Raw genomic sequence first — 122,300 nt, forward strand, 5'->3', positions numbered from 1 at the left:
TCTCTGTGAAGAGTGGTGAACACAACTGTACATACATAAAAGACTTGGGGTTATTGGGTTATAACCATGAACTTATTCTTTTGAATTCTTTTTATTTTGTTTTTAAATAACCAGATTTGGTACCCTGTATCTAAGAACGTTTTATATCTTGGTCTTAAAAGGCTTAGAGAGCTTCATCACATGAACCTGTCAGTAAGTTCTATAGCCATATATCAACGCTAACTGGTCCATACTTTCAGAAGACAACTGCACTATATATGGGGATCTGACAAAATTAACATTTAGCTATCTGAAATCAAAGGCACCAGACCACAGGTATCTTTCTAGTCCTCCACCATGCTGAACAATCCATCCTCTAATGGGGCACTACATGAGGAAAAATACAACTGAAAAACTAGCATGATATAAAGCTAAAAACCATAAAAACCTCAACCAACCAACCAAACCCCCCACTTCTATCATGGACAACACTAATCTGCATTTTCAAGCTTTGCTATGAACCTTTGTTTTGGGTTGTCTTGGTGTTGTTTTTTTGCCTGAAGAATCTGCAGAGAATACAGCTATCCTACTTTAATAAGCCTCCACCAAGCAGACACAATTTTGTGTTTGTTTCTCCCTTCCCTCCTGTAGGCTTTGCTTTTGCTAAAAGTTTCACAACATCAGAAATTTAACACCCAGATGATGTATCTTCCAATCTTTCCAATTTTGCTCCAAAAAGACGACAATAAACACACCTAATTTCCTCCTAAATTCATTCTGAAAACTGACAAAGTGAAACTGATTAAAATATTTATTAAAAACCCCAAATTCTTTAAAAAAAAAAAAAACAAGCAAAACTAAAACAACTTCCCAACAAATCAAAAACAGATACCTAATACAGAAAACTTCTAAAAGCATCAAATAAAATAATTACAGAAGGCATATGCAATTTTGACTAAATACTGATATTTGTATTCAAGCTTAATTATCCTTGTAACTGATTTTTTCATTTTAATAACACATTCTGCAGGTTATACCTTCCTTACCCTGCCCTACATGCAAACTTTATCTTCCTCCTTGTCACCCTTCATATGTAAACAGTATTATATGTTCACAGCTCCCATTTCACCGAGGCATCAGAAATACTTCCATTCTAGAAATACTCCATGCAAATGGAGCTAACCCCAGCCATAAGAGTTTATAGAAACCTAAGGATCTTTGTTCCATTATTAAGCCTGCCAGAAAAACATACTCAGCAAGTTAACACAAACCATTTCATGCTCAAGTTCTATTTATAAAGCAATTCTTCCACCCTAGATACCCAGCGTAATATATATTTTGTCATCATAGATACAAGTACTGCTTTCTCTCAAACAATGAAATAAAAACAAGAGATGGCATCTTTCTCTACCACATAATACAGATGACGGAGTTTTATAACTCGAAAATTGCCAAGTTAGGAAGAGAACTTAACGTACATTCGATGCAACTATGTACAACTAAAAAAAAAAAAAATCAACCACAGAACACACCTCTGAAGTTTACCAAGGTTGTTCTTTCAGAAAAAATAGAAAATGAGGTATTTTAAAGCTGTAATTCAAACGATCATTGAGGTTAAAAAAAAAAAGGAAAAATAAAAAAAACAAGACAACTCTTGGATCACGTTCCCTACTCAATATAATATTTATCTTTTCTTGTTTGACAAAAGACAAAAAAATAATCTTTTCTTCTCCTACAAATTCTAATAAAATGGGAACTGTTTCATCGTGCTTTGAAGAAGGCCTCTTATTAAATGTAGTGTTCATAATCTTCAGCCATCTGAAAAAAAATATTCATCCCAATTCTCTATGCAGCAACATTTATCATTTGGCGGGAAAAAAAAAAAGCACTTTTAGTTCAAATGTCATCACACTATCTGACTGAGTTAGTTTCAGATTGCTGAACTTTCTGAAACATTACTTTATGGACAGAGCAATAGCTCAAAATAAAAACAGTTTTTGAATTGTAAATCCTTTTGCCTACCTCTCTCTTTCTACAGTCAAAACCAGAGAAAAACATTGTAGTTTTAAATTGAAACCAGTAAAAACAATGTTGGCTAATTGAACAAGGTGCCAAGCTGAGATAAATTGACATTTGCAATACAGATTAAATGAAACAAACCCATTTTAACTGCTATGTTACCACACATATATTAGATGAATCAGAAGACTACAGTCTTAATAATCTGCATAAGAACCAATGATTTTATCAAAAGTGCTTCTGAGATGCAATAAAGATGACATTTGTTATTTTTGGTTGAGTATTTAAAATTGGAATTATTTTAAAATAAATCAAACATAGGCATTATAAAACAGTTTTAAAAAAGTGGCGTATTATTCAGCTGGCTATGTTTTTTTAGCTTTGCAAAATACACTGTTAAAGTGTCACAAAAAATTATATACATCTAATACGCTTCCATGTTTAAGTGTTTCACAAGATTGGATGAGAAGCTACTGACTTGTCGTGGTTTATCGGATTATCTCAGAAAACTAAAATTAACTTCCTGTACAATCTTTTAAAAGAATAGCACAGAAAGAGACATAAGTACAGTATCTATTTTATATATTAGTCAGTATTCACAGTAATAACAAAATTCTTAATTTTCACCTATTAAATTCAGCAATGAATTTGAACAGTCAAACACAGTAAGTTAAACAGGTGATGGTTAGCTATAAATGTCAGATGTTCTCACTCTTCAAAAGCACTCCTCTGAGTGGAGGAACCAGAAAAATAGGGTCAACTAATGGAGAAACCATAGTTTCCGAGTACATACTGCATAATAAAAGCAGTAAATAGTAACTAAAAATCACAATTTCCACATTAATAAGAAGTTCAGTTACCTTTACCATACCTTTATCTGCTGTCTTCTAAGCATCGCAAGTTCCCTCATATCTCTGAATGGCTGTAGTAAGTACTGGTAGAGCTCTGTGGTAGCTTCTGCAAGACTACTGTAAGCTTCATCTTCCATTTGATACAGTTCAAGCAGCTCTACCATGCTTTCCGTGTTCTTATGTTTTTCCAGAAGCTGTAGAAAAAGCGCCAATTTTAGTTCAAACACTCCTGCTAAAAGTGACAGTCATTTAGAAAACATTTTTTAACCCATCCTTTGTATTATCTTCCCTCTCCCACAAAATCATCACTCAGAGAAATGTACAAATAAACAAACAAACAAAAAATCTTAATCCCCATCCACATCTTAATTTTAGCCAGCCAAGTAGGACCACGTTCTCCAATAACCTTAAATCAAAATGTGCAACGATCCTGTTGATTTTTTCTTTCAAAAATCGCTAGAAGGTAATGAATATGAGCATAAACACAGCACAAAAAGCAACTTAATGCAAGACTCTATAACGTAGCAATCAGCTATGCTACTTCACACATTTCCCAAAAGAAGACAAGGCACATTTTGATCTCTCTCGGTTTTTTGGTGTTCGGGGTTTTTTTTTTGGCGCTCTCTACTCTGGACCCACACAGTGCCATTATATCAGCTCCAGACACAGACAAGAATCTATATGAAAGAAAACAGTGATTTGCCTTTCTGGTAATTTTGCCTTCAGGTTTATGATTTTAGCCTAGAGACCGTGTAGGCATGAAATTTCAAATTTCAAATTTTCAAATGCATGACATTTCAACACAAAGTTTCCATTAGATTTTTCTATTTAAAAAAATACTTAAAATGTAATACTTTATGTTTTAATTCATATAAGAAAACATAATATCAAAGTCTGTGCATTCCTTCCTTTGTTTTTTAAGATGATGAAAATTCATCTGTTTGTACAAATTTGCTACAATGTACGTTTTTAATTTATATGCCTGTTTTGCATCTATTTGGGGCATTTGCCCAGGCACAACTCACATAGTGCTGGAAATCTTTCACCATTTCTAAAAAAAATATTCAACTATTTAACAAAAACTAATCTCATACAGACGTGTGGGGTACTTAATGTATTTACAAAGACAAGATTATGTAAAATTAATCGCCCGTTATGTAATTTTCAGTGTCAAAGTCTCTTGTCCTATATATTATCATCTCAAAAGCATATATTCATAGTCCAAGTTTATTTAAACTTAACATAGATTAGAAGAACTATGAAAAAAGCACGTTGTATCTTCTATCTGTTCATTCAAGTCAGATGCCAAGTGTACATGAAACATTCTCACTACACTCAAGTGCATCAAGGATTAAAACTAGAAGATAAAAGAGAGGGAACTGCAAATTAGAAATTGGAGCTTTGGTCAACAGCATAGTTCATTTATATGCCAGGACACTCAAAAGTGTCTTGATTACCATACTGTCTACCCAGTTTACTCCATTACATTTATATTACTATGCTGTGTTTCAGTTACCTGACCAGACAAGAGAAATTTTCTCTTTCTTCATAATGCATAGTTTGCTTCTGAACGTGCCCCTAACCCCACCTGGGCTTTCTCTGAAGCACTAAAGATCAGCGAGGATCAGAGAGGGGACACAGAGCAGAATGCAGAGAGGCTCACAGCAGCTTTATTTAAGTGTTCAGCATCAAAACAATGGTCAGATGAAAAGCCAGGAAGAGCTTTCCCTCAGTAAGGCTTAGCAGGCATGAAAGGTCTAGGCAAGATGGTGTAGAACAGATGTGACACTGCTCAGCAGCATGAGGCAATTTGTTGTATTACCTAAACAACTTCACCTAGGAAGTTGTTCCTATTGTAAGATTATTTGCTACACCCTTCTGCTCCCTTCCAGCAGCACGTAATATTTTGTGGCATTTGAGCTCTCACTGAAGAGTGCTGGGTAGTGGTTTGTGGATTGCAGTCTGTACCACTGACATTTCATGAACTTTCAGGGTTAAACACACATAATCTAACCTGCAGTTACAGGGACAGAAGTCACCCCAAGATGCTCTTAGGTTTGAGTCCTAAGTCCCTCTGGATTTCATGCAGTATTCCAGCCCACTAGTTGTTTTAAACATCTAGTCTTATAGCCACCTTCCACCTCAGCTCCTCTTGCTTGTTGCTAGTGCCTAAAAACAGAGTTCCGATACTCAAACCTCCTTGTACTTCCCCCTGGCACTACCAGAAAACCCCCTTGCAATCCCAAAGCTGCAATTATCCTTCTGTCAAGGTACTGAAAAAACAAACCTTTCTTCTCGAGCCACACACTGCAAAAAGGGTCTCTCTTATTAGCAGCAGATCTACAGCACACTGTAATGTTAGTTTCCTTTTAGTTGCTTAAGCTATTAGTATCTTCTTATTAAATACATTCACACATTTCATTCTGAAACCCTACTATTCTACTAGGATACAAATACTAGAGAACAACAAAAAAATGACAAAAATTAGAGAAAACTTATCACGATTTAAAGTAGAATCTTAAGCAACCTCATTCCAGGAGCAGAACAATGCAATGCAGGCCCTTTTTTTTTTTTTCTTTTTTTTTTTTTAAGGGGGGGTGGGGGAGGGGGGTGGTGGTGGTGAAGGGGGGGATGTTCCCCTTTACAGACCACTTTTAAGGCTTATTCAATAGTTATATAGTTATGATATCCTGGAAGCCAGTCACAAATTTGCAGAAGTTGGAGTGAAAGCACCAGGAAATGAAGGACCATTTTATGTCCATCAGTATAGCACAAAGACATCTTAAGGACACTGAAAGTATTACTACTTCTAATTAGCTGGTTGTTCAGTGAAAATCATGCCCATCGCTGGAAACAGTATGGATAAAGTAATCAATTATCACTACATTCCTGCACGTAAATGGGCACAGTTTCAAGGTCTTGTCCGTGTCCAGTTCTATTTGGTCTGCTGCTGGGGTTACCCCAAACCTAAACCTAATCTTCAACTCCTTCAGAAATACCAAACCCCCAATAAAAAAAATAAAACAAACAAGTGAAGGCACGTTATTCATACAGAATATACGTATTCTTCGACTATTAACACCAGGTAAGCAACTATTCTTCCTTCCTAAGGCAACGATGCACACAGAATCCATTTCCTGTGCCTAATGAAGACCTTCCTGAATGCAAATGGTGATGAAATTTCATTTAAACCACCGTTGCCAGAAAAGACGTAACAAAACATGAAAACTGATTTGTAAATCAAGGAGTATCACCTTATTTGGTTTGGAGCAAAGACCAAAGAGCTACTGAATAAGCGCATTCCTCAAAACGGGTAGGAAGGTTATCACCTGCAAGCACTGGCTACACACAGACTCATTACACTGATCAGCCTATTAACGTGTTCTCCTACAGGATCATTCAGACAGCCTTTTGGGGAAAGAGATCCAAACATTAACCTTTTCTACAAAGACTGCAAACAGCTCAAAAGCACATTGAAATTATTTTTTTCCTGTCAGATCACCACCATAAATTGCTGCCTCAAATTTCACTTGGGTTAAAAGTTACATGAGAGAAAGAAGAAACCAAAGAAGTGTGGAAAAATCCAGTTTTGAAAAACAACACAGACAAATTATGACATGTATTTGAAATTATAGTTATGATACGTGGCCAGGAAGGCCAACAGCATCCTGGCTTGTATCAGAAACAGTGTGTCCGGCAGGACTAGGGGAGTGATCACTGGTGAGGCCACACCTTGAATACTGTGTTCAGTTTCAGGCTCCGCACTATAAGACAGACATTGAGGTGCTGGAGCATGTTCAGAGAAGGGCAATGAAGCTGGTGAAGGGTCTAGAGCACAACTCTTATGAGGAGCAGCTGAGGGAGCTGCGGTTGTTTAGCCTGGAGAAAAGGAGGCTGAGGGGAGACCTTCTCACTCTCTACAACTACCTGAAAGCAGGTTGTAGCGAGATGGGGATCGGTCTCTTCCCCCACGTAAAAAGTGATAAGACAAGAGGAAATGGCCAGGGGAGGTTTATATTGGTTATTAGGAAAAATTTCTTCTCTGAAAAGAGTTTTCAAGCATTGGAACAGGCTGCCAGGGAAGTGCTGGAGTCACCATCCCTGGAGGCATTTAAAAGCCATGTAGATGTGGTACTTAGGGACATGGTTGAGTGGTGGACTTGGCAGTACTAGGTTAACAGTTGGACTTGATCTTAAAGGTCCTTTCCAATCTAAACAATTCTATGATTCTATAAACACGGTTTAGAGAAATATAAAAGGGTCAGACTATTCCCTCACTTTTTGGAACTGATGTGATTACCAATCACCAAGTCTTCACCAATAGAGAGTGGTATGAACAGAAGATTGGTGCCTGTCCTAAAGGCACTGACATAGGAGATTGATGGTGCTAAGCTGTCTGCGTAGAGGACCTCTCCCACTTTGCTCAATAAAGCAGTCTGATGGAAGCTTTCCTGTTCTGGACCAAAGTCAGCTGAAGCATTTTTTTAGCTGGCTGCCATCCAGACAGTATTCAGACTATCAGATAACAATAACGTCAGGTCTAGCACAGAATCCACTGAATTAATAATGTCATAAGGCAAAGCAGGCCTGCCATAGACTCACAGGTAGTTTAACTGTATATGTTCCAATTTTCACACAGGCAACACCTAGACGATACACTATATTAGAAACGTGAAAACTCAGCTAAAACCTTTTAGTGAGATGGTGACATTGGTTAAGCTGGCCAAATGCATCAGCCAACCTGGTACCTTAATACCATGCAATTTTCAAGCTGTTAGCATAAAAAACACGAACAATTTTTGTGGCTTGTTTTATGCCTCACTCATTAGTAATTTTCAGCACAGACATTCACTGTTACTGTTCATTTACTTCAACAGTCTCAGTATGAATTTTTCACTTTCACAGTTTTTTAATTATATTATTTCAAGAAGTGGGTGGAGGAGGGTAGAGCAATATCCTGTACAGGCCTGACTAGCGCTACATCCATTGAATACTGCATTTATTTTAAGAATCATGTTTCACAGACGTTACATTGTTCACATCTAAATGAAATATATTTTAGGCAACTACTATGCAGATAGACTCTAACCAGCAGGAAACACTTTTTTTTTTTATTTAACAGCACATAAATTTGAACTACATAGCAAAGATTATTTCCGTCTTTGTTATTTTTTAAAAATATATTTTGTCCATAAAGATTTAAAAGCATTACAGCAGACAGTGCAATTATGTTGACCTCAGTTGGGAACATAATCCAAAGCTTGATTTAATCAGTGAAGAGTCAAGCCTTACATTTCCTTTCTATTATTCCCACAGCCTTCCCTGTTACCCCTATTTTATTTTGTGTCTTTTATAAAAAGACTGCAATATGACACATACCCATTTTCAGCTAAAACAGACCATAAAGATATTTTTCAGTCTCTTCCTAAGCTTCTTCCTATTTTTGGAATTACAGAATGCCCTATTTTCCTATGAATTTATGTTCTCAGAAGCCTTGTAGTATTACTTGCCATTTCCAGGACAAATTCTAAAGATTTTTAATTGAAGCAGCATATTTAAGATTACAGATAAAACTAAGGATAGTTGTTTTCAGAGAGTACAGTTCTGCAGATAGAGTAGTTTTTAGATATTCCATTCTTTCTACTAAACAGGAATCCTGAGAGTAAAATACCAAATCCTCCTGCTGATACACTTGCAATAGTCTCCCATTAGCTCTAGACAAAGAATTTTGTCTAGAGCTCTAGACAAAAAAGTTCAGGAGAAATAACGCCCCAGAGAACATAAAATTTGGACGCAAAGTTTTAGGAACTGAACTTACTGCAGTTTCTTATATCAGAACATGCTTAAAATTGTTTCTATTCTCTCCCTTTTTGAGCTATCTTTAAACAAACAACCAAAAAATTCTGTTCAAAGCAAACACACTCCCACATGGCCTGGTAATGAGCAGGAGTCTCAAGTAAACTGTACTACAGGAAAACTGCTTTTCTCTCTTACACACATGGTCCTGAATTAAAATGTCACCTGTTGTGGTTTAAAAAAAAAAATAATCAAGCCTTGACAGGAAATTTAGCTTTCTGTTTGCATGATTGCATTGCTATCAACAATCCGTATCTTTGTAGTATAAAAAGACCATTTGCATATTGAGCAGGTGAAGGCCCCAGTAACAGACCCAAAGCCTGACTCTCCATTATAGATCTAAAATATATTTTACTGTTGGGGCAGAAATCATCTAAGAGAATACAGAAGATGGATACAGAGCTGGGATAGCATAAACAAATAAGGTAGTACTGCCCAGCATGAGAAGTGCTGGAACCAGCACTGCATCTGTCTAACTTCTTAAGATTGAAAAAAGATACAAACAAGCGACTTACATATTAAACTCATTTGGAAACAACACAGTTTATAATTAGTATATAAAGCAATCATACACCTACTGAGTGGACAAAAAAACCCTAATTTTTACAGCCAGGCTTCTGAAGATGGGGAATGCCGACACATTGCAAAGGTTATTGTCTGGATTTTCGGGGCACTTTCTGAAGGGCTGTTTACAGAAGGACTGAGCTAATTAAAATAATCAAACCAAAGACATACATAAAGCACACATAACAAAGTAATTCAAAGTTTGCAGTTTTTCTAAGAAACAAACAGCAAACCTGCATGCACACAAAATAAAACCCAAAAAAAGATGCTAAGAAGTAAAACACAAGAAAGAAAAAACGAACACTTCTGTAAGATGTGTCTTCTAGCCTCTGAAAAGCTGCTCCTACCAAGCAAGCCACATTATTCCTCTTTAAACCCTGTTTAAAACAGTCCTTTACCATGCAGAGAGCATGTGTACCTCAGGACATGTGTGCAGAAATGTACTGGGTGTAGGTGGCAAGGTTTTTGAAGCAGGTGTCTACAGGGCTGGCTTCTATGAGAAGATGCCAGAAGCTTCCACCATGTCCAACAGAGCCAGTTCCAGCCAGCTCCAAGAAGGACACACCAATGGTCAAGGCTGAAACCAGCAGCAACAGTCGCAGCACCTCTTTCATAACATATTTAAGAAGGGGAAAAAACTGCCGCACAACAGCAGCCAGGAGAGAGGGATAAGAATACATGGGAGAAACAACCCTGCAGACACCAAGGTCTGAAGAAGGGAGGAGGTGTTCCAGGTGCCAGAGCAGAGATTGCCCTGCAGCCTGTGTCGAAGACCGTGGTGAAGCATGTTGTCCTTCTGCAGCCCATGGAGGTCCACGGTGAAGCAGATATCTAACTGGCAGCCCATGGAAGAACCCACGCCAGAGCAGGTGGATGTGCCCTGAAAGAAGCTGTGACGCCATGGAAAGCGTGTGCTGGAACAGGCTCCTGGCAGGACCTCCAGCCCCATAGAGAGAAGAGCCTACGCTGGAGCAGGTTTGCTGGCACAACCTGAGACCCATGGGGGACCCACGCTCATGCGGTCTTTTCCTGAAGGACAAGACTGTGTGGAAAGGACTCATGCTGGAGCAGTCCGTTCCTGAAGGACTGCACGTGGTGGAAAGGATCTACATTGGATAAGTTCGTGGAGATCTGTCTCCTGTGGGAGGGACAGACCACACGCTGGAGCCGGGAAGAGCGTGAGGAGGAAGAAGTGGCAGAGAATATGTTACAGACTGACACAACCCAATTCACTGTCCCACTGTGCCACTGGGGGTGAGGTGGTAGAGAAACTGGAAATGAAGTTGAGCCTAGGAAGAAGGGAGGGGTGGGGGGAAGGTGTTTAAAGGTTTGGTTTTATTTCTTATTATCCTGCTCTGACTTGAATGGCAATAAATTAACTTAATTTCCCAAGTCGAGTCTGTTTTGCCTGTGACAGTAATTTCTAAGTGATCTCCCTGTCCTTATCCCAACCCACAATCCTTTTGTCATATTTTCTCACCTGTCTCCAGCTGAAACAGTGGAGTGAGAGCAGCTTGATGGGCACCTGGTGGCCAAGGTCACCTCACTACATGAGAGCACACCAGAAGCTAAGACCAGCATATTGCAGATTGCTTGGCATCTTTTCGCTCTTATTAGTTATCATCGTTTACACTTAGGTTGCCCCTAGGACAAAGTACCAATTACTTTTGCCAAGTTCATTTACACAGCCTACTAAAATACACCTCATTTCGATACACTGCCTGTAATACAAGTCCATAGAAAAGAACTGAACTGTGTAAGAAAAATTGATGTAGTATTTTAATGTAGCCAAGTGAGCCAAACCATAATTTCCATGTATGCATCATTACTAAATAATGCAACTTCTCTCCTCCCACCCGAAATTCTAAACAGAAGTCTCAGCAGAACTGTATGTATATATATAACTTGTTGGAACATCACGAGGCTCAGGCTTTAAGCTGCCAACTCTGACAACAATGTACGGCACACCAGATCTCTTCTGAAAGCTCAAGAGGGAGATGTCAACAATTAAAAATTATGCATCTCCTTTACTGTAAACAAGACAAAGGTGTAACACCGTGGTAATGCTGCTTTTATTTTAAGATAGCACTCATCTCATCACCTTACCTGACTGTGCTACTCCTGAATTACTCTCTCATGCTAAATGAAGGCATATAAAAAACAAGTATTTGTTTGAGTTTAGTGTATTACTTAGAAGGGCACAGCCACAAATAAGCTACAGAAATTATAGCAAACAAGGGCTAATTGCACAGGAGTGCTCACTGTACAGGAGTGCTAGGCTTTTTTTCTGCTGTTAGTAACCCAGAAAAAAGTATTTAGATTGTAATGTAATTTGATGAATAAAATAGATCCGTTTACTGTGTTTCAAAGTTCTTATGGCACTCTGGGACTCCTTCCCTTTGGAAAGCAGCAAAATAACTAAAAGGTAAAGTCACTAATGAATCACTGATCAGTTGGAACATGGTAACTCTGAACAAAAAGACTTCTAGGCAACACCTCACCCTGAAGGCTTGGCAAAGAGTTTATTTTACACATGTCCTAATGAGTTCTAAGTATTTTTTTTCCTGCAGGAGTCCAATCAAAAATAAAACCTAAAGCCAGAAGACTGAAAACATATGTTATATAAGTGTTCATGCTGTGCCATGAAATACATAAACTTTTGGTCCACGGACCCTCTTATTCTGTGCTTCTGAACTATGCTATCAGTCAGGAAAACATATTTAAGAGCCTCAAAACTGACAACTGTTGAAACAAACTAATATTTGCACATAATGAACACATTTAGTTAGCAGTTATTACAATGCTACTCTTAAAACCCTTCTTTGTATGTTTGCAATGCCAGGACACAGGCCCAGCCTAATACCCACTCTGCTAAAGAGCAAATGTTCTTTTATGAAAACAAAGGTGAAAACTTGGTGGGAAGACAAAAAATATACTTAAGAGGTATAATCAAATTCACTCCGAATTCAGCAGATGGAAATTATATCAGACACACTGAATTAGTACTCTTACCAATTTTACAATGCATTTGGCATGGTAGAAGATATTCTCAAATGTCTGATAAAGCTAATGTTAGACTTTAAAAAAATCTAATTCAAAGTAGTTAAAGCATTGTGACAATACCAGATTCAAAGCACTGGTACGCATGAATTCACTTTTTAAAGCTGAACTAAGCTAATGGCTTGCTCCTATCAAAAGGAGATCACACTTCCCATCCCCTCTTCCCTCTCTCCTTCCTGTTTCACACCACTTCCCTGTTCCTTCTGCTCTCAGGTGCCCTCTTCCTCCACTGCGATTGGCTTTGGTATTTCTCAGACCATTCAAAAATATAACTGAGCATCTGGCAGAAAGCTATTTCTGTAGTTTCTCTTGGATTAATTTACTGAAGTTTACTGAGCTGAATCAGCAAACTGCAAGGGCAGAGAAGCACAACAGGAAGGAACACAAAGCTGAAGCAGGGAGGACAGAAAGCAATAGGATCCCTGCCTTTCAGCACCAGCAAGCTGACGATCCAGTTCTTCAGCTCCCTTCAACAACACAGCTGATGAACAGCCTTTAAACCCTGGATGACAGCTGACAGTTAACTCAAATGGCCCTCTGTGTGATTTCTCAAGGCTGGTATAGTTCAGCACTGTTTCAACCTCTACAGCACCTCAGACAATGATGAAATCATTGAATGGTAGATCTAAGAAGGAAACAGCATTACACCTGACGAAATGCAATTTTTAAACTTTCTAAGCTAACGTAATGGGGGTTTTTATTTTAAAGTTCAATACAACATCCAAAAAAGCCCAATAGAAAGAACACATTTACAGCCCACTATTACTTACAAAAGGCTAAATAAGATATCAAGAAACTCCTGAAATCCCGTATCATGCACACTATTTTTCCACTTACTCTAACAAGAAGCATCACGTAAATAACAAGCTATTAAATCACTTTCATAACAGTACAACTTTTCAGACAAAAGCAATTTATATTCGTATCAGGTGAACACAGACTTCTGTTCTGTAATGTTACCTGTTTGGGTTGGTTTTGTTCCTGTTTTCATGATAACCGTTTTAAATGTCACAGCGAAATACACACACACGTGTGATAAAGGACCATGATAAAACACAGCTGAAATAATACATTTACCTATTCATTCAATTATTCCACAGATACAATTTGCAAGTAGTTTAGGATTTTTTTAAACTCCCCCCCACATACGGATTTTGCTGAATTATACTACTCTCAAGTGACAAAATAGCACAATTTAAAACCCTGACATCTGATGGTTATAAACAAGTATCGCATTACCAAAGACTGAAGAATTTGAGCTCTGAAGCCACAGCACTATTTGTGGAAAAATGATAAGCTTTCACAAACTTCTAAAATCGATCTACAGATTTTCTCCCTCAAACATTGATTTCTTTTTAAAATTTCCCTAAAACAGATACAGAGCACACAGTGCTATTTAAAGTTTGGGGTTAAAAAAAAAAAAGCCCTAATCAAAATTAGTTCTATTTTAAGCATGGGGTTCAACTAGAAAACCCAGAGAGGTTCCTTCTAACATGATAATCTCTGATTCTAAGTTATTCAAAAACCTTTTACGATACCCTCTCCCTAAAGTAGCTCGAAACAAATCATGATGCAATGCTGCTATGTGAAAAGTTGTGCTACTACTAATTTTAGATGACCCACATAAATTGTCTGCAAGTCATCACAAACAAATGCTAATTGATTATTTAAACAACATTTTTCAAAGGAAAAAAAAATCATCCAGTTCCTTCACACCAACATCACGGCATTTTTTCCAGAAGAAGGTCATATAAACATTTGTCTACAAATACATTTTGGAAACTATCACAACAGTAGCATAAAACAAACAAAAATTTCCATTATCATTTAAGAAAGCAGAGGTACTCAATTTACTTTCAGAAAAGATAAAAATGGTTGCTGAATGACTGGAAGTGTTTTATAACACCTTTCCAGGAGCAATTCGCTGACAAAAAAAGTCTAGTAAGCATTCAAATTTTTCTGAATGGATAATGTTTGTCTGCCCCATACATAACACAAAAACCTCACACAGATCTGGTAACTTTTACTATATAAATACCACAAACAGAAAAGAATAGATAGAAAGGAAACACAGAGATAGGGTCTTACCAGTAAAAGGTGTTTTTTTAACTGAAAAGAACCTCTGACAAAATGTTTGCACCTGGTGAACAAGTTCATAGGCAGACACACCACCAGCATTCCATTTACACCTACTCTGAATGGCTCCAGATGAAGATTTTCAAAGACTAGCTTGCCAGGGAAGCTCTGTGCACATCAAAACACTTTTCTGCCTATGACCAGAAGAGTTAATCCAAAAGTAAAATCCAAACTGCACAAATTCTATGAAATGAGCCTCTAAAAAGGCTATTATTAATAATGGACACAGTCAACAAGCAAAAGCTAGTAAACAAGGAGACATCTGTGGAGACTTTTCAAGTTAACGTCTACCACTGTGTGTTAAAATTCTTCATGAAGTTTTCAGACAAACTAATCGTGGTTTGGTTTATATTTCAGGCCAAAATTCCTCAGAAAATGGAAACTGGGCAAGCTGCAACAACAAACTAATTAAAACAAAAACACATTTCCCTTATTAATTTATACAGCTTATGACTGGAAGATACTATGAGATCATCCAATCTCCTGCGCAACAAATTTGGACTATTTGCCTTTTTTTTTTTTAATAATCCTGTTTCAGGTTATACAAGGGCTTCAACAATTAAAGGCTAACCTGTATTGTAGCAAACAGCACCACCAGATTTCCAATGAGATCATACTATTACTTTCTGTAAGGGCACAATAATCCTTTTTTCAACATTCTTAAAATATTCTTGCATATTTACTACTAAACAACACTGCACTTGAAGCAGGGATTTTCAGTGAACTATCCAAGATCGTTGTCCTGAATGGTTACAGTGATGTTAGTACTATGCAAGATATATGAGAAATTCAAATAAATTGTTCCACTGGGTAATAACTTTGGCTCCCTTCCTCAAAAGCTCTCAATCTTCTAATCTAGATCAGCATACACTACACAGTTAAACCTACAGTTGCTGTTAGCCTCATACGCCCCTTCCCTAGAGCACTATCATGCTGAATACCAACAACAGGACAAAACTTCTGGACACTCAATTTTTAACACAAGAAAATGTTTACAACAGCATATTGTCTTATTTACAAGCTTTTACTACATTGTAAATTAGCAATAACTTGTGGCATATTTTAAAAATAAAGCTAATTTATTTTAACTAGGGGGTTTTATGTTTGTTTTCTGCGACAGAGAGAAGAAACAATGTTAACTGTTATATTAACTGGCAACTCCTGAGTACTCCAGTTGCCCAAAATCGCAAAACATGTTTTAGATGCAGGTTCCTCTACAGAGTTCAATTCATGCTCATTTGCTTCTCTTGTTTTTGTATGGTACAAAAAAATGCATTATGGCATTATAGATTCAGTAGATTTATAGTATCACCAAACTTTAATACTTGATTCTTCTGTGGAGAAATAAAGGAGGAAAACGATTGATCCTATTTAGAAGATACTCTCTACTGCTAAAGCAACAGGCTCGACATCCCAAAATCCCACCTTATTCCACTGCCAACACCTATTTAGCAGATAGTAACAGCTATAGTAACTTAGCTGTAAGTAACAGCTCAGATATATATATATGTAACATCACTTAGTCAATATTTATCTTAAGAGCATCATCACTCTCCTTCCCTCTCCTAACTGTCCAGTCTTCCTTCTTTCCCTACCATATACCTTATGGTTAAGTTTTCATCTCTTGAGAAGGTAAAAAAGTTTTGCAGATATATCTTTAGTTGGACTGAGTCCCCACTTTGACTGAAGCTCCTGCCAGTAACAGCAATTTCCTGGTGGACTGCAATGGTGTGTTTCTACTAACATTAAAAAGGAATCCTTAAAAGCACCTCCCCAAAGAGGAAAAATGGTAGGTGCAGCCATTTCTGAAGAACTCTGCTTTAGAGTCACTTCTTCACCTCTGTGGTAGGAATAGTTACATATGTAAAGAACAACGCAAACCTCACTGATCATCTGTAAGCACTGTCTTGTCATATTACAGCAAGAAACATAAAAGATGAAATGATTAGAAAGAATCTGCTTTCAAATTCTAAACTTGCCTGTGTAATAACATCTCAGCCAGAAACAAAGGGGGAATAAAAATTTACTAGATTAAAAAAAGCAGTTTTAAAAGGCATCGACTTGAAGGCAGGACATTCAATTCAAGAGAAAGAAAATGCTGGAAAAATTGAGAAAAAACTTGCAAGAAGACAAAGGCAAACACAAAGAAGATGACTAGCCAACCCCACCTCTAAAAGCTAAAATATAAAGTGAATCCTGAGAAGCATAACAGACTACAAAGTGTTTATTATATAGGTGGTACATACTTCAAAATATTCTGGCATATGAAAATCCTGCAACTACATATCAACTAGAACAACTTTAAACAAAAAGATAGAGGAAGGTCTACCTCTACATCTAGGGAAACAAAACAATCAACATTTCGAAGGGGAATATCAAATAAAATAATCTCATCAACAGAATACTCTCCCAACTACAAGACAAAAATGGTTCCCCATTCCCAGTTCAGACAGTTACACAGGGGATATGCTACATTTCCTTTTTTTCTCCCAGGTACTTGGAAAAGGAAATGAACTACCAAGACTGGCAAGCTGCTGTCTTCAGTTTCTAAAAGTTAAATCTAAACTTGCTGACTAAGGGCCATACTGAACAGCATTGCTATATTCTATAGAGTGTACTCTTTATTTTTCATGTAAGACAAGTTTCATCAAGGAAGATCTAATTTTTTTCCCTGCTTACTGCAGGGGGGTTGGACTAGATGACCTTTAAAGGTCCCTTCCAACCCAACACATCCTTTGATGACTCTATAATGACTTTTCAAGCAGATGTCCTTTTCTTTGTGTACATGTAATTTGTACATGTTTTGAAGAAAGGTACATTATTTTAAGCGTTCTGCTATTTTCAGATACAGCAGTAGTATTTCGTCATCTTCATCTAGCTCTTGTCAAACTTAACAAGGCATTAATAAAACAATGCATGAAGTCTATCAACATATACATATATGCCATAAATGCACTGTAGAAAGGGGGGGAAGAAAAAACCACCAAACTTCAAACCCAAAACTGCTATTCTATTGGGACTGGAAAAGAGACAAGAGAAAAAGATTGCAAAAAACCAAACAAAAGATCTAATCACCCTATGATCACAAGTCTATAAATCTCTGAAACAATTTGCTGCTACCTATAAAACAGAAGTAAAAGGGAAGGGCAGTAGAAAAAAAATAAGCATTTACTCAAGAAGATACCAAATGGACAAAGGATAAAAGGTAAGATTTTTCAATTAAGAAGTAAATTGTCATTTTGCTTTGAACTTAGACACAGACTAAAGAGACAAGCAAATACTATGGTAATGTGGTATAATGTCCTCTAAATACGGAATTCCTAGAAGCCGTTCTAAAGTATGTATTTTAAAATGGTATGTAATCCTATCTTAGGCTTTTAGAAACTCTGAGTCCACTGCACGATTAAACTATTGCAAATTTAATTATCCTTGCTACTGTAAGGGTCCAAGAATCCCAAGTGACAGAGCCCTCTCTCCCTCACTTCCGCATCTTCCAGCAGTATCAGATGCCATTATCAAGTGTTAAACTTGTAACATGGATTTACACATACAGAACACATTTCAGAAACTCACTGAAAACAAAATATCCATGTGACTTAGATTTTCATTATTTGCAGAAAAGGGGAAAGGGGGAACCATTCCACATTTAATTCTGCTTATCTGAAAATGTATTGCGGTGTCCTTGCTATTGGGTTTGATCTGTGCAGAATGAGGCAGGTGTGAACTTCCAATGCCTAAAATGCCAAGCCTTCAAATTATTTAACAACTTAAGACTTGTTTGTAACAACCAGAAATAATTGCTAAAGACTTCTGCTGCAAATTAGATTAATAAAAAGATGATGGCTGACAAGGAAGAAAACATCTTTGGTTGGACACTAAAAGAAGCACAAGCCAGAGTACTATTACCATATGTCTCCTAAGAACCTGGAGGCTACTCCCCTGTTCTACGCAGAATGCACTACAGCTGCTGACATACTGTATTTTGGTTAGTACTAACTTATAGTACTGGTACAGTACTTGAATAGCCTATTTAAAAAGCATTTACAAGTTAATCAAAACTGTTTTACTGGAAAGAAGTGTTAACGCTACAAATAACAAGTATGTAAAACAAGTCTTTCAAACCAAAATTTCATTGGTTGGGTTGGACTTCCAGAATGCTCAGCATTAGTCTTAATTCTGCTCCATTCATATCAATAAGAAAAAAAATCCACAGTATCTTATTTTAATCCTCTCTGCTCCGAAGTTAAATCTGAGACAGTGTTCTTCTCTTCTCTGCTGAGACACCTCATAAATCTTAGTGACTGCAAGTAACATACAGGATCCAGTTTTCTTTGCTTCTTGCATACAAAGATATTACACTGGTTTTGATGGAAACATGACCACTAGCTTTTTTTTTTTGTATTACTGAAATACTGAATACTTCTTTGTAGTGTTTAGTATTATTTACTTTTGCATTATTTACAAGTTTGACATTGAAATCTCTCTTTAAATCACACTGTGCCTAGCTGTAGAGCACTGAATAGAAACAGGTCATCTTACCTCTGAAAAACTTGCATTTTTGGTACAGCACCCCACTACCTACCATATACACATTTACTTTAGAACTGAATGCACATAGTCAAAAGCAAGGAAACAAAATTCTCCTAGTTACGGAGATGATCTTGAATATTCATTTTCTCTAAAATATTAGAACAGGTTCAACAAAACAAAAGAATAACCTATGGATATTACTTACCTCTTTTGATGTAAGCATAAGTATGTGCCAGCACCTTTGGAAAGCAACAAATGTGAAATTCTATGATCTATAACCAAATCAATTACTTACCAATTTGTGTGATTTAACAATCATATTTCATTCACTGAAAACGAAAGATACTTCCATACTAAAACTGTGCAAGTCATTTAAAAAAAACTGTATACACACTGATTTAAGAAAAAAGAAAGTGACTACGGATTTCTATCAAAAAACCCTACATTTTCTTCTCATACAACTTGTTACTATAACAAAACAGATAAAAGATTTCTTCATAACCTTTCTAGCTCTTTGAAACAAAAGAAAATTAAGCCAACCAACATAAGATAAAGTTCCCAGGGCTATTCTGGTGCTTAGTAAAATATTCCACTACACGGGGGAAGGAAATTAAAAATATCAGTAGGTCCCCACTCTCAAGGCAGTCTTAAGTTAGCCACAGAAAATAAAATGCCCTCAGAAATTCTTCAGAATTTAGTCATCATTAAAAAGTGTTTCTGAACTTTTCTATTAAAGCAATTCAAAAGAACACACGCAGAACAGAGACACAAAATCGTCTTTAACAGTCTGCCTGCAGACTGTTCATAGATTTTACAGGGCAACAACAAAACAAAAGACTCTGACTACTTTTGTAACTGTCATTCAAGATTCTGTTGGCTATCATCGGCCGAATTTCAGACTGCCGTGGCAATTAAGAGATATAAGAAACAGAGAGATTCACAAGTACCATAAATTCAAAGATGCTGAAATAGGCATGTAAAGATAGGTTTCCCAAACTCACAACTCGCCATGCAACAGCAAGTAAAAGGATAAGCATACAGTGGAATATGTTTGTTGGTGTGACTAAGCCACCAAGCCCTTTTAATCATAGTTTATACTAACACCGCTTTTTATTCAGTAAAACTGTGACTATGTTCAACCTTTTGCCAACACAGCATTGACAAAGAGGTAATGACACGACCATTCATATTACTTTATTCACAAAAATTTACACTCAGCCTAGAAAAACTCCTCCTATGTTATATGGGGAGGAACACAGACAGGAAACTGGCAGGAACAAGAGTACAGCAGAATACTTTTTCTGCCTTCTAGGTGCAAAGTTTAAGATTTTGGAAATACTGGCCAAGAAGCTGGAATCCTAAATAAGGATTCAGTGCCATCCTCTCTGTTGAAACATCATCTTTTATCTGGTCAGTAACTGATTCTGTATCTTGTCTCTATTTGGGAGCTCAGACCCGTAGCTGAGCATCCAAGGAATTTTTTAAACAGGCATAAACTTAATGAAGAACGGCTCTAAACAAGTGTTTATTCTTTTTCAAAAATGAGGTAGAACAATATTTACTCCTTGAGATACAGTTTTTCACTTTAGCACAAATTAAGATAAGTTAAATTCCTAAGCTATTCCAGAATTAATAGTTTTATCTGACAAAATAAAAGATGTGCTATTTCAAAACTGCAAATTATGTAGAAGAAATTAATTCCAGGTCATACAGTTCCTCTACAACTATTTTTCTTCCTCTTCTTGGATCTGTTTCTACTTGCAACATTCTTCTGGCTTATTAAAGGCTTATAATTGAGACAGAGATAAAAATGCCTATTACAAAGAGCAACAATTATTAACTGCTGCAAAAATAAACTGGCTTGTGTGTAACTTATGGAAAGCAACAGATGGCCAAGTAGGGGATGCCGAAAAAAAGAACATGAGAGGTTTTGCTGCTCACTTTGCTTCTCCACTCCGAAGAATGTAATCAACAGAAACTGCAAGCATTTTTCAAGTAATATCTAACTAACTGCACAGAGGAATTTTTCCTGGAAAAGAGAGATCTACGAAATAATTGTAAACTGCAGAGGCACATTCTAAAACGTTAAGCGAAAGTCTTGGGAGTTCCAAACTTGTTTTTTGCACAATTTTACATTAATGAAGACCCTTCACATTCATTACGCTCATTGATGATATTTCAGTTGCTGATGCTGCTCAATCGCTTTCCCTTTTCCCAAAAAGATCTTGTAAGAAGTAAAGTAATTTAAAATTGCAGGAATCGAACACTCCTGCAATCAGCTAACAGACTGGCTTCAAGCACCGGTGGAGAAATAAATTGAAGTGAGAGATGAAACATTGATTCAGTAGGTTCTCTCGAAAGTATGAAAAACCTTTACTTCAAAAATACCGAACAGTACCCATCATCCATTGCTTCATTTGCCTAGAATTGCAGTGACAAACAATACCAGTATTTGCCTAAAAGAAAGACATTTCCTGTGGACCAAGTAAACCACTAACAGGTAAGGAAAAGAGAAACCTGAGAGCCAGAAGGGAAAGAGCAGGTCATTCTATTGGTTTCTTTTCTTAAACATGAACTACCTTTAATTAAGGAAGGATCAATTTACACAACTGACAGTGACAGAAATACAGCTTTACTGACTTTAGATACACTACTGGATTGGTTACTATGGGAAAGGAAGATTGTCAAATACACAAATAAGCTTTACCATTTTGTCGGCAATAAATTCTGAACATTAGCAGAGAATAAGATGTTTTAGTTTAGAGATCTTGATAGATAAAGCTTGCATTGCCTATTGATAACCAATTTATTTTTTGCCAACACTACCGGTGCTAACAAAATAGAAGTTGAGATCCTCCAAGAAACAAGCAGTTATCGTACAGTAATTCCAAATTCGTGTTTCCTCAAAAACACCATGTGCTTTGAGTTAGGTACCCAGTTCCCAAACTCCACATGTTTAACGGGAACTTCTCTTGTCCTGTTCAGCTCCTAATAAAAACTGCTGAGCTGAAGGATAAGTGAATGTAAGTACAAAGTCCCAAGCATTCATGCAGCCTAAGAGAGAACAGGGGAAGACAATATGCTTTCATATTCTCTGGACTGAAAATTACTGCCGAAGACTATTAGACTAATCAGCAGTTGCACACCAAAACTAGCGAGGATTAATTCAGCCCTTTAAATAGCCATGAAAAAAAAAAAAAGAAAGATCATAGTATATTCTAACACAACAGTTTGGAAATAAAATTGTGTCCGACAACGCTACACTTGGATGCCCTTATCATGATTTCATCATTGATGAAACAATCTTCTCACACTCTATAGCTCCAGTCGCTAAAGAAAAGCTCAGTGCAAATCCTACAAAGATGCAAAACTGCCATCAAAACAGACAGCAAGCAGATATGCTCATACTCCATCAAGGAAAAAGCATTCACCACCCCACATTTTTAAACACAAAACATCAGTAGGATATATGCAGCAGCGGAAGCAGCCAAACTTGACCTACCTGCACATAACGGAATTTAGATGGTGTTTGCAAAAATACAGAATTCCATACCCTGATTCTTACACATAGTTGCACCTAGATAGATCCTGGTACATTCTGGATAAAGGCCACTGAAAACAAAAACAAGTGTAATATTCTCCTTTTTTGCTGGAAAAGTGTGGATCCTCATACACCTCAGTCCACAAAGACATGAAAAAAAATTCTCACACACTGATGCAAGAAGTTAGTAGAACCTCTTCAACTACTTTCCTCTAAATAGTATGGTATGAGAAAGAGATGGAGTGTCCTGAAACACCCAACTCTTGTCAGACGCTAGCAATGGCAACACAGTAAATGCTCACTAGGACCAGACAGCCTGCTTTTTAAAATCCCAACTTGCCAGCTGAACAGAGGTTGTAGGTCCTACAATTTCACTGGAAAACATCATCCCACTTGAAATACCAGATTTAGCACCCAGAGCCTGTAGAAACCTAAAATTTTTTGGCCTCAAGCGCCAAAACTGTACTGTCAAAATAAACACCGTATGTTGCTGCTCCCATTACACAGAAAAACTCAACCTCCAACACATCCTGGTGCAAAGCCACACAAGAACAAAACTCTGGGAGCAAGACCTTGCCAAATCCATCAGATCCTTGTTCACAAACATTTATGTTTGATTGAAAAAAGTACTGAGCCACGCTTAGATGGCTAGAGAATTCTGGACCTTCTTAAATCCTGGCCCTAGAGACCTTGGAAATGTTAAGCCTCATTTTCTTACTTTGATTTTCAAAGCCTTTTTCTTTTAAAACTACTTTTCCCATTTTTTTTGTCCCATGGTTTCATCAACTCTGCAAAGGCAGAGAGGAGCAGCTGGAGCGAACAGCTAAAGAAAAAGTCACAGAGTAAGGGACAAGGTAACAGTAAGGTGGAGATATCTGGACCATGCAGTATCCTCACCTCCTGGATTCGCCTGCGGGCCCGCTGCAGCACCTCCTCGTACCCCTTCTGTCGCAGCTCACTCAGGCTCTCGTAATACTCCTCGGGGTCGTCAGTCTCAGTGAAGAGCACCTGCGAAAGGATCTTCCAGCCGCAGGTATCCAAGCTGTGGACCAAGTAAACTTGCAGTTTGTAGCAGAGGGCATCCATCTCCTGCTCGGACAGCTCCGGGGCTCCGAACAGCACCGTCCACATGCCCGAGGGCTCCTCGGGGAAGGCAGGCAGGTAGGGCTCCAGCTCCGAGTTCACCGAGCACAGCTGCTGGTGCACAGCTCGCAAGTCCTGGAAGGAGAAGAGGCCGGCCCAGCTGCACTCCTCCCCCGCGGGCTCCGCGTCGGGAGCGGCCGGCTCGGCTGCCTGCAGCGGCGAGGCCTCCTCCTTCCCCAGCTCCAGCACTTCTATCTCTTCGGCGGCACCTGCCGCCTCCGGGCCCCGCTGCGGCCTCCGAGCCGGGCTACCCTTGGCGCAGAGCGGGCTCTTGGGCAGCGCTTCGGCGCGGGGATGCGGGGAGCCCCGCGGCAGGCCGGACTCGGTGCCCCAGGCCGGGCCCCTGCGCGCCGTGGGGCTGCCGGCCTTAGGGGCGGTTCTGGCCTCGGGGGCGGTGGTGCCGCCGCGGCGCAGCTCCCGGGAGCCGCTGCGCTGGCGCTGGGCCGTGCGGTTGTGGCAGGTGATGGCGAACTTGCCCTCGATCTCGTTCCAGGCCACGATGAAGACAAACTTGTGCTTCTCCCGCTCCTGGAAGGCGTGAGGCCTGACGGCCACCCAGTCGGCCTCCAGCGTCTCCTCCAGGGCGAAGGCGGACATGGCGCTGTGCGGCCTCCCCCCCCCTACTCACACGCACACCCCCCCCGCTCCCGTCCCGTCAGCCGCCCCCCGCCCGCCCCGCCGGCCGGCAACGGCTTCCCGTCAGCCCCGCCTCACCGCCCACCACCGGCCATCTTCGCGGCGGAGGGACGGGGAAGGCGCCGAGGCCGGGGGATGCGCTGAGTGCCCAGTGGAGCGGCCAGGGAGGTAGCGGGGGATGGGGAGGGAGGACGGAGCGATATCACCTCCTGCCCGCTCGGAGCCCGCCGCCGAGGAATCGCCCTGCCGCCGCTTCTGCTCACGGACCCGCCGCCGCGGCGGTCGGTGCCCGGTGCCCCCGCACAGGTACTCCGCGCGCCGCGTCACGTGGGGCGGGATCTGTTTACAAGCGGCGGCGGCGGCGGCGGCGCTGCGGCAACTCAGCCCCGCCCCTTGACCGCCTCCACAGGCCCCGCCCCCGCCCCGCCGGCCGCCTTCCCCATTGGCTGTCGCCCCGGCGTCTCCGACGGAGGGAGGTGCGCGGGGCGAGGAGGCCCCGCCCCTTCCCCGCCGGCCACGCTCGCGGTCTCCCGGTGGTGGGCGGGGGGAGGGCGGTGCCCCGCCCCTTTCCCGCGGCATGCTGGGAAGGGCACGTGCCGGGCGGCGGCCGTGAGGGGGTGGGGCCGAGCCGGGCCGTTGGGCGGGAGGTGGGGACGGGGAGACGCGGGCCCGGGCTGGGGCAGCGGCAGCGGGCGGCTTGGGGCGGCGTGTGCCGCCTCCCGGGGACGGGCTGGGGAGCAACGGCCTCTGCTGCGGGTAGCCCCCGAGGCAGCGCGGGGCGGTGCCCTGCCGCGGCTCCGGCCTGGCGGTTAACTCCCTGGCAGCGCGGTGGGGCACACGGGCCTTAGTGGACTGGCGCTGGCGCTCCCCCAGCCGGTCTCCACTGTCCTGCCCCACCCCAGGACTGTTTTCCAGGGCCTCTGCCCCCGAGCTGGCAGGAGACATTTAAGAATGGATGACCGTCCAGGTGACAGAGCCCCCACAGGGAAATGATAACTGCAGAGGATTTGTTTCTGCTCTTCCCGTAAAGTCGTTTTCTGCATGGAAAGGATGTGGTGCTGCAGCAGCTTGTTGTAGTTGTATGGCTTAATTCTTCCCAGAGGTTGAACAAAAATACTTCAAAGATCTGTTATCAAGAGCGCCTAACAGCACGCCATGCAGCAGAAGTTTGGCCTTGTGGTTAGGCTGCAAAAGAGAGCATGCAGCATCTGTGACGAGACCTGGAGGCAAAGGGCATGCTCTGAAATAGCTGTCTTGGACAACTGTATACTTCTATAACTGAAGCTAGCTGCACGAAGACACCATGTTTTGTGTTCATGTTGGCCAGTACTACTTAAAAATTGGCAGCGCCTGCAGTACTCTCCAAGTTCTCCAAGTGTATTGCAGAGCACGTAGGTTACAGTAAGCCAGCACAGACAACTCTCATAAGCATGTCTGAAAGGAATGATTAATCACCTGCAATACCAAGGCCAAGTGCTGGTTTCCTGGTGCCCTTTGGGATATTCCATTTTTCCCCTTTATAAATGAAGAAAAAAATATTTCTTACTGTAACAATTCCAAAATACTTGGATCAAAAATAGGATCAGTAGACAATATGCGTTGGCCCATCTGTGATATTGTTGTCCTGCTCCAAATTACAGGAAGCACTGGGGAAATAAAACATTCTCAATTGAGTTTGCCAGGGCAGCCAGAGTGAGTCACAGCTTCTTTCTAAAGTTACTGTATTGACGAGCATCCTGTCCTAAAGTATTTGAGGAGGGCCTCTGGCAAGCCAAACATTCTCTGATCATTGACAAAGGCACCTTGTGCATGCAGGAAAATCAAGGTTATGTCTCGAATACCCGAAGTGGCAGCTGTTAGGAAAAAGGAGGAAGTCATGGCTCAGCAGGCAGAGGAAGAACCATATCTGCATTCTAAAGCTAAGGGTGATGTGTGCTGCTCATCTTAGCAGCATTCTTTTCTGTTACCGTGAATTTAGGCACCAGATCAAAGCACCTGTGAAATGATCTGGAAGATGTGGTTATACCCCACGTGAAGTGGCCAAGCAAGCAAGAAATGAGTACATTGGTGGAGGAAATACAGTCTCTTTCTGTTAAGTATTTAGAAACGAATTTTCCATAGATGAATGTAAGCAGCAGTCCAATTTTGCCTTTAGTAATGCATGAAAAAAAAATTAAAACAATGAAGATGCAACAGTATATCTGTATCTCCAGGCTTAAGAAACTTAAACGTGGATTCAAAATTTCTCATCAGCCAAAGGATCAGAGCGTATTTCAGGTACGTTACTGTAGAGGCCAAGGTCTTTGGAGCAGTATTGGCCTGGCTGTTGTGAAGTAGCATAGGGGCAAGTCAGTATGATTTAAAGCAGCAACTGGGTAAATGGGACCTGGCTGAGAACTAGTCTGAAAATCACTTCGCTACAATCAAGTTTTCTGATAGGCCTCTTTTCATGTAGCAGAAAAGCTGTGCCATCAGCTCTCAAGAGCTATTATATTTTGCCAAAATTGTGCCATTACAGAAAAAGCTGGAAGGAAACAGCAATTTTTCAAAATCACATTATCAAGAAGCACTGAGTATCCTTCATAGGAACTTCTGTATTGGGGGACATGCGTAACTTGTCAGTATAAAAGGCAGGCTTTTCAGATGTTGGTGAATTGTTCTTAAGGGTGCTTAAATGAAATACATCACTGATTTCTACCCAAGAAACAAGCAAAAACTTAAAATTACATTCTTAAATGCCTGAATTGCCCTCTGAGCAGGGCTTGTGGTGGGGTGTACTCTTCATCACTAATCAGAAGTGGGTTAGGTAGTGCCCAATCAGCCTGACCTGGGATTGATTACCACACTTTAAAATGGTGCCAAGTTTGTGGCAACTGAAAGAACTACTGGGGAGTGTCTTGGAAAAAGAAAACGAGCTGTCTGGAGAGAAGGGAACTGGTGCCAAGGACATGGCCCTTCAGCACGTGAGGATCCCATGGCTATCATGGAAACTGCACACGTGAGAGGCCTAGTTAACCTAACCAACAGGGCTGTTTGAAGTAGCAGTTACTCAGCTGACAAGCTGGATTATTACATTTTATAGAGAGGAAGCTTTTTGAGAGCCACAAGCGTCGTGCCACTAGTGAGCTGAAATATAAGGTTAGGAATTAAATTGATGTCCTATATTTTTTTTGTAAGAACTGGGTCAAGCGTTAGAACTTTTAAAGCAGGGAGTACTTTGAGTCATTGCTATCCCTGGGCATTCTCCAAGCAGTGATATTTAATAAGATCTTGAATTAATAAGCCAGCAAAGACTAGGTTTGCAAACTTCCAGGAGTTACTCTGTGCTTTGTCTGATTTGCAGTATCATTTCCCTGAGCCTGTATCTGCTGGTTCTCAGACATGATCTTGGTTCAGGTCAGTGTTGGGAGAACAAGGAAACGACAGAATCCAAATACAGCACAAAAGGTAGCCTGCCTAGGCAGATGTGTACATAATAAATGCAGAATCGGGCTGCTGATGGGATGAAACCCTATGGAACTGCACGTATGTCCTTGCTTGTACATGTGTGGGGTGGATTAGCAATTGCCGAGTGTAAAAGGTTGGGTCCTCTGTGGATTGAATAACCTGAACTACTGCGAAGTGCTGCCTAAATTTTCTTTTGCATGCTGATGTTGTGAACAAGAAGAGAAATACTCCTCTAAGTGTTTGAACAAACATTCCAGCATCTAGTGTGTGACTCCTACAATGTGCTGCAGGCTGAACTGTAATTATACCCTTCTGGATCCGAATCTTTGAATGCCTTGGATAAACTAGCTTTAGTACAAAGCATTTTTGAGAAAACCAGGTCTCATCTGGAAAGCCTGATTTAAAGTTTGGCCAATTCCCAACAAATGCTGTTGCAAGATTATATCTGTCCAAAGGCTATTGTATTCTCAGTTAACCTACTCCTTACAGTAGTCGAGATGAAGGGGGGAGGATATTAAGTAGCATACCTCAAAGTATGTAGCATTGTGAGTATTTTTAGGTGTCCTGAAATTGCTATTAAGTATTGTGCTTAACACTGCTATGCTGGACAAGCATTTTTAATAGGTTTCTGTTGATAGCATTATTCAAATTTTAATGTGGGCAAGCCAAACAGCGTCTGTTTGTTGTTAGTGGGAGTCTTCTTTCTGGCACAAGTTTTAAGAGTGTTTCTGAGAGTATGTCTGCGTGAAGTGAGACAAGAAGCTGGCTGCACGAAAGCACTGTTGACTCTGTGATGGCTTAGTAGCAATGAAATATCCACCCAAAAGCATACTTTCTAGTAATAGTTGTATCTGCACTTGAAATTCTGGAAATGCCTACCCATAACAGTTTTGATGTAAGAGATTTAGGGTAGTTTCCAAGGACAAGGAATTGCATTGTGCAGCAGAACAAGTATAGCTGCAGTGCATGTGATAGCCCATCTATTTTACGGAGGAAAACTGTATACTTTGGATATTTATGCTGGCTCTAAACTGAAGAATTTTCTGCAACTAAGTATTATTGCAGTTGTAGAACATGTGGAGTATTACTGTGTGGTAAGCTTTATGAATGTGTGATAAACTGAACATGTAATGTAACCTCTTGCTTACTGCTGGGAGGACCCAGTAGTTTAAGTATAAATCAATCTTTCCTTGAAAGGAATCATTCATAAAAGATATTCTTCTCCCTTTTAGCCAAACAAGTACACTAGCGAAGTTATTTTGTCTGTTTAAGTGAAAGGCACAATGAACTTAATGGAGTAAAAAGTATGTTGGTAATACTCAAGAATCCCTTTTGAAAGCTCAGATGATACAAACCCCTAAGTTTCCAATTTAAACTTGCCACTGTAGTGGGAAAATTCTAAGTTTAACTAATAAGAATTTTACTAAATTGCATGAAAGTCATCAGTAGTCTCTCTGGCAGATAAAAAACAGTTTGCAAAAAGAGAGAGAATTGGTGCAGTCCTGTCTTGCAGGCTGGATGAGTTGGGAGTGATGGTGCTTGCAGCTTTCTTTAGTGGTTGACAAAGCAATTCGTCAACTTGTTTGTTTACAGAAACCATATTCTTACGTGCTCCACCCAAGTGCATGGGAGTAGAGAAAATGATCCTGATGACAGAAAGAACAATTTGTAGCTTTGAGAAATATAAGGCTTTTTAAAACTACTTGATTTTTGTCTTAAGTGCAAAAATGCAAGAAATATTTCTAACATTAAAAAAAAACCCTCTTTGTCAGGCTTAATATCTCATAATTAAACAAAGATAATTTTATAAAACAGTTCCCCAAAACTCACGTTTTCTTTGAGGAGAAGAGTGAAAAACTCCAGTCTTTATATTTTGAGATTTCTCAAAATATTGATCTATAAAGAAAATGCCTACTTGGCACTGAATCCAGTGTACTGAGCTGTGCAGCAATATCAAGACTGTAATGGAACATTGGAAGCTATTATTCAAGGAAAGAGGAAGCAATAGGTTTAGCCACATCCACAATTCAACTCAAATCAAGAACATTTGTAACTAGGCAGGGAAGCCACAAACCACAGAACAAGCATCGAGTTATAACAGATGAAATACCTACATGAATCTAAAAAAAGGAAATTATGGTTCCTGTGTTAGTGAGTACAGACTGCCTTCTGTTTAGTCACTGGAACGAGAAAACAGTTTAGATGTTTTTCAGTAGTCTCAGAGGTTCTATCCTCTCTGTCCCTGATGTAGTGATGGAGAGATCGATAGCCTGACAGTCCTGATCTGTCTGCAAGATGACAGCAGGCCTATATGAAAATAATTTGAATGCATGGCAGAAGATTTATCTGAAGAAATCTGGATTGCCTGGTGAAAAGAGTGGGTTGAAGACCACTTTGCTTTTGATCACTGTATTGGGTTTATGTGGGTTTTGATAGCAGGGCGGCTGCAGGGGTGGCGTGTGTGAGAAGATGCCAGAAGTTTCCCCCATGTCTGATAGAGCCAGTTACAGTCAGCTCCAAGAAGGACCCACCAGTTGTCAAAGTTGAGCCCATCAGCAACAGTGGTAGCACCTCTGTGACAATGTATTTAAGCAGGGGAAAAAAAACTGCTGCACAACAGCAACTGCAGTGAGAGAGAGGAGTGAGAGTTAAGTGGGAGAAACAACCCTGCAAACACCAAAGTCAGTGAAGAAGGAAGGGGAGGAGGTGCTCCAGGTGCCAGAGCAGAGATTGCCCTGCAGCCTGTGGCGAAGACCATGGTGAAGCAGGTTGTCGCCCTGCAGGGGAAGAGTGTGAGAGGAAGGAGGGGCAGAGACAATGAGTGACGAACTGACCTCAACCCCCATTCCCCATCCCCCTGTTCCACTGAGGGGAAAAGAGGTAGAGAAAATTGCGATTGAAGTTGAGCCCGGGAAGAAGGGAGGGATTGGTGGAAGGTGCCTTTAGACTGGTTCTTATTTCTCACTATCCTACTCTGATTCGATTAGCAATAAATTCATTTAATTTCCCCAAGTTAAATGTTTGCATGTAATGGTAATTGGTTGTCCTTATCTCAACCCATGAGCCTTTTGTCATATTTTCCTCTTGTCCAGCTGAGGAGGGGAAGGGATAGAGTGGCTCGGTGAGCAACCGGCAGCCAAGATCATCCCACAGCAACCACTCATCTTTTTAGTGTGTGATCCTGGCATCTCCCATAAATATATAAAGCTGTTGTTCCTTTGGTCTGAGGGAGGAAAACTTTGAACGCTGGATGAGTCATTCATATTTCCAGTACATTTCCAGGCCATCTGACCCCTGCAAGATTCTGCAGGGCTTATGTCACTGCATTATATGCTGGCTGAGATAAGCATAACAGACTACTGTAAGCCCGGCCAATGCTGTCCTTGGGTCACAATTTGGATGGTAAAATTTCTAAATACATTTTCTAAAAGGCTAAGAATAGATTGAGTAATGGACCTAAATTACTCAATTATGTGATTAAAGGGGAAGTGTGCCATATCTAGCCAATACTCAAGAGGTCTTAGCTTGAATCTGATAAATTTAATCTATTAAGGTGACAAAAATCTGCACTCAGCCAAGAAAGCATCAGGATTTCTTTGCATTGTTCGTGACTTTCAAAGCTGTCCTACCAGACACGGAACGTGCTCTCCAATGAAGGCAACACCTTCAGGGAGTGACAGGAAATTTGTCTTTTGCTGTCCAATTAATCCTCATTGCTTTCTCTGTATTGCTTAAGATACTAAGCATGATCAATTATCAAATTAAGCATCTGTGATTTATAAAATCACAAGAACACTGGCATGATTTTTTTTTTCACCAAAATATTTCGGTGTTTATCATTCATACAGGTCAGGGAAACCCACATATACTTACTATTTTCTTTATTATTCACCCCCTGTCTTAAGGATGCCCAGTGTGTTTTGAGTCACTTCCTAGCCTCACCACAAAAACTAGTGTATCTCCAGCCTGTATGTAATCTCCCTGCTATTTCAGCTATATTCTTCTAAATACCCAACCTGCTTACATTAAAGCTGCCTTGAATACATTTCTGCAGGATTCAGTCACAGCTGCTGCAGTGTAGACATACCTAAAGCCTTTGAAGAGCAACACCTTAGAAAATTCATTTTTGGTTGGCACAACAGCAGCAAAGTACGCTAAGACAGAGGCAGAGTTGGGGCAGAAGCTAAAACACAAGGCAGACTAATACCAGTATTAACAGACTTTGGAACATAAAAAATATTACACTTGTATGATGTTTACTAAGCATGGAGTATTTTCCTAGGCATTTTGAAATTCTGGCTCCTAGTAAAGCACAAGTCAGCAGGCTAGAGCAAAATTTAAGTCTTACCAGCTTTTGAGCAGAAATAACTACTGACAGCAGCAATAGTTTGGCAGGTACGTGTTCCAGCATTTTGGGATCCAATGAGGTTGGAGACAGTTCAAGATGGAGGACAGCCTGCTGGGCAAAGAAATGCACACTAGTGAGAAAGTCTTGCAACAAAATTCTCCAGAGCACTATGGGAACAATGGCACAAAATCAGCTTATGGAATGAAAGGTCACCATAATGCTACTGATGGCACAGGCAAGCCTTCAACCTGAGTGTTCATATCAAAGCATGTCAAGAGACCCCTGCCTCCAGGAGATCTGAGGTATTCTCCTCTACACATCAGTAGAAGACTTGACATTTAGCTTCACTTACGAAAGACATTTTCGTCCTGATTGAAGTGTTCTGGAGAAATACCGGATAGCATCAGCTGCTGTCTGTAGACATAGCTACACCCGACGCTGCTACATACTTGAGTCTGATCCAGTTACTCAGTACAGGAGAAACAGATGGTATCTTCATCTGGTTACATCTTCAGCTGAATCGCCATGTGATCCCACTGCCAGCACCAAGGAAGGGAAACAGTCCTGGTAAAAAGAAGTCCAGATCTTCTGTTGAGGAGCCTCCATTCTTCCCAGTGGACAGATAAAATCCCTCCTTAAGGCCAGATGGTCAGATTTTGAAGAGTGGCAAAGTCCAAGAGACATCACACAGAGCTTTAATTTGTAGTTTAAATGAAAGCAATGAAGGGCAGATGAGTTTTGTTTCTTTTTGTAACGTCACTGGGTATTATTGTTTGGCAAGCCTCTAAGTAAGCATTCTGCAGTGAAGCAGTGAAGTTCAAGGATGTGGCAGGCGAGAGGGCATAGTGTTAGAAATAATGCACGTTTCTGTATCCAAATGATGTTCAGCATTTGTAAAAAGTGGTTGTTTGTCTGATTCTTTATTACTATTATGTGGTTGCTGATGAATAGCTGGGCTGAAAGAAAATAAAGCTTGTAAAAAAGAACAGCAGCTTTTATTTTAGATACTTTTCCTCTCCGGCAATGTCTCAAACCCTTTGCACAAAAATTCACCTTCTGATTGTGGGCCCTTCAGAATAGAAAAAAACGTCCGCATCATTACTTTATAAAGTTGTTTGTCGGTAGAAATGAAATATGGCCTTTTAAACTGAAATTAGAAGGTTATTTGTGTCAGATTTTGTGCTATGATTTCCTAGCCCACTTAATGAGTCTTACTGTTTTCAGTTCTTACATTTATGCCCTAGGCAAAAAATTTATTCTATGAGCAATAGAATATTCAAAACTATTTTCTTACAATTTATGTTCTGTATCCTCAATTCAATGTCCTAACTCACCCTGCCCCTCCCCAAGTGCCACCCCATCTGTGTAAGCGTTAGTATGTGCTATGACTCATCTAAAGCTATGTTAATACAGGTATGTGTGTCTTAGTTGGTCAGTCAGATGATACAAAGCATAAGCGGTGTGTATATGCATATGTTAATGGCAGATTTTTTTGAAACTTGTAAAAAACGCATTTAGCAATTGACACTTCACCAGATGACCTCTTGAGGTCTCATCCAATCTGAATCATTTTGTGATTCAACATTGTTAAATTAATTTGGCTTTGGATACTTCAGGAGTTGGACTCATCCAACCTGAATTATTTTGCAATTCAGTGCTAAAATTGGCCAGCACATTCAAGTATTATTAGGTGTGGAGTGGCAGGGACATGGACTGATGGGTGGTGATTGAGTAAGCCTTGTTTTCTCAGAAGATCAGGCTAGCATAGCATACCCATCAGCAGTCTCTGAGGCTGCCACTTCAGTGTTGCTAGCTCAGGCTCTGCGTCTCATATTACCAAGGTTACTTTCGGTATCTGTTCAATACATTTGCTCCATACCTGACATTACTGAAATGAAACCTAATGACACTATAAGCTATTATCATATGTTTTAACAATCAACTATTTGGTTTGAGCACAATATAGCATACATAAAACAAACCAATTTTTATTATGGTATTGTATTTGCTTTAAGGCTCTAGTCTTGTTTTCTTTTGCAGAGAAGCTAGTCATCCATAGGAATAGTTTTTATTAATGATTTCTCATGTGCTTGTCATTAATTGCCAGCTGACACCTTTTCCAGACAGTCTTTGTTCCTAGAATTGCACCATATGACAAACACATCTTAACATCCTTTGCTGTTGATGCAAGATCTAAAGAATTCTTAGTTATTATTCAAGTTCCTGTTGGTAATTTCTTGTCATCATACTGTGGCAAATCCTTTCTGTTTAATTGTATCAAAGCTATATTCTGTATGTTTACTCCTTTTGGAGATATTCAGGCTGTCATAATCATAGCTATAAAAAAGGTAAGACTAACTGTTTAAAATAAGGGGGAGATGTCTTTTATTATACAAACACAGTTGGGGAAAATGTGCTCTTCTTTAAATATTGTTAATTGAGACTATCAGTAGCTGTTAAATTTTATTCTTTTTCCTTTACACTGTTTACAGATTCCTTTTTGGTAGTATAAGGTTTGTTTTCTTAATGGTTAAGTAATTTTCTATTTGTTGAATGCTGAAAGATAGCCCTGATTCTTTTGCTTGGTAATTCCTTGTTTGTTTATCAACACAGAAGACTAATTTATGCATTAATCACTCTGCTTCTGCTTATTTAAAATATCACTAGTTCTTCTCTAATTGACAACTGCATTCTTTTTAGCATCTTCCTGCTTTCTGCAAGGCTTGACGGCCCTTATCTATTCTGTCTTTTGATCATTTTTAGCCAAAGTTTTTAATATGTTTGCTGACAGAAACAGATCTACTGAAGACCTTCACCTGTTGCGACTAATTCAAGTCAGCTTCAATGCCTTCTGATTTTATTGGATATGCCAGGAGTTCAGTGTCTTGAATCAAAAATTTCTATCGCCTCATCTCTTGTTTACCTTTGCTCCAGTGAGATACTGATCATTCCCTTCTGGGAATGGGGATTTCACTGGTGACCTCATTAACAACAACACTCCCCATCTGGTGCCTTTGTTTAGCACCCTTTCATTTTAATTTCACAAATTGCATTTGAAATTTTCCTGAGGATTCTGAGTGTTACCAAATGTGTTTTATATGACAATAAAAAATATTTTTTACTGTGGGACCCTATTTTTAATTTGTAGAACTGCAAAAGCTTCAATTTCAGTCAACAAAAGTATAACTTCAGTGTAGTTGACTTGTAATTCCTTATTACAGCTCTCTGAATGTGAGTGTCCACAGCCCCTCTAATCTGCATTGTTATTACACTAATATTTTACAGACGAGTATGTGCTTAATTTTACTACCCTGAGTTGTCTCACTGACTTGAAAGAAACATCTTCCATTCCAAGTAGTACGGCAAATATTTCACATAAGCTATTTCTCTTGACATGTTTACAGTCAGAGGAGGCACTAAGAAGCAGAAGGGATCTGGGAAAAAGCTGGTATAAAAAGGGCAACCTGCAATGGGGCCATAAGTGGTGGCAACAGACTTCTTTTGTTAAACAATTACCAAGAGCCTGGCTTCAGTGTAATTTGACCGCAGCTTTTAAGTGGCTGCTTGAAAGAGAATTCAGGGTAGGCTTATCTGGTTTAGGTGCAGTCCGATATTGCTACTTTCATTACAGAATCAGGAACTATGTCTGGGAAGGACCTCAACAGATCAGGCAGAACATACATTCTACCAGAACATAATCCATTGCAGGTAACCCATTCCTGCCAGATGTCCATACCATCTCTTTTCTGATGTGTCCAACAACAGAGATTCCTCAGTTTTGTTATACAAACTATTAGACTGCCAAGTTTTCTTTGTGATGGGAAGATGTTTCCTTGTTTCTAACTTATTTGCCTTCTGCAGTTTCAATATTGGTGAAGCCCTTTGGCTCTGTATTGGCTAGAATCTGTGATATTAGCAAGGCATAATAGATTGGGAGAGGATGGATGCCTAGGAGCCGGGCATGCATATAGAGTCTTTCCAAGGAAAGTGGCTACACAGAAAACAGTGCAGAATGATGCTGTGGGAAGTAATGGAGATGCTTCAGTGGCTGCAGAGGCCAGAAGAGAGGGGTAAGCTGCAATGGGTTAACAGACTATACCATTGTTGTAGGCCAGAATCTTGAAGGCAAGGATGTGAATGATCTGAATTATAAAAAGGCACTTATCTTCCATCATCATTGGAAGAACTGCATTTTCTCAGTAAAGTAAAGACTCTGAGATTTAGCATAAAGGACTGCCTTTCATTTCAGTAAAGGATATCAGGGTAAGAACAGCTCTTTACTGAGGAGAGTGGAGATGGTTGGGGCTCCTAAGTCAGTAAGGAATGGCAGCTAAGCAGTGAGAGGAAGAGCACTGGGAAGAAGAACATAATGAAGAAACAATGGCACAGTGTTTATAGAGTAATCTGTGGGGGATGGAGAGACAATAGTGGCATCCTGTATTAATTAGAAGCTTTAAGCCTGTTTTACTGGAACAAATGAGTCAGGAGGGTCAAAGGTATTTATTTATATGACCCACTGTACAATACTGAATAGTTAAAGTCTGGCCATTCAGAGACACACAAATGTCCTTCGACAAACACCCACGTCTTAAAAAGAACCCCACCACCAGAAGTTTAAAACTTTACTAGCCACAAAGAAAAGAAAAATTTAGGGAAAGTGGTCAAGAGAGATTTTAACCACATCACTTACTTCCTTTCTTCATAGCTGCAGGAGTGGTTGTTGGTTTTATTTTGTATCTTATAATAAGGGAAACTGTTGTATTTGGCAGCCTTTTAGGTGGTATTAAAGATGGTAATAACTGTTCTTTTTGGATGAAGAAGTAGTTAATATGATGAGCCAGAGCTGCTGTTATTACTGTTGTGGTAAAAGCCTGAATCTGCCTCCTGAAGGATAAATTAAGACAAGTACACACAAAAGGGGAAAGGAAAAAAAGCCAAGATAGAAAATGCACCTTCTGTTTCTGCTCCTGACTTTAATTTACAGCATTGTTGCTAGAGGAGACTCAGCATAGCACATGGTGACTCCAAGATTTGGCCTTTATGAGCATTGAGCTGTTTAAAGGCATTGCTTTACTCTGCCTCCCTGTTTTAGGCTTGGCATCGGTGCTGCCAAAAAGAGTGATCTAGCCAGCTAGACATAAAACAAAGGCATAGGAAGAGGAGCAGAAAGAAGAAGATGTTAGGGAAGAAAAGGGGCACAAGTGAAAAGATGTGACGGCAGGAATGCAAGTTGTCTTCCAGCAGCCGCATTTGCTTAATCTGGAGGAAGAGGCGGCGTCATGCACACAGCCCTCTGGCACTGCTCCAGCCAGGGTGTTTCCTTGGACTGAGGAGGAGACCCAGAGAGGTCACAGTGGATCTACTTGTTTACCACAAAATCTTTTCATGGTTCTTGGGTGGTTTCTTTTCTAGCTTTAATGTTTTCAGCCTTTTATAGGTAATATTGTTTTACAGACTGCTACCTCTGCTCAACACTGATGTTTCCTGGGTGTCTTTTCCCTGTCTGAGCTTCTCTCAGGGCACGTGCCTTTGAATATCAGAAAATCAGATAATCTGAGCCACTATTACAGTTTGAGTGCCATACATAACTCTTCAAATACCATGATTTACCATATTACCGCCTGTGTTTTCTTTAAAGAACCATTACACTTTTATTTGATCTGTAATGGATACAGGGTAAACATTGACTAGCCCCCATTAACCATTTTCTTCCTTACCTTGGGAGGAAAACCTAATTTTATAAGATAATCATAGAGTGGTTTGCGTTGGAGGTGACCTCTAAAGATCATGTAGTCCAACCCCTCCCCCTCCCCACCATGCCTTTCAGTAGGTCAGGTTGCTCAAAGCCCCATCCAACCTGACTTTGAACACTTCCAAAGATGGGGCATCCACAACTTCTTTGGGCAACCTGTTCTACTGTCACCACCCTCATCATAAAATTTCATGAAAGTTTATATCATGTTTATTTTGCTATGTCTCTTTTAGGACTGAACGACCTCTCTGCCTTTCTTTGTTCCCTGGTGTTTAAAACAGTTGGTCTGTCTGGGTTTCCACACAGGAGCCCAAGACCTGTGTTTCTCTTCAGCCAGCAGCAAATGTTCTCTTAGGCTACATTTAATGATATTTCCCATCCTACAGTCTACTTAGTAGTTCCCATCTTTACCTCACAATTTCATATTAACTATCTATCTTCTTCATACCAACTGAGCTGGACTTTTGTACTTTGGACAACTTGGGATATGCGTTTCTGCCCCTCAGGCCAGGGCCTTGGTGGGAGCCCAAGCCCCTTCACTCTTTTGGGCTTGTAGGTAAAACCAGCTGATTTTGTATGAAAATATTTGAAGAAAGCCAAAGACTTTTTTCAATTTTGTTCAAATTTCTTCTTCACTTTGACTGGAAATAAATAGTGTTTCAGTGACATTAGAGAGAAATACAAAGAAATTTTTTTTGTTGTTTTTTTTTGTTCTTCTTCTCAAAGGTCAGAGGGAAACATTTTTATTTCATTATGAAAATGAAATTTTGGGGACCTTTTAAATAATATGAGCATTTATTTTCCTTGTGAAATACTGAGCAGTTTCAAATTTATTTTGCTGGAATACTGTGACTTGTAAAGGGCAAAGAAGAACGGGAGTTATTGTGCCATCAATCTACAAGACAAAAGGGTTTTGGGGCCCAGGAGGAATTAATTGGTGCCGGAATAAGGGCTAAGGACTGTTTTGTAATTGGATCTTCCACTGCCCTGAAAGAAGCCGTTTCTCCAATTTAGCTACACGAATACATTTTACCATCTATGAACTCTGTCTGCGAGAGGAGCTGCAGCCTGGAGGGAAGTGAAAGGTGCGTCTGTAGAGGGGCAGGAAACTGCTGGGTGGGAATCTGCAGTGATGAGTTTGTTGGAGATAGGCTGATGGCTCAGAAATGTACTCCTAAGTAATTTTAATGGACTGTAGTCAGTGATGGAGGTGCGAAACAAGTCAAGAAAAAGGAAGGTTGAAGAGATGCAGGATATGCTGTGATGCAAATGCATTTTTGTGATGATGGATCTCTACAGTTGTGAAACACTGAGATCCTTGGGGAAGACATGGTGAGTGTGAAAGAGACGTGAAACAGAAAAGCTTTCAGAGCACTGCAGCAAGATGTAAGCAGTATGTTTCACTCTTTCCTCCTGTTCTACTTTCCCTGCTTTTGTTTTCTTCCTAATTTGGCTGTTGCTCGTCTCTTTCCTCTCTAATTCCATCACTTGTATTCTTGTTGCTTGGCCTTCTTTGGGTGCCCCAATTAAAATCTAACTACACTTTTGGATTAAAAAAGGTTTTTTCTCTCGTACATTTTTCTTTGAAAACATAACTTAAATTTTTTTTGGTGTATGACAAAACTGAATTGAAATTTTGACCCTATAATATTTTTAAAAGTTCCAGGTTGTTTTCTCCCTTGCTCATGAGTATATACATTACTTGGGTAAAGTTATTTCATTTTCTTATATTCTTCCTTTAAAAATCACTAAAATTAAATCAATAGTCTTTGTGCCCTCATCTTTAAAAGCTCTTCTCTACACACTTTTTACTTCATTTTCCTTCATTTTGTAATTGGCACTACCAATTGCAGAGGTTATTTCTGATTTCTAGCTATGACTCCTAGTTCCTGTGAGGCACTTTGTGGCCTTTTAATTCCAGTGCATAGTCATCTTTATAAACAGGACATCATTTACAACCTCTTGTAATCTCTTGCAGTAACAACAAGGAGGAAAATAATATTCTGAGTATATTCCAGCGTTCAGCAAGTACATAGGTTTGTACCTCAACCAAAGCAGTGTCTGGAGCAGCACAGGTACCCTGAAATACAATGTAATATATGGGTCTGCTTAGATCACTGCATTGTTTATTCTTTTTAACTTTTGGGGGAGCGTTAAAGGAAATCAAGCAAATTATGTAATTGTAGTATATGTGTGGTGTACTTTCTTTTCCAATATAGTGATTTGGGTCATAACAACTTCTGTTCTCACTGACGCTGTTGGTATGTGCATTCAGTTTGCTTCCTGCTAGACAGGCAAGACAAGGAAGGAGCAGGAGCAGGCGAGATTAAGACAGACAGCAACCTGCAGTCTGGAGGTAGCAGTTTGGCCGCCAGAGAAGGCACTAAGGAGCTCAGTTTGCATCAAAATTGAATTCCAACCTAGCTTTTTTTTTTTTTTTTTTTGGTCAACAGTTTTATATAGCTATAAAGTACAGACATAGCTTTGTGCAACTTTCATAAATCAAATAGTGGAAGACATTGCTTATTTCAATTTCAAAAGCATACACCCAAACCCCAGAAATTAAACTAGTTGCAGATACATTCCAGATAATCTTCTGGTTTTAGATTTTAGTTCCAGTTCCTGTACAGCTTCCCAAATTTTCTACCTTAATATTGTTTCTCAATTTTGGCATGAATAATTCATCAGTTTGGAAGGAATTGCAGGGTATTTCCAGTAAAAGAAGAAAATGAAGATGCAGCTAGGTATTTTATAATGCAGTCCAGGGCTTTTAGAGAGGCTAACCACATTTCTTTGAGTATTTTTGAACTCAAGTAACAGGAACAAGTTTCCCTGTACTCAGTTCTAAGCCTTTTTCAGCACAGAGAGCCCAAAAGCTGCTTTAGTTTTGTTGACAGTCGTGTTCTTGCTGCTGTTTCACTGGTTGTCTCTTGCCTTTTTTGCCGACTTGTTTGTCTGCAGCTGGGGAGCTTCACTGCTCTGTTTGTTAAAAACATGCATACATAGAAATGTCCACCCCCAGCGGCCCCCCCCGCCCTCCACTGTTCTGCATTCAAATCAATCCCAGCCGCCTGTGCCGTTTCCCACACTCCAGGCGAAGCCATGGGACCCCACAGCCCGGCTATTGCCCCCCCTCTCAGTGTGCCTTAGCCCTTGTGTGACTGATGTGCCGCGGTTTTAGCCATCGCTGAGCAAAGGGCTCCCTTGAAATTGTTTCCTGAAATAGGCTGAGTGGAAGATCGTTATCAGGCCAGCGACTTCAGCGAAGTGCTGCCATTGCCCACGGATCAAAGACTCATTCACTGGGAATTTAGCTGGTAGAGGACTACAGAATATTCTTGATGTCTCTATAGTAGGAAACTGAGTAAAAGACAGGGGTGTAGTTTTCCTGGCATTGCTCTTCAGTGAGCAACTGAGTTGTTTAAATGCCACATATTATAATGACAATTTTTAGTAAAAATTTCAGGTCAACTTTTCTAGTTTTTCTTTTCCCATTGAGTGTCTAATGAATTCGATCATTACTTTCATTATTTAAGTCTGAAGTTTTTATTGAAGTGTAGGCAGATAGTGCCTAAAGATAGAATGTAGGGCCCAGACTGCCAGTGTGTTACTAGTTTCCAGAGATACACAGATGCTTATGGTGTGTTGAAACTGAAGTGCAGCCTTACCTTGAAGTTTGCTACTGGTAGTCCGGGCTCTTCCCATTGTTTAAAGTTTCTAGAGTCCAAAATGCCTATGTTAATTTTTTAATTTTGTTTTCTACTGCAATTTTAAATTTAAAAGAAGGGATGTCTTTTTAGGTTCTTCTCTGCTCAATCCCATATCTGCCATCCTTTGTTTGTGACACTTCTGAATTGTATATAGAGTTTTCCTTCCCTAGCACAGACTACTGCTCATGGCTGAGTTTACCTTTTCCTCTGGCTCTCGGATGAAGCTTGCTTGAAACTGCTGAGACAAGCAGTCATTGAAATGATTCTATTTTCAGAGGTTTATCAATAAATATAAAATGCATATTGATCCTTGGAGCAAGTCTTGCTTCTTTTTGATGAAAAGCTCTATTTAATTTATACCAGTAAAATCATCTGTTCCCTTGTGATGTTCGTTACCATGAAACAGGCAAAGTTATACTTTCCATGCAATGATATTATCTATCATGGTTAGGGACCTTGTATGTTATGTACTTATTCACTTATTTTTATAGAATTCACATTTTAGCTTTCTGCAAAGTAACAAACAGGCAATTTTTAGATTTTAGATTGGATGTGCCTTTGTAATATATGGTCTTTTACCTTATTTCTTTACAGGTTCTGTCTTTGAATGCCACTGAAAAAGGTATTCCAGAGTTTTGCTTATTCCTATCAAAGACAGCAACCTCTGAGCCAGTGAGGGATTTGCTTCATGCCCTGTGTCACAATTTTATGTTGTCATTGTTAATATGACAACATGACAATATGAGGGTTTTATTGGATATTAGTAAAAATGTCTTCACTGAAGGGGTTGTGAAGCATTGGAACAGGCTGCCCAGGGAAGTGGTTGAGTCACTGTCCCTGGAGGTATTTAAAAGACACGTAGACGTGGCGCTTAGGGACATGGTTTAGTGGTGGACTTGGCAGCGCTAGGTTTACGGTTGAACTCAATCATCTTAAAGGTCTTTTCCAACCTAAATGATTCTATGATTCCCAGGCTGAGTTTATATAGTTTGTGATTTGAGACAGGACTGGTCTGGCCTACTTGTGTGTGTGGAAAATGAGAAAGGGTTTTTGATGCATTCCTTGTTCCCAGTCGTTGCTACCAGTAGAGTAAGTAGAGCATGGAGCATAAGCAGATGCAGATGGTAGTAGTGGAGGGGACAAAACTACTACTATAACCTACTGCAGAGCTCTTGGATAGTCACTGCTTTCTAGTACAAGCTGCTTTTCTCCTGACAGAGGCGGGCCAGGTGGTGTTAGGTGGGCCAGGTAGGTGTTAGCTCTACCCTGGTTAGGTGCCAGACTATGTAGTAGTAAAGTGGCATACTTGCAAGAATACTTTTTCTTTCTAAGAGTAGTGCAAGGAAGTGAAAAAAGGAATCAGAGGGCTATGGATATCTGATGATATGGTTCCCAGCCTGTTGTTGGGAATAATAGCTACATACTGCTCCAGTTGCATAGGTTGTGTCAGGGTCAGAACTGTCTTTTGCTTCTTGGAAAAAAAATAACCAGAAACTGAGATGAAAAGGGACTTTTCTCAACAGTAAGAGAAAATTTCCAATCTAATTCATGCTTTGTTAGCAAAGTAGACTGTGGTCTGCACAAATCTTGGCTATTTTGATCTGAGACCTCCAGGGATTTGACCTGTCCCCAGCAGAGAGGGGCAGCATTTATATATTTCTGAAGTATTACAGCTACCAGCTGTCCTTAGGTCTGTTCCACCTCTCACTGTGGCATAGCCGTCGCATCCATCCTATCTTTTCACTAGGAGTAAGGATGAGGATGAGAAGGATCACTTTACAGACTATAGATTTCTAGACAGGGAAAATTATTACTGTAAAAGGTGATTCTTCCTGGAACCGTGCAAACCTAAATGTTGTAGTGGCAGAGAAACATACACTACTGAGGAATGAGATGGCACTGTAGATTATCAACATTTGCTTTCCCACTAGTGCTCTCAAAAAGAAAGTTATTAAATGCTGAAATAAAAGAGAACACATAGAGGATTGGGGTATTATCAGTATCTGTCTCTATAGTCACTATACTGTGGAATAGAAGGATACAGGGATCTGAAGACAAATGACTATGGAACAAAATTTCCTAGCTGAATTATGGTACTTTCTTGTAGGGAGTATTATTTCGTTCTCCCACCAACATTGGGGGATCCAAAATTGTTTCCGTCATTTCAAGTGCAGAATGATTATTTAATTGTTGAGAAGTCTCCAAACAGATCATCCTGACAGGATGCTTCAGCTGATAGAGATGGCTGAGGATATATTCAGTTTCCTAAAATAAAATCTTAGGCATCTAAGCTTTCACTGGAAAGTTTGAATACATCCTCCTGTTCTTGGCACACCCAATATAAAAAAATAAAATAAAATAATCTAAGTCTTTATTTCCAGTCTTTTCTGCAGTATTTGAAAATATATTTGCTACATTTTCTGCAGATTTTTAATCCTCCAGTCAGGGTCAGTAACAGGCACTATCCCAAAAGATATCGAAACAGTCCTGAACTCACTGACTGAACTCCCGATGCTGCAAGACCATTTGTACAGGCAGGCATTTGTGCCAGCAGTAAGATTCTTGCAGGACTGTGTCCTTAGACAAGAAGTAATGTATCAAATGGAATGAAAGAAAGGAACCAGTGAAATATAAATGGTCTTACCATACATTTGTTTCTGTTGTTAATATACATAGATGAAGATGTTCATGGAATCTAAAGGACTACATTTTTGGCTACAGCACAACAAGCTGGTTTATGTATGAGCTGTATGTAATTATATTGAAAACAAACTTTGCTTAGAGAACATTTTTGGCTCCACTGTGCAATAACACAAAGGGCCTTTGTTATGGTCTCAGCAGAGTTATTTATGGCTTGCAAAGGACTTACTAAAGGACAGTTTCATCTGATGGTATTCATCCACTAACTCAAATTTAAATGTAGTGACTTCTGTTCATACAAATCATAATTGCTAAACTGATCAACCAGACAAAGATTTCTGAAACTAGAAATGGGATTGCTCTACAGATTCAGACCTGGAACAGCAGTAAAGAGTGGGGTTTCAGATCCGGGGTTTCAGATCCAGGGCTTTGAACGAGCCAGAATGGAAAATGCGGCAAAAGGCTTTGCATAATTCACATCAATTATAATCATCTTCAGTTGAATTGGAAATGAGGCTCTTGGTCTCTTAAATGGAAAAAAAAAGTCACAGAGAGCAGAGGGAGCTAGCTGTCTGTTGGGAAGAAAGGAATCCCAGGGGAAAGTGGGTTTGTGAACATCTGCCAGAAGCTCTTACAGGACCCTATGAAGATAGGTGAGGGGCCTGTGATTTCCTCTGGCTCACCTAAAACTGCCATTACATTAAAGGATTACTTTCAGAAATCCTGCCTTCCCCAGATTTTTTATGCCTGAGCTGTGGGACTTGGGAAGCATCCAACATCAACTTTCTGTTCTACTTCAAACTCAGCATGACCGTGGACAAACTCTCTAGGGCCATATTCAGACCACTTGCTATCAGTACAAACTTTTGTCTTCACAATGAAAAGTGTGGCATTTAAGTTTAAAAGCGTGCCACTGAGCAATTCAGAGCACTCTATACAAGACTGGAAGACCCAGCTTCCCTGGGGCACCAGTGGAGGAGGTATTCATGATAGTGAAGTCAACTTGAACTGGTCTGAATGTAGTCCCTGTTCATTCTTTTGCTTTGGCTTCCCAGCTGTAAAATAGATGGTCAGTAGGTATTTACCTCACTGGGTTCCTGTAAAATTAAACACTTTAAAAGACTATGAAGCTCTGAGATACTGCAAGAAGGGTGGTTATATAAATGTAATCCAATTATATAAGCTTCTTCAGATGAATTGCACTTTCATTACCATAACCTTCTGCTACGTCCTTGTTTATTCATGCTATTAGTGGTTGCAGAGACTAGATGTTATTTCAGATGAGGAATCCCAGTCTTATTTTCTTTACTCAGTGAAGAATTTTGTTTTGGTCATGCAAACTGCTTGCAGGTCACATTGGCTGCATCCGTAGTTGCAAACACTGAATGCTTCTAACAATCAGGGCCAGTTTTCTGAAGAATTTCAGAATTTCTTTTCTATAGCATCTCCCTCCTTGCCATTTCCAGGATCCACTATGACCTATAGCTACCATCTAACTCGAAGTTTGTGACCCTACACTGTTTGGACAGAAGGAGGTACATGTAGTAGGCTCAGGAAGTAAGTAGATCAACTTGGTATCATCGTCAGTTCACTGTTTGCAAACTATTAACCAAATATTATTAACCCAATTATTAACCAAATAAGTAACTGTAATAATTAACAATTTCGTCATTAACCAAACGCCAAACCAGATTCTAAGCAGGTCCTTGTTGTTCTGAGTGATTGATGGCACTATTCTTTCGTTTCCTTTAGAAACCACTGAGGGGCAGCAGGTTTTCACATGGAAAATATTACTGTCTTTTGTGTATAAGGAGATCTTGAGCTGTCAGTATCACACATTTTATTATTTCAATGAATTCCATGTGTCATGTCACTGAAAATTATAACAAAAATGTCAGTGTGTGCTCCTGTAAATGAATGCGACTTTTGCTGGTTTATGGCAGCTTGATGTACATGTTCTTTATGAGCAGAAAAAAACTGAAGAATGTCCTACCAGATGTGTCTGCAAAGCACCTTTTACAGCTGTAGGGTGCCCATATGATTGGATTCATAAGTAAGTCTATCACATGCACAGCACACATTTAGGCACTACCTTTAGAAATGAGGCCAGGATATTAGGACAAAAGAATGAGAAGAGCTTTGATTTACTAGCAACAACTAGCTGGCCTCAGGAAAAAAAAGGAAAGTTTATGATCTTTGGAAAAGGGGGTTGGCTACTTAGGAAAAATACCAAGATGTAGTGAAGCTATGCAGGGCGAAAATTAGAAGGGCCAAAGCTCAAGCAGAACTCATCTTGGCCACCACAGTTAAAGATAATAAGAGGTTATTTCAGTATATCAACAGAAAAAGGAAGACTAGGGAAAAGTAGGCCCACTAATGAATGAGATGATGGGCGCCCTAGTGGTGGAAGACACAGAGAAGGCAGAGCTACTGAATGCCTTCTTTGCTTCAGTCTTCACTGCTAAAGGAGTCCCTGATGAATACCAGGCCCTGGAGGCAAGGGGGAAGGTCTGGAGAGAGGAAGAGTTTCCCCCAGTAAGGAAGATCAGGTTAGAGACCACTTGACCGAACTGGACATCCAGAAGTCCGTGGGCCCTGACGAGATGCACCTGTGAGTGCTGAGAGAGCTGGCAGATCTTATTGCTTGGCCACTCTCCATCGCCTTTGAAAGGTCATGGAGAAGAGGAGAGGTGCCTGAGGACTGGAGGAATGCCAATATCATTCCAGTCTTCAAAAAGGGCAAGAAGGAGGAGGACCCAGGGAACTACAGACCGGTTAGTCTCATGTCCGTCCCTGGGAAGGTAATGGAGCAATTCGTTCTGGATGTCATATCCAAGCATGTTCAAGAACAGGAAGTTATTGGAAGTGGTCAGCATGGATTTACCAAGGGTAAATTATGCTTGACCAATCTCATAGCCTTCTATGATGTTATAACTGGTTGGCTGGATGAGGGCAGAGCAGCAGATGTCACGTACCTTGACTTCAGCAAGGCTTTTGACACTGTCTCTCACAACATTCTCCTTAGGAAACTGAGGAAATGTGGACTAGACGAGGGGACAGTGAGGTGGATTGAGAGCTGGCTGTGTGACAGGACTCAGAGGGTTGTGATTAATGGAGCAGGGTCGAGTTGGAGGCCTGTAACCAGTGGTGTCCCCCAGGGGTCAATACTTGGACCAGTATCGTTTAACATATTCATCAACGACCTGGACAAGGGGACAGAGTGTATCCTCAGCAAGTTCGCTGATGATACCAAACTGGGTGAGGTGGCTGACACCCCAGAGGGCCGTGCTGCCATCCAGCGTGACCTAGACAGGCTGGAGAGCGGAGCAGAGAAGAACCTAATGAGGTTCAACAAGAACAAGTGTAGGGTCCTGCACCTGGGGAGGAAGAATGTCAGGCACCAGTATAGGTTAGGGGTGGACCTGCTGGAAAGCAGCTCTGAAGAAAAGGATCTGGGGGTCTTGGTAGACAGCAAATTATCCATGAGCAAGCAATGTGCCCTTGTTGCCAAGAGGGCCAACAGAATTCTGGACTGCATAGGGAAGAGTGTGTCCATCAGGTCAAGGGAGGTCATTCTCCCCCTCTACTCTGCACTGGTGAGGCCACAACTGGAATACTGTGTCCAGTTCTGGGCTCCCCAGTTCAAGAGAGACAGGGAACTACTAGAGAGAGTCCAGCGTAGGGCAACAAAGATGATTGAGGGATTGGAGCATCTTCCATAATTGTGAGGAAAGGCTGAGAGAGCTGGGACTCTTCAGCCTGGAGAAGGGAAGGCTGAGGGGAGACCTTATTAACGTTTACAAGTATCTAAAGGGTGGGTTTAAGGAGGATGGAGCCAGACTCTTTTCAGTGGTTCCCAGTAACAGGACGAGGGTTAACGGGCACAAGCTGGAACACAGGAAGTTCCGATCAAATATGAGAAAAAACTTCTTTACGGTGAGGGTGACAGAGCACTGGAACAGGCTGCCCAGGGAGGTTGTGGAGTCCCCTTCTCTGGAGACTTTCAAGACGTGCCTGGATGCAGTCCTGAGTAATGTGCTCTAGGCAGTCCTGCTTCAGCAGGGGAGTTGGACTAGATGATGGCTAGAGGTCCCTTCCAACTCTGAAAAAAAATTCTGTAAATTCCGTAATTCCGTAATGGAATAGGCTGTGTTACTCAGAAATCTCTTTATGCTTCAGATAAATAACTGTTTGTTAACCAGACACCCTATTAAAACAGATCCTGTTCCAGCCAGACTATTAAACTGAGCCATGAACAGTAAAGACATACCTAATAGTGAATGCGGTTTATCCTTACTTTTAGTGCCTCTGCTGTAGTTAGCTACACTGTGTGAGCATCTGTTGGCCTTGATCCTGGCTACTCGGGTACACCACAGGGAAGCATACTGGCCCAGGGATCTGGAGTGAAGCGCTTTGGTTTGTCAATGTTGAATGCTTACCTGTGTGATATTCCTGACTATTAATAACCCAAGGGAATACTGATTTAGATCCATGATTTTCTGCATATATTAGTGAGAAGTGAATAACTAATCAGGTTTGCAGAGGATTTTGGCATGGTTTATGCATGAAGCTTTGAACCAAGGACCAAATCCTTGTTTGGACAGACAATTTTCTGTATACAATTTGAAAAGTGCTGGCAGTTACAATTTGGATATACTCCTATCTCCTTTCTGTCTTCAGCTGAGGACAACTTCCTGACACAGCTTTTCAGTAACATCTCACCATAGTTTAAGCTAAATATTCTGGTAAAAATCACAAGTAAAATCAAAGGTCTAGGTTGCTATATTGTTACACCTTGGGTAGTTCATAACAATTCTGTCTAGCATAAATGTGAAGCATGAACAGATCATAATTCTTTACTGTCATACTCCTATGCAGCCTTCCTTCCACAGGCTTACACGACAAAACTGATGAACTATTTTAATTTTCTAGCCAAAGGCAACCAGAGTGTGAGCTGCCCTGGCCACGCTACTACACCTTTGCAATGTTCCACATTGTCACATGTGGGAAGAAGCTAGTGGGTAAGAGTCAGGTGTATCAACTTTATGCCACCCAAGGATTGCTTCATTTCCAGGCAAACACAACTAACCCAGTGTCTGTCCCTTTGTGCTGCTGTATCAGTGTGAATAGAATGGAGCACATACGACTTCGGGTCCAAAAAAACAAAAGCAAATCGTCTTTCAGGTCAATGGTGCAAATACTAATTATCTTTAAGAGTCCTGTCTGCCTAGCAGAACCAGCAGAACCAGTCACATTAGACAGGTGTAGCAGTATGAAAGTAGAGTGGAATAACAATGATTTGTCTGAGACAAGAATATGAATAAATATGAATAAAGCATCAGGAAAGGCAGTAGAAGGTTTAAAGAATATAGCCTTAATTTGCTGTTTAGTTATGGGGCAGTCCTGCCAAGGATGTCAGACAGAAACCTGGCAAGGTCCAGCCCTGCAGAAAGCAGTGGCTACCGTGGATGCAACACTGCATGCCTGTCAGATCAGCTAAATTCTGCCCTATTGTGTGATAGAAGCAGCATTGTATGACATTTAATATTACGCACAGTGTCTCTTTGCCTCTGTATTATTCACTGTGTAGGACAAACACGCAAATAGGCAGATTCAAGGACATCTGCTTGAATTTCTTAACTACTAAAAATAAACTTTGGAAGTTTGCATTCTAGTAAGGTCAGGACTTTGGAGTAGTGTTAGAGGGGAGGCAAGGAGAAGGTTGTGTTTAGATACAAGTTTTACATTGGTTAGCTACCTTCCAACTTTTTCTCCACTGTCCTGTGCCTTGTAATTTAAAATTTGTTTGTCTACATTGTATGCCATATGATTTTTTTAAAATAAGAGCTGACCTGGCCATATTAAATGAAAACTTCAGTCCAACCCTTTTATTCTGGCAGTAAAATAAGACTGAAACATTGCATAATTGAAGACTTAATTAACTTTGAAAATTCTTATAAAGAAAACACTTCCATGTTAAGTAACAAATACAGGTATAACTAAGTCTGTTCTGAAATTAAATAGAAATTAATTGCTCTTCTGATTTCTGTCTGTGTATACAAAGCTGAGAAGCCATTTCGGGTTCCCCCTTCCCCCGTCCCATAGCCATACAGAGTCGCCAGGAGGCAGTATTTGCACAGGTTGCTAACAGCCTATGTATTTGAAGTACAATTTGATGAGATTTCATCATACAGAAGTCTGAGCAGAAGCTCAGACATGAAAAATCCATGAAAAAGTCTGAGCTTTTGCTTTAATAGGACACATCTTTGATTTTCCCTGAAACTGTAGTACTGTGATACTACTGAGAAACGCAAACTTTCCTGCATACGAGCCTTTCCTTTTGCAGCAAAAGACTTCCCTTTCAAATGTGGCAGAAGAACAATGCTGTTTTACCCAAAGAGTAGTACAGTCTTTTTGTTCTTGTTTGTTTTCTTGGGTGTAATTGTCCTAATTTTTTTTTGTTTGATTAGAAATAAAAATTGATCAAGAGATTTTGCGTAACACCTACTGTAAAGCTTGCTACCCTGTCTGCCAAAAGGCAAAGACTAGACTATTGGGCTGAACAAGTTTGGTCTCTTTCTAGCACTCTTTTGATTGGCAAACAAGTAAATTACAAAGCAGGGCTTAGTTGCTTTTGACCATTTCCCTCCCATGTTTCAGTTGTCACTTGATCTCTTTCTTCAATTGCCCTGAAACGATGACATGCAAATGTTTGCAAATGAATGTTACAAAACACCCTTGAACCACCTGTTGATAACTGGTAATGCTTCTAAAGCATTTTTGATCGATGCATATTTGCTGTTGCTTTGTTAGTCATGATACAGAATCATGCTTCTTCTCCCTATTCCAGACATACGTTTCTTCAATCTGCTTTGAAATTCATTTGTTAGCAACTACTCTCCACTCTGAATACATCAAGACCTGTTATTCAAATTTGCTTTTGTTTTCAGATTTACAACTTTTCTGGACACAGAAACTCCAAGGTGAAGTTGACCAAAATATATGGAAAGTCCGTCTACAGATTCCTAAAGATGGGATGTAATTGATTGCTGTGTATTTCAGGAGTTGTGTCTATACAGAGGTATACATAGTTGACCAAATTTAGTATCATAACTCCATGAAATTCTATGTTGTGGAGGTTGATATCTCATATAAAACTTACACCAGATAACTAAGTGAAGAATGAGAGTTCCACTCTCAATGAAGTGGAACATAAAGAAAAGGTTACGAAGAATTTTTGTAATAAAGCAAGATGCTGAAATAATAGATTTTATGATAATATTCTGCCCATCCTATTTCAATGGCATCTATACTTAAAATAATTTAACGCATTGCAGGATGAAATGAGGTTAGTCTATGTTCAATATTTATCAAGTCAATGGAGTAGAACTAGACAGACATATGAATCCACTTCTTTTAATGCTTAGGTTAAAAAATGTCACTGAACCTGCCACTGCATTTGTGTATAGAGTTGAAAAAGAAGGCATAAGTTACAAACTGCTTTAGGAAGAAATTAGTGGTACATGGAGATTTCAGATTTGATAGGATTCCCAGAAAACTCTCTTTTCAAAAGAGCAGGGGGGAAAATGGCTTTTCTGTGATTTTGTACCTTACTCCAAAATTTCCTTCTTTACAAAACAATCCTCCTTGCTTTCCTGCAGTTTACAGATAAACCAGGACAACACCTGATCATTAAACAGCATGTTTTTAGGCCTTTTTTTGCATGGGGTTCTGGAAATCTTCAGAGCTGACTAAAACTGTAGCCATCTTCTCATGTGCAGCACAGAGAGTTGTCGTTTCTGAAGTTTATTGTTTGTTCAGATCCCTCCTGTACTGACATTCAGCCTCGTAAGTAAAGGCTTATTTTTTATATAGCAAAGACTTTGGATTTTCTCTTCTGGATCTGAACTTCCAGGGTTGAGGTCACTTCTTTTCTGCTTCCAGGTAAAAAAACCAAAACAACATAGAGCAGAAAACTCTAGGAAAAGATATGATGGGGTGATCTCTGGGTTTATGATGAATCACAGACTCAGAGACCACAGGGAAAGAAAGAATGAACAAGGTATATTCAATTGACAGAGAAACATGGAATGTAAGTAAATCTTCAAATGTATAAAGGACTTCAGCAAAGACAAAGGGAATACATTCTTCAAGTCTGTAATGAGCTGGAAAGAAAGAATTTATTTAAATTCCATCAAGGAATATTCAAATTAGGAGATTGTTAAGAAGAGTGAAGTAACCAGACAGACTGGGTCTGGCACGGAATCTCCATCATTAGATGTGTTTTCAAACAGGTTAAAAAAATGTCTTCCCCTGTGAATAGTCAATCCTGACTTAGGGTACTAAATATAAGAGTTGACTTTCTAAAGCCCCTTTTACTTCCTATCTAAATTTTTAGGCAGGCTTTCTAAGGAAACAAATTTCCTAGGATCGTGCTTTCAGCCTGTCTTATTTCCTTAACAAGTAATGTAATAAACCATTAGAAAGCTTTAACAAATCCAACAGTTCCCTTACCCCTGACTAAGATGTTACACAGAAGGAAATGGGAAATAAAGATTTGTTGGCTTTGCTGCTTGGGGTGGGGAGGTGTGTGGGGGTTTTTTGATAGTTTGGGTTTCTGTAGTGATCAGTAAAGCACCCTGTCAACTTGTTTTCATCCCACTGTCAATTCCTTTCTAAGCCCAGCCTGTTATATGAATCAAACAAGGATTGTATAGCTTCCCCCTTGGGTCAGCTCTCATTTTGAATGGCTTCAAAGAGTCTTTCAAATATTTCTTGTCATTGTTAGTGTCCGTTAAAATTCATTCTTTTTAAACTGAGTATCTAAAAATAAATGCTTAAATCATATATGAGCATCTTCTTAAATACCATGGTTCTTCAATATTCTGTGTTGTGAACCCATTCACTTCAATACAAATGTTGGTATGTTTGGATTCAAAAAAATCAGTCCAGATGCTTATACAGAGTATGATGGTCAAGCTGCATCCTTTGCCACAGGAAGTCCCTAAACTGGTAATCTTTGTTCAAAACACTTGTTTATCAATTGTAGCTTGTATTTTAAGCCATTTTATCATGCGTATGTCTTTAATGCTTCGTACATTTTGGTGGTGATCAAAGATCTGGCCTTTATGATTTACAGATTTTGCATTATTCCACTTTCTGCAGGGGCAAGGTCCAGAAGGGTTTAGGAAGGCAAGCCGTTTAATGTAGCGTGTATACACTTACATGGATGCTTTCCAAATAATCTACATTTTAAAATCTCTACTTTCTTGATTTGTCTACTTTTGGCTTTCAGGCAAAATTTCTAGCTAGTAACTATTTCAATCTGTTATAAGCTTGGTGAAGGCAGATGGCTTTTTCTAAACTTTCTGCCAATAACAGTCTGAAAAGGATACTTGAAGTTTCCCATTAAAGTGTTGCATATTTAAATGTTTGCTGAACTGCAGAATATCAGTTGGATAGAAATAATGAAATAAGCTTACACATAAAAAGTAGTCCAACAAAAGCTTTCGAAACTAACTTTGAGAATGATATCTTCATAAAGGTAGTGGCTTTAATGCAGAATGGGTGGGAATGACATTCCAGAGAGAAATCTAAGTTGTGTGGTATTTCACAAAAATAAACTATGGAAACGTGTCCTTTATGGGTTCCAAGTGTAGTGATATGCTTCCTAAGAAAAGTCTTCTCAACAAATTCAGTGTGCAAATGTCCATGGGTTTTCTTAACTTCATAGAATACCAGAATGGAAGGGACCTCAAAGATCATCTGGTCCAACCTTTCTTGGCAAAAGCACAGTTTAGACAAGATGTCCCAGCACCCTGTCCAGCTGAACCTTAACAGTGTCCAATGTTGGGGAATCCACCACTTCCCTGGGGAGATTATTCCAATGGCTGATTGTTCTCATTTGGAAAATTTTTCTCTCATGTCCAATCAGAATCTCCCCAGGATTAACTCATACCCATTACCCCTCATCTTTTCCATGTGACTCCTTGTAAAAAGGGAGTCTCCATTGTCTATGTAGCCACCCTTTAAAGACTGGGACATGGTGATAAGGCCTCCTCTAAGCCTTCTTTTCTCAAGGCTGAACAAAGCCAGTTCTCTCAGCCTTTCCTCATACGGCAGCCTACCAGTCCTTTGAGCATCTTTGTGGCCCTTCTCTGGGCCCTCTCCAGCCTGTCTGCGTCTTTTTTGCATAACGAAGACCAAAACTGAACACAGTATTCCAGGTGTGGCCTGACAAGTGCTGAGTAGGGTGGGATAATGACATCTTTATCTCTGCTGGTGATGCCCCTGTGGATGCAACCCAGCATCCTGTTGGCTTTCTTTGCTGCAGTAGCACACTGCCCACTCCTAGTGAGTTTGTGGAGATGAATCCAGCTTAGGTGGATTGATCTATTTCCTAACAGGGTTTTTCATGTCTTCTTATAGCTAAGATTCTAGAATGAATCAGTCACCTTAAAAAAAAAAAATCATGGAATGTTCTACTACCCTTATAAACAGGAGTTATATTTTAGGAAGCTTCAGTTTTTAAGTGATATTTTGAGATAACCAAGTGTTTCCAATGAGATATCAAGAAATCAGGTGGATCACTTGAAAATTAATTGTTTACTGGAGGTACATTATTCTGTTTAAGCTCTTATGATTTAAAGTGTGAAGATAATCCAATACTATTCCATCATATTACTTTTGATTGATTTTTTTTCAAATTTCAGAATAATCTTTCAAGCCTTTTAGTCTCCAGAGAAGTAAATCTTGTGTACGTGGTACCTTGAGACAAAAACAGTGAATTATTTACCTGTCATTTTTCTTCCCTAAAAGTTCTCTGAACCTTTTTCCTCCATGTAAGAAATTTCTGCAAGATCTCATTCTCCTTATCTTTTGATTCCAATTAGAAGATGTATTTCCCAGTTTACTTTTTTCTCTTGAAGTCAAGGAAGTGACTATAAGTAGCTCTGTCTGAAGCATTGGCAGCTTGTGTGTCCCTGAACAAGTCCTCAAAAACTCTTGAGATCTGAGGAAGCTCCTACATAATCCCAAACTGAAAACAGACTCAGGAGTGGAAGTCAATTGATACTGTATTTATAGATGTCTTTTTTTCTTTTCACAGGTAATTTGAGCCAATTATTACTTTTCCATGTATTTCTGTGTCCACCCAATTAATGGCACCTAGCTGACAGAAGCTCAGTTATTATGAGAATCCAAACCCGATTCTGACTATGTATTGCCTAAACTATTTGTCCAGAGAAAAATTTCAGTATCAGTTTGACATATTTAATCTGTAATCACATTTGCTCTGCATTTTGCCTCTTTCATTTTCTGTTAACTGATAAATCAAGAGGGTACTCATCTTCATAGATTTGCTCGTGAAGCACGAGATGGCCTATAGATAAATCATTCTAACATTTACACAACTGCAGTGAATTAGAACTTCTGTTTCTGGAAGAGTTCCTTCAGTTGTTGTTTGGTTGTTGCTTCTTTCTGTTGCATCAGCTCCCTGGCTCCTTTGGTCACTCCCCAGCCATCTGGCTTTGACATTGAAGGACAATATGGCCTGCCTGAAGCAGGCTTCAGATTCTCCCAGTATTCTTTTCTTGCCCTAAAGAAAGAAAAGGAAATTCAGAGGTTTTTTTCAAGCACCTCACAATACTAAAGGAAGCGTGGCTTAAATGACAATTGCAAAGGGTCATCTAACTTCCACAGACAGACTTTATATTTAGATACATAAGTATGAACGAAAGCATGCAATGAAATGCTACATGTTTAAAAAGTATTTTTTCATCCTTGAAAGGGACACCATTAGGAGCTGTTTTATAACAGTTTGTCAGGTTTTGATCTTAACTTTCATTAATTACTTTCACATTAATTCAGACCAAATCTTTATTTTAAAGAGGGATGAGAATTTCTGGAGCTCTCCTACTGCCCCTTCACCTCTTTTTCTGCTCCCAGATCAGATTTAATTCTTCAAAATTATTAACACATAGAATGTTTACAGTGACATTTAGACCTCCGTATCATTTAAGCCAGTCTGCTGCATGGACCAATATAAGCCTTTGCAATGAGTGTGCTGGTGTGCTTTTCAGGTCAGATATACATACCTTGCTCTGACCCAGGGTTTGGTATGCATGCTTAGGTTATCACCCCAGCTACCATGTTTATCAGAAGCTTCTGGCAAAAATCCTCTTTCAGGAGCCAGCTCCTCAGCTATTGCTCGGATGTGATATGGCTCAAATCCACAGCAACCTCCAATGAAACGAATTCCTAAGTCATAGGCCTTTCTTGCATATTTTTGAATATCCCATCTGGTTACAATTCTTGGTTCCAGACCTGCAAAGACATTAATATATTAAGCTTCCACCATGCTCCATTTCAGCACAATTTTTGGTAAGAAATCACATTGCTGAAACACTTGCACACTGTTTGCAAAACTGGTTGTAGATGTAGATGTTTGAACTGTCTGAGCTAGAATTAATGATGCAAACTTTCAGAAGGCTATCTTTCAGATTCTGCTGTGCTCTGCCAAGCTATGCTTGGTTTAAGGTTTTTTTGGCCTTGCAAAACAGCACCTAACATCTTCTGAGACTGATCAAGCCCTAAGTCACATGCTTGCCATTCTGCCAGAGTTCTTAGCTAGAGTGTTGGCGTACTTTCAATGTTACGTCCACATTTCCACAGAGATCCTAATAAACAGTATCTGGAAAATCTGATTGCAGTCCTCTAATCCGTGAAAGGAGAAGACATCGGTCTACCTGCAGTAGGAATAAGCCTGATCATTATTCCTTGGGAATGCTTACTACACTTTTTTCCATGATCAGCTAGTGGCAGCCAGTTGTTTCACTGACAGCTGGGATCTGTAGCTATTTCTTAGCCCATCCCTTATTTAGTTATAATCCCAGCCATAACCAGCTTGCTGCCTCCAACTAATTCATTCCTTGTGGAAAGTTCTGTGTGTAGGTAAGTTAGGATGCAATCTTTATTTTGAACTCTACTCCCTGTTGCATGTTGTGGTGAGCAGAGTGAAGGGATAAAAGAGCCGAGAGGAAGGACTTGTGGAAGTAAAGGAACAGAAAGTGAAATGAACAAGGAATAGAACACCTCAAAGAGAAGGAGGCACAAGAGTGGCTGAACTGAAAGAAAAGACCAGGGACTGAAGAAGAAACTTTAAGGAATAAAAATACAGGAATAAAGGAATAAAATGTCTCCCATTTCGTTATGCACATATGCAGATGAACCAGCATGGTTATCAGGCAAATTCGGCATGATGTCTGTGCACTGAACACTCTGCTGGGCAAAGAAGCTGTGATGAGGTAGTAAGGCTCCAGTAACACAGCAGAAAGGTAGGATTCTTTTCCCTACACCCTTTCCCAAAAACGCCTAACATGAAAGAAGGTATACAAAGCAGATCTACTCTAAGTACAATGGGTAGTTGAGACAGGTTCAGAAAATAAAAGCAGAAGGAAAAAACTGAAATGTTCTTAAACAGAAAGTTATTGGTCTCAGAGGGAAAGACTGGACAAAGGAAAAGTAAATGGTCTAATACCAGAAGGAAAACCATATAAAGCTATCTTAGAAAGCTGTTTAAATAAAAGTAAGCTTGTGAACACTGCTGCAGATGTGAGAGAAAGCATCAGAAGCACAAATTCATTATTTCCTTGTCTCTACTATATCATTAAAAAGCTAATACAAAATTGATACAAAATGATCAACAGTAAGAATGCAGCATCTTGCACTCAATTTATACCTGTATAAGCAACTAAACTCCAGGGGAACAGTATAGAGTGTTTCCCTGTCTCCTCCATCACCCACCCTGTCACAATATATGGGACCTGATGAGATGCATCCAAGAGTCCTGAGGGAACTGGCAGATGAAGTTGCTAAGCCACTGTCCATCGTATTTGAAAAGTTGTGGCAGACTGGTGAAGTTCCCAATGACTGGAAAAGGGAAACTATCACCCCCATTTTTAAAAAAGGGAAAAAAGGAAGACCCAGAGAACTATAGGCCAGTCAGTCTCACCCGTGTGTCTGGCAAGATCATGGAGCATTTCCTCTGGAAACTATGCTAAGGCACATGGAAAAGAAACGTGATTGGTGACAGCCATCATGGCTTCACTTCATGGCATGCAAATCATGCCTGACAAATTTGGTGGCCTTCTACAGTGGGGTTCCAGCATTGGTGGATAACGAAAGAGCAACAGATGTCATCTACCTGGACTAGAGCAAGGCATTTGATACAGTCCCACACAACATCCTTGGACATAAAATGGAGACCTGTATTTGACAGGAAGAGCACTCAGTGGATAAGGAATTGGCTGGATGGTCGCACTCAAAGAGTTGCAGTCAATGGCTCGATATTTGGGTGGAGACCAGTGATGAGTGGTGTCCCTCAGGGGTCTATATTGGGACCAGTCAGTATTATTTAACATCTTTGTTGGGGACATGGACAGTGGGACTGAGCGCACCCTCAGCAAGTTTGTGGATGAACCAAGCTGAGTGGCCTGGTTGATACTCCAGAGGGACAGGATGCCATCCAGAGGACCTTGACAGACTAGAGAGGTTTGAACTTCACGTGCAAACCTCATGAAGTTCAACAAGGCCAAGTGCAAAGGTCAGGGCAATTCCAAATACGGATGCAGGCTGGGGGATGAGTGGATTGAGAGCAGCCCTGCGGACAAGGATGGGGCAGTACTGGTGGATGAAAAACTGAATGTTTACCAGAAATGTGCACTCGCAGCCCAGAAAGCTAATTCCATCCTGTGCTGCATCAAAAGAACTATGTCCAGCAGGTTGAGGGAGGTGATTCTGCCCCTCTACTCTGCTCTGGTGAGACCCCATCTGGAGTATGGCAGTTCTGGGGAGACCTTATAGCAGCCTTACAGTACTTGAAAGGGGCCTACAGGAAAGATGGGAAAGGAGTCTATCAGTAAGTGTAGTGATAGGAGAAGGGGTAACAGTTTTAAACTGAAAGAGGGTAGGTTTAGATTAGATATTAGGAAGAAATTTTTTATGATGAGGGTGGTGAGACATGGGAACAGGTTGCTCAGAGAAGTTGTGGATGCCTCATCCCTGGCAGTGTTCAAGGCCAGGTTGGATGAGACTTTGAGCAACCTGATCTAGTGGAAGGTATCCCTGCGTGACTCATGAAATTTCTGAAAGCTGACATCTCATATAGATTGCTTATAACATACAAGCCAAGAACCATAACAAACCAAAGAGTCAATCCCTCAATTCACTTGATTACTTACTGCATCTGTTCTGTCTTTTTTTGCTTGCAATCAGAGGAGTTATATGAAGGAATGAATAGGATAAATGAGTTCCTAACACTTTTAAACATCCAAGAATATTTTCAGAACTCAGACATGTTATTATCATTTAATGAATGCCTCAGGCTCATGCTTTATTCACTTCCCTTCGTTTATGTAAAGAACGTAAAGAGAGGAATTTAAAAAAAAAAATCTTTCTGAAAGTTACATCAGTCTCAATTTTTTCTTGCTATAAATTCAAGTTTCAAATGTTTTAATACCTTATTTTATAGTCTGATCTGAAAGAGTGTATGATACTTGAAAATGAACGCATTTTTCTAATAATTTTTAAAATTATTAGGCTGATTTTGTCCTCTTATCTTAAAGGGATGTGATCTTCCACATCCCAGGTGGAAATAAGCCCTAAATACACAAGCCTTACATTACACATAAAGTGGCTGAATCTTTCGGTCTTTGTAGAATTTCTTCTGAGCACACATGTGATGAATACATCTCCAAGCTGCTAGTCCATTTGTTAGCAACATCAAAGAACTTATTCCCTCTTCTGGTTTCTCTCTAATCTCACTTGTATTAGACAGTTACACTTGCAAGACTGAACCATTATGAGTGCAATAATCATGCACCTATATCCAGTTCTGCATACGCATTGTACATTAAATCCCTACACAGGTAAACATTATAGGGACTGTTGGATCAATGCCTTAGCCCTGGGGAGCTCCAATGCAAAAGCATTTAAGTCTGGGATTTTTTTAGTGTATTTGCTCTTCTTAATTTCTTTGAACTGTTTTTAGTTGTCCTGAACAAGATTCTACAGCATGAGGAAGTGCTACATTTTTTAACTGAGTTTAGGTTGTGGCACTTTAACTGTTTTCATCATAATTTCACTTTCAGTTACATGCTGTTATACTACTGAAGTACTCTCACTATGTGGATGATCTTCGATCCAATATTACACTGCAATCCCTCTGAGGAAAATGCCAGTCAGGATAATTTGGACTCATCGTTCTATATAGAAGGACACCTTGCAGCTTCAGCTTTACTAAAAGCTAGGGAAAAAAATAAAAGGAACAGGCAATAAAAATAATAAGAAAAAAAAGATTTAAAAAAAAGATAACCTTATCTTACCAAATGGAAATTCTGGAAGGTCAATAAAACCCTGCTTTCCACAATCAGGTGTATGGAAAGCAAGTGGTTGGGACATCAGGTGGGCTTTCAGTTTGGCAGCCTGCAAGCCCTCTTTCATCAGTTTCACAGTTTCCAGGGAAGTATCTGGATCAAAATGGCAGTTGACTCCAACAATAGAAGCACCTAGGAGGAAGAGAATAACTTCAAGTCACATCTCTCTAGGAAGTGGGAGGTGAAAGTTCTTAGCCACAGCACTCCAAAAGCAGAGCAGTCCATCTTTACACCAGCATTATGAAAATAAGGCAGTTGGGTTAGAGCCAGCCTCAACTGTCCTGAGGCTGATCATTCCATTTACATCTCAGTTGCACTCCTCTTTACCTTCCCGATGAAGAATCACATCTCCCACCCTCATACAGTTGCTTTTCTTACCACTGCTTAATCAGTGGAGACTGACTATGTACAGCCACGTATGCAAATAGCTAGCAGATTCCTAACACAGGTTCTTTCTTAGGATTTCAACTCTAACTCCAAAGGAAAAAAGTAGTTCAGAATGGATATAATAAACCCCTGTACCGTCATTCATTATGCCCCTGATTAATTTCTTCTGCCCTTCCCCTTGTCCTGCAGGAAACACAGCCTTTGATAGGCAAAAAGATGAATTTTTTCATCCTCTATCTCATCCTGGGTTTGAACTGTGCCACATACATGTCTAAAAACTTAAGCAGAGAATCAAATGTGGCTTTGGATTCTGCTTATGTTTCCAGAATTTGAGGTTGTCTCTGTAACCAGATTTGAGTAGGTTTAGGATTTTGCGCCATTCAGTATCAGCTGCCTGTGGGTACTCCTCCCAATACCATCCTGGTTAACAAGGATTTAATAGCTGCATTTTTGTATGTTTTTTACAAGACTGCTCTAGTAAAGTACACATAAAAACCTTTCTATAGGGTCAAAACTTTTATCAGATACAATTGGAAAGCTATCTACTTGATATACACATCCATATATACGTAAGGACTTTACTGTGTTCCATACTTTTAAAGGGCATATTAAAATAGATTCTTACCAGCCTTTACCAGTTGGACAGCACATTGTCCAGGGGGTACACCATGCATGTCTCCTTCTGGACCAATGCACATTGTAGCTGCAACTGGCTTTCCAGATTCTTTTAGAACTTCAACTGCCCAAACAGCCTCTTCAACATGTTCAAAATACTGAAAGAAATTTAAACTGGACTACTTCTGTTTCTTGGAGATGAAGCATAAACACATTAATCTAGACCTCAAATTCACCATCAGTGCAGTGACTTGATTCATTTCTGATTTACACTAACAGAATTCAATTAAGTTCACTGACCACACAGTTAGAAAAGGATTATAAAAAGCCAGTAAGTAAAACTAGATAAAAAATTAATGGTTTCAGAATAAGAATGCCCATACAGGAGGTTAATCAGAGATTTATCCCCAAAGGACTGTTTTCACCTAGAAAAGTCACCTTAGGTTGATTGCTTACAGTGTATGAGAAGAAATAAAAACTTGTCAAGAGCACAATAATCCATCCTCTTTGTACTAGTACAGAATTTGACTTGACTGAGGTAGAAATTTAGGTTTCAAGGTCCTATTCTAGGATGCTTGCAGATGCTGCTGTGCCTTTAGAAAAATACCTAATACTACTGGAATAAAAGCATAATGGAAATTTTTAATGGAGGACGCAATATATACTTGTACTCCCTAAAGTAGGCCAGACATCATAAAGTTAGCACTGTGGCAGCTGAAGACATAGGCTTTTTTTACAGATTTACCTCTGCAATTAGGAAGTCCACATTCTTCTTCATAAAGACTTCTAGTTGCTTTCGAAAGGCTGCTTTAACCTCTGCTTCATCCTTGCAGCTTAAGTATGATGGTGTTTGACTGACTCCTCCAGCTACTAAAGCATCGCCTTCATTAGCCACTTCTCTTGCAATGTCACAAGCAGCTTCATTCACTTTCTGGCACTGTATGGATATAGATTATGTCAGTTTTACCTGGTCAGAGATAAGCATGTAACTTCAGAGTACAAAAAGGACAAAAAAAATTAAAAGCCATAATGGCTTATTCATATTCTTTTATAACTTAAATGTATTTTTAAATAATATTGATTAGAAAGACCAGTGTCTTTCAAAAAAATAGTAAAATTAGGAAACACATTTCTTGACACCTCTAAGTTATCGTATTATCAAATACTACAAAACACATTACCTTTAATACATCTTACACAGATAGTCTAGAAAAAGGAAATGTTTGGTGTGAAATGGAATTTTCTTTGCCCCTTAGAAAACGAGTTAGTTACACTTAAGTGTATGCTTTTATTCTGACATACAAAACATGTAGTAATTTCAATTGATTTTTTTACAATTTGTTTTAGTATTTTGATAATTTTCAAAATTTCAGATATAACATTCACATAGAGTTATTTGAGGCATTTTAAAATATATATCATTAATTATCTGATGTAAAAGTTACCAATTGAAGAATAGTAGTCAAGGGAAAGTTATCACTATATATGATTAATTAATTACCCAGAGTGAAAGACACATTCCCTCCATACCTAAATCAGAATGACTAGAAAAAAGAGGTTAAGCTGAGAAAAAAAACTTTGGAAAAAGAATCATTATTTGGGGTAGATAACAGGTACAGATTAGAGCATGTTTCTCTGCAGCTCACGGACTACTTAGAATCTACATAGGTTTTTCTCAGCTGAAGTTTTCCATGGCTGCCTCAGAAGACCCAGCTGATTTTTAATTGCTGACAGACTGTCTTACATTTGCATTTACATTGTGCTCAGGTACGTGTCTCTGGGAGCTCCAGGAGGTGGAGACATAAACCAGTTAAAGCCTGGAGGAACCTGCTTCTAGAACTGGCAGCAAATCAATCTTCAAAGCTTTGCTGCAATGAATTCCAAATACCAACTTCTCTTCCAGCCCTTATAATTTTGCATGGCGACAAGCATTGCAGCATGGCTTGCTGCAGAGGCCCTGTGATTCTGGGACTACCAATTCAGACATTTCAATGTTGCATCTATTGAATATAAAGGTACAGCATTTCAGATAAATTTTGTCATATGACATTTTGGTATGACCTCTTAATTAAGCCTCAAGTGTTTCCCTAGTGTCCAGATTGTTCTAATTTCTGACTTGGAATATCTTCACAGATACAAAGATATTCCTTCCTCCCTGTCCCCTAGAGAATCTTCTCTACTTCGCAGAGGTTGAAATAGACAATAGGACCAAAGGGGAAGGGATCAGAGAAAACACTCAATGGCAAACCTTCTACTCTCAAAGGAACTATCTAGAAATGTTTATGCCAGAAGTTAGTTGTTACTTTATTGAAGACATGGTTCTAAGAAACATTCCATTCTCATTAGCCAGTCATTATTCTCTATGATTCTTCATCATTTTTGCCATTGATTTGTTTCTCTGAATGTTAAAGCATTTCTTTTTTTCACTGATTCTGCTCTCTGTGCCTTTATTCCTCCCTATACTCTTTGTATCAAAATTCCAGTAAACTGATCGCCTCAGATGGAAAAAATACGATGTGGGCATCCTCTTTCTTCGCTTCATCCTTGCCCCATTTTGTTATTTTTATTATTTTTTTTGTCCTTTAACCTTGTCTTTCTTGCTATTCCAAACTCTGTAAATGGATCATCTCATTCTTTGGTCCTCGAATATAGCCAAAATCTGTTATGACAAAGTGGGAAAGTACTTGATAATTTCTCTATTAAAGCTTTTGAAATCACTCCTTTTATTTCTTATCTCCATATTGAAACAGCTCTTCATATTGAAACAGAGCTTTACTCACGCTTATTTTCTCAGCTACATAATTGCCTCTGTTCTCTAGTTTGTCCTCACTGGCATAAAACGTGAATGTCTGCAGAACATTGGATCCAGCTCTGATGAACTCTCGGTGAAGCTGACGAACTGCAAAGAATTAAAAGAGACAAATAATAGATTTTTGGCACGGTTATTACTGTTGTTATCTCAAAATTAAATGTTTATTGAAGTAATGTTAGTGTAAAATAAGTGATACTGTATTTATTAGAAGAGCCACTATGAGAGAGTAGAAGCAGTACCCCAATCTGTGTAGAATTTCTTTCTTCGCACTCTGAGAACATTAGATAGAAAACTTCCTCTTTTGTTATTCTCTGCTGAGAATGACTGAAGATTTCTATTTAGTTTATCAGTAGATTCAGTTTTGCGTGCACCTTGCCTATCTTCTACGCTCTGCAGTCCTTCAGACCTCCCAATTTTATTTTATAGAACCATATAGTGGTTTAGGAAGGGAAAGCCGACATCTGATGTAAGAACATGAAAGCATAACAAGGAATACCAGACAAAAAGCTTATCAAATGAAAAAGCCGTATTTGCTTAGCTTTTAGACTATGAAGAAGGAAATAGAAGAAATTATCATGGCAACAAATTAAGAGACAAGATGATACTTACATGGAAGAATACAGTGTTCCATTACCGCCTCTATTTTGTATTTTCTGTTCTGCCCCACCCCCAACAAAACTCTAGCTGACTGTAGTCAGCTAAATCCAATGCTCTGTTTTGCTAAATACATCCTTAATTTAAAGATGATGCTCCATAAAAGTGACTTGCAACACAGACTTAATTCTTCCCATAAGTCAACACATGATGATTTCACTACAGAGCCAACACTTCTTATGAACGAAGGGTTGGTATTACTTTTAATGGACAAATTGCCTAGATTAAGACTTCGGGAGCAAGCTCTGTAATGCTAGTTCTGCCTTCATCACTGTAAGCAGTATACTGCAATCACCACAGCAGGAACAGAACAGGAGCTGTTAATTGATTTTATATGTATACCCACAGAACCATAATTATAATAATTTCTAGAACACTACTGATTATGTAAAACAGAGTCAAAATGCTCAACAGCTTATAGCAAATACAGGAATAATTTATTCCCTAGATATTATTCCCTAGACACACACACACAAACGCTACAGTTTCTGTGGCAGATGTCTGTAAAAGTTTTTGTGAAGTCCTGGTTTATCACACCTCATTGTCTACAGACAATCTGTGTCATTATGGAAATGTGTTAATGTGTCATGAGAATAAAATTATTCCCTTCAGATGCAACAACACAGCCTTTTATGCCAGCAAAGCAAAAACAGCAGTTTGAGTTGCTAGAGTCAATCTGCATACATGCAGGCACGTCTCCTTTCATTGAAGGAACAGTGTAGTGTCCCTTGCTTTTCTCTGGTAGTACAGTATTTAATTTCTAATTACAGCCTTGGGTAACCACACTGTGACTTAACACAATGCTTCTTTTCCCAGCAGTTACAATGACCTAGCCAGGAACATAGATTATAGCAGAGGTACGGTTCAAAGAGTCCCTGGAATGTCCCTGACCTACCAGGATCAATTTTCAGTCTTACAAACTTTACACAGGGTCAAAACATTCCTAGTGCAGGGAGTATTCTTTTTCCTACAGCATTAAAATAGGCTAATGACCCCAACTAAAAGGGCTGTCTTGTATGCTTCCAGTGTTCTGTACTTTTGTTTTTTTCTAGTGTCTCCCATGAAAAATCTTTGATGAAAACTAGACAGGAAATAGGAAAAGGTGAAAAAACTGTAGACTCTTTTTTCATATGCTCTATGACATTTCTGTAATAAACCAGATTTGTTTACCCCCATGGTTAGTGCTCTTTAGATAAGCTTCTTGCATTCCTAGAACAATGTCTAGAATTGTTGTGAATAAGGATGATGCCATAGGTAGGCAAATGAAACATAACCTAACACATATCATTGAGGAACATCATATCCCAAACTATCAGGTATGTGAACAGGAGACTCTTGAATGGGTCTACATTTTGAGGGAAAGAATAGTGTTGTTAAGTATCAGCCTGAATCTCATTCAACCCTAGGCAAATTGTTTTTACCAGTAGAACACACTATTACAATTATCAAGCCCACAGCAGCCTGCACTATCAAAAACCAGAACCACTGTGCAATTTACTTCTTGTGTGACTTCCAGCATGTTACTGAAGCTTTGTTTTCCTCCAGCATTTGAGAAATGGGGATGACAGCCACATATGAGGCTAAACAGTTATTAACAATTTGATGCATTTTAGGAGTCAGATGTGTAACACTGAGTTTTCATTTCAATCTGCCATGAGTTGGACATTTCACAAAAGACACAGACTTAAGCTAACAGGAGATGGGGGCAATAAGTGATTATGCATATTGCTCACTACAGGGCAATACCTGACGTGGCTCAGAAAAAAAATATTTATATCCCATTTCTAAACTTGTCAGTCTGGCAAAACTTCTCTCTTGTAATGGAGATAATGGCCTTGAACTCACTCTTCCCATCCCTCCCTTTCCTTGGTACATTCTTAGAAACTCCCTCCTTTTCCCTCCTTCCTTACAAAGGCAAGAAGATCTGGTGGTCATATGGTTTTTATACCAGCAGCTGGCTCAGCCAGTTGCTCCTTCTGTTCTTTACACCTGCTTTCAAAGTAACATGACCCTTGAGCACGCAGGAGCAAAAAGCAGTAATGGAGGGAGGCAGCACACTGCACAAAAAGAAATTAATACATACCTAGTGAAGGGTGTATTTGTGCATTTATAAATAGCCTATAACGGGCTTACAAAAATGTTATAACTACGTTACAGATGAGCAATATGTTCTAGCAAATCAGGAGCAATTCTTTGAAGAATGGTTTCTAACCTATGACTACTGATCACTTATTTAAAGCAAATTTATGTGCCAATTTAGCCAGTTTAAGCCATCTGCCTCTATGTAAGTCAGTGTCTTACATTTCCCATGGACTGAGACCTGCACTACCTGAAAGGACATATGGAGAGGGTCAAGGGCTTCTGAGATGCAAAATAAATAAGCAAAGGAGAAATAAAGAGCATGGAATAAGTGCTATGGATAAGATGGAATGTGTAGGGACAGACCCTACCAGAGTCCTTCCCCTCCTCTCCCTTCTAAATAGAGGACAAAAGACTAATTTTTTGTCCCCCCAGGATATTCTGAATTGGCTTGTAGGATTAACTGCACATCAGATTACTGAGGGAAATGCTTTCTTGTAATGAAGCATACATAAATAGATGATAGGATCTGCTTTTGCACTATTTATGCTAAACACTATAATCTTTATGCTGGAAGGCATGGAATGATTGCTCATTTTGTCTCCATCCACTTTAAGAGAGTTACTCCATTAAATGTTTATTGCAATTCTTAGGTTCTTATGAGGTTTATCATTCCCCATATCACAGTGGAGCCAGATACATGAAATACTCCTCTTCAATTCCATTGTTTATTAAAAGCTGCTATTTTCCTGAAAGAATTGGTAAACAAGCTATATTAATTTATAACAATATAGAAGTCCTAGCATGACTAGAACACAACAAAACTGCAGAATTCTTTTTCACAAGATGTTTTAAATGATAACATTTATATCAGCTCAAGGACAGACTGGACAAATCCATGAGAGAGAAATCACTGAATATTATTAAATACAAAGACACCACATCTGAGTCAAAAGGCCCCTGGGCCCTCCCCAATTATTAAAGACTGGGAGAGTATGCTGGAGAGGTATCAGTGTATGTTTGCACTACTCATATTCTTACCCAGCCAACTGCTTTTGGCCAGTGTTAGAGCAACAAAAAGGGGTAAGATGAGCATTCAGTTTATAGATTCTTAGGCTGTTCTTAACAGTGTATTTCTACAGTGTCAAGCAACACTTTTATTTAAAAACGTACTACACGTTCCTATATATTTGTTATTTAGCCAATCATTTACATTGTTTTACAGTGTTACATTTACATCATTTACATTTCCCAGTAAAACTGACCTGCTTCCGGGTGTTCTACCGTCGCTTCAGGAGTCCAAGGTCCAGCTTTAACATATCCCCTCTTTTCAAGAGCAAAGACAAATCCTCCATCTCCAATGACAATTTCTCCAGCGTCTAAGCGCTCTAGAATACCCTGAAGAAAGCAGGAGGAAAGCTTAACAATTACAGTTCTTCAGTTTTGTGGACTTCTTTGTCTTTGTTGCCATTTCCTTTACTTGCAAAGCAGACGCAAATATTTGTGGACTACCAGAAACATCTTTGCCATAATAGTAAAAAGTAATTAATTTCATTCTTGAAATTCTGTTTAAAGAATTGGAGATGGTCCATTTTGCAACATAAGGCTTTAATATGTGCATATATATTACATAAGACTTTTCATTAGTCAGTTTTATTGTATTCCAGAGAATGTTTTATGATGCCAGATTACAAACCTTACAGCACCCTGTGATTAACCTTGCTTCCACCTTGAACTCCATGCTAATGCAAGGAAAGTAGTAATTATTTCTTTTGTAAAACTGAAAAACATGAGAACAACGTATATTGGTTGCACCTAATATGTATTATTTTTTGTATTCCTTTCATTGCTTCATTGTCATGTTCAAATTTTCCAAAAAGTACCTTGCTATTACTCTAAAAAGGACTAATTTCTGCAATTGGATTACAACCATCATTCTATATTCTTTTAAAAGGGGATGAATGCAGACCCATTACATTAACAATGGTAGTGGGTACAGGAAAAGAATTAATCAAAGGTAAGACTGAAATTTCCCACCATAGTTATTTTTTCTTGATAGCACACTAGCTTTTCAGTAGATGAAATTTGAGGGAGTAGAAAAGAAAAGGCTGGTGGACATAGAGTTGAGTGTGGTTTTCATGCTGAGAGGAAGGGGTTTTTTAACAATCAGCTTCCAACCTTTAGTAGAATATCTTTCTTGATAATTTCTCCTTCGTGAATTCAGTTATCTCACACCATATATCCAGAAAAGACAAACATTTACGACATCTCGGCACCACCCTTTAAGGGGGATGAGAGCATGCATTTCCAACAAGAAGGAGCACTGTGCCTACTATGCCAGTTTCAGTATGAAGCACAGCAGTGTAAGGCTACTTGGAGCCTACAAAGCCTGGCTGAGAGGATCAGCATTTCTGGCGCAGGCACTCACACGGCAGCAAGGTGGCAGCACTCCTCTGTACGGATATATCTGCACAACAGATACACCTGCTGTGCAGATTTATGAGCTTAGCCAAGTGTTGGCTTGCAAATCCCTGCATCACATTCCATTGCACATTGTGGACTTGCCAAAATATTGACCCGATTAACTAAATAAATTTAATAAAATGTGCAAGCTCTTATCTTTATTTCAGCAGGACCAGGGCAAAACTCAGTCTCCAATACTCAATCTCCAAAGCTCAGTAATTTTCAATGATTATACCAGTCATGTCTGTCTATCAGGGCAATTGTGTTCTAAGTGTAAATGTCAGGAGGCTTTGGAAAGATTGTGTTTGCAATTAAGTAATTTGCAGTTGTAATAGAATGCCTCAACTGGAGCAAGAGAAAGGCACCCAAGGGATCACTGGTTGAGTCCCTGCTTCCTTTGCCTGCCAAGGAATCTGTTATAGACAGAGCCTGCTTCAGAAGTTTCATACGCAGAAAACAAGAGTGCAGAGGAAAAAAAATCTTAATGTACAAGCAGCCTCAGTCATTGCTTGTTAACTGAACATTAAGTAATAGATACATGTTTACATCATATATTGACATTCTATTTAAATGCACTACAACTAAGAGAATTTTTTGCTTTTAACAAGTCACTTCTAGGATTTAACAACAGTTTTGCTTCACAGTTCTAGCTTTTTTAAACTGCACTTAAAATAATCTTCACTTTTGACACCCAGAAGCAACATAAGCCATGACTGAATAGTCCATAGCATCTTAATACATAATATATTGTGTTACATCAAACCTAGCATCAGGGCATCTAATAGCAGGTGACATAACTATAAAGCACAACGTACTTAATACAAACTTACTTAGTCAATTCAGATCGGCTTAAAACAGAAATAACTTTTTTGCAACCTTTATTAAAGGTCTGATATCATCTCTTCACACCATTTTTACTTTACCTATACTGGGCAAAATACCATTGATTCAACCAGCATACAGCTAGCATAAGCTCATCATCACCATTGGTTTGTTCTGCCCCAGAGACCTACAGCTCTGTGCTTGTGCCCAACCCAGATCAAAATTGTACTGTCAGGTGATCTGGTAGTATAAAGATCCGGTATTAAATAACAAGAAACAGTATATGTGAAAAGCTAACCAAAGCTTTTTTGACCCATCTTTTCACTGCTTTTCTTTTGCTACCACGAATGAAGTTGCACCACATAGTCCATGCATCTATCCATGGAAAGAGTGCATAACTCTGAAGATATTCCCTCAACCACCTTTAAGGAATGTAACTGAACCATGTAAATGAAACACGTGCTTGCTCTACCTATATCCTACCTTTCCATCAGTAGCGAGAAAAAAGCATCTCAAACTAACTATTCAGACCTTAAGTGAGCCCTCAAGAGAAGCTTCTCTCTCTCTATTACCTGTAGGGGGAGCTTAGGGCAACTGCCTTCTGCTAGGTATCTGAAGTTAGGCTGGCATGAGCATGGGCCAAAAAATAAAAAGCTGAACAAGTACCTCCCCACCTCCTTCCTTTATAACGGATCTACCTGAAAGGCCTAGAGCTCATAGACTTCTTCCCTATCCTTCTGTTCTCTTACTCTGCACTTACAGGCAATAGATAGAATCATAGAATCATTTAGGTTGGAAAAGACTTTTAAGATCACCAAGTCCAACCATCCAACATAAAACCCAGTAAAACCAGTTCTGAGTAAGAAATATCCTATTAATGATAATAGCATCCTTATGAAGAGAAGACAGAATACATGCTTCCACTGACCTTTCCAAGCAGCAGTGCAGGGTAGCGGTACTGATACATGTGAGAGAGTTTGATTTGGACATTGCTCATATGTTTGCATTAATGGCCAGAATGGCTGATGCCTGGATAACTTTTTATACCAGTTTATTTCTTTAGCTAAATGAGGGTGCATATAAAAGAGCATGCATATATTGGAGACTGCGCTCATATTAGAAATGCTGTTGATATTTGGTCATATAAATCAAGGGAAGAGCAATATGGGGCTTGTAAATAGAGTTGTCAAGATGCTGGTAAAAGAAATCCCATCCAATGACAATTTATGCCTAAAATATTGACAATTTTAATGTGTTGCAAGCACTGCTTAGTTTGCATATCAAATACTATTATGCAAAATGGTTCTGAACTTTGGTGGCTGCAGTTGATGTGTTCAGAGAAATCAAAATTCTATGAGCCGTTAGAGCATTAAATTCAATCTAATCTATCTGTCTCGTAACGGTGTCCAAATGCCTGTAACGGCTCAATGCTGAATAGGTATAGTTATTACTGTGGCTTTACTTTAGCTTTTCACAATCCAACCTTACCTGCAGCAACACTCAGTACCTTACCGGAGGTTAACAAGGGCGGTTCGCGGGTCGTGCCAGTTTAGCAGCAGCTCCCCAGGAGAGTCCCGGGGCAGGATCCCGGGCAGGCGGGAAAGGTGGCCGGGCGCAGGGGCGCCACGGCCCGGCCCAGGGCCGAGCTCTGCCCGATGCCGCTGCCAGACTCCTGCCACCCGCTCCCGACGGGGCAGGTCCCGAAGGGGACGGCGGCGTGCAGCGGAGCGGGACGGGCCCCCAGGGGAGCGGGGCTGAGCGAGGGGAGGGAGGGAGGGAGGGAGGGAGACGGGAGAATTACCCTTTTGCCCTGTTTCGTGGTCTTCCCGATGGGCAGCATCTTCCTCGCCCCAGGTACTCCGGCTTCCCGAGTCAGCCCCGACGGTTCGGCTGGAAGCTGGAGATACCCCGGTGCGCTGCGGCCGCAGCTTTATAGCGCGGGAAGGAGGCGGGCCGCGGTGGGCAGCGCTGCGGGCGACACGCCCGCCCGGCCCGGCCCCTGACCCCGCGGAGCGCCCTGGCACTGCCCGGGGCTGCCCCGCGCCCTCCCGCCACCGCCCCCGCTTGGCTCGAGGTCGCGAGGCGCCGGTTACTCCCCCGGGCTGCCCCCCTCAACCAAGGGGCGGGCCGGCGACCTCCTCCGTGAGGGCTGGCCTCGGCGGGGGCAGCCAGGGGACGGGACGGGACGCCGTCGGGAGAGGCGCGGAGCCAGCGCTCTCCATCCCGGCTGCCGGTGCGATGAGCGGGGTGCTGCGAGGAGCCCTGCGGCGGCTGACGGTCCCCCGCCGCGGCGGCCGGCCCGAACCCCTCGCCGCGGCCGCCCTGCGGGCCCTCAGCGGCGCGGCGGGCGCGCAGGGGCGGTGAGTGAGGGCCGGGCCGGGGCGGGGTGGGGGACGCGGGCGGAGGAGCCGTTAACGGTCGCGGCTGTGAGCCCCTGGCCTCCGCGCCGGGCGGGGGCGGTGAGGGGAAGGTGGTGAGGGGAATGGGGCTCCTGCTGCCGGCCGCCGAGGGGCGGGCAGGGGGTGCATCTCCCCCCGGCGCCCCGCACGTCCGCGGCCCAGCCCAGCGTGAGTGTGCGGGGATCCCTGCCGTTGTGTACGGGGCCGTATCGGCGAGCTGAAATGGAGCTGTTTCAACCGGCGGGAGTGAATGCCGGGGTGAAGCCTGTAGTTAGCCCGGAAGGTAACCCCGCGTCTCTCACCCGGCTCCTGCATTTGGAAGAAAAGGTTTGAAAAGAGCTGACAGGTGAGGAAATGCCAAACTCATGGCATTAAAGAGGCACGAGAAAAGCCCCCGCGCTTCACCTTGATTACCACGTGCCTCAAAATTCAGTAGAGGAGCTGGTGTCAGTGTCTCACATCTGGCTGTTTAACAGTGTATGGTTAACTTGCAAAAATTAATATGTAATCTCAAAAAAGAGCATGTGCAAGTGTGTGGTGCACCATAGAAAACCTGTGGTGTCCAGTGATCCCATTTATTTTCCTTTTCATTCATTGCCGCACAGCAAATAAGCATGGTGCATATTCCTCCTGTATTTGCATTTAAAATGTTGTATTATTTTATGAGACCTCCATTTGTAATACATACAACTAATAGCTTTGATTTCTGAGTGGAGGATGGGTGGAAGACTAGTTACACATTAGAAAGCCTTTTGCCAGAGAAGCTGCAAAAGGAAATGTACAAGGACCGGGGGGAGATAAAATTGAGTGTTGATTAACTGTCCTGAAAGGAGAGAGCACCGTGATTTCACAGTAGTCTGTGCTGCTACTGTATTAAGAGGCCCTGCCTTGTCTCACATCCAAAAAATGGCCTTTTTAAAATTGGGATACATCTCCTGATCTGGCTTGCTGCTTGGCTGTCTGTGGATGGGGCAGTAGAGAGGAGGATGAGATGAGATGGAGGGGAATGGGGCTGCCTGTGGCAGCAGTTCTGGTTTATGCTGGATTAAAGTGCTTGTGGAAATGCAGCATGGTGTAGTAGCAGGTGTGTGCCATTGACAGAAACCTGTTTCTATAATGTTTTGACTTCATCAAAGTAGAACATGTCAAAATAGACAGAACATGAAAATAAGTACTAAGTTTCATTGTTCATGAACACATACACTGATGTAGTCTGCTGACATTGGCTTTAGAAATTTATTAAGGGGTCTTACTAAGTAGGCGTTTTTTAAAGACGCTCCCTTTGTGATGCCTATACCTTAGCACTTCCGAAAACTCTGGTTTTGACACTGTCACTTTGGGGGTGCAGTTTCTTATTGAGAAATAGGATCTACATATAAGGATATATTGGACAAATAGCAAAGATTTAAAGTTGTGAGTGGAAGCAAACTTGCTTTGTTTTTGGTGTTACTACGGTGTATGTATATGACCCTTTTAGACCATTTACTTTAAAAGAAGATAATAGTGAACAGGTTAGGTGTCTGTAAACTCCAAGCAAGCACAAAGTTATATTATGATTGGAGCAGTAAACAAAAGACATGGACAAAAGTGCAATTGTCTTTTTGTAACTGTCTGTAATTTGTTGTGGCTTTTTTTTCCCCCAGGAAAGAAACCTCATCTCCTTCCTTGGGGAAGGACAGAGCAGACACAGTGATCATTGGAGGTGGTTGTGTTGGTGTGAGTCTAGCCTACCACTTGGCTAAGGCTGGCTTGAAGGATGTTGTTCTGCTAGAAAAATCTGAGCTCACTGCAGGATCTACTTGGCATGCAGTAAGAAATATTTTGTTAATCTCTCAGATTAACAGCCGTTTGTGTATCTAATGGTGAAGGGAGTTTCATTACCTTTCTATTCCCTGGCCTTCCAGAGGTTAACTATCTTGGTTATTTTATTCATACAAACTTTAACACTGAGCTCTTTATAGATTGGCTGTATGAGTTTTAAAAAGTTAGTTCAGCTATCCATAGTACACTTTTCTCATTTGTAAAAATTGGGACAAATACTGTATTTTGAAATTACTGGAAGCTAACATTATTATTACACATTTTTGGCAGTTAACCGGGTTTAGACTTTAAACTTGATTTTAACTTGGGCCTTCTAAGGCAATCTGATTTATACTTCAGACTTTATAACTGGAAGTGGTTGCACTGGCATGCATAAACCAGAAATGTGAAATTTGGCATTATTGTATGTGTAATTATTTTTTGTATATGTGCCATCCTGAAAAAGAGGATTAGAGACATGAGCTTTCTTGCCTGCCACCGCTGATATTACACAAAATCTCGGAGGAGCATTCATCAACTGTACACTGTGGGGTTTTTTAAGGCTGAGTGTTTGTCTGTACTCTAAGGAAAAGAACTAAAAAGACATACATGTAATAATGACAGGGTGGGAACACGTCCTTTAATAATGTTAATCACATGGACGTACTTGTGCACAGCATGAATGTATGTAATTACATATTTTCTATGTCAGTGTCTGGAATAGGCAGTGTAACGAAATGAAATAAAGCTTGCCACAATAACAGATGCTTTTTCCATTCATTTCCAGCTACGCTTAACTGAAAATGGGAGAAAGTTATCCCTGCGTGTAGCAATACAAAAGAGTAAAAACCCAACAGGTTGCTGTCTCTAGAACTACTTTGTTAATACAATAGAGCTTTATGCAATACTTGTAAGTATAGTATCTGAGTGCCTTTCAAGAACAAATTAAGGAGGATGACTCAGATGGATAATATTTGATTTGTATTCTCATACTTCTCCCAGGGAGGAAGTCTGAAGTTTGAAATGCTTCATCTTAGTGCAGATGTTTTGTGTGTTTTGGGGCCTTATGAGAGAAAATAGTAAGAAAGGAAATTTAAAAAAAAATCACTGCGTGAAACACGTAAATAGGTTTATACTTCATTTTACTTGCTTTTCAACAAATAAAGCAAAAGAAAACACATCATATAGAGATAGGAAAAACAAAATTCAGTATTTACATCTTAGACAGAGTCATACCACAGCTGATGTAGTTCGGTGAACAGAGCAACACCATGCAAAGCGTCAGATCATGCATCTTGTGTATTGAATCATAACTATGAAATGCTCAGAGAAATACTTGGAGTTAAGTATATGAGTGAGGCACCGACTGAATTCTATTTACCCACTGGCATATACAGAATAATATCTGCGTAAGGAAAATTAAAATCCCCTCATTGAATAAGGAACCAAAATCATGAATGGGGGTTGTTACTAAATGTTTTCTTTATTCTTCTTGTTATACTTGCTCACTTTAGCTTATTGCTCGTAACTATGTAAAAGCAACCTCTCCTTCCATATTTTTGCACTTACTTCTTAGTGAATGCCACAGTGGAGCACTCAGCGAGGAGCTCTGTTTCAAAGGTAGGGAGGGACCTGGAGCGCTGAGAGGGCTGCCTTGTGGCACCTGTTGCAACAGAGTTTGATGCGATTAACACAGCAAAACACCTAGTTATGGGAGAAGTTAAAATGGACAACTAGTAGGTAAACTATATGGTATACTGTCTCTTTTCATTGAACTCAGTATTGGAGTGCTCTGTCTGAAGATGAAAAAGTTGATCTTAAGTCTGGTTCAGGTGATGAGAAAGATCAAAACTGTGACTGAGATTTCTTTGCTATACTAGATACTGTGCATTCATCAGTGGCTTCCTCACTGTGATACAATACTAGATACAGATAAAAATTACACATATAATTAGCACATGGAAATGGCATGTAGTATACTGCCTGCAGCCACAAATGTTGAAAGCCTGGTTCAGATGTTGCTGTACCATAGCACGTTTACCCTCTTTCACAGTCCAGTAAGTCCTGCCAGAGTTCAGGATCGTGTTTCATATAAATTGTATTCCTGCTAATGTTGCTGCCAAAACTTTCTTCCACTTCTCAGATCTGAGATAAATTTCATGTGTGTTATTAAAACAGCACAGAAAGTGTGCACATTTTTATATTATAAGTAATAAGAAGATATAAATAACAGAGCAAGTGCTGCTCATTTTTATACCTATCTAACAGTGACAAAGTGGTAGTTATATGTGTGTAAATTAGGTCAAGTCTTAGGCTTCAAGAACTCTTGAAGTTGTACTGTTCTTCAGGTCAGATCATTTGCAGTCTCACTGAAGGGACTGAACCCTAGGGACTGAACAAGGCATATAAACTCACTCAGCGAATAGATTTTTTGTGTTGTTACTTTTTTAAAAGGTGTTTTCTAAGAAAATGCTTAACATATCATTCTGTCATGTGATCCTTTTTCTTGCAACATGCAACTGATCTTGCTGCTGACAGTTAATAAAGCACAGCCAAGACAAACAAAAACTTGTTACAACTTGGTCAAACTTGCAAAAAGAGAGAATATAGGGCATAACACTCTTAATACCATTTTCCTTCAGAATGGTAATTTAGTAATGGCAGTAGTATAAAATCTAAAACAGATTGGAATAGAACAAAACTGGAGCATAAACATTTTAACATATAAAAATTTCACCTATAAAAATGCTTTAAAATCTCTGTGTCAATTCTCATAGCAAAGTGGCCATTCTTAAAATTATTTTCCCAGATTATGTTCACCTACAATAACAAAATCTCTGGCTTATAAAAATAGAGCAAAACCTAGAGCAAATCTCCTTCAAATACAAGAATCGTTCACCGTGAAACTCAGGAAGACAAGTAGACACATGGGGAGGCCAGCTGGGCCAGACAGGGAGCTCTTGACTCGCTTCTGGAGCAAAAACGCTGTATACAGGAGGTCGAAGCAGAAAAAGGCTACAAAGGGGCAATTTAGAAAAATTGCCTGGGCATATGAAAGGGATGTTTGGAAAGCCAAAGCTCAACTAGAGTTAAGACTTGTAAGGAACATTAAAGGCAAAAAGAAGAGCTTCTACTGCTGCATCAGTAGTAAAAGGCTGAACAAGGAAAACACAGGACTGTTGCTGAATGAGGTGGGTAATTTAGTCATGATGTGTACTAATAATGCTGAAGTACTCAATGCCACCTTTGCCTGAGTTTTCACTGACAACGTTTCTCAGGCCTCTGAGCAGGGTTCAAGAAGAGAAACTACCAGCAGTGGATGAGTATCAAGACAGGGATTACCGGGAGAACTTGATTTATGCACATACATTGGAATAGATGGGCTGCATCCAAGAATGCTGCTGATGGCATTGCAAGGCCACAGATATATCACCTTTGAAAGACTGGGGAGATCGGTGAAGGTGTCCAACATTTGGAGAAGGGTATACATAGGCATCTTTAGAAAAAGCCAAAGGGATGAGCAGAGGACCTAAAGGCCAGCTAGCCGTACTTTTGTTCTTGGGAGATCATGTAGTGAGTCTCAGATCTGGGCCCATAAAGGAGAAAAAAGGTGATTGGAAGCAGTCAGCGTAGATTTGCCTAGTGTAAATCATGCCTGATCAACCTGATCGCTTTCTGTGATAAAACGAATGAATTTGTAGACGATGGGAGAGAGCTGATGTCACTTGTTTAGGTTTTAGCAAGACTTTAGACACTGTCTCCCATAACATTCATGTATTCAACTGAAGTTGTTACAATCTGTATGGCTGGACCACTAGATAGTTAAAGGACTGTTCAGATGGTTGGGCTCAGAGGGTAGTGGTTAATGTGTCACACTCTACCCAAAGCCTGGAAATAAGTAGAGTGTCACAGTGGTCTGTCCTGGGACCCATCCTGTCTAATATCTTTATCAATGATCTGGAGTATGTGATGACTTATATGCTCATCAAATTTGCAGTTGAAACCAAACTGGGAGGACCAGTTAATGTGCTCAAGGGCAGGGCTGCCATGCTGAGGGACCTAGATGGGATGGAAGGACAGGAACTTTATGAAATTTAATAAGGACAAATGCAAAGTTCTGTACTTGGCCAGGGAAGTAGCGTAGTCTCTGACCTTGGAGATTTTCAAGGCGAGGTTGGAGAAAATCTGGAGCAACCTGGTCTGATCCCATAGCTGACCCTGCTTTGAGTATGAGGTTGAATAGAGACCTGGAGAGGTCCCATTCAATCTGTTTGTTTTATTCTCATTGTTTTATGAATCTATGATCTTAATTTTTAGGTAGTCCAGTCATGTTATAGGTGTCTCCCAGCTGCAGTCCTGTAATCAGAAACATTCGTTATCTGAAGCCAAAAGGCATCAAATGTGTTCAAAATTCTTTTCTTCACTTAAAAATGTCAGAGACAGAAGTTCTGATTTAATTCCTGCAATTAAATGCTCTTGAGTGTGTATGGTTTTATAGCTAACTTGCAAGTGATTTGTGGTTCATTTGGTGCAAAATTACTTTACTAACTAACAGTGACCACTAAAATGGAATTTCCTTACATCTGGAAAATATATTACTACATTTGGAAAAATAACAGAAGACCAGAAAATGTTTACATACATAAAAGATGACAGTAAAAACAATATGAGATGACAAAATTTGCATGTAAAAGTAAATTAATTACTCATAGGTTATTGTACATTGCTAAGAAATGTAAGCCTTTCAGTCCCTAATTTATTTCTTTATTCTATACACACAGAAAAAAGTCCCTTAGGACTTATTTTTTAATAAACAAACAAGTTTTAATTACAAATTCTGCAGTGAAACAGCCCTGGGTTTTAGTCTGAGGCGATTAAAATAAATGTGTTCATAACAACATAAAAGCACATGTATCAAATGAGATAAAAAATGCATTTAGTCAAATATCCAGTCTCCAACAGTGTCCAGTATGATGATGATCCAATATGATAATAAGAAAAGGACAAGCAATATTTTTCCAGACTATTAATTTAGCCCAGGAACTTTCTGAATCTATTAAAACATGCCTGCTTTGCACTTAATGTGGCCCTTAGTAGATTTATCTCCCTCCTACAGATTTTGTGTGATCACTTTTTAAACTCAGATTGTTGAGGTAATGAACAATACCAAATATACTTAGCAAACTAGAGCCAAATTTATTAATAAGATACAGGCACAGCTCAGAAATATAATAATGGTAAATGATTCATTTTGCACTTTTTACCATTGGTTTGTTTTTGCATTTCAGTCATGTGATACACTACAATATCATATATAAAGTTTAAGATATCAGGAAATAAAATCCTCACAAAGAAAGGTAGGAAAAACTTTTAACACTGTGGCTAGTATAAAGACATGCAACCATTAATGCCAGACAGTTATCATACTCTTGCTCTGAAGGTACTGAGTACCTGTCATCTCAGGCAGTGAGTATGATTTATGTTTTTGACAGAAGTGGCATCTGAGTGTAGGCCATTTGCTAAGAGCAATTTGAAGCTAATTGTTTCTGAAGAAAACCGGTCTTCAGTGTGAACTTGCACGAAGTAAGATGGGTCAGAAGGGGCCATAGTTGAAAAAATTAGGATGTATGATCTAATTCACGCAGTATATGTTGATATTAATTGTAGAGAAGTGTAACGTTTAATAGGTTCTTCAGGTAATTAAATTAGTGTGAATTAAAATATATCTTTAAAGACCACTAAATCTTGCTTTTGTTACTCATATGTATACAGTTATTCCACTAGCTTTAAAAGTTAAAGCCTTAAAATATGTAGCACAGAACAGACTTGACAAGTTAAAATCAAGAGTAGTTAATGTATATGCATACTAAGCAACTTAGAAGGAAACTATCAAAACTCTACTATATGTGTTACTTTTCATTTTTATATTTCCGGCTTTTTTTTTTTACTCAGAATGGCGGAGAAGTCAAAGGTGGACTCTGGTGTTTAGCTCCCTTAATTAAAGCAACTTTAATCTACGAATAAGCTCTATTTTAGTTAGCAAAATGTGCACTATATATATATAAAGTATTTAAATCAGTGTAGTTGCTTATCTTGAAAACCTAAGGTAATTTTGTGTTTCTGTTGTCTCACTTGGAAGAAGGGTTTTAGTGAGATGTCAAATTCGGGAGATACAAAGACGTATGCTAAACTTCAGTAACACTTTAATTCTGCTCTTTTGAACAGCAGAATTAATGTCTGTGTTATGAATGTCATTAGATTGATGCAACTGTCTCTGTTGTAGGCAGGCAAACAGTTTCTATAAATATAGAAGAGGCTGTAGTAACTTCTTGATTTTACCTTTGCATGAACTGAAATGGGCTTGACAGCTTTCTAAAGTCAGACCTGGTAAAATAATGTGCAAAATACATGTAGTAATTTCTTAACCTACTTCTGAAATGCAGCAATTGCTTTTTAACTGACATATGAGACAATTGTTGAGAATAGAAGAATTTTGACTTCCACCACCCTGCTGTTCATACCCCAGGGAAGTAGTAACTCTTGTTAGATCTGGTCTTTGTGAAGGTTTGGTTTCTCTCCCATGTCCATTTGCAAGAAAGAAAAGATCCTACTACAGGATATTTAGAGTTAATCAGTTGATTTAGTTGATCAGTAATGGAGTTGTGTGTCTCTTCCAAACAATTTGAAACAGGCAACTGAATAATTTAAGGAAGAAAGGAAACCATAGGAGAGAACAACTGCAACAGTATCATTGGCTGACAAATTTGATGAGAAAAGACAGGTGGAAAACACATGTGTAAGAATGCCATAAGTAGGGAAAGGATTTTATTTTTAATTATGTAGCAGTTGTCTCTATCCATGTGTTGCTTCTCTTTACAGTATCTTGACAGTTCCTTTTTGAATGACAGTTGGAAGAAGGGAAAGAAAACACTGTATTTCTAATCATATCTCTATGTTGTTCCTATTTCTTATTTGAGGCTGGTTTAACTACTTATTTTCATCCTGGAATAAACCTGAAGAAAATCCATTATTACAGCATCAAACTTTATGAAAAACTGGAAGAAGAGACTGGACAGGTAATCTCCTTAATATTTTAAGTATTACTTCAGATCAACACTAACCTTACTAATAGTCTTACAAAAAAAGTTTGTAGTTGACAAGTTGTATATGTGTGTGTTATGACTATCATAAGGCTCCCTTTTTATTGAAATATATGCCTGCATATCTATGCTATAGTCTGGTGCTTAGTCACTAAATATTTCAGATGGTTTCCCAGATCCCTCTAAAGTTTAAGAAAATGGTTTTCATAAAACATCTCAGACACTCAGGAGACTCTACAACTTTAGCTTTGTATAGGAGCTAAAATAGCATCAAGGACCTGGAATGAACGGATTGATTATGATACATTCCTGCTTTAAACATGTCCCCTTAAAAATTCATCTGATATGATGCTCTCTCTACTTGAGAAGATTGCTGCAATTCTTCTCATCCCTTTCAGAGATGTGTTTTTATTTAGTGACCTAAGGAATGGGTATGCAGAGAAACACAGGAGTCATCTTTTTTATCTGGCACCACTCAGCCATACAGATTTCATTTACTAAACTCATGCTTGCTTCAGACTGCAGCGAGAATTGCATGATCCTCACTGTACTCATCTACAAACTTGATAATTGTAATAAAATGATTTTTTCTTCTTCTTACTGCTCAGATAGATAAGATACTACAGCAGATTATCACTGTGAGTTCCACTAAAAGACTTATTCAGTCATATTAATGTCCTGTGAGGGAACATAGAAAAGGTGAAGTAAATAGTGTATACCAGAAAGTGAGCATTCAGTGTCCAGCTATATAAGGATTTCTACTTTATTAAAAAGACAAAAAAAAGGCAGGTTGTTATTCATTGGGTCAGTAAAGGTCATTTAAATTTATTCTTCTCAATAGAAAATTATGCAGGGGATAGACTTTAATATAAACTTTTATATCTTTATTTTTGAGATACATCTGATTCTATTTTTCAAAGTGTATGAGTGCATAAATTCAAATTATAATCAAATTTAAAAAATAATTGTATCACGACATTCAATAAAAGCTTTTTACAGTTGTTTTGAAGATAGTACGTATTAACCTAGGAAGTTAATTTGATAACTTTTCTGAAGATTTTATTTTCTCTAGGAACTTACATGTGAGTTATATTTCTTCAAGGGCACCTAACTTACTTGAATCTCTTTTCAGTGGTGTCAATGGCAAAATTCCTGTAGACTCCCCATAGCATAGCAACATGCATTTATGGAGATAAGTAAAGGTTCTTTCAGTAATTCACTTCTGCTCTTTGTTTTAGGCTGTGGGGTTTCATCAGCCTGGCAGCATCAGAATTGCTTCAACCCCTACCAGGGTGGATGAATTCAAATACCAAATGACTCGCACTGGTTGGCACTCAACAGAGCAGTACCTAATCACGCCTGAGAAAGTACAAGAGTTATTTCCCTTATTAAACATGGATACGGTAAAGAACCTAATTTTATGAAAAAAACCTTCAATTGAAATTAAATATTGGTCTATCAGTTATGTAGACATAAGATGTGTTTCCTTTATATAAATTGTACAAGAAATTTTTGGTTTTCAGTGAAAAAAAGATGCATTGTAAACTAACATCAGACTGACATGCATTTTAGTGCATACTGTATGTCAGTGTGCATACTATTATAATATCTATAATATTATAATATTAAAGCATTACAGCCTTTGATTGCATTGGAGAACTGAGCAGCTTTACTTCCTTAGACCATTATTACGTTGGATAGTTGTACCCTGTTATTATGATATGTTTTGAAAATTTGTTTTGATTTGACTCCTCATGGTTTACTGCATTCAAGAAATAAAGTGTTTTTTAGAAAATTAGTTAATTTTGATAAATTTTAATTTCTTTCATTTTGTGGGATTTTACCTCCATGTAGGTTTTAGCTGGCCTGTATAACCCTGGAGATGGTCATATTGATCCCTATTCTCTCACTATGGCCTTGGCTGCAGGAGCCAGAAAATATGGTGCCCAATTAAATTACCCTGTCCAAGTGACTAATCTGAAATCCCGATCAGATGGGACATGGGACGTTGAAACTCCACTCGGAATAATTCAAGCAAAGAGAATTGTGAATACTGCAGGTAGGATTTAACATAAGCATTTGAATACTCTTCAGGTTTACAAACTAGCTGACATGGAGCATCTGTGATGAATTGTATGGATTACAAGAATAAGTACTATATGTTTTTGAACATTCCGTTGGTTTGTGGTAAAATGTAATTTGCAGATATTACTTACAATATTGTGGAAATTTAGCTCTCATGTTAATTGTCCTTGACTAGGCATTAAAAATATTTCTTTCTGGTTATTCTCCAGCAGTTACTAGTCAGACTGTCTTGAAAGATTTTAGTAGCAGAAGTGACCTTTACTGGTCTACAGTAAGTTGTGTAGAAGAGAGGCTACTGTCTATGCATATGGTTCTCTAAAATCTTATGAAAGCTACTTAGGAAGGGAGACGGGACATACAAATGAAGTAGAAATGTCTTTGCTGTTTTTTCAAAGAGACTGAGGATTTGCAGCAGGTAAGATAACCCTGCCTGTTTCAGTATTATCTTTCTCTAAGATTTAGCTCTACCCACATATCCTTGAAAGAGAAGATTTTTGTTGCCCTTTGAGTAGTATTTTAAACATGCACTTGGCTTAACAATACATTTTTTCATGTAATAAAAATTTCCTAACTCAAAGGAGCTTGTATTTACATATGCAATTTTTATTTTTCATTGTGTTAAAGAAGCCAAACTGATGTTTCTACTTCAAAGAGCTTTTGGGCAAGAGTCCTTTGGATTTGTCTTTGTTTTCCTAAATGAGTTGATAGGTCTAAAAACCTGCATTCAATCTAAACTTCACTTATTTTTATGCTGCTTTATACAAGTTATAGAAAAATACATTATTGGTGAAACTGTTGGCACCTCCTACATGAAGCGTGCCTTCTGCTTCCTAGTAGAAGAATTTCTGTTTTCAGTTCTTTGAAAACATGCTGAATATTTACCATTCGTATGAAATTTTTGCAGACTTTGTCTGTCTCAAACTGAATTATATCTGCATTTTTAGGGCACGAGTCTTTCATACATCCCACCGGTGAATAATGAGGCTTGAGTAGGAAGCTATGGTGGCTCAAGAGGACTTTTTTTTCTTGTTCAGATGGGACAAGTGAACTGAGAGCAAGGATATGTCCTTATAATTTCTTTCTACATCTGGGCAGTGGAAAAGAAAAAAGCATCTATTTCTACTGCAAAGCAGATAAAATGAACAAGTTGAGTGAGACAGGGACTCTTGTTGTTGATGGGCAGAATAACAATGGCTGACAATTGGAATTATGAGTGAGTTGGACTGGAAGGGGAATAGTCTGTGAGAGTGAAATGCTTGGGAAAGGTTCCTGGAGGTGGTTGGGAGCACTGTCAGCAAGTGGAACATTTAAGTGCTTGAGGAGTTGCTGAAGCTCAAACCAGAAGGGGTTGACACCACTTGGGGATGACACCACAGAGAGAGATAGTGAAAATGAATCTGAAATGTTGAAAAGGGATCTGAAGTGAACTGGAGCTGGAGCTTTTTGGACAAAAAGATCAGAAAGAATACTTGATGAATGGTTGCGTGTGAAACTGATACTGGAAAACTGAGGCTGCCTGAGCTGTCTGAGCATGAAAGACTGGTGGAATAGTGAGGGGGAGGTAGACATGTGTAGATTGGAAGGAAGAGAAGACAAGTGGGACAGGATTTGACAAACAAGGGAGACTGGCTTGCACACGGAGACAAAAGAGTTGAAGAAGGATGTAAGGACTGAAGTAAGAAGAGCAGAGTTTGAGACAGTGGAAAAGAAGAGCAAGTACGGTACATGCAGGAACGGGGAAGAGAGAAGACTGGGATAGAGAGAAATTTGGAGGTAGTGGGATAAAAGGGCCAGCTTCTGAGAGGATGACCTTTACTGGGTGACGTGTGTTAGATCATTCCAGGCTTTCAGGAAAGGCTAACTGGGGAACCCATTGAAAAGTTTGCTTTCTCATCATATGCCTCCCATACATGGGCAATTGCTATAAGCCTCGCTAAAATAGCAGGGATCTGAAAAAGTTCACCATGAGGTTCTAAGCATGCTCATGAGTGCCAAATAATGACATTTTGGAGAGAAAGAGGACTAGAAGAGTTCAGTGTGCTTTTTAGAAAGCAAACAACCACACAAACAGGGAAACCAAATTAAAAGAGTTTTACTTAGACCGCAAAGTCAAGCACTTAGAAGATAAGAGGCATCAATATTTGATTGCCTTTGGACTGTCAGTTCATGGCTTTCAGGCATGAATTATGGGTCAGCACTCAGTTACAAAATCACAAGCTCTCAGTTACTAACAGGATCCTTATGTCATTTGTTACACAGTATGGATATATTTGTCTGGGAGTGATCCAGGATTATAGAATGGAAAGGCAGCTATTTTGGCAATCAGAGTTCTTGTTTAGGCCACGAGCTTGTAGGGGCTCATTATTCCTAACTATCGGCTCTGCATCATATGGATGAAGTATCACAGATGTAGTAATTTCCTTATATTTTTGTAGTGTGCGTATTTTTCTTTGACTTATGTATCAAGTTGACATTAGGCAGAGTTTTCTAGTAAATGCTTTTCAAAGTTTATTTGCAAAAATTAGAGTGCACCCTTGTGAAATTTACTTGTCTTTTTTTATTATGTAATAAGTTATTAAACCAACAACATATTTGGTTAATTCTCTTGTGTAGTTAGCTTTTCAGACAAAATGAACATTTGAAGCACATATTGCTTAACATTCTGGCTAAGGATGTGAAATCAATACTGTATAACACACATCTCTTATAAATGTTCTCTCAGCTAACATTCATTCTTCTTCTCAGCCTTGCCTCATTCCACTACAGATCATGACTGGTATAATTCAGAGCTTGTATTTTAGGCTCATGTTGCAATATGAGGACAGAAAAACATATCAGAACGCTCTCTACATTCTTTGTCCCCCCTCACTCCCCAACTGACATCTGCTGTGGAACTGGAACAAACTAGTTTCAACCAATCTTTAGCTGTTCCTTATGTGAGATTTCCATTTAGGAAGAAAGCAGATGCCTAATAAATAATCCCTGACATGAACTAACTGGTACTGAGCCTGCTGAAGTGATTTGCATCCTATTTATAATGGAATGGTTGATTAAAGTCTGCAAAAATACTGAATTTAGTTTATATATACAGTATGTGTGTGTGTATATAAGCACACATTTGCAGACGTACACATCATATATACAACCATTTATATATACGTAGTGAGGAAAGATTTTCTTTTTTAAAATCAAGATAGTCAGATTACATAGTTCAGCAGATATGCTAAGTAATACCACCACTAAATATTTCAGCATCAGATGTTTGCAGTCTGTACAATTTAATCTTCACAAATGTCCTGGAGATATAATTTATGCCTTCATTTATCTCTACTATGTGTGATAGAACTTGACATCTGCTTCCAATTAGAATTTGTTTCAGAGACCTTTTGCCATTTTTGTGTTTGCAATAGCTTTTGCACATTGTTCAAAACCCTTAAACAGAGAAACTGTAATATTTTTCATTTAGTAAATGTCAGCTGTTGTTATTCTAAGCAATTAAATAAGCACTTATCATAAGTATGATTTTTTTTAGAAATAAAAAATTTAAGATTTGATTTTGAGCAAACCTAAACTATTTGCCTTTAATTCAAACGCAATTTAAAGTCAGCTGTGTTTGTAATGTACTTCTGCAAACTTAATGGCTAAGAAATTTAATATCATTTTGAAAGAAACAAAGTTAAGTTTCAAAGACCTAAAATTAAGTCTACCATTTTTATTTTCTTTGAGGAGCTTCGATGTGCTTGCTGTCTATATTTTCCCACTGATTCTGTTTTAATGAGTAAGCAAAATAGTGAATTTATTAGAAGTGCATTTGCAGAGCATTATTTCTTTTCCAGATATCTCTTTACGTGCAAACAATTTTGGCAGGAAAACAGTGCATAATACTAGAAATACAATTTTCTGCTACTTCACCTTTTCTTCTCCTCTGTTGATAATTACCTGACCTCACCTTAAAATAGTTTTCTTTGTAGGTGACATGGAAACGTCCAAATCAAAAAAGTTCCCTAAAGATTGTTAGCCTCCACTTAAATCCACATTTGTATTTGTCATGTGTAATGGAGCAAACCCTTGCATATGTACTAGAAATTCAACTTTATTAGAATTTTTTGGTTGTTTTTTTTGTATAGGGGAGCATAAATCAGGCTTCAGTAGCCTTAAAGGATGATTTGGATCACTCACGGTGTGGCTATGGCGTGATCTTCCCTGAGCCAATTTAACTGACTTCGCAAGTATTCTGTCAGTGTGTCCCCTCTGAGCGGTCAGGATGCCATTAAGAAGCAAAAGCCTTATATATGGTAAATGCAGAACAACAGATAGTCGTTTTCAGTATTTACTGGGCAGGGTGATTTTAATTCAACAGATCTGTCATGGTCCTGGATTTCCAGCTCCCTTGCTTTACCTGGCTGTCAGCAATTGTCAAGTGAGTTACCACAGAAAACATTTTCCTCAGAAACTCTGCATTTTTAAAAACTGTGGGTGGTAGACCCTGTGGCTGGTTTGTAATATTAAGTAAGAGACCGACAGCCCTCCTGGCATGGGGGAATGGCACAAGGCCAGCCGAGCCCAACTCAGCTTTCCTAATCGCCCTGGCTTTAGGCCATGCCCGAGACATGAGGATGTATTCCCAAGTTAATGTCAGCAAGCAGCACGGGCCGGCTGCTCCCTGACAGAGAGGGAGCCAAGCGCGACAGCAAGGCTGGCAGGGCAGGGGACGAGCCAGCAAGGGCTCTGTCCTACAGGGCAGGACCAGGTCCAGCAGCGGGAGTCAGCCCACCGTTCAGATCTCCAGACAAGCTTGCAGGGATGAGGCACAAGGCAGACCCATGGTGACAACGCCAGGCTGAGGCCGAGCCAGGAGGTTGAGCCACAGGTCAGGAACAGGCCCGGTGACGGTAACCAGGGTCAGATACTGCCCAGTGATCAACAGGCGGGAGCATAGAGACGAGACTGGGCTGAGGTCAAGCTGGGAAGTAGCCCACGGATCAGGGTCTGGATCAATGAGGTCCATGGCCAGGCAGAGGCATGGTTGTGACAGACCTGTGCTGTAAACAGGTACAGCTACAATCAATCCAGCTCAGACAGGTTCTGAAGGCTCTGCGCTGACCTGAAATGGGGCTTCTGGGCTCATGGGCAGGCATGTGGGTGAAAGTCTCAGGTGAGGCTGCTCAGGGTCATTAATGCCTCCTAGTGGCCTCAGGGCCCTGGGAGCTAAATTTTGACCAGATCTTGGAGAGTATGGAATTGAAGAGAGAGGCAGGAGCATTTGGGTTAGACAAGTAAGCAGCAACAAGGAAGAAAAGTTATATGTTAAGCTGGGCAACATGAGCGTTAAGTCCCAGGAGAAGTGGCAGCTCTGTCAGGTAGCAAATCTTGCTGGAGATACTTTTTCATAAACAGTTTGGAATCAGGTGGTTACAAAGGAACCAGACTGACCCGTCTTCTTTCCCTGGGTGCCATATATCACATAGCCTTTTCTTTGGAAGCCCTGCTACCTCTTCCTCCTCTTCCATTTTGCCTTCCCCCAACCCTCACTCCCAGCCTCCTCTGAAACTCCTGCTTCATTGGATTTACCCCCTTCATTCCCACGTCTGAACCTGCGCTCCTTGATCAAAAGAGTCAGGAGAGTGGGGCTGAGGAATATTCCAAGCTTCTTAGAGCAGCTGACATCCCAGTCAATTGTATCTGTCTGATTCCCAGGTCTGTATGTTCCAGCCTCACAGCAGATGTGAGCCATGATGCAGAGCCCAAACTAATAAGTTTGGCAGTTAAGTGGCATTCACTTCTTGACTTTTACACAGGTACCTCACTAAGTGATTGTGTCTTACCAACTTAACATTAACAGAGAAGAATTAGGTCTTCTTTAACTTATGCCTAGTGGTATACGTGAAGGACCTTGAACAGGCTTCAGGGGCAGGGAAATTGTTGCTTGCGTTTTCTGGTCACAGTCTGTATCAGAACTTGAAGCTGGGGAACTACTGGAGAGCACACTGACTACTGACTGATACAAACATCATAATGAATTGATTGCTATGTGAGAGACATATTAATATGAGTCACATGATGCATGTGAAAGAGGAGAGAAACTGAAATTCTCACGGTTAGCGGGCTGAAAGTACTGCCTTGCTGTATTGGGGTGTTAGGACTTGACTACTGTCGGGAAAGCATACTCTGTCATTTGGTTGATAGTAAGAGGCTAGGTTAACACCTGTGGTGTGAGCTAATGTATTCTGATTTTTAAGTGTCTCTGACTTTGCTAGGACTGCATTGCAGGCTTACTTTACTGAAGTAAACCAAGGTGTTTGTAGGACTGTTAATTGAATTATCTACTGAACTTTTAGAAACCTAATTTATACTTTACCAATTATATTGTTTTAATATCTGTATACTAGGATAATATATAGTAGTATAATTAGGAACAAGGACATGGAATTATGGACAGAAAATTATGCTGGATAATATGAAAAATAATTTGAAAATTTAAAGTTTGGAGAAAAATTACTTTGACACATTCCATAAAGCACAGTGCTTCCTGCAAATGTTTTACTGTTGTTTTCCATTCACTGAAATCAGTGCTTGAATATTTCTGTTTTGTTTTTTGTCTTCTCTAGGCTTCTGGGCCCGTGACATAGGCAAGATGATTGGTCTGCAGCACCCTCTCATACCTGTTCATCATCAATATGTTGTGACATCAACTATCCCTGAAGTGAAAGCCCTAAAAACAGAATTGCCTGTGATTCGTGACTTAGAAGGATCATACTATCTAAGGCAAGAAAGGGATGGTCTTTTATTTGGTCCATATGAAAGTGAGGAGAAGATGAAGCTGCAGGACTCATGGGTAACAAATGGAGTCCCACCAGGTAATGAAGACTGTTAAATCTTTAAACTTGATAAGCACTAGCACAGATTTTAATGTGTATAAATCCCAACCTGTTGTGCTGCCTTATGTGGTGGAAAATAGAAAATATTTGCAATGCATGATTGTAATGCAGAAACCTTTTTTCAAAGAATAGTTATAACTCTAATGACAAGACTGAATAGAAATAAAAATGTAACATAAAAAAGCCTATTGGAAATAGGCACAGAATACACATCTACAACATAGTCTTAGCCTACTCTCTGAACAGGTGCCTGTGTGTTGTAATTAGATACAACCACTGAATCTGTGTTATGTAGCATTTTGCAACTGAATAGGGATTTTTCTAAGCTACAGTTCTCTCCAGCATACTGACAGGGGCTCTGGAATTTTGCTCTTCCCCCAGAGATAACGTGATTGTCAAATTGGAACACAGGTATAGCAAAGGAATGTCTTAGACAAAATGCTGTGATCAGATATAAGTGCAAGCAAGCTGTAGATTTGTATAGAAATTTTTGTACAAAAAAATCCTTATGTCATATTGCTGCCTATTTAAAAAAAAAAAAAAAAAATTGTTGTGTTATATCTAGGCTCCAGCTTTCCATTCACTTCTAGACAGAAAGTTTTATTAAGTGAACAGTGTTTCTGTTTTAAAAAAACACTATGTGTTTTCTAAGGAGAACCAATCAGCATTGTTGGGTTTTGGGTTACGCTGACATAGCTTCCTGAGCATATTGTCTCCAGTAGTGTCAAGTCCCTCTACAGAGTGATGTTCAATAATGCTTAGGCCTCAGGCTGAAGGGTGAAATATACCCAGGAATTCACTAAACACCATGATAATCATAAGCTGACACAGACAGTATCTTTCTTCCCCTCCTCAAATTGCCGGCATAGTGAGAAAAATAAGTGGGTTGTATTAACATAGAAGGAAGTTTCTGTGTTTCTCCATTTCCTTTCTACTTCATTGTTGAATTTGCATGACCTTAGGGTTAAACAAATATGTATAAAGGACAGTATAACTGCAGTGACAATAAACTTGATCCTGCAGGTAACTAGGGATTTATGTACACCATTTTTCTCATGTAGGATGGCAAAGGCTTGAATGTACTTATTGATTAATTCCATGAACTTTTATACATGTAGATTGCATCACTGTATTTAAAATGTAAGTATTTTCGGTGTAATTAAGTATTTAATAAGAGTCATATATTTGTGCAGGTTTTGGAAAAGAACTATTTGAGTCTGATTTAGACAGAATAATGGAGCATATTGAGGCTGCTATGGAAATGGTACCCGTTCTGAAAAAAGCAGATATCGTGAACACAATTGCGGGTCCTATCACCTATTCTCCAGACATTCTTCCCATGGTGGGACCACATCAGGGTGTCAGAAATTACTGGGTAGCGATTGGTTTTGGGTGAGTAAATTCTTCGTGATAGCTTTTGTCTGTCATATTTTTAAAATGGCAGTCAGCTCAAGCTTGCACATTTTTATGGGTTTGGAGGTTGTTTTGCACATATTTTATTTAAAATGTAATTGGAAATAGTCTTAATTACCACTTCCTACATAATAGAAGCTCATCCTTCTCTCATGCTTCTTCTTCATAACTCTCACTATTTTTCCATTTTCTTCCCTTCTTTTATTCTGGAGGCCAATATCTGTGACACTTTATGAAGCAGCAAGAAATGGATAGTACTTGCTACTGTGTGTGCAGCAAGTTAAAGTCATAAAAGTGCTGGAGTTTATAATACACTTTCCAGTTCATTTTATGTATTGCTTTGAATTACATGGTGTTCAACAGTTGTTTGGCATATGCAGAAACTGGTGTCACAGAAGTTGGACAAGAATGAGTGGTACAGGGTGAACTTTTAATAGGAAGTACTAACTTTTGGGTGAAGAGTTGAAGGCATACTAAGCAGAAGGCATTGCTGGCATACTGGGTGACTGCACTACGGATACAAACACAGTAATGGTTCTGACTGTTGAAGGTTGAGCTGAAAAATTGTGTTGCTGGGTGTTGTAGGAAAGCAAATGAAGAGGGCAGTGTGACAACAGGAATCAGTGTTTTACTGGTGTCATTTTCCTACCCATTATATTTTCTTCGAATGGGATTTACGTCTTATATGCTCTGGCCCCACTAAAGTCAGTGCTAAAACTCTTCTGACTTCTCTTTAATTGTCTTAGTTTGACCATTAATTCAAGATGGATGAATACAATTCCAGGCACATGTTATTGAACACATTCTGTTTACACTGTTTTTCCAATTGCCTAACTTGCTGTTCAAAATCCAGCTCAGCTTTTTGCAGTTTTCTTCAGTCCAAACCAAACAAACCCTCAGATCATAAGATAAGGCAGTACCACTAACGTGCTTTCCAAGGCCCTCAAAATAAAAAGGTTAGGTACTTTTGCAATGATTCATTGTGAAAGGTATTCACCTTTGCTGCTTGGATTTAAAACAAAAAATATCGTTATCTTTTAGTAACATTTGCAGAACTTATAGTTACAAAAGTGGTTTGCCTAGTCCTTTTTCACCAAAAAGACTGTTTAAGTTCATTACTGTGCTGACAGACTTTGAAGCCTGTTTTCTTTCATTGGTGTCAGTAGGAGCAGAATCAAAGTTCCATATAGGAGTAACTGAAGACTGGTGTTATATATTAAAGTTTCTTTAAACAAACTTATTTCAGGAATTCGATTATTCTCATAATGTTTAGAGGCAGGTTGCAATTGTGTTGCTGTCATTGGATTGCTTTGCTTTTCAGGGACGTTTGACTCTGTTCTACGCATGTGGGTCACTGCGGTGTTTCTACCAGTGTTGTAATTTTTTGTGTGCATTAGCAAATCCTTATCTCATAGTCAACTAGCAGGGACATTGTGACAGAGGACTTAGTGCTGTTAGTTTAGAGGATTTTTATTATCTAAAATTGGCAGCTTGCTAGGCATTTTAATGTGCAAAGAAGTTAAGTATATTTAGCAGAGCTTGTAGCGCTATTTATTACTAAGGTTGCTCAATGCTTCCCATTTAAGACTGTTTTCAGTTACTTATAGCTTTGAAAATGTTAACAAGAGTAGGCTAGAATTTTATTCTGAAATTTTTAAGTGAAAGCAATGTAACCATTCCAAAGAACGAGATTTTTGGAAAGTATGTTGTTTTGCTCTGTTAAGTGTCTTGGGGTGAAGTCTTCCTTTTGAAAAGCTCTTATTTCCCCATTTTCTGAGAATGAACTTCACATTTGGCAGAAGTGACCTTTATCCTAAAGATATGCCTTTCTGCTGTTCTTCACAAAATCTATCCATGAGGCCCATTCACAAGCCTTTATAAATGTTACAGCTCATAAACCCTTAATAGAGGCTCACTAAATCATAGAATCATAGAATAGTAGGTTGGAAGGGACCTCAAGGAGCATCTGGTCCAACCTTTCTTGGCAACCACATGGTCCAGACAAGATGGACCAACACCCTGTCCAGCTGAACGTTTAAAGTGTCCAATGCCGGGGAATCTACCACTTCCTTGGGGAGACTATTTCAATGGCTGATTTTGCTCATTGTGGAATTTTTTTTCTCTCATGTCCAATCAGATTCTCCCCAGGAGTAACTTGTACCCATTACCCCTCATCTTTTCCATGTGACTCCTTGTAAAAAGGGAGTCTCCATCATCTTTGTAGCCACCCTTTAAATACTGGAACAAGGTCTTGCACTAAGATTCCTGCATTCTATCTACAGTAGTATTCCAGAGCCAGAGACTCAACAGAAGTTTTCATGTAGAAATGGGATAGAAAAATTGCTACAGCTGGGACAAAGACACTATAAAAGGGACCATGGTGTGCAAGGACTCAAATTTCCTAGGAAGAATGAGTGGAATGAGTCAGAAATAGGTGAGAAGCAAGGACTCATAAACAAGCAAAACCAAGAACAGGACAGGGACAATGGGGAAGGTAATCTGATGGGGACTGGAAGGAGAGAAGAAAAACAGAGAAGAAGAGTTTGTATTCATTAAGGAAATTTCTCTAAAACCTCATATGAAGATTGGGATTCCTAAACTGAACCACTCTTTACTACTCTACTTGTAACATCCCATCCTTGCAAAGCATGTGTTTCATGTTTGTGTAGCAGAACTGCAGTGGAGTATTAGGACAATCAGCTGCCCATTATCTGGGGATTTAAAATCTCTGATAACATAGGCCTTGCTAGGAGCACCAAAATCAACTGATTACACAGTTAGTGCTGCAGAGCTCTGCTGAGACCAGTGAGCCCACATGCAGTGCTGCACCTGTAGTAGCAACTCCGCAGCACAGGGCTGTCTTGCCCCAGGATTGCCCTGCCATCAGCTCAGCATTCTTCAGCTGAGGCTGGAAAACTTCACTGTATTTGGTCTGTTGCTACCCATAGTCATGGTGGTCTCTCTGCTGTGTTCCCCTGTGGTTTTGCCTGCAGTGAACAGTGCAGGGAGATTTAAGGTGTCTAAAACTTCTGGAGCCGTTCTTGAAGGCATCGTAGCCATGGTCACAAAACTTATACCCATGAATAACTAAGCATTGGCTACTTAAGTTGCATCCAGCAATGGCTAGCTCTTCTGTACTGCTTGAAGAGTGGCAGTTTACAAGCGTTCATCCTTACCGCATTAACTGTGGTAATACAAGCTTGTGCTGAGAATCTGAATATTTATGCTGAACAGCCTAAAGGAGTGTGTTTGGCAGAATTACTTCATGTACTCAACTGTTTGATATTTCTGTATTATTTAAATAAATAAATAAATAACAGATAAAACCCCACTATATCAAAGTAATCTCATGAATATTATTAAGTCAGGCGTTCCACAGTTAGGAAATGCCAGAAATAAGTTGTCTGTGTAATCTGAATTCATTCGTCTTCTGCATATGCATTAGAATTAAATTATTAGATCCTTCTTTTTCTTTTTTTCCCCAACAAGATCCTTGCCTATTTAGTTGAGGACATAGAATTCAGAATGCAAAGTTGATGAACAGCAATTCAATTTTGTTCTAGCTTCACTAGTCAGTGTGAGTGTCTGTGATTTAATTGCTACATGCTAATCTAAACTTGGTTTTGGACAGACTTGCTATTTCTTCAAGGACTTTTCTCTTGTGCTTATTGGAGCTTTTCACAAATAACTAAGAATTTATTTTCATATCTTCCCTAGACAACAGGCTATTTTCACACTTTTTTTTTTTTTAGACATGGCAAACTAATTCACCAAGGTATTAAAATAGAAAGGTTGAAATAATTCAGTATTAATAATTAAATGTTTTGGTGCCAAATCTAAGGTACCTGTAATTCAGGCATACGACTTTGGTCATATGTAAACTGAGTAGTGACACACACATATTGCAGCGCAACAAAGGTCCTTGTCCATAGTTGTCCACTTCAAGTACTCGCAGGGGCACATTTCACACAGAGCTTTTTCCCTGTGGATGTCAAGATGTCAAGCATTTTGGAAGTTAGAATTATATACACAGTGTTTAAGTAAGGAAACCTTACATCTATAACTTCATAACTTTGGAGCATCTGCCTTTGCTGCCTGGTGTGTTCCTTTAATGCAGGTTTCTAACAAGAGATCTCCTCCACGGTCTGATCCTTCACACACTCATTATGTAGAAACAGGACAGGATTTTGCTACAGGCTGGTAGCAGAAAATTTCTACATGTTTATTTTGTTAGTATAAGCTTTCTGGAACCAGTTCTTTTTGTAGTTTTAGTGGAGAACAGAGAAGGTAAATCAGGTGAGAAAAAGCACTTTCAACTCTGGCACCACTGCAAATAAGTTTTCTAGTTTTATCTGCATTGCCTCTGTGTTCCCTGATTCTTTAAAGCTTTCTCAGTAGTGTTTCATTGTGTTTTGTTGCTGTTGCTCATGTCACTGTAATGTAAATATTCACTGTAGCTGCTAGAATGCCTCAGTCTCGTTTTCAAATCTGAGTCTGGTTTAATAAAATCTGATTGAAAAAGAAGAGCTGTTGTATGACTAGACAGGGTATTTAATGGATGTCAGAAGTTTGAGTACTTTCTTTAGTATTAATTTTTGAAGAGTTCTAGTGTCCCTTGAAAAGATTGTTAAATTTTGAACTTTAGAAAAAGAGCGAGTTTGCTGTAACCTCATGCAGCAGAAATGCTGTACATTAGCAACAGAGTTTTGCTGCTGACAGTGGGGCTGTAGAAATATCTGTCAATAAAACGTGTAATCTTGGAAAACTATACAAACTATAATAAAAAAAAAGAGGGAAAAATTTATAACATTTTAGGGCATGTATTAGCAGTATATGCTAGTTCTGATTTTTAAAAATAAAGACAGACTTGGCACTACAGGACTTCTTCCTGTTTTTAAGGTATGGCATTATACACGCTGGTGGCATAGGAAAGTATCTCAGTGACTGGATCCTTGAGGGGGAACCTCCATTTGACCTCATAGAATTAGATCCCAACCGGTATGGAAAGTGGACCACCACAGAATACACTGCAGCCAAAGCAAGAGAATCTTATGGTTTTAATAACATTGGTAAGAAGGTATTTTTTTTTTAAATGCATTTATATCCTGAAAATGGATTCCAACAAAGCCTACCTCTAGATTTCTCTGTTTATATATATATGTGTGTGTTAATATATTTTCTATCTTCATGATGTACAGTATTTAGTGTGCCATGGTTTTTGGTTTGTGTTTTTTTCCCTCTAGTTGGTTACCCTAAAGAAGAAAGATTTGCTGGGAGACCAACAGAGAGAACCAGTGGGCTGTACGATTTGCTGAAATCAAAATGTTCAATGGGCTTTCATGCAGGATGGGAGCAACCTCATTGGTTCTACAAACCTGGAGATGAGACGGGATACAAGTAAATAAAAGATTACCTCCCTCCCCTGTCCCCCTGAGTAAATCCCGATAAATTGCCGTGATAGCAAAGGCCAGCTGTGTTAAATTTAATAAGAATCATACATTTATCATTCATTTCAGCTAAAGGTATCTATTAGGTAGATCTTCCACTATTGTTTTTTCTATAGTTTAGAATCCCTTTCATTCTGATAACTCCAACATTTCAAAACACACACCACGGTATCCTGTAACTGTTCTTGGTATAGGCTATCATGGAGCAGCCTAGCTCAAGGAAAAGCTTAGAGAACAATCATTATAAATTTGTATTTTTCTCCCTTTCTTATTATTTGATCAGAAACACAGTATAACGTTTTCATTAAAAAGCTGATTCCTCTCTGTATAATTTTCAGGAAAGGAGAAGCCCAATCCTCCTTTTTTTTTTTTTTTCCTGTGCCTGCCTACCTAGTTACTTGCTTGCATCAGGGAGCAAATAAATGTTTTCCACGGGGATACTGGAGTCCCAATCTAAATGAGGCTCATAAAGGAATAAAGAGACACACTCAGCTGTTCAGAAAGAAAGCCTTTGACACCTTAAACTCAAATAAATGATTCAGCAACAAAGTATGCTGTAAATTTACATGACAGACTACTACTTCTTTTAACATTTGAACAGTTCACAGTTTATTGTACAAAATGGTTGATAAAATATCAACTCATATCTTTCTCTGTTGTTAAAGGATTTTAATAATTAAACTATGTTAGACCAAGGAAAATATTGGGTAAGCTACCTACAATTAGGAAAGTCTATCTCTTTTGAATTATTATTAAACTGAAGGAACTGAAGACTACGTTTTGCTGAAAAGAGCACAAAAATTCCAAATTGTGTTTTATGTGTGTAAATGCTCTGTTTCAGACCCAGTTTTCGACGCACAAATTGGTTTGACCCTGTGGGTCGTGAGTATAAACAGGTTATGGAAAAAGTCGGTGTGATTGACCTGTCACCTTTTGGCAAGTTTAAAGTAAAAGGCAGAGATTCTGTTAAGCTGCTGGATCATCTATTTGCAAATGTTGTTCCAAAGGTAAATGGCACAGTGATACCTGGTTTAATGTAGGATTTGTTTCAGAAATGGAAAATTAAGCATAATATTATTGCCATATCTTTCAGATTCCAAACATTCAGATCCTTTGGATACATTTCTGTGTGAGAAGATGTATTTCACTCGGTTAAGAGCACAGACAGCGGAGTTTATACTAGAGTAGCCCCATGTAGACTAAAGTAGCCCCAGGTAGAAGAACCTTTTGGCACAAATCATTGAATCCTAGAAAGGTTGAGGTTGGAAGGGATTGGAAGGGACCTCTGAGATCACCTTGCCCAACACCTTGTTCAAGCAGGTCACGTGGAGCTTGTTGCCCAGGACTATGGGCAAATGGCTTTCAGGTATCTCCAAGGATGGAGACTCTCTGGGCAACCTGTTCCTGTGCTCAGTAGCCTTTACAATAAAAAAATGTTTCCTTGAAACACAGAACTTTCTATGTTTCAGATCTTTGTCTAAAGACAAGTGAATCTCACCTGGAATTCTTTTACAGTAATACTAGAATAGCTGGCAGCTGCGTGCCTAAAACTGCCTGTACTGTGCCAGCTTCAGGCAGCAGAGGACAGCAGTGGAAGGTGCTCTTGCCTGACCACAGTTGGGTATTTTATTCTTTCTGTATGCCCAAGGCAACAGTTTTATTGTTTTGCTGTGTTTTTTTTTTTTTTTAAATGTGGCCCATACTTATTTTCCACGCCCCTCATACCGACTCTGTTTTACAGCTGGCTGCCTGAAGCAGGCCGGGTTGCAAATATTCAGGATATTGTTCTTGCAGCTCACACCTGTCCTTTCTCCACCAATGTGTCTGCTCACAGATCCTCAAAATATGATCCTGTTTTCAAAAATGTCACATTGTGACAAACTACCACAGGTTTCTTATTCTTGGTCCTCAGTTTGTGGTAGTGCTTGATGTGTCCCTTTATCGTACTGCTTTGTCAACTCCTCTCATCTAGTGGTTTTAATTTCAGAAACTTTATTTCACCTCCAGCAAGCAGACTGTTCCTTTCCAAAGTGCTACAGCTGTGGGGTTTGCTCATTTTAGCACAGAATTTCATTAAGTTTTTGCTATAAGTGATGGTTTTAGCTGCTTCAGACACCAGAGGGAGGACGCATAGGGAAACAGTAGGTGTACTGAGACTATAGTTAGGAAGGTAGATACCCTCTTCTCAGAAGTCAGAGCCAACTGTATAGGAAGGTTGTACACAAGAATGGTGTCTTACAGGTTTAGGAGAAAGAAGAACCTGAATTGCCATCTAGTCATATTGTTTACTGTATTAATTTTGCGATAGCAATATAGATTAAAAGTTTGTCTTCGTGCTAGCTGGGGGTTGAAGTGGGGTGACTGTCATCAGTGGTCATGGATAACACTTGCTGAGTAAGTTTATGTGGTGGGGGAAAGCAAGATTAAACAAGAAATTATGAGAACAAAGTGAGTGCTTTCTATGGAGTTTAATCAGTGTTCCTAAAGGGAAAAAGAACGATAGATGGCAAAATAGAACAAACAGTTTATGGGTCCACTTAAAAACCCAGGATTCACAACAGTTGATTATTTAAGCTGTCTGATTTTTGGTACCATTCATGCTTGTCTGCATCATAAAATAATTCAGTGAAGTTACTGGAGATATATCATAACCAGCTTGAGTGTGACTACCATCAGATCCTGAAAATTCAATTACGTGCCTGTAATATGCTAGTAATTATATTAATGTAATATGACCTTCAAGAGAATGTTAATATCTGCAATATTTTTCCTTTTTCATTTATTGTCTGGAATCTGTGCATGGACTGGGTGATTGACAAGGTTCTTATGAAAGCAGTATGAAGTAAGAGAGATTAAATTCTGCCTCTGGAACCAGACCAGCATAACAGCTATTGCACATTCATATTTCTGTTTGTATGGATGATATCTGTATGATCATGTATATGTTTTATGGTCACAGCTAAGTAACTGCTATTTGAAATTTTGCCTTTACAGATCATGTTTTTACACAGAACCTGATTCAAAAGTACAGAGATGTAGATTCATACTCAGCAACTACATAAAATACAAAAGCATACATAAATCAGGGCCACAAAAGCCTAAGCCAGCTCAGTATTTCTTTCTTTAACATAAGGGGCAAAGTAATGTTATCCTTTTAGGATCTGAAAGCCTTATTAAGATAAGATTCTGATTGAAAAAGAATATTTATGTCAATAACATGTAGAATTTTTTATTCAGATGATTAGAGAACAAACTAAAATTGATTGAATTTCCATTGAAAATGGATTCTTAAATCAAATGTAGCTCAAGAAGACCTTGTGAAATACAAAATTAACAAATATTTATAAAGGTCTTGATTTATTGCATTTCTAAAATTTCAATTTTTTCTATGAAGAAAAATGTGAAATTTCCACTATAAAGCTTAAGCTTGGCCAATTGTTTATCTGTATGCTCCTATTACGGCATAGCAGTACAAACATAAAAACATTGTTCTTTTAAATAAAGACATATTTCCATATATTTCATAATGTTTAAGAATTCAAAGGGTTTATTTTACATTCTTAATAATCAGAAATTTTACTTTGTAGGTGGGTTCCACAAATATAAGCCATATGTTAACACCAAGAGGAAAAGTTTATGCTGAGCTAACAGTCTCTCAACTGTATCCTGGAGAATTTATGCTTATAACTGGCTCGGGATCAGAACTCCATGATCTGAGGTTCGTTTATTTTTGATACAGTAAGTACACAGTGGTATACAGTCACATTAATATAGAAACTTTTTTACTAACTGCCAAATTCTTAATTATTACTCAACAAACCTTTTGCTAGGTTCAAGAGAATTCTACTTATTTATTGATTTGGGTTTCTTAGAAATTTGGTTGAGTTGAATCCTGAAGCATAAGCAGTTGCATATTGGATTACCGGTCATGTAAAAAGATGGAGAATTTACTGACAGTTATGTAATACAGTTTAATGGAGTAGTTCTTGTTTTGTTGTTGAACCTGTTTCTGTTGGAACACAGCACGGTTGTTCCTTTCCAGTGTTTTCTCTTACGCAAAAAGAAAATTGGCTTTAAACATGGGTGACCCCACAGGCACTGACCTGGCCAATACAGATGGGTAGTGCAGTCTTCCTGATACTGTGATAATCTCTTCTGCTTTGGGCTCTGGGGTTGCAATGTGAAACAGCAGGAAAGGAGGTAGAAGCAGGGTGACTTCATAAAATGCTTTTAATAGATGAGCATTAGAAGTGACATTTCTAGTGCTGTAAGTGGCTGTACGTGCATACTAAGAAAAAGAATTTTTCTTGCTAGAGATTGATGACAAATCAGTTATTCAAAATGAATCAACACATAAAAGACTGAAATTTGATACCCCAAGACACGATGAATAATGTACTGTTTCATGACAGTCCCATGGGAATCAGTAGGACCACTGGCACATTCAGAAACCAAATGGCAGAACCAGACCTAATACATTTACTTCTACAGAATTTCAGTAGTCCTATTTGGTACTCCGCTGTGCCTGAGATCTTTTAACACTGCTTAACAAAGTAGTACTTTATAAGATTTTTAAATATACTCCTTTAATTTATTTTGTGAGCTTCCTGAAAGACAATACCCAGCTGATGTTTTTTATTACATTAAAAAAACTCAAACCTGAACTTCCTGACAATACTTTAAATACTGTATTCATGAAAGAACAAGCTTGGTTGTACCTTTCTATCGACAGAGGAATTTATTTTGAGATTTCTTATGTTTGTTGTATTTATTGCTTACTCTTTTTGTATGTTGACGTTTTATTAACTCATTCTGGATTCAAAGGCAAATTTCTGTTCAGTTCTATGAGATCACTTCTTTCTCCTGTTTTGAAAATACCATTCCACCCATTTAAATTCTCTCCTTTCATGGCTATATCCCAGATGCCTTTGTTCCTATACCAGTATCTCACCAGAAAACACTTTAACGTCATTGACGGATTTGACTATCTAGTGTAGCACATACTTTCATTGGTTTTGAGAAGGTGTGGGGCTGGTAGCTGCCGGGAAGATGAACACTAACAAAAAATGATTCCTTTTAAATCTTTATCTAAATCAGTTATTTTTCATAAGGAATTTAACATTGCTGTTATGTTTTACATGCAGATGGATAGAAGAGGAAGTAACGAGAGGTGGATATAAAGTTGAAATAGAAAACATGACAGATGAGATGGGAGTACTTGGTGTAGCAGGTCCATATGCCCGGCAGATCCTCCAGAAGTTGACAAGAGAGGATCTGAGTGATGGTTCATTTAAGTTTCTCCAGTCCAAACATTTGAAACTCTCTGATATTGCGGTTACTGCCATCAGGATATCGTATACAGGTAAGCAATAGAGAAAATAGGCTCTTAAGGAAAGAGGCAATAAATAAAATAATAAGTGTAACTAAAATTATATTGAAGAATAACCTTCCTCATGTATTCATAAGCAATGGGTTCATCACAGTTTGTATATAAATGTGTGAGGAAATACAGTACACTGATTTTTTCCAAATGTGATCTGGTCAGGGTCTGTGCTGATTTTTTTAAGACCTTCTTCTCTAGAATACACTATAGTGTAAATATTTATTTTACAGAACAAAAGGCCAGTTCTGATAACCTCTGTGGTATTTCCTGCAAAACCAACGTCAAGAATTGTTTTTGGATTACCATATATTAGTGTTTGTCAAGTGCCTTGAAAATGTAGCACTGTAATGCTGATTATTTGTTTTTCTCAGTTACTTTTAATTTTTATTTATTTTTATGTCTATCTCTATGGCAATGGACGGAATTCAGACCATTCTGAAGCCGCTGAAGTCTTTCTCTTTCTATTGTACTAAATATGATACAATATACTCGTTTTATGCTTATTTACACACAGTTACATTTGCTGTTCACTTGCCAAGTCATCAGCTGTTCACAATGCCCTGAAGCTTCATCTCTCATTGTGACTTCGCTACATGACCTTTCCTTGTCAGTTATTCTGATTTCCACCTGCCCCAACCACCCCCCCCCCCCGATTTCAGTTAACAGTTTTAATTAGGATAATAGTACCACTGTTAAGATCTAGGGCATAAATCATCTGGTGGTTCTTGCAGGGAATTAGACTTGATATATGATAGCAGAATTGACCCCAGAATGTGAATTAACGCTTCCAGTATTGATCCCCACTTTTTACGAAGAATAGGACTGTACTTATTAGGATTGCTTCATTGTTGAGCTGATGAAACCATTAATCTTGTTTGTATAACAGGTGAATTGGGCTGGGAGCTCTATCATAGAAAAGAAGATACTGTAGCTCTTTACAGTGCAATCATGGAAGCTGGCCAAAAAGAGGAAATTGACAACTTTGGAACATATGCTTTGAATGCCTTAAGGCTGGAAAAGGGTTTCCGAGCCTGGGGGGCAGAGGTCAGGAAATATAATTTCTTTATTATTCTTTCTGTTTATTTTCTTTAGTTCATTATGACTAGACAGCTTTTAGTCAGAGCTAGCTTAGATAGTATTTGTTCCAGTTTCTCAATTTAGAATGAAAAGAAAATTTACCATGAGCAGGAAAAGCTGCTATAATTCTGAACAGTGTCTTTTCTAAACAAAACTAACTAGTGTACTCCATTGCACTGCTGGCAAAGAGACGCTTATTTTGATTCACTGATGTTTTTCCTTCTTGTGTACAACAAAATTATGAGGGTTTTGCTGAGCTCTAGTGATTTGAAATCAAAGGTTTAGCTTATAGATTCTGAAAATGTTTTATTTCTGTAATAACTGTCATGAGAGGCCAATTATTCTTGCTTCATAATGTATTTGGAACTTTTTCGTTTCCCATTAGCTTGTTTCTGCCAAATTTGCTCACTCACAATACGGAACTCCTCAGGAGGCCTAGAGAATTTGGGGAAAATCAATATAATTTCTGCTTACCTGAAATTTTTCCTAATTCCTTTGGAAAGGAAAGAACTCAGGAAGGTGAAATGGTGGGCATTTAGGGATTCTTTTCGTTTGCCCAGTGATAATTATTTTCATTCTTGCTTCAAATGCTGCCTAACAAATCATTCCCCCTACTTCAAATGGGAAGGTAGTAAATAAAATTTGCTTTGTATTTTATTTTCCTCTCCGGCTAAGGCATTCTGCTGTGTTGCAATTAACGTGCATACCTGTTATTCAGTCTTCTGCAGGTTTCATTCTGCTTTGATGAAAAGTCTTGTTTCTTACTGAAATGTGTGTTTAGTTTGCATATTGAAACTTAGATGAATGATTTACATATCTAGACTTTATATTAGGCAGAACAGTAGATATTCTGTTGAAATCACATATAGGAAGCATACAGTGTATTCAAATGGAAGTTGCACATATGCAATGTGGAAGACATTGACCCAGGAGTAAATAGAAGACTGCATGGAATAACTAAATAAATACCCCCCAACCCAAAAGCTATGATAGTCCATCATGTAACGATGGCAAATTTATTTTTTTTTAACAGATGAACTGTGACACTAATCCGTTGGAAGCTGGACTGGAATACTTCGTAAAGCTAAACAAGGTATGTCCTGTGCTAAACAAGTGCTTTATTATGCCCAACATTATTCCTTTAAGTGCTTGAAAAGAAAAATGTAATTATCTGGGAAATAAAATGGGTTTAGAAAATGAGCTGAGCAACTTCTTTTTCACTGTATATTAGAATAATTACTTAAGTAAATACCAATTTGTTTTTTAAAAAAAGTTTCCGATTTTTCCTTGTTTCTTGCTAACAAAATTATATGTTAGGTCAGGAAGTTGCAAATACTCAATATTGTTTACATAAAAAATAACTCTTTGTGATTTATTTTTGTAAAGAAATTTGAGTCATGTGCTTTTGTAAACATATAGTACTTATATGCAAGCTGAACAAACCTGTTCATATTGTGAAAACATTTTACCTGCTTATTCTTGTTAAAAGAGTTGTCTGTAGGATCACTTTCCCTGGCTACCACTCTGGTACAGCAGTTACTGAAAAGAACAATAGATTTTTAACAAGAACTGCTGACTCACAACTTGGATATGAGTCATATATAAGTTAAATTAATATCTTGGTTAAAAAAAATAATAACAGCTAGTTGTTCGTAGAATTTCTGAAGAACTTGTTCCTGCCTGATTTGAAGTTTAGAAAATGGGACTGGTTGAATTTAAATATGCAGTAAAAATGAAAAGATGTTACTCTGTCTCCTTTTATCAGCATCCCCATTCATATTTTAGCAAATCAAACTCTGTTATAGTCTAATAGGTACAGAAATTGCTTGTAATTCTCTTTTCTGTTCAAAATGGAACCCAAACCAAGTGTCCTAACTCTGTCAAATAGAGGACCTTTCCATGAAACCCAGTGAAATAATTTCCCGTGCAGCTCTAATGTCATCCGTTCCTACCAGTTAGCCCATCAACTCAAACAACAGTTGCCTGCCCAGTGGATGTGAAGCTTCTAATGTAAAAAATCAGGTCCTGTACATTTCAATTTAGGTGCCCTAAATGAGGGGATATTTCTGACAATATTTTACTTTAGTTTTTCATCTGTAAAATAGAGAAAGTGCCAACATTTTTACATAAAGGAGATCAAGGAGAAAAAGTGATCTTTTTGAGACATTTCATCTTTACAATGATGTAATGTGATACAGGGACAAATTATCTTATTTATATTCCCTTTATACCTGAAAGGGTAATCTATTAGATAATAAATGACCCTTGATATTTTTTGCCATGTTATGTAGAAGCACTGATAAAAGGAATCCCAAACTTTAAGTTACAGCTCCAAGTAAACAACAAATCTTAAACTTTGTGTAGGCAATAATTATGGAGGCATGTTAAACCTAAAAACGTGCTTTTTTTCTTCATGAGACAATTTCACTGACAGTAACAGGGATGAACCCAGGAAGATGTTTTTCCTCTCCAACTGTTGAACCTGTCTATAGATGTTAAAGTTCTTCAACCTGTGCAGGATTGATAAAACATTAATTTTTGTCCTAATCTAACATCAGTGTGTGCTCTAGCATGCAATACAAGTTCTAAACTTGTTCTTGCCCAACTATGGAGCTCATCCACTGGAAGGCAAGGTGCTTCCATGGATGTCAATGTCAGTTCCTACATGTAGTGGAGTTACAGCTGTCTCATTTGGTACTGTAATTTTGCCCTAATCAGAAAAAATGACACATGCAAGGGAAATACAGAATCTTATGGAACAGGATTATGTTGGAGTTACTTGTCAAGGACTTTTCCATCTTGAGGATTATAGGAGTTATATTGTATGTTACTGTTGATAGTTTTTCTTCCCACTTCCATTTGATACATCTGTTTCTTTTCTTTTTTTTTTCTTTTTTTTTTTTTTTTAATTATAAGCAGGAAAGCAGCCATAAACAGGGAAAGCTATTGCTTGCCAAAATGCCCATGCAGAACATGTGAAGGCACTAATGTGCATGGACCACTTGATTCTTTATTGCTCTGCACACTTCTCTGCATGGTTGAAATGCAGGCTTGGATGTTGTACATGAATGGGCATGGAATGAACCATAGATGCAGGATGTCAGCCTAAAACATTTGCCAATTTTGCTGAACTAATGTGGAAAAGGGAAATAATCGATGTTTATTTATTGACTCAAATGAGGGCAGTTGTGACTGTATGTTGACACTACAAAGGTACCTGAGCTAACTCAGATATTGGAAGTGGACTGAACACTGTAGCATGAAGTGCAACGTGAGATTATTTACTTTGCTTTTTGGCAGCTTGGGGCTGTGAGTCCCAATTCTGTGCCTCTGGTTTTGGTGTCCATTTGGCATGGCACAGACTTCAGCATACCTTAGAGGCCACCTTGACTGAAGACACGCAAAATATTCTGTTATCATCTATTGTTAAGAAAACGGTATAAAACTCTTATGGTGAAGGAACCTTTCCGCAAAAAAAGGGGCAAACGGGGTACAAACTACAAGCAACAGGTACTTAAATCTGCTAGAGATCTTGGTCTGTGGGGTTGCTGGCAGGCAATGTGCCTTTAAGCATGCGCCCCCAACTGGGGAAAGTGCTGATTTCTGTATAAATTAAAACCAAAATGCACCGTTTAGTTAATTACTAGAGTGCTTCTTACCGTGCAACAAGCAGCTGAAATAGCTCACAAAGTGAGCAAAAAGACTTCAGCATGAGTGAACTTCTAGTGATATGTCATGGAAAACGTAAACAGTTTCTAAACAGATTAAGTGAATGAGCAACCAAATGCCAGTGAAGGTAACAGAATCAAAAAGTATTTTCATTTCCATGAGAGGGCATTCAAATATCCAGGGAATAAATAGGAAGAGATGTAAATTCCCAAGAAAATCCTGACATTTCTCTGTGTTTATGAAGTTTAGTGTATGCATCATCTTCAAGTACATACGGACTAGTAATTTTTTGTGATGAGTAACAGGAGAAACTCTTAAAACCTGAAGTTGACAATTTTTTTTTCCCCACTGTCTATTAAATTATAGCATGACAATAACTAAACCTGTTACCTCAGGATTTCTGTGTCAACTTTCATTTTATCAGTAAGGCTGAAGAGATGCTATTGTTCCTCTAGAGTCTACTTGATACTCCTTTTTTCTCTAATGTTGGTGTTAAGTTGCGTCCTTGCACAGACAAGCAGGATGGGCTGTGATTAAACCAAAGTGGAGGGACAGTAACAGAATTAATTTCTAATTTAGAGTATACATTGTCTTCATAACTTCATAACAAAATCTGTCTGGTTTAGGGGTGGGATTTTTTTTAATACCTGTTATCTTTCGTTTGTTCAATTACTCTTACATTTAGTAAGTTAGATAAGTTGTTAGATAGCGTCATTAACTAATACTTTCATCTCATGAATAAGCACTCTGTTACTAAACATTCAATAGAGTCCTTGATGGTCTTTATGGCAGGAAATTCACAGAATATCTTTAATGAAGAAAAAGTTGCAATTCTTTTTTTATTCACATCCCAGAATATTATTTTAGTTCTGCTGTACTGTTTAAGTGGTCAAAGATACAGTACCTTTGAATGCTTTCTATTTTTCAAAACCTTATTTTAAACTTAATGGCTTTTTCAAATGTTATCATAGAAAAAGATAAGCAATTACCAGATAATAATTTACTCCAGACCTTTGTTCTGTGGCAGAATCAACTACATCTGTGTTTACCTTATCATATTTATAAGAATTTCATGTGTGAAATTTCAAAGACCTCCCAGTCCTGAAGATTCCACGATCTCCTTGTGCAGTTCATTCTAATCATTTGCTATCCTTATGTTAGAAAGTGTTTTCTTGCTACACTTTAAATTTATCCCTGATTAGTATGTTCACTTTTGACATACAGAAAAAATATTTCCTTATTTGAGAAGTTGCTTATGTCTTCAAAACCTGCTAGCATGCGCCTTTTTGGTGTTCTGAAGTGGTTGATTATTTTTAGCTAATTTAATATTCTTAAAACAGCCTATTTTTCTCCTGAGCATAGTGGACTATAAATCCCAGTAAAACTTGACGTTAGAATGAAACACCTCCGTGTCAATTTGGGTATCTTACAGAAATGTTCTCTTTCAGAAAAGTTTTCCATGTGAACCCAATAGTGCCAACAGCCGTCAAGAGCGTACAGCTACAAAATTCCATAGTTAACTGTTTGTAGGTTTGGGACTTGTTTTGCTATATCCAAGACTGCCATCTCCTGGGCACTCCCCCTGCAGCAACAGCTCACTGCCATTTGGAAAGAGAATGCAGCAGATGATGGAAACCCTTTGGGACCCTGCTGTAGTCCACTCTTCAGGCCAGGATCTGAGTGCTTAGCTAAGATTTAGTGTTTGTTTCCACAAGGAGGAAATACCATTACCAGAGACTATCTTTCTTTGTCGCAGCCCTGTTTATTTACTGGGTAATTTCTTTGTTATCCATTCCAAGCTTTTTTCCAGATTATACAATACCTAACATCTGTCTCCCTTCACTTTTTCTTAAGTATACTCTACCAGCACTTTTTTTTTTACCTTTGTTTTCTGTTCCTTTCCCTGTCTGCTTCTCACTATTTATGTCTTACTTCCACCAACCCTACTCAATAACTGCCTGCATTTGGATGTCAAATAATGTCTTTTAAAGTCCAAGCCCTACCTAATTTTCTGACTTTGACATTAGATTTCTGAGGTGTCTTTTAATATTGCATCTGTTTGTTAGACACATGAACATTTAATTGCTTCCTTATTCATTATGAATAGAAGTTGTGTCATGCCCAGCAACTTCACATGGATAGGTGTACGACTGTAAATCAAAGGTACAGTTTTTGTGTACTGACTTAACGTCCAGTGTACTACACATAAGTTATCTCACGGGAGACTAGGATAAGCAGTTTTAAGACTCTGCCTCCATCCTTTTAGTCCTTTGGTAGCAGTTTATCTTATAGGTTCATGCCCTCCTCTTACCAATCATTTGTTTCCCTCTTTTTCACTCTGCCAGAACTGCCCCTCACTTGTGTCAGTCCAACTCATGTGATACCATGATCTAAAGTGATAAGTCCTTATTTATTAAAGCACAAAAAGATGAATCTGTTTAGGGAAAAGGCTTTTTTGTCATCATTTCAGAGATGCAGTTTGGGGAAAGAACACCAAAAAAGTTTGAACTGGCGCGTTTAATGTATCAATGATGTGGATGAGGGGATTCAGTGCACACTCAGTAAGTTTGCAGATGACACCAAGTTGGGTGGGAATGTTGATCTGCTTGAGGGTCGGAAGGCTCTACAGAGGGACCTCGACAGGCTGGCTGGATGGGCCCAGGCCAATGGTATAAGGTTCAACATGGCCAAGTGCCGGATCCTGCACTTGGGTCACAACAACTGCATGCAGCGCTACAGGCTTGGGGAAGAGTGGCTGGAAAGCTGCCTGGAGGAAAAAGACCTGGAGGTGTTGGTCAACAGCCAGCTGAATATGAGCCAGCAGTGTGTCCAGGTGGCCAAGAAGGCCAACAGCATCCTGGCCTGTATTACAAATAATGTGGCCAGCAGCACTAGGGAAGTGACTGTCCCCCTGGTGAGGCCGCACCTTGAATACTGTTTTGGGTCCCTCACTACAAGAAAGACACTGAGGTGCTGGAGCATGTCCAGAGAAGAGCTATGAAGCTGGTGAGGGGTCTAGAGCACAAGTCTTATGAGAAGCGGCTGAGGGAGCTGGAGTTGTTTAGCCTGGAGAAAAGGGGGCTGAGGGGAGACCCTATTACTCTCTACAGCTACCTGAAAGGAGGTTGTAGTGTGGTGTGGGGCGGTCCCTTCTCCCAAGTAACAAGCAATAGGACAAGAGGAAACGGCCTTAAGGTGCACCAGGGGAGATTTAAATTGGATATTAGGAAAAATTCTTCACTGAAAGAGTTGTCAAGCATTGCAACAGGCTGCCCAGGGAAGTGGTTGAGTCACTATCCCTAGAGGTATTTAAAAGATGTGTAGTACTTAGGGACATGGTTTAGTAGACTTGGCAGTGTTACATTAATGGTTGGACTCCATGATTTTAAAGGTCTTTTCCAACCTAAATGTTTCTATGATTCTAATTGCAGAGAGCATGATCTACAAAAGGGAGCCCTAGCAGAATTATCAGTCCTGCCGTAGGCCTCCGGGGCTCTGGCCACAGACACCACTGAGCACTAGGTGAAGAGGGCAGGGAAAGTGGCAGAAAGGAAGATGTACATGCTGGTTGGGTCTCTGCAGCATTGCAGTGTACGTAGTCATCTATATCATCACCTCCGTAAAATGCTACTGTTCTGATCTGGTGACTCTACGCTTTTGTGATGTGGTCTGTAGTGCTGATAAGCAGTGGTATGAAATCAAAATGTTTCACCCACAAGAAATTAATGGTAAGTCGGGATAACCAGGAAAGCAACCACTTGTAACCATTTGCTTCTTAATTGATTTTTTTTTTTTTTTTTTTTGCTTAACAATCACCGACTATAAAATAGGACCTGTGTTTGCAGTACCATACCAAATGATTCATTTTTATCTTCTCACTTCTAAAATACAGTATAGGGCAGGTGTGGAATGCCTGGCACTTCCTATCCAGATCTGCTGAGAGCGCTGCTCCAACTTGATGCTGGACAGGCTGACCCACAAGAGTTTCCGCAATCCCCACCCTTCCTTCACTTTGTCCAACTTCCATCCCTCCTGTTCTGAGAGGAATGAGTACAGCAGTGATCACTGGCCCCACTCCACAAATTGGTATAAAGTTGTGTTTTGTGCCATGTCTACCCCATGCCAGAAAGGGTGGAGGATGTAGAAGTAAGTGCACAGGCTTCACTGAAGAAGGGATAAGGAGTCTATGGGAAAGCAGAGGTATCTGAAAAAGGATGGAGTGATGGAAAGGTATTTAAGACGGGGGAAGTACCCTTTCCCCCACCCCTCTCTTTCACTCCCCTTTTTATTATGCATATAACACATTTATTCCGTGTACTTTTCCACCTAAATCCTGTCCCTATCCAAATTAAAATTTAGGAGTGCAACCATATTCTATGGTTACTTCACTTGATGTCCAGAGGGTCATAAACCGGAGGATTTATTCCATAAATTTATACAGAGTATGAAACACATTAGAAGGAATCTTCTATGATTTTGTTATCTGTATAAAATGCACACATAGGTCACTCCCAGTGTGTTTGTTGGGCCATGTAGAGGAATGAGCACCCACTGACCTAGGAATTTTGAGCCAAGATAATTCAATAATTCATCAGTTGTTTGTATCATATTGATTTCTTAGGGCTGGCTGTTTGCATACAAGAAGGGCTTAGGCAGACTGAATGAAAGGTGCAGTGATGCAGGTGCCATACATACCAACTGGCCACATCTCCCTTAGAAAACTGTTTTATGTGGTGTTGGTTTGCTGCAGAAAAATAAACTTGTCAAATATGTGCTACCTGCAGAGACAAATGATCTTCAGTTATCGCCCTGGTGAGAGGGCGTATCATTTGGAGTGTTATCCTGATATTATTTAAGACCATCCAACTACAAGTAATTAAATTCAAAATATTGCATTGATGCTGTCTCCAGTGTGTTGTAACATGATGGTTATAGCAGATCACAGCAGCTGTTGATGCTGTCTTACTCAGCTGGGTGGCTTTGTGTACGTAATCTGGCTCTATGCCTGCAGTCCTAAGTAGCATACTAAATAAATTACAACATTTCATTATTAAGAGATTTGCATATCTTTGCTGCCAGTTATTGCCAAATAGATATGACATTTTTCTTCCTAGATAACTAGACTTTATTCTGCTAAACTGCACAATCAAAAAAATTTTTTTTGAAAGTTTTATAGATAATTTCTATTTCTTCGCTTCTGTTAAACCACAAGATTTTTACAGAGGATTAGGATCTGTATGCTATTGAGAGCCAAGCACACTTGAAACACAGTAAATTAAACTTTCCAGGGTACATTACTGTGCCTAAAAAATCACCTTATTGGTCAATGTCTCCTGAATTCTTTTTCTAAAAAAAAAAAAGTGTTTTTATCTTGTGCTAGAACGGTAACTTACACAAGGTAAGAGCCTGATGAGGACAAGGGCAAGGCAAATATATGTGTCCAGTATATTAATAGATGAGATAATCAATGGGCTCCCTTTAGCTCTATGCTATTTGAAAATCTTAATTGAATTATCTTTGTGATATGATTTTCCATTGTAATCTTTGTTAAATAACACAAATAAAAAGCACAACCTGTCTTTCCTTATTTTATCTGGTGAACTGCACTCAAAGAATATGAAGCTAAGTAGTAAATACTGTCTTTACCTTGAATCTAGAAGTGATTTTATGTTATGTGAAAAACATTACCTCTGCCAAAGCTTAATACTTTGCGAGGTCATGCCAAGATAATGGAAAGTTTTCTGTATTTTAGGTTTAGCTTTTTAGGACTCACTCTAAGTAGGAAAACTTTTACATTGTTACTACTTCTCAAGTGAGGGTTTTTTTTTAAAACTAAGATAATAAGAGCAGCTTTCAATTTTATATTTGTTTGAGGGTGGAATTGTTTAGGGTTTTCCTTTCTTTCTACTCTTTTTCTTCTGATTTTTTTTTAAATATTCTTTTACTGAATGATACTGTTTTGAATGGGATTTTTTCTTGGCTAACATTTAGTGTGACATGCTAAAACAAACAGAAGCAATCCCCAAACTCACTATTTTTTCTCCTAGAAACAGGAAGCAGTTGTTACCAAGAATAGCCAGATTAAGTTTGAATGAATATGTTTCCAAAATGCTGTTTTGATTGACTGATCTCGAGCACATGCACTCATAAATAAAAAATGAATAGAGGTGGAAATGTGCATAGTGTACAATTGACATGGATACCCAAGAGGTGTAAAATAAGAAGACTGACCCAGTCAGATTCATATGGTGAGAATTTCTGAAGAAGTTGTTTTAAATGTTTAAAAATGTATAAATGCACATATTGTTGGCAGTTTTACATCAAATATACACATATATTTTCATACATACATTTTTATCCCTGTTCTTAGTGTTCATATATGTATGTGTGTGTTTATATATGTCCATATACGTATATGTACACACATTTTTGTAGCATGTGTGTTTGTGTGTGTATATATATTTATATATTTGTGTATATTTTGCAGAGTTTAAATTCAAGGTTACCTCTTGGTTATACTTCCAGGCCATGATTCTAAAAAGACAGAAATATTCTTAATCTTCAAGGAACATAAAATAAAACAGAACAAACCCATTACATGAACTGCCCCAAATCCATCTCCAGTTAGCATATGAACTATGTAGTGATTTATTCCAGGTGGCCAAAAGCCTGGCCCAGTTAAAATTATTTGGGTAAGAATTTAGTTTGGTAGCTATAACCAATAAGCAATGAATGATTCAGAGATACATAGATTCTAAAGTCTGCTAGCTGCTTGCTCTAATGGTTTCCGTATCTAAAAGGTAATTAAGAAGTGGAAGACAAAATTATTTTTGCTGTCAACCTCAAGGTTCCAGTAATTAGTATATTAACAGAAGTTAACTGTCATCTATAAAGCTAATCTGGAAGTGACCCATAAAAGCAGTACACATCTGTTACCAGGTTGTACTCAAGGCTCTGATTATGATTGCTGCATTAACCTTTATGGAAACTGTTTTCCCATTTCTAAATGATGAATTCATAGAGGTATAAATTAACCAGAAATCTTGAATTAAAAAAAAAAACAACAAAACAAACCCAAAACCACAACAACCCCAAACATTAAAATGATCAGTGTTTTATAAGGCCTTCATCTCTCTCTATGTCTCTGCACTTACAAGTATCTGAATACTCCAGAAAAAAGGAGCTGTGCTCTCAGTACAGCAGTAGCTACATCAGTGCTGTGTGATATGGCATTCACAAAGTCACTGATTACAATTCTTTCCTCTAGAAAACTTGATGGTGACTTGGCTGAGGAAAGGGGCACAACAGAAGATTTCTGTCAAAAGCTTGTTCTGAGGGAGTCCTCTCTGTGGCTACTGTTATATTACTAGGAGACAAAAAAATGAGGATTTGCAGACATTCATACTGCCATTTTAGATGCCTTAGTGTGTCAGTAACGCCCACATTGGGTTGGAAAATATGACATAGGACTGAAGGGAGACCTAACCTCTCCCAGAGCAGCATCTGGAAGACAGAAGGCCGCAGGGTATATGATGTTGTATTTGAATACTTGTGTTTAGTTCCACAGTTACGGTCCTCAAGCCTAAACACTAGGTGCTACATTAGCATGTATGGGAAGGAGTTGATTCTGTGCTAAGTGTACCTGTAGAATATTTAATTCATTTATATTTCTGTGTCATGCAAAGCATTTTAGTCTGTGTCATGCTGTGGTATACAGTCTTATTTGTCCATCAGTGGACAAAGGAAGAGATACTGATATCATCTACCTGGACTTCTGTAAGGCCTTTGACATGGTCCCCCACAATACACTTCTCTGTAAATTGGAGAGATATGCATTTGATAGATGGACTGTTTGGTATAATGAATTGGCTGGATGGTCACGTCCAGAGAGTAATGGTTAATGGCTCAATGTCCAGATGGAGATCAGTGACAACTGGTGTCACTCAGGGGTCTGTACTGGGACCAGTGCTGTTTAATATCTTCATCAGTGATGTAGACAGTGGTATTGACTGCACCCTGAGCAAGTTGCAGATGACACTAAGCTGAGTGGTGCAGCTGACACGCCTGAGGGATGGGATGCCATCCAGAGGGACCTGGACAAGCTCGACAAGTGAGCCCATGTGAACCTCATGAGGTTCAACGTGGCCAAGCGCAGGGTCCTGCACTTGAATCATGCCAACCCCCAGTATCAATGTGGAGGATGAAGGGATTGAGAGCAGCCCTGCTGAGAAGGACTTGGGTGTACTGGTGGATGAAAAAACTGGACATGACCCAGCAATGCGTGTTCACAGCCTGGAAAGCCAACCGTATCCTGGGCTGCATCAAAAGAAGCGTGGCCAGCAGGTGGAGGGATGTGATTCTGCCCCTCTAGTCCGCTCTGGTGAGGCCCCACCTGGAGTCTTGCATTCAGCTCTGGAGTCCCCAGTACAAGACAGACACGGACCTGCTGGAGTGGGTCCAGAGGAGGGCCACAAAGATATCAGGAGGCTGGAGCATCTCTCCTGTGAGGGCAGGCTGAGAGAGTTGGGGTTGTTCAGCCTGGAGAAGAGAAGGCTCCAGGGAGACCTTATTGTGGCCTTTTAGTACTTAAAGGGGGCTTATAAGAAAGATGGGGACAGAAGTTTTACTGGGGCCTATAGCAACAAGGACAAGGGGTAATGGTTTTAAAGTAAAGGAGGGTAGATTTAGACTAGATTTAGACTAGATACAAGGAAGAAATTTTTCATGAGGGTGGTGAACCTGGAGCAGGTTTCCCAGAGAGGTGGTAGATGCCCCATCCCTGGAAACATTCAAGCTCAGGTTGGGTGGGGCTCTGAGCAACCTGATCTAGTTGAAGATGTCCCTGCTCATTGCAGGGGAGGTTGGAGCAGATGACCTTTAAAGGTCCCTTCCAATGCAAACAAATTCTAGGAGACTGTGATTTGTGTTTCTAGTTTTAGGTGTTTCCTTTCATAAATGTTCCTGTGTAGTAAAAATGTAATTCTATGGGAAGTGAGAGGGAACTACCAGTAGCTGCTTATTGTCTGGTCTGAGATCTTTGCTTTATCTTTTCCAGCAGCATCTTCAAAGTTATGTTCTAAAATGAATCCTCAGAGTCGCATCTTTTTCTGGTCTGGGTCTGGTTCTGTATTTCATGCTGTCTTTTCGCGAAGGGGGCCATCTATGATCCTGATGTGCAACATCTGCCTTATCCTCAGTTGGTCCACCTTGATTTTCAGACTAACTGGCCTGTAACTGGTTCATAATCTGTTTTCCACTATTGCTTACAGAGTCTAATCTTTCAAAGTTCAAAAACTTCTCATCGCTTTAGTAATTTCTTTTGAGCCTACACATAGACATATGTGAACTTAAGCAAGGACCACAGAAAGAATAACTCATGAACTAGCTGCATAATAATCTATTCCAAGTACAAGTATAATGCGTTGCTTGTAATTCTGACAGTGCAATAATTCTCTACAGAAGTTAAAGAACATTACCAGAAATAGTATTTTTGATGTCTTCAACAATATTTCCCTTCTTTTCTCTTGAATGCTTATCAAATGAATATAATTCCTGCTTCAGACCTACTAGAGCTGTCACTGTGTCCTAAGATCAAGTGTCCTAAAATAGCTTTCACTGCTACTCATCTTCTTAGCAAAGGCTGGAAAGCTAGAGGACCTTGTAACTGCTATTATGTTTCTTGCCCACGTGGTCAGGCTGGTATGGATCTGGCAAATTAGTTGAATACAAATCTTTCGTTCTGCCTGATCGATACCTTTAAAGAAGAAATAAATACGCAGAATTTGTAAGCCACTGCTCCTAATACTTACTGCACAGTTATTAGCAATAATGATATCCAGCCTGATTACTATTTTATCCTCTGTCTGAACTGTCAGAACTGTCAGCATCTTTGAAAGAGGCTTTCTCTTGGTTCTTGAGACATTCTGTCCAGGACCACAAAGTTTATAACAACTTTTCTTTTTTTGGCTTCTTTTTCCAATTTATTCTCTACCCAGACAACTAAATAAGGAAGTTGTCTGAGTTACATTTAAGACTCAGGAGATAACAGTATGAAACAAGTCAGGCTCACAGCTACTGGTAAGCAAAATAAACTCATATCTGTCAACCTGGCCATGGAATCAGGCTAGTTTAGTGGAATCAGCTCAACGTTATCACATACAATAAATACTGTCTTATATACCCTTTAAGATTCAGAGACTTACTGATGGCTTCCCCCTGTATTGTCACACATTTATGCAGTCTGATTCTAGAAACATGAGAATCTGCGTGTACCTTTTTAGGCAAGCTGAAAAAGAAAACTCCAAAAGATAGTATTATTATTTAACTAACATGCTGCATTATTCCATAAAACAGTAAATATGGAAAAAACCCATACATACTGAAAACAAGAATATGGATCAAACTGCCAGCCCTGCAGCCTGGCAGGGACACCAAACTGGGATAGGAACAAATTGCTATCATGGTTGCTGACAGCATCAGAAAGGATGTGTGCCCACATAGGGGGGCCAGGGCTTTAGGATTTGGGTATTGGTATTCCAGGTTTTTTATAGAAACTGAGATGAAACACAGTCTTCTGGCTCACAGCCTTAACTGTGCAGACAGTTTTGTAACACACGTCTCACTACACATGTATTTCTGCTACACTTGGAATTCTGGATTCTAAGGGACTGAGATCTAGAAAAACTAAAATACTCAATAAAGTTACCAAGATACAATGTACCAATATAAAAACACCAAGATACAAGATGTAATATCTGTCAAAGATTTTATTTAAGCTATATTTCATATGGAATACTTAAGTTATAGGAAAACAAATTAAGACAAATTTAAACGCGTGCATCTCAACGTTTTGCAGAACCTGAATAACCATGTATCGTTGTCTTCTATTTCTTTCAGCCAGCAGACTTCACAGGAAAGCAAGCACTGAAGCAGATTAAAGAAGAGGGGCTCAAACGACGACTGGTATATCTCACCCTGGAAACAGATAACGTTGATCCAGAGGGAAATGAAAGTGTGTGGTATAATGGCAAGGTAAGGACTACAGATCATGTTACAAGAAGCTAATGTTCATTCTCCATGAACAGAATCTAACTTTGTGTTTCAAGTGTGAATGCATTATTTTTGTTTTATGGGCACAGAACAATTTGATGCTGTGATAACCATTTTCTAATCTTCAAGCAGGAAGCAAAGATTAACTGAATAGCTACAAAAAAAATGTGAAATACCATCAAGTCACAGAAACTAGAGTTGGAACAGACTAAAGTAATTAGCTCACCCATTGTCTTCTCCTGCAAGTTCACCATTGTCCTAACAACATTTTGCTAATCACTTAAAAGAAAACAGCGAAGTTTAGGCCTCCACACCAGCACAGATTATGTATTGAAATGCTCACTAGCAGTTAAATTATTGTATATAGCAAATGTATGCATGTGTATAGTGTTTGTTCCAGTAAAACCTTAATTGAACACAACAGGAATAAACTGTTTTTTCAAGGAGCACAAACTTCCCAGTTTAAGGTGATGTCCCCACAGTAGAGAATATTATGAAGTGCATGACACACTTGAAATTTGCTTGATGCTTGAAGTGTATATACCAAAACTAGTATATGAGATTTACAGTTGTTTGGTTTGTTTGTTGTGTTGTTTTGTTTTGTTTTGTTTTTAAAACCTCAGTGCATCTTGAAAATAACGATAAATGTTTGTGGGTTTTTTTTCAGGTTATTGGCAATACCACATCTGGAACTTTCAGTTACAGTGCTCATCAGAGTCTGGCTTTTGCATATGTTCCCACAGAACTCAGCAAAGTTGGACAGAAATTGGAAGTTGAACTTTTAGGAAAAAATTATCCAGCAACCATTATACAAGAGCCACTGGTGCTGACTGAACCAACGAGAATGCGCCTTCAGAGAAAGGGTGAAAGTCCCAAAATATAAACACAGATAAGGATACAATATATTGTGCAGTAGGAAATATTTCCATTAATATGCATGAAATTAAGAGAAACAAACTACTCAGATTTGCTAATTACTAGACACAAGATGCTCATTGCCATAATCAGTGAGAAATTCGCTGGTGTTGTTACCCTCTTGCTTACGTATATGAGCTATTCACATTAGAGATCTGAGCACAGTTCGTGAACCGGTGTGTGTTCCCCATTCTCAGTAGGACTTGTGAGCAGCACGTGGCAGGGAATGAGTAGATCATTGATTCAGCTTGCTCCCACATTGGCTGGCAGATCTGAATTAACGCAGAGGAGAAAATTGCTCTTGGCATTGACCAATAGCAAATTCTTCCTCCTCCTTGACACTCACAGTTCCTCCTTTGCCTGCACTCAGGGTAAAGTAGCTTATCCTGGGTCCTTACAACATAACATTGCAAACATATCATTAAAATAATATCACTAGTTCTGCACAGAAATGCTTCCTATGGAACTGAAATACATCCCAGCAATCATTAAAAATAATAAAGACAATATTAAAGGCAAACAGGACTGTTAACGTTTTTTTCCAATGTGTCTCCCTGGCAGAAATTCTTACGGAAGATCAAAATCTAGTTCTTCTTAATAAAACAGTGATATGAACCCCATTCTTCATTATTTTACATGAATAAGCAGGATTGAGATAATGTAAATGATGGGAACACACTAAATTATTAAAACACTCTTCTGATTTCCATAATATGCTCAAATATTCTTTTGAATAAGAACAATGTCAGAATTTCCAACTTAGAAAGAGTAACACTTCCCTTTAGGCTATAGATAAACCTTTTCAAAGAACATATGAATATGAATAATGTCCAAAATGTACCTCCTCCAAAGCAGTTGGTGTCTCTAAATCTTCAGCAAAGAAGCAAATGTATAAATAGAATATACCAGAAGAAAAACAATTTGAATAATCAATGCTTCCTCCTGCTAAAGTAAGCTGGCATTGCATTGTGCTGTTCTAAATATCTTTTACAAAGCAGGTAAAATAAAATATACAAGGTTTGGCGGGTTTGCATGTAGTATTATCTTGAGTGAGAAATCCATTCAGAAATTATTCTCTGTTATGCTTTAAGAAGTGATTTAGTTCTACTTTGCTGAACCAATCAGAGAGGTTACTATTTTTAAAGGTGACCTCATTATTTGTAATGAGGCAGTTAGCCACTATGTTTCCTTGAGAGTTTAAGAAACGTAAAGTACAACACAATGCAATATTCTTTAATTTAGGAACATAGTTTTGAATTTCAGTATTTCCCAAGAACGTGCAAATGCACTAGACACCATGTGCTGGAGTGTACAGTAACAGTTATCCTGAGACAGGCTCTCACATACGCTTTCCTAATGAGCTTCGCTATGCCAAAACTCTGCTTCAAAGATACCTTCCACATCCCAATCTGGAAGTTAGAATCAGGTTTGTAACTCCTTTTCCAGCTTGGAAGAAAGAAGTGCTGTTCATTAACATCACCCATATTGGTCTGACTGTGCCGAAGGGACAGGCTTTCTGCAGCCTGGGCAAAAGGTAATGAATCACAGCTGTAATTCCTACAAATCAAGTAGAGCTCAGAAACTGTACCCTCCATGGGCTTGTACCTCATTTCCAGCTGTAATCTCCCAGCCACTAATTTCTCCTTGTTGCAGATGCAGACAGCTACCTGTCTCATTTTACAGTGTAGTATTATAGAGGCCCAAACACTGATTTCCATGTGGGCTTCTCATGGACAGCTGTTGTCACCCAAGTCTCACGAAGATTGAGCCTTGGCCAGTTAATTTTCTTTCAAGATTCAGGCAAGCAAACAAAAAAACATAGCATGCTGCTTCTGGGACAAAGCAATGCAAAGTAAATTTTCTTTCCTGCAGACAACTTATAAGACCAAAACAACTCCCTGTTCATCACTGACCATAAATAAAAGAAATGGAGTATCTGAGAGCTTGTTGCACTCTGTTACCTCTTAAGAATGGTCGTGTATTTATTTTTAACAATGCATTCAGGAGCAGAGATACCTGATTTACACAAGCATGGCTGAATATTGGAAGTACTGTAGCTCTGAGAGCACTATGTCTGACAGGGCATCCTAGTTGATGCAGCTTCTTGTTTAGCGCCCTGATACGCAAGTCAGCTTACTGAGTCTTTATTAGGATAGCTCGACGTTGCAGCACTTTCCACACTGTGGATAAACTAAACTGCAAGGGGACGAAGCTTTACAAGTCATGCCCACAGAAATGTTCGCACATTTAAGTCAATCTTTCAGAGTTACAAAATGATAAACCTGAAGAAAAGGAGGGGATGGGGAAGTGTTCAAGGCTTTCACAGCTTCCTGTCACTGCGTCTTTCCATTATATGTTGTGATACTGTCTTGCATAAACTTGTGGTGTCAGGATACAGCAAGAGGAAGTGAATAGGAGCAAGAAAGTTTACGTAGTGCATCCATGTTTTAAGAGGGCTTCTAGCCAATCAAACAGAAATACCAGGGTAGAAAGACTGGCAGGGACATCTTTTGAGTCTTCCGCAACCCTGTTAGCTAACAGAGGAGACACCTCTGTAATGAGGTGAAAAAATGACAGTTGGTCATCCAGGAAATTTTCTGAAATATTG

At 39.2% G+C, this 122,300-nt stretch overlaps 3 protein-coding genes across 3 annotated transcripts in view; 1 reads left to right on the forward strand and 2 right to left on the reverse strand.

Moving 5' to 3' along the window:
- Positions 1-24,293, reverse strand: part of JMY (junction mediating and regulatory protein, p53 cofactor) — a 68,410-nt gene extending 44,117 nt beyond the window's left edge. The window contains exons 1-2 of the mRNA XM_074570704.1: positions 23,434-24,293; positions 2,870-3,043 (exon numbers count right to left, since the gene is read on the reverse strand). Coding sequence (XP_074426805.1) covers positions 2,870-3,043; positions 23,434-24,276 — 1,017 coding nt within the window. The 5' untranslated portion in view covers positions 24,277-24,293. The remainder of the gene's footprint in view (positions 1-2,869; positions 3,044-23,433) is intronic.
- Positions 24,294-54,798: 30,505 nt separating this feature from the next.
- LOC141736487 (betaine--homocysteine S-methyltransferase 1) lies at positions 54,799-72,471 on the reverse strand. Its single transcript, XM_074570706.1, has 8 exons — positions 72,279-72,471; positions 68,458-68,590; positions 64,428-64,546; positions 62,393-62,584; positions 61,658-61,805; positions 60,595-60,777; positions 56,308-56,536; positions 54,799-55,808 (listed from the first exon to the last, which is right to left on the reverse strand). Exons 1-8 carry the CDS (start codon positions 72,315-72,317, stop codon positions 55,634-55,636), a joined length of 1,218 nt encoding a protein of 405 aa, XP_074426807.1. The 5' UTR covers positions 72,318-72,471; the 3' UTR covers positions 54,799-55,633.
- Positions 72,446-121,632, forward strand: DMGDH (dimethylglycine dehydrogenase). Its single transcript, XM_074570705.1, has 16 exons — positions 72,446-72,837; positions 74,520-74,685; positions 81,654-81,752; positions 83,015-83,179; positions 83,631-83,835; positions 90,470-90,718; positions 91,933-92,131; positions 97,052-97,221; positions 97,396-97,549; positions 98,441-98,606; positions 101,187-101,317; positions 102,744-102,961; positions 103,869-104,026; positions 105,093-105,152; positions 118,625-118,759; positions 119,445-121,632. The coding sequence occupies exons 1-16, from the start codon at positions 72,716-72,718 to the stop codon at positions 119,658-119,660; spliced, it is 2,613 nt and encodes an 870-aa protein (XP_074426806.1). The 5' UTR covers positions 72,446-72,715; the 3' UTR covers positions 119,661-121,632.
- Positions 121,633-122,300: the final 668 nt, after the last annotated feature.

This window comes from Larus michahellis, chromosome Z (genome assembly GCF_964199755.1).
Source record: "Larus michahellis chromosome Z, bLarMic1.1, whole genome shotgun sequence".
Taxonomy (NCBI): Eukaryota; Metazoa; Chordata; class Aves; order Charadriiformes; family Laridae; genus Larus; species Larus michahellis.

Coding starts and splice junctions, on each gene's coding strand:
- LOC141736487 (XM_074570706.1), bottom strand. CDS start 72,317: ATGCTGCCCATCGGGAAGACCACGAAACAGGGCAAAAGG. Junction 64,547..68,457: donor GGTAGAACACCCGGAAGCAG/GTCAGTTTTACT, acceptor AATTCTTTGCAG/TTCGTCAGCTTCACCGAGAG. Junction 55,809..56,307: donor AAACCCTGGGTCAGAGCAAG/GTATGTATATCT, acceptor TTCTTTCTTTAG/GGCAAGAAAAGAATACTGGG.
- DMGDH (XM_074570705.1), top strand. CDS start 72,716: ATGAGCGGGGTGCTGCGAGGAGCCCTGCGGCGGCTGACGGTCCCCCGC. Junction 98,607..101,186: donor TTGCAAATGTTGTTCCAAAG/GTAAATGGCACA, acceptor TTTACTTTGTAG/GTGGGTTCCACAAATATAAG. Junction 102,962..103,868: donor CATCAGGATATCGTATACAG/GTAAGCAATAGA, acceptor TTTGTATAACAG/GTGAATTGGGCTGGGAGCTC.